The sequence below is a fragment of the Phaeoacremonium minimum genome, assembly GCF_000392275.1.
Source record: "Phaeoacremonium minimum UCRPA7 unplaced genomic scaffold PA7_03_scaffold_601, whole genome shotgun sequence".
NCBI classification, from domain to species: domain Eukaryota; kingdom Fungi; phylum Ascomycota; class Sordariomycetes; order Togniniales; family Togniniaceae; genus Phaeoacremonium; species Phaeoacremonium minimum.
In genome coordinates this window covers 23,438-153,497 of record NW_006921503.1, presented here as the reverse complement: position 1 = coordinate 153,497, position 130,060 = coordinate 23,438, and the positions used below count along the sequence as shown (strand labels likewise).

The following is a 130,060-nucleotide window of genomic DNA, read 5'->3' as shown; positions in this document are numbered from 1 at the left end:
TTGGCGAAGGTCAGCTTTGATCGAGTTGCAAGCGCCAAGATTTAGGTCGAGGATCGATTTTGATACGAATATTTATGTGTCTTTGTCTATTTGTATGGACTTTTGTTTTTGCTGGCCAGCTTCCAAGAGTTACAATGCTGGCTACTTATCAGCCAAGAAAAGCAATTGCTAGAAGCCTTACACGGGAAAATTCTGTCCACGAATCATGATGAACGACAGAGCCAATCCATCTACAAACAAAACGATGGCTTCTGTTGGTGGCCACCCTTGCAAAGCCTGCCGATTACCCATACCTGACGCCATTTTGCGTAAAGCCTCCATGGTCTGGAGCTGAACGGCACAAGCCGCCACGAAGCTTGTCGTCCTAAGGCCGTTCCTTGATCCCAAACCCCTGTTTCCTGGGGTACGGCAGTGTCTCCGAGCGACAGCATGCCTTTTCACTCCTACCGTCACGGTCCTTGGACCGGACCCTGCACATCGTACCTATGTTCTAAACGGAAACGCTTTTCAGCAAGATGTTATTACTTCATACCGTGGTTGGCAGTATGCTGCTTACTACAGTTCCCTTCCAGGCGGAGCAAAGGAACCTCTCTTCATTCATTTGTCCCGCAGGAAACTGCCTCATGAGCCATGGGAAACTTTGATATTTGATGACTACCCACAGACAACTGATGACGGGCACAATACGATACAGATCGGAATATGTCCAGGAGATGGTACAATCCACTTATCCTATGATCACCATTGTGACATGTGAGCCGCCATGACAATGTCTTGATGCAAGAGCCTAATTATTGTGCTGTAGACTGCGATATCGCTATTCCGTACGTCATCTAGCAACAACCCCAGAGCAGTTCAGCTGGCTGTCGAACCAATTCACTCCGCATCTTGATTATCTTCCCGGGCTTCCCAGTACACATAAACATTTTGGTTACGTGACCTACCCACGTTTTGTTTCTGTAGAAGACGATCTTCTTTTATCCTTTCGTGATGGTAAAGCTGGACTTGGCGACGACCACCTTTACATTTATCGGTCATCAACAGGATTCTTCTCGTTTGTTGGCACTCATTTGACCGGGGTGAATAGCAATCCTTACGTCCATGGAATGGACTATAGAGATGGTATGCTACACGTCACATGGGTATATCGGGGATTCGTATGGTATGAGGGCTGGGATGACCTCCAAGACACGAAACATAAGCGACAAGCTGGTCCGAATAGCAACGTTAATAACCACAACATTTGCTATGCATACAGTGATGATAAAGGGTATACTTGGAAGAACGGCAAAGGGATGATCATAGCGAACTTAAAAACCGGTGGCACAATCAGGCCGGACTCGGATGGCATCGTTGCTTTCAACATACCTAAAGGAAGCGGTTTATCAAATCAAGAGAGCCAGGCTGTAGACCAGAACGGCGGTGTCCACATCCTGAACCGTGATACGCTAGATGGAAGTCACATGTGGAAGCATTATTACCGATCCCCAGAAGGTGAACACACCCTTGCATGATTGCTATTATTACCTGAAGTAGCTGACAAGCACACAAGGAAGATGGTCCTCTCATCCGATAAAACCAGTTGACGGGAACAAGCGTGGACGACTTGCGGTGTCTAAGGATGGAAACTTGCTATTGATTCTCCCGGATTCAACATCATTGACCGTGCGAGTATTCCTGGCCACCAAGGCAAATAATTATGCAACCTACGAAGAGATCTGGATAGGACATGGTCTATCATATGAGCCTATGGTTGATACCGCTCGGCTCTCTCAGGATGGCATTTTGTCTCTGTTCATCCGTCAAGATGTTGATGGCTTAGAGGACAAGAAAGATATCGTAGTCATGGACTTCAAAGTGTAGGCCAATGGGTTTAAATCTTGTGCTGGCGTCAGTTTTGAGATTGAGCCTGCATGAAGCAGTCCTCGCAATGTCATCTAAAGCGGTCACGCCGCAATGCCATGCTTCTCTCCACTATCACCTCCCTCGCCTTCAACAACCCCCTCAGTGATCAGATCACGTCTTTGTTCCTCGGTCAACGCATGACCTGTTACTCCTTCAACTTCCTCGAGAGTGGCCTTTGGACCTGTGAACCATTTCCTGGCGTTCACAAAGTAGTAAAGGGTTGCTCCACCCCAAACGGCCATGTTCACGACCACCGTGTAGTTCATAGCCTCGGAGGTTGGATTTGGACCGCCGACTGGGAACATGGCCAACAGAATACCAAAGACCAAGAATGCTATCGCAAACCAAGCGATGGGAAGCGAGAAGCGCCCCGTGTGAAATGGCCCGGGGTTGAACTTTGATCGCCCCCAAACAGCTCTAGCAAAGATTGGAATACCCCAGGCGAGATTGTTGCCTGCAACGGCCAGAGAGAATAGGGCAGACGCGGCAGCTACAAGTCTGCTGTTAGCCTCTCACAGCCTATCAAGTAGGCATGGGGATTCTCACCAGGGGCAATCAAACAGAGCAAACCCAAGATCACTGCAACGAATACAGCTCCCCACACCGTGCGAACCGGGATATACCCGAAGGTTTTGGACTTCGTCAGGTCAGACTTGGCTCCAGGCTTATCATGGTGGCTTGAAGTGTCAACTTACAATTGGACGAAAGAAAGACGAGAAGGGGAGCGCTCCGTCACGCGAGAACGCCCACATTTGACGAGATGCAGCTACTGTGATGGACAGTCCCATCAAGTATTGGGTGATGAACAGGAATGCCATAAAGCCCATAGCACCTTCTTTGCCGAGAGCATCGTAATACATCTGAGCCATCTTTAAGTACCTGTTAGCATCTGCAGCTCGAACCTGGAATGGCCACTTGCCGGTTGTCCAAAGCTGCTACCAAGTACGGTCGATAGGTCAGGATTGATGCATGCAGCGAAAACGATAACAATGACAAATCCCAGCCCCCCTATACAGGTCTTGTCAGCGGGCTTTTATGAGGATGGGGACATGGATTACTTACAGCACATGCCTATTGATCCCAAAATTCCCATTGGCACAGCCATCGCAGCATTTGATGCCTCTTCGGACACTGTAGTTTGTCAGTATGCTTGACCCACATAAACAAGGTAGGCCATGAACTGAAGTACATACTATGAACCTGTTCAAGATCAGCACAACTCACCAATCAGTATGGATAGGATCTGGGACTTACACAAGAGTCGAATGCGCCAATGGTCCAGATAGGTGATAGCCAAGCCAACATGAAGCTCCAGCCGGTTGGCCAAGTAGTAAGATTCTGAACGTCGGCGAATATGAAGTGTCCATCGTTTCGCTTAGAGCCCATACCCACTGGCAGCGCAATGATGGTTGCAAGTATCAAAGCGAGGTTCTATAGAGTTAGATGCTTGTCCATGACAATTTGGAGCATAACGTGAACGTACCATGAAGACAGAAAAGGACTGCAAACGCCCCATGATTTTGGATAATGTAGATGCAAGTATGCCGTGTGTGATGACACAGACCATAAATACAACGTAGACTATGCCTGACGATGGCGACCAATCGCCGTCTCGCGAGATGACAATTCTAGATATGGCAGCAGGGTTAGCATGTAATTGCAAGCTTGATAATACAATGACTATCGGTTATGGTCTTGATGTCTCCGGGTGGCATCTTCGAACAGTTGCGGAAAGGAACTCAGCAATGGAAAACCCTTACACAGAACAGAACATCAGAGCAAAACCTATGATAATTAGCATACTCACGACGGCTTTGCAGTTCTCATTCGTACCATAGTCAATACTACATAGCCCTCCAATCAAACCCAAGCTGTTGCTATACCCTACGAGAAAGCACAAGTAGTTGCGTGTTTTGGCCGAGCTGAAGTAATGCGTCCACCAATATCTATCACGTCGTTAGTCCTGCTTGTAACACTGTCCCTGCCCTGCGAAGTCCACTCACAAACCACCAGTAGTTGGCATTGCACTTCCCAAGTCCGCCATAGCAAGCCCGACCACAAATATACAGCCGCTGGCTAGAAACCATGACCAAACCATGCCAGCAGGTCCGGCAGGAAGGGAGAATGCTAGTGTGCTGGCAATGGATGGCAAGAGGCTCATAATTGAAAATGCTATCGCGAAGACCTCAAAGGCAGAGAAGTTACGTTTAAGCTCTTGCTTATAGCCCATCTTCGCTTTAACAACGATGTTGTATTAGTAGCGATCATGGTATGAAGCCGAAGAAGACGTTAATGATGAGAGCGCCTACCTAAAAGCTCGGCATCTGCATCACTTGACAAGACCACGCCATCGGCGGTCGTAGTCAATTCAGGGTGATGATGAGGTGCCTCCGCAGCAGCGGGGTCCGATGTCGAAGTCCTAGCAGCGCCCACCGACATTGTGTTATGAGATCGTCTCACGACTAGTAACTTGGTAGCTTCTATTCAATGCTTGACTGGTAACAGTCTCACGCAAGTGTATGAGTAGGGAGCAGTTCGCGAGAAATCGGTCTCGAAATCATCTATGGTCACGTTCCGGGGGCCCGGTGCAGCCATATATCGTCATGCCGTGAGCCGCAGCTGCATACGACAGCTCACCCGAGGCACGAATAAGTTCGGAAATTCGTTTCGCATCTTTGGGACCAATGCCGGTCACACATAAGAGGCGTCATCTGTGCGTTTCTACTCGATAACGCTGGCCTAGACGAGCAAATGAGAAAGCCCAGTTCTCTCGCCATCCACAGATAAGCCTCACAGCAGGAGCGAAGATCGCCTAGTCGTGCACATTAGCTGCTGGATAAGAAACGCCACAACTGGTGAAGCAGACAGATGTGCTGGGGCATCGATAAGGTGACACCTTGGACGCGGGGCAGGGACATGAATGTGCCTGTGCTTGATCAGGAACTGTGGACAGTTATCCCCAGAAGGGCAAGTCTACGCAGGCCCTTGTAGTGAATCCGTAGTAAAATGGCGTTTGGTTCAGCATGACTACCCCCACAAAAGATTGGCTAAGGGTTCGAGACATGCCCTGCCAAGATAACAAGTAGCGCAGCTCAAAAGCTTGTTGTTTCGTCCACCCATTTCGGTGTGTCAACCATTCGGAGCTGGCCGAGATAAGATAGCTCTGCCAACTCCATGCAATTGCAATATCTTCATTGTATTATGAGATAAAACATGAAGAAACATGAATTCTAAGTTCCGGGTATGCGAGTTGAAAGAAATGTTCTGCTTACAGACGTAACGTATCATTTCAAAGAGCCTCTGAATCGCCGATGATTCGCAAAGCTGTATCAATGCTGTGTTGAAAATCAACAAACATACTCTCGAGAGAATGTAGTAAACATCTCATAATTGTAAACAATCCCAACTTGTTCAAAGATTCCGTCACATGCTCAATGCCCAATGCGCCAAGTCTTGTGTATACCCAGACATGAAATGACCCAGAAGACTGTTTTCTCGTAAGCTCTTCTCAGCGTTTAGTTGGCTAAATTCAGCCAAAACACAGGTCTGCTTAGATTCTCCCCGCACTCACCCCTCTTTCAAGCGATTGTCTGTTGCTACAACTGTAGCACGCCGCGGTTGGAACTCCTCGAAGCAGTTTTCCATTGAAACAAGATAAATGACATGCTTGCAGTGATGGGCTGGCAACAACGTTATGTCCCAAAGTCTCGTAACCTAATATACTAGTTTGCTACAACTTCAATCTCATAAACCGAGTGTATAATTGCTGATCTCGGTAACCTTGATCGATAGGAAATGTTTGAAATGCTGACCTCTGTACTGTGTAAAAACACCCTGCCAAATCACATCATGAAGCCATATAGAAAATTAGGTAAAATTACTGGGCCTTCCGAGCTTCCCAAAAGGATCACCAAGGCTCGAACAAGAGAATGTGTCAGACGGTACAGCTAACAGGTCAGATTACGTGTCTATTTGAGTACTTGAAGCACATAAGGTCTAGATTGAAGATGCTGGGTTATCTTACAACCATATATCTGCTTGCACTCACCGGCTTGATTAGTTACTCTCAGCTAGAAGTTGGCATCTAGTTTCAGTATATCATACGTGAAAGATGGCGTGTTGCCTTTGAACAGGGCATCATTTAGATGACCCTTTACCTGCGATGCTATGCTTTGCACAACTGCCGTTTGATTGCTCAAGACGAGAATTATCTGTGATATCAAACTATTTGTGATATCAAACAAGGCAAACTGGAGTCTTCTACGAAGGCAAGACGTCTTCTGATCCCATGCACCTACCTGGCGGCAAGTAGTGACACAGTTCAATGGTTCCAGGGACCATGCATAGATGGGTGACTGTGAAAGGATAGCCCTCCCAATAATGCTAATGCGGCTCAAGCGCCACAAAATCTTCAGCTATCTCCTCGCTGGAGCAGATGTTAGATGCACGCGAGGTTTAAGCCGTTGTGAGTATCCATTTATTTATTTTATCTTTCGACTCGGGTAGCAAAGTGACTGGGGGCTATTAATCTTGTGACTACAGTATCCAGTCTTTAATGATTGAGCAAGCTGCTCCTATAGATAGACAGTCGCGGTGATTAGTGATGTTGAAACTTCTGTCCTTTTGGTCAGGCGTTTGCTCAGCACCACAATCAAGTAGGTACGGATTACGTGGTGGCACTTGAGCCGAGTGAAATCCCGGGACAATGTGCCGACAGGCAAGCAGTTTGCCAGCCGTGGCGCGTTGCATCGCAAATTAAAGACGTGCTCAATCTCAAATTAATGCGATTAAGTGCCTCCAATAGTCTCCAGGATTCCTATCTCAAATAAGGTAAGCCGCATTCGATTCCGTCCACTCTTGGCTCCAACGTCGTCTTACTATAAGAATGGCTCTACGACTACAGTATATGAGTGAGGTTATCTTAACGATATCATTGTACTATATCACGACATGCATCCTTTGCTATGATCCTGGTCGCTCTCTATTGCTGCCGCACAAGAGCCGGCACTTGGTCACGACTGATTTGCTGAGAACGAACCCAGGTCTCAGTGATCTTCGTCGACTCGTGCCTTGTGATTCGGTTTGGGATCCTCGTTTCATTAATAGCAGAGGCTGCAATTGGAGATTCTGCCCCTCTATGGCAGCACATGAAACGTAGTCTGACCAACGGTAGCCAATACCAGCAGCGTTCGCCGCCGGCCATGTACTCCGCCCTTTAAAATGCTATCATCTCGGGCAGCACCTCCATTAAGACTTGCGTTGATGCACCTGACATATATGGACCTTCACGACATTGCGTTTCCAAATTGCCACCCATTCACCCTGTCACGCAAGTGAAGTAGATAACCAGTCTTTCACGAAGCCGGCCTTGGCAGCTTGGCCCTGTGGTACATAGATGGCATCATAACGGCAAGCGATGATCTACACAAACGAGGGCGGATAGCCCGCCTGTGTATGCATTTGTAGGCGAGATAACTTATATAAATATGATGCCTCCTCGTGATGTTTGTCTATAATGCCCCCTTTCAGTACCGTCTTTTCTTCTTTCTCTTCCACCAGTGCATTTCCTATTGACCCTGCTCATTCGCCACTATCAACAGGCTCTGCTGACCTACATCTTCGAACGTACTGTGGTATTACCTGCACATAGCCTAATATGCCGGCCATGTACACGGCTCTTCTAGCTGCCATTTTTGCATACGTTGGAGTGGCTTCAGTGATTCCTACTCGGATAGGAATACCTACAGATTCATCGTCAGTCGGCAGGACCTTCTCAGTTGAACAAGTCCGTAATACGGCCTTTAAAAGACGCTATGGACCGTTAGCTCTTGCAAAGGCGTATATCAAGTACGGAGCAGAGGTTCCTAGTGACGTACAAGGCGCAGTCGAGCGTATCATCAATGAGCTAGGCCTTGAAAAAAGAGTTACTGGCACAGTGGCCGCCGTACCCGTCGAATATGATACTGAATATCTTTGCCCTGTCGAAATCGGGACACCTCCGCAAACCTTGAACATCGATTTTGACACTGGATCTTCGGATTTCTGGGTCTTCTCGTCGAGCACACCCACCTCCCAGGTCAAAGGCCAGACTGTCTACAAGCCTGGTAGCAGCAATACCGCAGAGAAGTTGACTGGAGCAACATGGTCGATCAGATACGGCGATGGAAGCACTTCCAGAGGAGAAGTATATACCGACAAAGTCACGATTGGTAACTTGACGGTTACTCAGGCAGTTGAAGTGGCACAAACTGTCTCCAGTCAGTTCACAGCCGATGCGGAGCTAGATGGACTTCTCGGACTGGCGCACAGCACTCTCAACACAGTCAGGCCGACGCAGCAGAAGACATTCTTTGATAATGTCAAGAGCACCCTTGATGCTCCAGTTTTCACTGTAGATCTCAAAGCCAAAGCGAGTGAGTTTGACACATGGCTCCCAACAGCAGTTGGCCTTACTAATTGATCTCGTAGCCGGAAAATACGACTTCGGATTCATTGACCAGTCTGCCTACACTGGCACCATAGCCTACACCCCTGTTGACAACACGGACGGCTTCTGGATGTGGACGTCTCCTGGTTATGCAGTGGGCTCAGATGCTTTGGGCACCACGAAGATAACGGGAATCGCGGATACCGGTACCACTCTGGCACTTCTACCTTCTACAGTGGTAACGGCATACTACAGGAAGGTGACTGGTGCCCGCTATGACAGCTCCGTGGGCGGTTATATCTTCTCGTGTAGTACCACGCCACCTGACTTTACGTTTGGAGTCGGCACCGCTAAAATAACCATACCTGGGAAGTTCATCAACTTTGCACCAGTCGACAGAGCTGAGACCGTCTGCTTTGGGGGAATTCAAAGTGATAGCGGAATTGGGTTTTCCATCTGGGGGGATGTGGCGCTGAAAGCTGCTTTTGTTGTTTTTGATGCTGGCAACGAGAGGCTTGGCTGGGCAGCAAAGAAACTATGATGAACCAGGAAACGGTAGCACTTCAACAACATGCAAACTGCTGTTTGTTCTAATATCAGTTAATGAGCAAAGGGCCCCATGATCAATGACAACGTAAATCATCGATACTAATTCACAGAACAATATAAATGCATTTTGTACATTAACGAGCTTGAGACTCCTCTCCAGCTTGATATAATTAGTATAACTTTTCGAGATTGTAGCCTAGAGACTAGCCTCTGTATTTTATAAGGTGACTAGTTTACCAGAGGAATATCAACAGCATTCTCTTATCGCTCCCAACGGCGAAACCCTTCCCCACTATCATAACGGGCGATTCGAGACACGCTAACGGGCGATTGGCGCCACATTGGAGTCCCGTAGCCGTCCTTATGAGACTTCATATGCCAGAGAAGAAGTTGTCTTTGCTATATCCTGTGGAAATGGAGAATTGAGACACCTGAGGCTAGGTTACGCCTAGATCCAATCATGTAAGCATTTAGCAACGGACGTTGGTCTTCTCTACTTAGAATAGAAATGAATTAGCAACTGAAAGAGACGCTAGCCATCGAACTGGATGGAATTCTATATACTTACTTTCAGAAGAAACTGGATCCGACCGATAGGAATTGAGTACTGGCAAGGTGCTGCAGGGATGTGCCAATTATATGTTTATTCATGCATGTCGTCGCTGTTCAAAGACTTTATTATCACCGACCACTGTGAATGCATACCCAAGCAGATGTAAGTTGGCCGCTAGCACGGCCGATTGCCAATGCCGAGTTTCGTTATCTGAATGCCAGCGCCGGCCACACCTGGCATCCACTTCGAAGAAGCGAGCATCACTAAAATGAAATGCCGAGAAGATCAAGCTTGGAGTCGTGATAAACGATTCTTTGACTCGAGGAAAGGTCGGAGTAGTGACGGAGTGTTATTATTTACAGTCACTTTGTGATCTCGATCTTCCTCCGTCATCCTTACAAGATGATGCGACGTACCACTCTGCTGGCTGTCCTGAGAACAACCAGATGCCTGTCCACTACGACTCGTGCGGGCGGATTCGACCTGCTTGGCAACTTCCGCAATACCATTGATGGCAAATTGACAACTACCAAAGAGACACGTCAAGGGATCAATCCTGCAACCGGGAAACCGAACCCACAGGTGCCTATCTCAACCCTTCAGGATGTCAATCAGGCTGTAAAGGCTGCTCAGAAAGCGTTCCCAGGGTGGGCATCAAAAACTTTTGAAGAGCGACAACGGCGTTTACTTGCTTTTGCTGACGCTATTGCTGAGCATGAGCAAAGCTTTGCAAAGTTGCTGGTCATGGAACAGGGTAAACCTGTAATGCTTCCACTTCTACCCCTACGAAACTCACAAGAGCTAACATTAGTGATCAAGTATATACGAGCAGCTCTCGAAGTCCGTAGTGCCGTTGATTGGCTGAGAGCTTTCTGTAAATTTGACCTCAAAGATGAAGTAATGGAAGAAGACGACGAGACGAAGATTGTCTGCCGTCATACGCCGATAGGCGTATCCGTTGGTATCGTGCCCTGGAACTACCCTCTTTCCCTTGCTTGTGCCAAGCTTGGTCCAGCCACCCTCGCAGGAAACCCGATAATCATCAAGCCATCCCCATTCACTCCATATTGTGGCCTCAAGCTCGGAGAGATTGCCCAGGAGTACTTTCCTCCTGGTGTTGTGCAAGTTCTAAGCGGGGATGACAATCTCGGTCCTTGGTTGACGGCTCATCCTGGCCCTGAGAAGATTTCCTTCACCGGTTCTACCGTTGTGGGAAAGAAAATCATGGAGTCTGCAGCTAAAACGATGAAACGTCTCACCTTGGAACTTGGTGGTAATGATCCTGCAATCATCTGCAAAAGCGTTGACGTTCGCAAGACTGCTGAGAAGGTTTGTGGCCGTTCTGTTTGGGTTGTGTATGAATAAAACTCACATTTTCTCAGGTGGCCCATATCTGCTTTCTCAACTCAGGCCAAATATGCCTTGCTATCAAACGAGTCTATGTTCATGAAGACATCTATGATGAGTTCCGTGATGCAATGGCCAAGTATGCTCAAACACTTAAAGTTGGCGAAGGAAACGATCAAGACGTTGTCATTGGGCCCGTACAAAACAAGACTCAGTATGAGCGCGTGAAAGGATTCTTTTCTGATATAGAGAAGGAGAACTGGAAGGTTGCTCTTGGTGGCAACGTTGAGGACAAGCCTGGATTCTTCATTGCCCCTACAATTATCGATAACCCTACTGAAGAAAGTCGGATCGTGGCAGAGGAACCATTTGGTCCAATCATACCTCTAGTATCCTGGAAAGACGAGACAGATGTGCTGGCTCGAGCCAACGGCACCCGTATGGGATTAGGTGCATCAGTTTGGTCGAACGATCTTGATCAGGCAGAACGCATGGCACGTCAAATTGAGGCAGGTACCGTATGGGTGAATGATCACTTTTCCCTGCGGTCTCATATCCCTTATGGTGGTCACAAAGAGAGCGGTGTGGGCCTGGAACTTGGTTTGGGTGGTCTGCTTGCTTTCTGTAATACCCAAATCCTGTACCTTAAGAAATGAGCTGGGCATTCTAGATCATCCCATGGCTTAGATCAGTAATCGGCTGCAGTCTTTGGAGATGATTTGAGCAAGTGCAGGAACAGAATGTCTAGGAAGCTCCGCATTCATCATATCTCCGCAATTGCTGTCGTTAGATTACTTGAGGGAGTAAACATTCTGCATTGGTGGTTCTCTCTCTTTACAATTGGCAGGAGGTTGTTGTAATAGAATAGGATGTATCTTTGGCTATTCAGAGTGATAGCGATCTAATTCTAGTTTGGAAACTTCCCAATAATCGCCTGAAGATCTGACTTGTAGTGCTGGTCAGGGGTGTTTCTGGCTTAGCACGCTAACAGATACACGATCATCCCTGTCTACACTCTGGTACACAGCGATAGCTAAGTCGGTGCCTGAGCCTGGTGCATCAGGCAACAACAATCTCACTCCAATCTTAAGACGCACTCAAGACACGCCGCAGATGCTCTCCTGAAGAGTCCACAACGCAGCCCCAAAACTATCGAGGGATTCGACGAAATGCAATCTTCCTCATCTGCTGGGTTGCCGAGGCTTCTTAGCTCTGATGACCTGGTACATTGCTTGATTCAGCATGTATGTTAAAAGATCACCTTCATTTGGTCTCCACACTCTCCAGAATTCAATTCGCTTCATACTGCGACTAAACAGTACCTGGTTGATAGATACCCTCACATGCTCATATCAGGAGTCTCTGCCTTGTTTCCAGAGACTTCAATCTCGTCTTCTCGCCGTTCTTGTACTCTCATCTCGTTTTCCACGATGGTAATGCCCATCTACTTCGTGATCCTGAGCAGCTTCAGCGTCTAGTATCAAATTACAGGCTCGGATTCGCAAAAGCTCTCACATTCAATCTGATGGAAGGCTCATGGGCAATTGGTAATGCTCATGAGGTCGGGCGCCTTGTCGACTCACCAGGCTACGGACGCTTTGGTGATATCAGACGTTGGGCTTGGATGTATAATGAGAGTATACTATGTATCCTTCGATGTATGCCAAAGCTTGTCAGCTTCAAGTGAGTCATTCAACTTTGCTGTAGCTCTGCTGTCTCGGAAACATTGAACGCCACAGCTACACGTAGGCTAACGCAATCTTACAGATGGGAGGCTTGGCCAATCTCCCAAATGCTTCAGGATTATCTCTCAGAAGAATGTCCGTCTCTAAGAGATGTCTCTATAATATACCCCAATCTATCGCGGTTTGCAAGGACTGAAAGGTTTTATCGAGAACGAGGCTCTTTTGATATGGAACGCCCTCACATGCTACCAGCACCCTTACCTGCCTTCAAACATCTTCGAACGTTGCATTTATATGAGTTATGCGGCGATCTCGGCACTTTAAGTGAAACAATTGCTTCAACGCTTCACCAGTCACAACATTGCCAGGAATTCGCCCTGTCGTTGTCTGCCGAATGCGAGCGATCTTACATAGATAGTGGCGGGGGTGCCTCTGCGCGTAGCTATTACACCTTTTTGAACTTTCTAACATCGGTTGTTGAAGACTATAAAGCCTCAGGGGCCAAGCCTTTGAGACTGAAATCTCTCAAGCTCGGGTATGGCGTACTACTGAACGATCCCGATGATACGACCAACCTTGTATCGAAGACTCCGTTATCAGATTTAACAGACCTGTCAACGTTAGAGGAACTTTTCCTGGATAATGATCTTGACGTTGGTTGTGCGATTGGCAATCGCAATGACCTTGGCCGAGTTGCTTGGCGCACAGTCAATTCCACCTCGATGGCACGGCTTAGACGGTTCAGCTTCACCAGTCTCTCTGAAAGAAGTCGTGATTGGCTTTGCAACATTGCGGATCCAGAATTCCTGAGATCGCTCGAACTTGGAGTCGGAACCGAAAGATTAGCCTACAGCTTTATTAGACCGGAGGACGGAATCATTGAGCGTGTTGACTCACAAAGCATTCCTCGTCGTATGAGTGCCTTTGATGAGAAAACCTTCTTCTTGAAGCCTTATAGACATGGCCTCAACGCGAACTTCCCTGTCAAATGCCGGACACTATCACTTCTGAAGAATCACTGCATTCCAAGCGATTTTGCTGCTTTGGGCTCTTGCAGATGGATTCAGACGCTGGTTATTTGCCTCAAGAAACATGTTGATACTCAGGGTTTCAAAAAAATTATATCTCTTTTCCCTGTTGTCGAGAGCCTGTGTATTCGCATTGGCATAGATCACCCATTACCTAGCGGAGGGGATGAGACGCGACATAAAGGCAATGTGGTTCATGTAGGCGATGGGCGGATCATAGACGAGCAGTTATATTTGCATAACTTTTGGCGAGCTAGATGGAAAGAAATGGCTGGAATTGTTGCCTCAAGCCGCAAATGTCCGGCGAAGTATCTCAAGATTGGTCATCTGGCTTGGAAAGTCTTGCCAAGGGCAAAAGGGGTTTCTATCTCTACCCTCGAGGAACTGGACACGTGGGCGGAACAGGCCGAATGTCCACACATTTTCCAGTATAATGATCCGGTTAGACACGATCACATTTACTAATGACTAATATATTGAGTCGGTATGGATTGGATGTCAAGATTAAATAGGATCACTAAACTTCACGCCGCTGTTGTACTAGCTGGCCTCAGCTGCAAATGACACTCTGACCAAAAACGCTTGTTCAGCTCTTTTTTGACCAATCTCTTGAGCTATTCAAACATGTTAGGCGGCCTATCGCCGAGGGCCCTGGGATTACTCGGCAATCGGCTATCGTACATTGTCATTGGTCTTCGATACGTGCATCAGGGGCCGTCGAATCCTTGAGAAACTGCCGCGTTGATTGTTAGCGTGGCCATGCCCTAGAGTGTCATCACTACTACGTACGCTGCAGGAACATGCCCAAAACACATCCGAACATGGGTTCAAGAATGTCCTCCTACGCCAACTGGACCTCTTGTATCGTCTTTTGTCCCTTTCAAGGTCTAAGTTTCAGTTATGGGCCGCCAATGCTATCAATCTTTGTCTTAGTCAGAGAAGTATTGTAATGATGCAGAAAGCAATCGACAGCCGTAGTGTATCTCCAGTTTGGGGTAACACAGAGGGGCTAGACACTACAGATGGAGCACTAGTGACCCAGGGATCAAGGGTCAAATGCCACGCGACAACGACAAGAAAACCAGGAAATCATGAAGACAGACGGTAAAACCATCCCCAACAGTCTCTCCACTGAGCTTACAAGATTTCACACTGCAGTATTGTCGTCTCTTCTTTGGTAACGAATCTCTGGTCTTTGATTTGTGCAATGGCTTCACCTAAGGCTGGGACTGTCTTCCAAAAGTTCACTTTCACATTGTGGGTAGCCTGTGCGACTACATCGCTGCTCAACGTGCTCTTTGGCTATGACACTACGAGTTTTGGCGGTGTGCAAGCAATTCCAGGATTCACAAAACACTTTGGAGATTCAGTGTCAGCCACTGGAGCTCCAGCGTTGTCCGCATCCCGAGCTTCATTCATGAGCTCCACTGCCTTCATCGGGAAGTTTGTTGGTGTCCTCGCTATCCCGATATTCATCGAATTGGTTGGACATAGAGTCAGTATTTGGGCAACCTGTGTGGTGAGCTTTGTTGGAATCATCATTGAGTGCACATCTGGACCCGTGTCCCAATTCGTCGTCGGAAGGATCATCGTTTACTTCAGGTACGCATCAAATCAATGAATGGACAGTGTCAATGAGAGCTAACAAACCCCCTCATCGTAGTGTCGGTATGGCCGAAGTCTGTGTCACGTATGTTTTCAGTTGCTGCTACAATTGGATGAAGCTGAATTTGCAAGAACATATCAAGCGGAGGTTGTCCCAGCAGGCGCCCGTGGTGCTGTAGTCGGAACTATACAACTGTTCAATCAAATTGGTCAGATCATGGCGGCTGGTATCAACCGATCTTTTCATCTATCAGTTGAGCCGAAGGGGTGCGTATGTCTTCTGTATTGGCCCGATTGGTATGTACTGACCATTATAGCTGGATTGTGCCCGTTGCCTGCTCCGCAATCGCACCATTCCTTCTCATTTTCGGTGTCTTCTTCATTCGTACGTCAATATCTGCGCGTATCCAAAGGTTCAAACCTAAGACTTCACTAGCAAACGGTCCCCGCTGGCTGATTAGCAAGCACAAGAAAGACAAAGCCGTTGAAGTTCTCGAGAGACTGCGTGACAAGGAAGCTGTCCAGGCTGGGCGGCCTCAAGCTGAGGCCGATGCCATTGAAGAGGCTTTGGAAAACAAGGTTGAAAAGGGGCCGTGGTTGGATCTATTTGTAGGTTCACATTTTGCGGATCGAGATCTCCCCGACTAAGACAAGGCAGCGTGGCACCAATTTGAGACGGACTTCTATCGCTGGGATCATGTATGTCTAACATTCCCTTTACAAGACGAACTACACTTGCTGATGGATCTTTCCCAAGCTATGTCTTCCAACAGCTGACCGGGCAGGGCTTTGTCACACAGTGTAAGTTATATCACCGAGTCAAACAAGTTCTAGCCTTTGATGATTTCGGTAATGTCCCACTGACTCAGAAATCAAGACTCTCCTCGCTTCTACGCTACCGTAGGATTGTCAGCTCATGCATTCGAATACAACATCGGCTCGGCCACTTGTGGCTTCGCTGGTTGTGCAATAGCAACTGTATTGATCGATCGTGTAGGGCGGCGCCCCTTACTACTTACAGGGGCTATAGGTCAGACTATTTGTCTCTTCATTATTGCAGGAATGGGCTTGATCAAACACCCCAATGCAAACGAATCAAATCTCCTGGTGGCTTGCGTGATGCTGTTTTTGTTTTTCTATTTTGGGTACGTCTACGCCTGTCTCTTCAACTATTCTACCACTAATAGTCTCTTCTAGTTTTTGGGCTGGCCCCTCTTATGTGGTGAGCACAATTGAGGTGTACGAATGCGAAGAAACGACAAACACTAACGTTTCAAAGATTGGCACCGAGATTGGCACTGCTGCACTCCGAGAAAAAACCCAGGCTTTCACAATTGCCCTAAAGTGAGCTGAACGAGTCGATATAGCAATGCGAAGAAATATATCTAATGTTGTATTACCAGCGTCGTGGCGGCATGGCTGGTATCATTTACGGTACCGTATCTTTTGGACCGTATAGGCTCTAACATAGGTTGGGTATTTGGTGGCATTTCTGCAGCCTCAGTAATCTGGACATATTTGTATGTACCAGAACTCTACGTAAGTCCATATTCGTCAATAACAGAGACATTATTAATGCCATGTTTATTCTACAGAACCGATCTCTCGAGGTGAGCGAGCTCCTGAGGCACTGTCCTGACACAAAGCTGACGCCCTTTTGGAACAGGAAATGGACGAACTGTTTGCTGTAATATACCCTCTTATGAGGCTGAATAGCTCTTCCCTCACAATATGCTTACTGTTAGTTCTAGGCACGCATTCCCGCACGCAAATTTGCAACAACCGAGACGCATGGTGCCGGTCGTCGGTAAGCATCGAAGGGAGGATTGAAGCGGATCTAAGTTAACCATAGGCTGTGTAGTGTTCGAGAATTGGAGAATGCAACCGACGGCGGCGATTCTTCAAATCCAGAGCCTGTTAAACGCGGGAACTACGGAAAGAGTGCGAGCAATAATGTTCAATATCAAGTTGGCCAGGAGGATTGAGAAATGGGGGAGGACAGGAGAATTTGTCGATCTACCTTGAAGACCAACAACTAAGCTATGACCAATTGCCTAGGGGAGATCCGAAAAGAATTGAGGATCGTGTCATAATCATAACAAGTAAATGTCTACCATCAGTTCTTATATGACAAAGCTCCCTCCTTCCTTCGAGCTAGTCGGCTCAAGCACCAAGTCCAGCAAAGTGCGGACGCTCGTGTAGCAGCTTAACAATGGGCAAGAAGACTGGCTCAGTTTGTTGAGGATCATTGATCATGTCCTCGACTTCGGCCCAATCTTTCCATACCCAGCCTTCGCATTTATCAGGTTCCAGAAGCTGCCAATGATCATATCAGTCTAGGCTATCAGTGGTCGCTAGCAAGCTCACTGACCTGTGGGTGCTGCTCAGGTTCAAGCATCTCACAGATCATGAACAAGGTGATATAATGTCTATCAGGATCGTGCCAGACACTGTTCGTGACTGCCGCGAGTTTTACCCCTTTGACCTGCAAGCCGGTCTCTTCTAGAACCTCTCGTTCAGCGCAAGAGCTTATCTCTTCGCCAAATTCAAGATGACCTCCTGGGAACGCCCATTGTCCTACCGCAATATGATCAACCCTGCCTGCCAATGGGGTTGGTTGTAACATACCTGCACCATGACTTGATTTCCTTCGTCCGAATACCACTCTTCCATCCGGTCCATACACAATAGCAGCAACACCAACTCGTGGGTCTGGCTTGGCCGTTTCCATGGCTAACCCCTCTCTCGAAGACTGGATGCGTGCTGCTTTCGGATGTCAGTTCTTGTAAGATCAAGCTTAGTTAGATGTTGACTCACCGCTCTACTGAGTGGCCGCTCACGCTAAGCACTGTGCGTCACAGGTAAGATGTGCACGGTACAGATTGGCCAAGACATATCAATAATATGTAATAGGCATGATGACACTGCTCATCAGCCCACCTCACATAGGACGATCTCTTCATTAATGACTGCAGCCTCAGCATGTAAGACTAGTCTTGTTACTTGTGTTTATACTGTGGCTCAAGGAACAGAGTATATCTAGCTCTGATCTCTCATCACCCTAGATCTAAATCCGTTATATTTCTTCTGGTCCTTTTGCATATTTACTCCTTTTTCTCAGCTTCCGACCAAACCGCCAGAAGATGAGAGGCGCTGGGGCCAGCACAGCGGCAATGCAGCCCAACAACGTCATGGTCCAATGTACACCAATGCCCTCGTAGAGCGGTCGTGCCGCTATCACCATGCTCCCGGCAATCATGTACCGAACCATTGTGATGCTTGCGAGGGCGATCGCTGAGTGGTCCCCGTAGCTGTCGATGATGTATTCGTAGCTGCTGACGTATATCGCGATGAGCACCATGCCGAAGACAAAGCAAGCGCCGAGACCCGCCCATATAGAGACAGTACTGTAATTAGTCCATCCCAGCCAAAACAGACATACAGGGAGAAGAGGTGCCATTACTATCGCGGGCCAGAGTCGGAATTCCGGCTCCAATTGCCTACCGCGCACATGTTCTGTCTTGTGTCGTGCCCAGCTATACAATGCCGGAGCGGAGAACGTGAAGAAGGTTGCCCCTGCGGCGATAGCGGCAAAACATGTGCCAGTCATCTCGACGGACAGCTTGTATGTCTGTTTGAAGATGTAATCGAACCCCGAAAGAAACGTGAAGAGGAGAACGTAAAGAAGCACCAGATAGCTGCCGAGCACGGCAACAACGGGCTCTCCTGCGAAGAACTTTGCTGGCAGGGGTAGAACCTCTCTCATCTTCTTGAAGAATGATGCAGACTCGGCATGTTCTGAGACGTAATTCTGGTTGCCAGTGACACTTCGAAGCTGTTTTGCTCTCCAGTCGAGGAGGACGGGGAGAAATGTCTCAGGTAAGAAGAGGAGAGCGAGAAGGAAGGCGGCAGCAGAGATGATGAGTGTCATCCATTCGGTCCAGCGCCACCCGAGACGCGGATGCGATACAATCCAGCCCCCGACTATAGGTGCAGTGACGGGAGCTGTGTATTTCAGTCAGCTTGAGTATGATATGGGGCAGCATGCGTCACAAACCAGTCACATTAGCCCAGGCGATGATCGGGAAAACGAACGATCTCTTGACAGAGCGGAATTGATCCCGTACGCTTGAGCCATTGATGCTTAGTGTTGCGCTGGCGAAGAGACCAATGAAGTATCGACAGACAAGCTGCCCGCCAAACGTTGGCGTCAAGGCGGCGCCTAAGACGAACAATAGATAACAGAAGCTCGAGATCAAGTACACAGGGTTCCGGCCGACAGTTTCAGACAACGGTCCAGCGAAGAGGGAACCAGAACCAATGCCGAAGAGATACATGGCGGTGGAGAGGCTCTCGGCGACCTTGCTGACGTGAAACTCCTGGCTGGCAGCCGTGTTGGCCATGGACTCCGCCGCACCGGCCCATGCCTGGACAAAGATCAGAAGTGTCAATATGAAGATGTTCTTGGCGCGAGCGGTCAATGGCCAGTTCTTGGGATCAAAGGGGTCATCGTCCCCATCTGTAGTCACCCATATGCGGTCGTCTTTGCTGTCATTGCTTGCAAGACCGTCAGATTTCGGGGCAGTGTTATTTTTCTCAGGATCTTGTAGCGTCTTTTCTGCACCTTGCTCGTGTGTATCTTGCTCAGGGGCTCTTTTGGCGGCAGCACGGACATCTCTTCCCATCCGACGATACTGGACGTACGACCACATCGCCAAGTGCGGTAGAGAGATCTTTCAATTGTACGATGCGGACAAGAGGGAACCAGTTGAGAACATGATCAAGGCAAAGAGAGCGAGATCTGTAGGGAACTGGCTCTTTCCAATATGTTATACTCACCGGAGCCTCTTCCCCCTGGCGATATGCTTCTCATATTGTATTCCCTGTTTTGGTCTCTCAACAGTGTCGCGTGCTCGATTACCAGACTAGTCACTGATGCACAGAGTAGCTTGGGCTGGTGAAATGATAGGGTCTAGACTCGGGTGTGACGTAGCCCGGCCAGTGGAAGATAAGTGCGCTGAAGTGTGGGCTAATAAGACTACAGCAACCCCGGCCCATTTGTGAGAGTTGCAGGGGGAGACAAAAGTCTTCATGTCGGATACCTAGTCAGGGCGTTGCTTGGCTTACGCGTGCATGTAGGTAGTCGAACATCGCAGGAAATGAGTTGTTCAAAGAAGCAGATGAGATGAGTGAGTGAGAATGCCCTGATGGCTGACTACCTAGACTAGGTATCATTACAAGTTTTGATAGATACTGTAGATGTTATCTGGCCTATTCCCCTCTACGTAGGGGTACAATGAAAGGTCGGATTGCATCTGGGTACTGTACCATCAAGTTGACGAAAGTGACGGCAACCATTCTGAAAACCAGTCCAAATCCCAGTTCCCCAAATTACTTGGCGAATGGCTTGCAACGCCCGACCCGACGGAATAGAGACTTGCAGGTGAGGTGCTATAACCAGGGTTGAAGCGGTCGAAGCGTGGAGAATCAATCTAGAATTCATCAATCTGAGAGCAACAATCTCTCTACCGGTGTTGAAAACCCCCATCGTCATCCCCTTTGCGATTCTTCCTTTGGCCAGGAAAATACTAATACTAATAGGCAATGGGTAGATAAGTCCGAAAGGGAGGCTTCATAGTTTGAGTATCTAAAGTAAGGAAGGAAGGACAGGTATTTGGAATGTGTTGTGGCTCAGCAGCAAACTGGAGAGCTCTTTGGGGGCAGTGGCGGGGCAGACAGCAGACATGACCTGCATGACTGTGGAATCATCTCTTTGGAGGGGCTTTTTAGAGGGGATTTGTCAGTCAAGTGTCCGTGCTATACGCTCGAATGCGCCATCGACGCTAAGCTAAACGTCACGACTCCAGGCTTCGCCCTTCCAGACACTCAAATATCTCGATATTTCGTCCTCGAATGTCAACTCGCGCTGGCCGCTTCGATTGAGTATATAATCATCCTTGAAACACCCAGAAATTGTCGCATCTAAAACAACCGCAACCGCAATCGAAACCCTCACAATTGTGGCTACACCATCTCACCCACCTCAACCCCGCCATCGCAGCTCCATCCTTACCACAACCACAGCTCTTCTCCCTCTAGCTTTCCTGCTTCTCGTCGTCACAATGTCCTTCTCGACCCCGTCATTCCTCTCACGACTAGCCCGGCCATTCACCGGGTCTACCAAGCTTGGGATCTCCGAGGTCGGAGGCGGCGCCGCCACCGCAGCAGAGTCCATCCCCGCCGGTGCGCAGAAGGCCACCGTCGCCGCCGGCTGCTTCTGGGGCGTCGAGCACATCTACCGCAAGCACTTTGATGGCAAGGGGCTGTATGACGCCAAGGTCGGCTACATTGGAGGTGACACCAGCAACCCCAGCTACCGCGCAGTCTGCTCGGGCAACACCGGCCGTGAGTGCTCGCCTCAATCTATCCATCCCCTTCAATGTGAGAGAACGAGGACTAATGGTTAACGTCTTGCCAGACGCCGAGGCCACCCAGATCGTCTTCGACCCGGAGAAGATCACCTACCGCCAGCTGATCGAGTTCTTCTACCGCATGCACGACCCCACGACCCCCAACCAGCAGGGCAACGACCGCGGCTCGCAGTACCGCTCCGGCATCTTCTTCCACGACGCCGAGCAGGAGAAGATTGCGCGCGAGGTCACAAAGGCCGCCAACGAGCAGTGGTACAGCGGCAAGATCGTCACCGAGATCCTGCCCGCCAAGCAGTGGTGGGACGCCGAGGAGTACCACCAGCTATACCTGGACAAGAACCCCTTCGGCTATCAGTGCGCGAGCCACTACTTTAGGGACTTCCCGCCGTTGAAGTGACTAGATGAAGGTACAAGTCGGCCGGGAAGAGATAGGCAACGGCTTTGATTTGAATGATTGAGGCATGTGAATACCATGATGGAGTTGGAGGTTGCATGTTGTTTAGACTTTGGTTTATTTTTATTATTTTTTTTGTTACACTTTGATATCAATACCAATACAGTTGTGATTTAGCACATTGTCTGTGCTTTTGATATCTGCTCCTAATCAATCAAGAGAGGAGAATATTGCAGTCCTGTCCGTGAACTCCAAGCAGCCCAGTCTAAAACTACTGTCGTCTGCTATGCTGCTGGATCATTCCTCCAATATATAATCACCCTTGTGCCACTGATGCCACCATCTTGCACAAGTTTTCCACTATCCGCATCATCATATCAAACCACTCTTTACTTCCTCCTATTCTGCTGCATCATCAAGATCTGTACCATACGGATGAAGATATTGAGGAAGTCGAGCTCGAGAGAGATGCTCTCGTTGACGGGATCCCGCTTGATGACGCCGCGCTCAGCCAACCGAGCATGATACAGCACCTTCTGAACATCATACAGGGTGAAGCCACCGAACAGAGCCAGACCACCGTACAGCCATACGCTCTCGGTCAACGCCAGAGCGCGGACTGCGGTCGCTGGAATGACAAGAGGCGCAAGACCAGAGACAGCAACGATGGCAGCACCAGCCAGGAGAGGACCGCCAATGTAGAGGTACTTCTCCTGCTTGGCAGTAGCACCAACAAAGGAAATCGAGCCCATCATGGCGACAGTGTAGAGGCCGGCACGAGCAAGCAATGCGCCGGGAACGAAAGCGATCAGGGGAGCGACGAAAGCAGCCTGGGTGGCGTTGAAGGCAGTCCAAAGGGCGTACTTAGGGACGTAGCTGTCATGATGTTAGTAATCCATGTAATGATGCGCAACTTAGAGAGAAAGGAGGGGAACCTACTTATCAGGGTCGATGGCTCTGGTTCCGATCATTGTACCAAAGCTCAGTGCCAATCCTCCAATTGCCATGACCCAGGGGTTGGTGACCATGATCCTGTACACAAAGCCGCTCTGGACCATCTGTCGGGCGGTCAATCCGATGATGCCGATACCCAAACCGGTGTGAAGGAAGGTATTGTTGAGGTAGGCACGCTCGAAGGGGGGCATGCCTCCGTCCTCTCGGGTCTCGCGGTTGAAGACGACATTGATGGCGACAAGCGTACCACCAAAGATGGCACCGCCCACCAACAACTTGCGAATCACAGAACCTCCATCTGCAGCTGCCGGGGGAGCTGATGTTTGGTATCCTCTGCCGCTGGCGCCGACGAGGCGGGCGACGATAGAGTTGCTCGATGACTTCGGGGTCGCGCGGACGAGAGAGGACGAGAGGAGAGAGGTCTTGCTGGTGAAGAAGCTGTTCTTGGGCGTCGACTGATGGAATGCCCTTGCGAAGCTAGCAGGGCCGCTTGAGCTTCGCGCAGCAGCTTTTGAGATTTGAGGGAGTCGAGATGCCAGGCGGGCTGGGCCCTGGCGGACTGTGATTGTGAACGACATGATTTGGCGACGAGCGCAGGTCTGCTTTTGATGCCGAACACAGAAGAGAAGCGTAGAATGGGAGGTAGGAGAGGATTAAGAATGAATGGACGATGCGCCGCCTCGTGCCTTCTTGAAGACTTTTGGAGGAGGTGACGGCGTTAACGGTGGTGGTAGGTTGTAGAAAGAGGAGGCAAAGCTGTCGAATGACGTTTGCCCAAAACGCTGCTGAGTAAAAGCTCCGCCGATTCCGTTATTCTTCGAAAAATTGGCGGGGACGGTCACGTGGAGCGAGCTGGAAGATGCTGGAAGTCGGGCCACGGAGCAGCAAAACGCCGATAAGCCCGACTACGATGCATTCTCATATTCTCAGGGCACCATCAACAGCAAAAACGAAACCTGCAAAAGCCAAGCTACTTGACGAGATCTAGAACTCTTCGAAGACTTCATTCCCCGAGTTCTTCAGGTTCTCTCCTTCTAGATTGAGCTCTCTTGTCCAGCTGTCTCGGAACTTAACTTGCAGCACCTTGTCAAGGAAGTCGCTGCAGCTTCCGACTTGCGGGGTGCATGTAAGCCAGCCTTCAGTCGGGACTTGAGCCTCCACCAAGCCTAGCGTCAAGTCAAGGTGTAGGGTTCCTACTTCCATCTCAACTTCTCTCTTCATCTCTTGTTTCTGGCACTGCTTTCCTTATCTATACAATTTAGTCTCATCGTACACGTCGCCATGCATGACGACTACCTTGATGCCAGCTAAAGACAACTGAGGGGCAGCTTCTAAGGCTGTCCATGGGCCCACTGGCTGGCTAGGTAGACTTGACAAGACGCCAGATTGCTTTTGATATATGATCTCGAGCGTTTCAACACCTTGGAGATGGCCTCTTTCCTGGCCATGTCGAACATAATCGAACAGTGTTCAGTCGATCAACTGTCAGCTGAAGAGAGATGCTCGGGGCTGCTGTTCTCTGGCTCTCGGCTCCATCTGGGCTCGCGGGGTGTAATAAACCGGTAAAATTATGGAACCAGTCGCGTCGCATCGTCGATACAACCTCCATTCTACCGGCACTTCGCAGCCGATCGCCAGGTACCCGCATGAATAATAGCTGCTTTAACGCTGGCTATTCAATCCTATTGACTTTGTGCACGCTATTGGGCAAGGCGCCCCCAAAGCCCTCTACTGAGTAACCATGACCAGGCGCCAATCGTACACGATGCTACCGCATTGTCTCTTAAGTAAAGTCAAGTGGCCAGCTTAGTGGTGCTACTCTACCATCGCTCCGCGAGTATCTTTTCCAAGTCTCCGATGCTCCAATTGGGAAGGCATTTTCTTGGTCCTTACGGTGGTCGCAGTTCGATAAGATCTAGGGTAGGCCAAGGTACCTTAGGTAGCTAGTATGGTGAGTGACTTTCAGTGGCCCCGAACTCGCAAGAGCAGTCACGGAGGTGTGAGGAGGAGGTAAGCACCTCCAACTTACCCGGCAACGTTGATACCCGGTCCCGAATCTCTCAAGGACTTCCCATATGAATTCATATATTTCTATGTCGTGGAAGCGGCGACACGGCAAAGACTCATTTCCACCCTTCCCTTTGGTTTGATTCAGGGCACTGGGAGTACATATTCTAGTCGTATGCATCTCTCCGACGCGCACAGCTTCTGCAACTCACCCGATCTCATCATCGTCATTGGAGTTTCTGAAACTGTTCCTCGTTGAGAGTTTGCGAACCATTCACTTGTACGCAGACTGTTCATTGTACAACACGTCGCATACCACAGCTGATTGCTCAGGACAGGACAAACCTCACACAACTGCCATTGGAAGTCTCTGCTCAAGCAATCCATCAGCCACGTCAAGTAAGACTCTTTGCGCGAATCGAAGATGCTCTTCCCTCAGCTACTTCTGGCGTTCCTCGCCACGACGACCTTTGCCGCACCAGCAAGCCGCGATCAGACCCCGTTTCAAGCCAAGTCGCCCGACACGATTACTCGCGCGAGGCCCAAGCACGATGTCTTCAGGACCCCATTTGTGGTGAAAGGGCCACCGCCTCCAAGGGGGTCTGAGCCGTACAGCGCAAGCACCGGGAAGCAGGCTGGCGGCAAATCGTACTTCAAGACGAAGTGGACGCGGCCGGGCGACAAGAAGAAAGAAACCGGCCCCACGTCTTGCTTCTGCGCTGGTGGGTCGATCTGCTGCCATGCTGCTGATGGCTTGAGCTGTAACTACGGCGTGTGTGGGATTTGAATCGACACGAGGGCTATACGCAGGACGAGAAACTCCATCTATTATGAAGCCCGGCCAAGGGGACATATCTCAGCCTTGCGAACACCAAGCTACCATCACTCTGCGGGGATTGGGACATCAATATTGACGAGCCGAGCGGATGCCGACGCATTATGTCCATCGAATTAAACGAGAAGATTCAGACTTGGACTTCTCTCATGCTGCACTCAGGGACGGTGTCCAAGCTGCGAGAGGCGAGAAATGTGTCTATCAGATATTGCCAGCATCACGTTACCATGGAGGGACTGGGCGACAAAAGATGTGAGGGCGTTTACCAGGTGTTTTGTAGGGCGCAGTTATGCCATGAATATATCTGGCACCGGGGTAGGATTATGTCAACCCAATTCAACCTGGCATAGAACATCAACTTTTAGCCAGGCGACCCTGATTATGAAGTTGGCGAGCCTGGCATCACATGGAGGGCCGAGGCGGTGGCCGTGGCACAAGTTTGATGAGACGCGCAATGAAAGGAGCGATAACAGGCATCTTGTATGCCTACGACTAAATAACCATTTTTGTCGATGGATCTTGGGCAAGATGAGAACCAGGAGTATCACTCGAAGAGCTGTTCAGGTAATCACGGCATCGTGTAGAGCCGGGTGTTTCAAGCTGTAGCTTGGGCTTTAAGCTTAATGTGTAAATGGAATAGATCATCTTCTTCCTGTCTCATTTCAAGAAACTCGGCAAAAGATTGATTTGACTGTCAGTCAAAGTATGACCCTGTTCTAATGTGCTAGAGTTCCCGATTAGTGTCTGTGGCGTTTGTCATATCCGGCCACGTCCAATGTTCCCTGCATTAGCCTCGAACCAACACTGCCGCCATCGAAACGGAGGCGTCTTCAGGAGCGGAGTGGAGTTCACGGGGACTGGTCTTCCCCAGAATGACCTTCCTTTCTAGGGGTCGTGAAAGGTGTGAAGAGGGCGGTGGGAAGGTCGATGCAATAGCAGCGGCGCTATCACGACACGGCTGTGCTGTGGGATTGTTAATTTACGAGAGATGTGCCCCCCCCACGACCGTAGCGGAAGGTCGTCTCGACAACGAAGCCAGCAGGCCACGATAAGGGAAAACTAGGTGTACATCATGCTACATAGCAGAGCTGCATTGCTGTAGTCTGCATGCCAGGCGTGTGCCAAAGTACTTGGCGTCCTATGTAGACAAGTTGAGTGAGATAGGCACCGTTGAAGGGGGCTGAGAGATAAAAGACTCCGGACACGAGCAACTGAGACGAGCGGCTCGCGTCAGAATTCGAGTATGACATCTGATACAAAGTACATCATCGCCGTTGTTTACAGGCAGCAGTGCATTCGTAATCAACTCAGCTCAAACTCCCTCGGCGCAAGAGAAAAAGAGAAGCTAAAAGACAGTAGAAAAGGTTTCCATAATGACATATGCGCTCTTTGAAGCAACATATGAGGAACACTCATCCATAGAAAATCCCGCGGCCTAATGTCTCTTAAAGGAATGGACGGGCCACGCTGGCCTTCTAGAAGCCTTCCAAATGCGCCGCTGCAGAAGCCAATACTTGCTTTTCTCACCCGGTTATTGGTCCTGACTTGGAACTGGTGTGCTCTCAGGCTGCATGCTGCAGGTCTCTCGGCCTGGCTGCCCTGAGAGGCTTAAGAAGAGCAGGATTGTGGCGTCGCCAACGCTGCGAGCCGTCCATCCAGGGGTGTTCTGTCTAGTGTAAGGCATTGCTGGAGAAGCGCAGCTTGTCAGGCCCTGTAAGGAGGGGTAAGTAGAACCTGGACAGCGAGACGCTAGAAGACTTCTCGAAAACCGCTCGGAAGCAGGGCTCCAGGGCCCCTGGCGTTGGCGAGAGAGGAGTGACGCCCGTGGCGGAGTACCGTATTTTTTTGTTGTGTAGCGAGCGCATCGCCGCACAATTGCCGGCGGCTCCGACATGACCCTCGGCACTGACGGCGCAAATTGTCGTCAGAGAGAAGTTTGCAAAGCTGAAAAGGCTATTTTAAGAGCGGAAAAAGGAAATAAAACGTGTCGCATAAATTGTAAAGGGGAAAGAGTCTCATTTCTGGTTGGGCTTAGGACTTCTCCGCCGTGCAATTTGCCATGTGGCTACCTACCTTACTTACCTTACCGGTACTTACCTCAGCCTGCATGAGATGACTGACATGAACATGAACATGAATATGAACATGACAGGTGAAGAGCCTTCCCGGCTCTGCGCTTTCACAGGCTGCCCGCCCGCCATCCGCCTCGGGGCATCATTGTGCGTCATGTCACTCGCCTCTTCAGCTAATGCGATAACTCCAAGACAGTTGGATGAGTGTTTGTGAGTACCTAGGTATCTATCGGGTTTGTCATTCTTTGCCGTAGAAGTGTTTCGCCGCAGAGGAGCAGGCTGCATCTTCGTAACTTGGCCTGTGATGTCGCGCATGGGCATGGTTGATTGTTTGAGGCAGTGCCCCCAATTACGACCTTGAAGTTGCAGCGTAGATTCAGGATTCAGATACACCCAGGCATCTTGTCCCTCTGTTGAGAGGAGGGAAGAGATACGGTGGCCTCTTTCCTCCCATCTCTTCCTAGGTACCTACTGTACGTATGTGGGAAACCTGGTTCCTGACAACTGCATGTCCTCTCCACGAACCTGGATGCAGTGCAGTGTGTCATTCACTCGCAGCGTTGCTGTAGCTCGTGTCGGGAGGTACATAGTAGTTACTGGAAGGTATCATGCAGTACAGTCCTGCAGCAGCTTGGCTTGCATGTGGAAATCGCTTCTTTTTTCTTCTTCTCGGGGGGTTGTGTTCTAACAGACCTTCTAGAAACGACTCTTAGCCAGGGCCAACCCTGTCGACAAGGTAGCGGTAGTCTGCTCCTTGTCATTACCGCAACCGCAACCAACTCCAACACGGACTACTGAAGGGGGGTTGCCGCTCTCGGTTGGTAAGCCACCCTGCGCCCCGTGCTCCCTTCAATCCCTCCCCCCAAATCTGATTACTGAAGAGAATGTTAACAGGCGACCCAGCTTTGGGAAATAAGGGGATCGCAGAGACATCCATCTGTCCGTCTCTCTGTTTAGGTTTAGTCTGGAGAGAGCAATGACAAGAGAACAGATGATATGATTCTTGAGAGCACGGAGAATAACGTTAAGACATTCGTGAAAGTGAAGTGAGATGCATGCGGTCCAAACTAGTCGTGGAGACTCTTCAACTCAGCGTCTAACGTTACGAATTGAAACGCAACTCAATCACTTCAAGTGGGCCAAATCGACACGTCTATCTCTCCTTCTTTTGTCTCCCGAGTTGCATCATCACTGAGTGATCTCAGCTAAGGTACCTGTACCCTGTCTTACTCCTTTCACTTGCGCCCGCCGGCATGACAGCGGGCCCTCACCTTGCAGCCAGTAAGTACCTACAGTACATTCAAGTCAACCGGGATTCTACAACAGACAACAGCACGCCAAAGTAGGCACAGTATCTACTTGCGCCCATACAGTACCAGTAGCTCTTCATTCAGTCCGTGTTTGCTCTAGACTAGTTGCCATACCATACAGAAGTGAAGTGAAGGACCGAAAACACATGGTGGAAATACTCCATGTGTTTTGGACTCTGAGAAGGCGGTCTGGGTGACCCTCCAGCGCCTCTTTTAGTTTGCTGCTGACAAGTCATAACGTTACTGTATTGTACAGTACATGATATACACCCTCCTTCTACTTGGATAGATACATTGCCCGCCTAATCAAGCAAGTTGCCGGCCATACCTCACCGTTATTTTTAATATCTACACTGACACTGACCCTGACAGGCGGGCGCTGGTTCGCGTGGGGGGTGGCCGCCGCCGGCCGTCACCGTCACCGTCACCGGGGCTGTATGGCTTGGAGGAGGCATGACGGCAGTGCTTCTTTGGTGGAGAAAGCGATGACGGGTGGGAGGGCAGGAGGGGATGCAGGTGGGAGGTGGTGGAGCAAGCCCAAGTAGCGGTTTTAGCTTTGGATTAGCGCACTCGCTCACACTACTCACTGTACCTCCTAGGTACCCTCGTACCTGCTGTAGGTACGCTAGGGAAGGGACACTACCGCCAAGTGCAGCCAGCCTGAGTGAACTACCGGTACAGTGCAGTGCAGCGCAGTGCTGTGCCAGTGCTGTGCCAGTGCTGCTGCTGCTGCTGCTGCTTTCGCTACAGATCGAGCGAGCCCCACGTTTTCTCCCAATAACGTTAACGTTATCCCAGACATCATCCATCCACATCTTTGCCTACTTGCCTTCCTTACGGTAGAACTAGAACAGACAGATCGGTATCCCCACCAGCCAACCATCGCTCTCTTCACTTTATTTCACATCATTCCACGTCCGCTCTGCCTTCTCCCGGTCCATCTTCCTATTTCCGTTTACGGTATTAGTGAAGCTCCCAGCTAGCTTCAGCTTCAACTTCAACTCCAACGGCAGCTCCATCTTCAGTCGTCAGGTCCGATTCCCATCCCGATCCCATTCTGTCTGGATTCGGAAGCGTGGGCTGGATCGACCGGCTCGTCTCTCTCCCTACCAACCTCACCTCGAAGCTCTCTGTGCTCTCTGTGTGGCTCGGCCTACCTGGATCGTGCCTCACCTGAATTCCTCTCTCTTTACCTTCCATTAGCCTAAGGATAAGGATATTCTTTCGATCTCCCCGGAAGACGAGGGGCGATCCCGCCCGCCTGTTCAACCCTTGCGCGCGCGTGCTCTTGTTCCTCAAACAAGCCGGGCTCGTCACCCCGTCACACTCACTTGATCGCACACCCGCCGTTGGACAACCCAAGCTTCAGATTCCCTGAGTCGGGAGCCGCCTTATCGTTCGGTCAAGTTTCGTTGCTGTCAGCTCTGCTTCGCATCTCCAGATCCAGTCTTCCAGCCGTCTACGGCCTACTTTCCGGTCTTGTAGGTTTCAGCACATTCAATGATGCTCTTCCAACACAAAGAAGAGCACATGGCCCTTGCAAGGCATTGAATATTAATCAAGTTTCGCTCCCAGACGCTGGTCAGATTTGTAGCGGCGCAGAGACCTGCAATCGGACGACATACCGAACAGTGCGATACCATACAACACCAACCTGAGCCATGCGCCGACCCCAAACGTGAAGTGCTCCACGTTCCGATCAAAGACCTCCCTTTCCCAGTGGAGAGCTTATCCGAGCAGCAGTATCCAATCTACACACGACATATTCCCTCGTCCAAATCGAGCCGCTGTCATCTCGTGATCCATCCTCTGCCGCAGCGACCATCCTCCGTCATTGAACCTAGGTCAGCTACGACAAGCTCCAATCCTGTCCGAGCATTGCCAGAGCGGCTCCCCACACGATCAATCCGAGTGGTCCTCAGATAGCAAAGGGCATAAACCGAACTTCTCCAACATCTTGCTTTCACCCGCTCTGCCGTGCTCGCTGGCCCTGCGTGGGGATCCCGCTCTCGCTGTTCCGGGGTATAGCATGAACCGCCCCCGCCTAAACACCACTCCTACCACCTGCCTCCGCAATCTACAGCAAACGGGGCCACATACACGTCATTTAATAATAGTTCAATTTCGGAATCCCTGGAGAACGGCTGCGGAGGAAGCTTCCGAAGAGCTCTGCCAGGGGCAGTAGCTCTCCACGGTTTGGAGAACGCCCAGCTTGCGCTTCCAACCTGCTCCCAGCTAGCTGCCGAGCTTCTCACCGTCTCCAGGACACGCGAGCAAGCCAGTGGGGAGGAGCAGCTGGAGGCCCCCCATATCGACCATGAGGCGGAATCGGAGTTCATCCTCCCCCTCGTCGCCCTACAGGGCCTTGGCCCACCACCACGCCCAGCACCATGGGAGCAACGCGGCTGGTGGCCAGCTTGTGCCTGACTCCGTCTCCTCTCTCATCAGATCGTTCAATGTCGAGACCAACCCCACCCGCCCCATGCGGCCCTCTCCCCTGACGGCTAGCACTATTCCAGACATGCCGTTGGAGATCGTCGATCGCATACGCTCCTTTCCCCTCTTCATGTCCGCCCCCGAGGACTTTCTGGTGGCCATCGGCGCCCATTTAAGGCCTCAAGTCCACTCCGCCCACGACCATATCCTGACCGAGGGAGACGACGCCAAAGCAATGTATTGGTTAGTACGCGGCGTCGTCGGCGTCACCTCGCGTGATGGCGAGGCTGTCTATGCCGAACTCAAACCTGGCGCCTTCTTTGGCGAGATCGGTGTGCTCATGGACATTCCCCGCACAGCTACCATCATTGCGCGAACAAAATGTCTTCTCGTCGTTTTGAAGAAGGAGGACCTCCATGCCGAGCTGCCCAAGTATCCGGAGATGGAGCAGGCCATCCGACAGGAGGCGCAAGAACGACTCAACATTTTGAAGAAGAAACAGCAAGACCGGGGTCATGCTGCCAAAGTGCCTGACAGTAATACGGCAAAGTTGGCGCGCGAGGCAGCCCCCGGTGAAGTGTCTACTGGCGAGGTAGGCGTCATCAGAGAAGGTGTTGTGGTCAACACTAAGAAACGGAAATCACCAAGCCCAGGTGTAATCGAAGACCCTGCGGTCGGTGGTAGTGCACTTGGAAGCGGCTTCGTTAACATTCGAAAAACGCTGAAGGAACTACCCCTTTTCACCGATCTCCCCGTCGACATTCTTCACTTCCTCGGTCTCAGTGCCCAGCCTAAGACCTATTCGCCATTCACAGATATCGTGCGCCAGGGCAGTCCTGGAAATGAGATATTCTTCATCGTTCGAGGTGAAGCCGAGGTCATCCATGAAACGCCAAACGAGCCCACCATTACCCGAACAACGCGCTCCTCCATGCTGCGACCGCGACTGAAGCAAGGGCAGTATTTTGGTGAGGTAGCAAGCCTGGGTCTATCTCCTGGCAGGACAGCTACAGTGCGCTCGATCACTACCGTTGAATGCCTCATGATTGGTGGAGACGCCTTGGACGAGCTTTGGCGGCGCTGTCCACCGGCCATCCGATCCCAAGTCGAGGAAACGGCCAGAAAGCGATACCAGAAGTCAGAGGAGGATGTCGAGATGAAAGATTCCGAAGGACAGAACCAATTGGAGGTGACAGAGGCTCCATTGACACCTACAAGGCAAGTTCCGCCTGAAGTCATCTTCACAACTCCATCCAAGCCGGCATCGCCAATTAAAGACGAGCCCGAAACCAGAACACCTAGTGATCCGGATCCTTATCTCAGTGTTGACATGGAAAACCTGCGAAATCGTCGTCGCAATTCGCTCGCACCACCCAATCCGCAAACAGAAACATCTTCGCCAATAGTCCCTAATGGTGTCAAGCCTCATGCAGTCGAGAGCAGCCCCTTGAAGCTGTACTCCACCTCCGCCCCTACAACACCACCAGACATCGACATGCATCTTCCATTGAAGAAGGCGAGGACCCTACCGCGTCGTCCGGCTTCAGCGGTCAAGCCTGCTCTACCTGATGATATCTTGATAGCAGTCTTTCAGCAACTTGATATCATCGAGCTGATGCGCTTGCGTCAGGTGTCCTCGCATTGGCGCAAGCTGTTAACAACGTCTGAGAAGCTCTGCCAGCATGTTGATCTTTCCTCACACAATCGACATGTCACCGACTGGGCTATTATTAATGTTCTTGGTCCGTTCATCAGCACACGCCCTCATTCTATCGACATCTCCAATTGCTTCCACATCAGCGACGATGGCTTCCAGTCGCTTTGGCAACAGTGCGGGAAGAACGTAAAGTCTTGGCGGATGCGATCGGTCTGGGATGTTAGTGCTGGCCAGATATTGGATATGAGCGAGAACGCCAAGGGGCTTGAAGAGGTGGACTGGAGCAATTGCCGAAAGGTGGGAGACAACCTCCTTGCTCGAGTTGTAGGGTGGGTTGTTCCGGAGACGCCCCCGGAGCGTGCCCAGAAGAACGTTGTGATCAGTAGTTCCTCCGCCGCCCGGGCCCGAAGCATGAAAACGCAACAGCAGTCTGGTCAGAGCCAACAGGGGCAACAGAACACACCTCCTCCGCCTGGAACGATCATTGGCTGTCCAAAGCTGAAGCATCTCAACCTCTCGTACTGCAAGCATATCACTGATCGTTCCATGGCTCATTTGGCCGCACATGCGTCTTCCCGTGTGGAGAGCTTGTCTCTGACGCGGTGCACATCGATCACGGACGCAGGCTTCCAATCCTGGGCTCCATTCCGCTTTCCCAATCTGACCCATCTCTGTCTTGCGGACTGTACCTACCTTTCGGACAATGCCATCGTTGCGCTTGTCAACTCGGCCAAACAGCTCACGCATCTAGACTTGTCATTCTGCTGCGCTCTTTCCGACACTGCTACCGAGGTGGTCGCCCTGGGCCTCCCACAGCTCAGGGAATTGAGACTTGCCTTTTGTGGCTCGGCAGTCTCTGACGCCAGTCTGGGGTGCATTGCTTTGCATCTGAATGAATTGCGTGGCTTAAGCGTGCGTGGCTGCGTGCGAGTGACCGGCGTCGGGGTCGAGAATGTTCTGGAGGGATGTGGGCGGCTGGAGTGGCTTGACATCAGCCAGTGTAAGAACCTCGCAGGCTGGCTCGGAGGCGGCGGTGTATCGAGATGGGGTATTGACGAACGCGGGCCGGGCGAGTGGAAGCCCATGGTCACCAAGTCTCCTCCAGGGACCGGCATAGGTTTCGGGGTTCTCGGCGGACCGGGTCCAATTATGAGACCAGTCATCCCGCCCAGAGGCGTGCGCAATAGACGCGCGAGAAGACCGGTGAGGTTCATCGTGGAGAAGGGTGCTAGCGGGCTCAGATAATACGGCTTTGGGTATTTTGGATATGGAGGCGGGCTCATGACGACATGATTCCATGAGGTCAGGCTTGGGATGTGGGATAATCACTGTCATGGACACATTATGGTGTAATGGGAGACTTGGTTGGCATTCATAGGGTACTTATGGGCGGCTTTTCGTCACATCATTGGGTTGCGGGATACAGGGGGCATTGGCTACCTCAGCAGGGGCGGGCGGCTTGTAAGCATTGGGTTGGTGGACTGAGAGGGCTTATTTTGATACCCCGTGTTCCAAGAATTTACGAATCACAGTTTGCGTTTTGATTACGCATCCTTGAGTGGCCTACTGTCGATTCATGCTCAGTTGTTGAAGCTACTTAAACGAAGATGATGGATCTCAAGGCCCCGAGTAAGTGAAAGCTCAGGGGGTGAGCTCCTGGTAGCGGAGGTTGACTTAGGCTTCCATAATTGCCTAGATGTCACGTGGGGCGGCTTCCGGCGCTACTGCCATCCTTAAAGCTTAGCATACGTAGGCCTCAATTCAATGATTCAATCAAGTTGACTGAATTTCATACAACCAGCTTGACCAAACAATCCAGACAAGATTTTTCGGTTGAATAACAAACTCATGTCGTCAATCCAATATGCTTATCTCATGGGGAATGGTCAATAAGTTTCAGAGCTCATGGGCTTGAGACTTGGCTTGGAGCTTTACTGAGGCGCTGTCTCTGCCCAACGTTCACCAGCATGCCGACAGTTCGCTGGCCTCTATCGACATTGCTAACGTCTCACCATGGTTGGAACACCGAGGAGTCGCGGGTGTGATACATGTCGCAAGCGCAAAAAGAAGGCAAGTCACGCCTTTATCTGTCCAATTCACGATAGCTTCTAAACCTAATTTGATTTGTAGTGTGGAGAAGAACGTCCCGCCTGCCTCGTTTGCATCAAGTCGGGCTGGAAGTGTCCTGGCTACAGAAAAGATTGGAAATTTGTCGACGAGAACCAACAACTACGCAAAACCTACGCTTCAAAGAGATATGCATTCGAATATGAAGATATCGCCGGCAAGGGTGATGGCGATAACAGGGTCTTCCTCCATCAAGTTGACCGGGCTCACGAGATCATCCCTTCTGAGTATGGCACGTTACGAATTGACATATCTTGGCCAATGGCTACAACATCTGGAGAGAAGATAGGATCTCTGCTCTGCCACATACTCACAGATCCAGCAAGTCAACACGTTTTTCAGCTCCAGTCCTTGGGCAACTTCTTTCAGTTCATTCCGAGCCGTCTCGGGCACAACGCTGCGCTGGACGCCTCTATCTCATGTCTATGTGGCATTTTCACCAATATCCTCCAGAACAAAGGGACAATGTCACCAAGAACACTTAGCCGATATGGTACGAGCATACAGGCCCTTCAGAAGTGTCTCAGGATTGAAGCCTTGCGCGCTGATCCGAATACTATATGTGCATCGATCATACTACAGTTATGCGAGGTACAATATTGCGCTATATGTGCTGAAGTCTTGCTGATATGCTGACTTGGGTAGCTGATGACCTGCCAAGATACAGGGCGATGGAATACCCTGTCTCGTGGTTCCGAGGCACTGATCAAAGAATGCGGCCCTGAAAAGTTCAAGTCTGCATTTGAAAGGGCCTTGCTCGAATCCCAACGCGCGTTCTTCGTGAGTCTCGAAAGCTCTCATGCTCTGATTCTGGCCACCTGACATCTCGTAGATTGTTCAGAATATGGCGATAGGCCAGTCGTGCTTCCTTGCTGAGCCGGAATGGCGAGATGTATTGGAGTTACCGGATCCATCGCTTACACATCTTTCCCAAAATACTGCTCTGAGAAGCGAGCTCTGCAATTTTCTCGTCGATATCCCGACGCTGATTTCAGAAATTGCCGTGTTCCTGCCCGAGGGTCCCCCTACCTCCTCGTCATCCAAGCTTCATTTCGAGAAGCAGAGGTTGCGATTGAGAAATGTGACATTCGATCTAAGTCAGCAACTAAAATCTTGGCATCACCGCAACTTTGGGCTCGTTTCAAATCTCATTCTGGAGGCGCCTACTCTTGACACGTCAAGCCTTCGAAAAAAGACAGGTGATTCTCGGGATTCAGATAACCCAGAAGGGACTCTTTTCTGGGTCGTCAACTGCGTCACGAATTCGGTTCTTGTGAAACTTGAACAGCTTCTTTTCGCGCTTGACTCGATAAATGAAGACTTTCAAGACGTCAGGCACCTTATGCGCTTGGAAGAATATCTTAAACACCAAGAGCTTGCCAGGAACGCACTCGAAGCTGTTGGTGATCAGTCACGCATTGCAATTAAGCCGCTTATATTCGGACTTACCCAACTCTGGTCGGGTGACGACCTGATGGCGGCTTCTTGGAGCCGGAGATTTCAACCGTTCCTCGATGATAGTTGTTTTTATTGGCGGGACGTGGCCACCTTCGACATGAAGCCTTAAACTGAACTGCTATCAACCAAGTCTAGGTGATTAGTACATGTATCTGAAGGTATACGCCCGATCGCCCATCGCCGAAAGCTCCTCGCTCGTGAACACGCTTCTACCTTCGGCCATCTTCCTCTCACGCTTCCTGTTGATCGTGGTGTAACCTGTGATCAGGATCAGAGCAGCAACGATTCCTGCGCAGATGAAGCCGAGCTCCAAGCCGTGCCCGAGGACATACTTGGGCTTATCCTTCGCACGATAGAAGTTGGATGCCATGGCCTATGCAGCATGAGTGTCAGCGAGGTTATTTTGAGCGAGTAACGTGGAGAGTTCGAGACTTACACCACCGAGGTTACCGACACCGATCTGGATGGCCATGCCGGCGCTGCGCTTGTAACTTCCCGCAAGGTTGTTCGCGAGCCAAGAGATGACTCCAGGGAATGCAGGGTAGATGGCACAAGCCGCGACGAAGACACCACCATAGACAACTTTGGGGTGCTTGACGGGGTCGGCAGTGATACACATTGAGAATCCTACGATCATCATGCACAAGAATCCGATGATAAAGGGGCTTCGCTTTCCGACTCGATCCGAGAGATAGGCAAAGACTACAGCAAGGATAGCAGCAGTGATGTAGATTGGGACTGTCATCAGCTGCGCTGTACTGGACTTGTATCCGAGATTCGCGATGATGGTAGGTAGGAACAGGCTGATACCGTACAAGTGGCAGACGATCTGAATTACTGCGGTCAGCTATCGCACCACTCCAAGTTCACAGACCGAAGAGGAGAACACTTACACCCCAGTAAACAAAGATGTTGACCCAGATCTGCCAGTCGCTGAAGGCATCACGGACATATCTCCACTTGAACTCCTCGGCCTGGGCTACGCCGGCGCCGCCTTGTTCCTTGTTTTGTACCTGGCCCTGATATTTCAAGCGAAACACCACAAATGCTCGTTCCTCTTCTGTGAGAAATGTGGCAGTCTCGGGGAAGTCATGCAGGACGAAGAAGGCCAGAACCGCCACGATTACGGTAGCGATGCCTTCGAGGATGAAGATCCAGCGCCAGCCTTCATATCCGCCCACGCCGTCCATCTTCGAGATCCCAAAGGCGAGAAGACCGCTGAAGGCGCCTGCCACCGACGCTGCGGAGAAGAATAGTGCCTGTCGGAGCTGGATCTCGTGTCGACAATACCACATTGTCAAATAGTACTGCAAGTGTAATCAGACCACGAAGCATTGCAATGGTTTCGACATGGACACCTACAGCAACACCGGGAAAGAGGCCGGCTTCAGCAACACCCAGAAATAGGCGTGCTATCAAAAGCCCATGGTAGTTCTGGACGATGCCCATCAAAGTCATGACCGTGCCCCAGCCAACCATGATGAATGGCAGCCACCTGCTGGGGCGAAGCTTCTTCAGTAGAAGATTGCTCGGCACCTCAAAGGCGGCGTAGGTGAAGAAGAAGACAGTGAGGCACCAGTTGTACTGATTTGCCTCCATGTTCAGGTCTTCCTGGAGCCCTTCTATCTTGGCGTTGCCAATGTTTCCACCTAGTCACACCTTTAGTATCAACCAGTTCACCACGCACGCAGGGGTAACATACGATCGAGGAATGAGAGCAGATATAGGAGTGCCAGCATGGGAATCAGGCGCAAATCCATCTAGTAGGTTATGAGCTCAAGGTATTGAAACTGAGGAAGATCTGGTGTCAAGTCATACTTTTCGAAGGATCTTCTTTTCATCTAGATGGGCGAACGACTCCAAGGTAACCCCTTGAGCCGTTGCCATTGCATCTATGCGTTTGATCTCCTCTTCCTCTTTGAAATGCCCATTATGATTGTGTTGACGGTGCTGCTGCTCGCGACCGATCTCATCCTCTGCGACCTCAGGCTTGTCGAGATTTGGAGAGTGTGGACTCATGTTTGCAGATCCCCGCCTATTCCTGAAGAGAGTACTGTAGTAATATGATATGGGCGAAGGTGGTTGGCAGACAAGCTTTTATCTGCAATGCTTGGTTTTCAGACAGAAGAACGCACTCTGAGACAAGACAAGGATGGGCGAGAATCAGATATGAAGAGTGTATTGTCACGGCCATGGCTCTTTATCAGCAACCTGGAGTCGCCTTTCCCCAACCTTCCCCGCCATCGTCATCCCCTCCCCCGAGATGCCAAAAGCACAATGCTTACAGGCTCCTGTGGAATGGCCCCGTGGAGACGATCCGGGACCCATCCAAGAACTGTCACTGGCGAGGGCCGTCGGATGTTACCATGTCGTCAGCGGCTGGTGGCCCACGAGCAGCGTCTCTTGGCAGTCCTCACCTGCCAGTCAAGCAGCCATCGTCCCACTACAGACCGCCACCGTAGCGGGTTCCCCGCACCCCACGCTTAGTCCTATCAGTGAGTTTTGCTGGGGATCGCGTGTACGTCTACTGGATAGTAAGGACATCATACCGAGACTCACTGCCGGCCGACAAGGATGTCCGCAGTCTAGCGGAATGCAAACCGCAGTGGTTCGGCGTTTAGGGGGAGTATTGAAGTGTAGATAGGCCGAGGCAGTCAGGTTGTCGCGATGATAGCCTTACTTTCCCTTATTAGGCCGTGGTACGGTGCCCAAATGATTGAATGTTTGTCTTGCTGTCTGTATTCTGGTCCCAAACAGTTGGTTATGCATGCATGGAGAGTGTCTCAACGTCCACGTTTCCGCTCGTCCTATCGTGGCTCCATGCCGCTCAGCACAAGAGCATGACAATGACGCCTGTCACCCAATAAGTAGGGATGATTGCAAGTCGCACCATACCCTCTCCGCTGTGTTTGCCCATGACCTACTTGGTCGCCTTCTGTTTCGTTAAACTTTGTACGATGGGAAACACGGGAGTAAGTGTTTGGCGTTGATAACTTTGCGCAAGGACCAAAAAGAGACAGCACGCTCAGCATACCCCGTGACGGCTAGACCAACCTACAGTCTTCTCTGCTGTGCCAAGAAACACTTCTACACTTCTACACTCTACTTTACTTCAGAATGACAAAAAGCTGCGCCAGCCGCGAATCGAACGCGGGGCCCATCGATGGCAACGATGGATTTTACCACTAAACCACTGGCGCATTTCGGGTGCTGCGAAAATGATTCGCCTGGTGTGGAAATCCTCGTAAAAATGCCTCTTATACCTATCTCGTTAGCGGCTTTTTCTTGTACTTGAGTAGTTTACCCGCATCGGCCTCAGCAACTCGAGAGTCAACGAGATTGTCGTTCCTCAACTTTGTTATTCCATCAGGAACCGTGGACTTCGATCCAAGTCTCCCAGTGGAGTCATTACAAGAGGAGCAGATAGAGTCGGAAGCCCAGGAGTTCAGACGCCGATATAAGGCAGCACAATTGATGCAAACAGCCAATGAATCAGCATGGTCGTCAAAGAGATGTTATGTCTGACAAGGTAGGGCAGCCACGGTTACGCAACTCATTCATGCCCATATGATTGCATGCCTAGAATGTTGCTATTTTGAGAGAGAGAGAGAGAGAGAGAGAGAGAGAGGTCGGCGTAAGTGAAAAGAGACTCTCCGCGATGTCGATGCCGGGTTGAAGCTTCGCGGCCATCATGATTAAGACAGAAAGACAATGGACAGAAAGACCGGCGCCGATGATTGGCCAGCGCGCGGAATGAACCTCAGTCTGCGAGTCGGCAGGATCGGGGGGATGCGCTAAGGCGCCGGCTGGACCTCGGGACCGCTGGGGCGTCTCCCGTTGGCTGCGCTAAGCCCTGCAAATGACGCCGGGTCGGTGCTGTGTTGCGAGTCTCGACGCCCGTAACGGCACGGCGCAGAGCCCAAATCCCCGTATCGCGGTCCCTTTCGAGGCAGCGAGGTGGTTCTTGGACCTGCGTAAGACAGCATAGAGACTGGGTCGGGCGTTGAAAAGCGCCGGTCAAAGTCCGAGGGGATCGTATAAGAAGAGGTGAATCTCGCTGTGATGACAGGCAGTTGTGATGTTATCCATCCATCCACAAATCCAAGACACACCTCAGATCTCTCCTCAGACGCTTGAATCATTCTAAAAGAGGCACAACCAATTCGATTGGAACTCGGTCATTTCCATACTCCTTACAAGAACTTCTCTTCACATATTCGGGTCAAACTGATCGGCTACAATGGCGGCAAACGGCACATCTAAGGCTTTCAAAGTGGGCATCATCTCTGGCAGCCAGCGCAAACCCCGGGCCGGCCCTCAGATCACCGACTTTGTCTTCCAGACGATCTCGTCACATCTGGCAGCCAGCAAAACGACGTCGTTCACATTCGACCACATCGACGTGGGCGACCTGGATCTCCCGCTGTTTGATGAGCCGATCGTCCCGTCGCGGGTCTTCTCTGCGGATGGGTACACGAAAGAGCACAGCCGCGCCTGGAGCCGGCGCATCGCGGCATTGGACGCCTTCGTGTTCGTCACGCCGCAGTACAACTGGGGAATCCCGGCGGGGCTGAAGAACGCCATCGACTATCTGTTCAACGAGTGGAAGGGCAAGCCGGCCATGATTGTCAGCTACGGCGGCCACGGCGGCGATAAGTGCGCTGCCGCACTCAAGTTGGTGCTGGGCGGCGGTATTGACATGCGCGTGGTCGATAAGCTGGTCACTCTTCAGTTCCCGGACCGCAGCTTCCTCATCAGCGCGGCGACGGGCAAAGATCTCGGGCTGAGCGCCGAGGACAATGCTGTCTGGGTCGAGAAGAAGGCGGACCTCACGGCGGTATGGGAGGAGATGGTCGCGTTGCTGGTGACTGCTTGATATTATGTGATGGAGTCCTGTATCCAAGCAATTCGCAATTCTTTTATTCAGCTCGGGTATCTATAGATTAAGGAAGGTTTTGGCGTTTGGAGTATCCATCTGATTACTTTCTTTCGATTTAGACTAGTAGTTGAGAAAGACGATGCAGCGTTGATAAATCCTTTGACTACCGGTACAATGATAGCTGATATCTAAGAGACGTGCTGCAAGATCGAGTATTGAGATGTGTATGAAATTGAAGTCGACGCCCCCCGCAGCTTGCCGTTAACGTTAGACACGATCAACGTATTGTGTTTGACTTCGAGAGTCAAGCTTGCGTGAGCTTTCATGGCTTATACTTGGATGCTCAGCGAAGAGCAACACACAACTAGTACTATGCATATGCTTTGTTGATTGACCGCAGCTCGCTCACAGCAGCAGAGTCTACTGCATAGTACGTCGGCTTCAACACAACTCAAGCATATCATATCGAATGCCATCACGTAACTCAACCCAATTGAAGCAGTCCGTCCTCCAGACCCCTGCCAGCCCATCTAGAGGTCAACCTCGAAAGGCCCTGCTATACCCTGCCTGAGCCTACCACTTACAACTTACACCACTGAGAGGTTTTGAGCAAGTTTATCAACCCCCCTGGCGTCGACCACAGCGGCCTTGGCGCTGCTAATGCAGGGCATCCAGGCGAGCCAGGGCCTTTCGAGGGGCCTCTAGCGCCCTCCCCCGCGCGGTGTCCAGGCCACTCAGCGCCCGTGCCTCCAGCCAGGAGGCGCTGTAATTGGGCGAGGGGTCCCAGATGGGCTCCCGAGAATCGAGATGGCGGGTGCCAAGCTGCCGCCATGTTCCCAGGGGCGGCGCCGGTCAAATCAGATAAAACATTGGCTCAATGGAGAGTGCCCAGGTGTACTGTTAATGTACTGTACTGTACAGCAGGTACTCTACCATTTGGAGGAGGCTCGTTTGTTTCCTGTCGTCTGAAGCGGGATTGTTATTATTCCCTCATTTTTTTGCGCCATTCTCATCTCCAGACAGGCAGGCAGGCTTAAGCGAAGAACTGCTAGGAACTGAACAACCGAAGACCAACGCAAACGCCGCGTCTTGGCTTCTGGGAAACTTGCTCAGTGAGCTTTACCGAAAGTGTAGTGGTCCGCCGGGATGAAGTGTAAGTGGCTTGTTGTCATGCTTATCGATTGTTTCTATACAGTAATACAGTCGGTACATGACAATTCCACACCAAAGCGCATCCCCACAGACAGTCCACTGCGTGTTTAGTCTAAAGTAGGAGCAAGTTACTCTGTAAGAAGGCCGGCTCCCTGGGATGGCATGGTATGGCATGGTATGGTATGGCCTGTGGGCTGAAGAACTTGCTCGCTGTAGATGCAGATGCAGATGCAGATGTAGTCGGGCTTGGCAGACAAGGTGCAGAAGGATCCCGTCCGTACACACCACACCACTCACCTACCGGTACTGAACAGCTTGGACCTGAGCTCGTCGAGCAACGGGCCACAACAGTGTTCAGGTTCGGTCCGGTCACAGCTATAAAGACGGCCCAGGAATCTGCGAGCCCCACGAGCTCGTCGTTCTTGGTATTCTCGCACCTGGGTGACTACCTAAGCAACCTAGCTCTCGCTATCATCTTGTAAAGCTACAGTGCCTCAACATATAAGCTTGAGCTTAAGCTTAACAGCTGCTGTCCTGAGATCGCTTGATCCCCTTGACTCCCTAGGATACCCCGTCGGCATGGCCTTCAAATCTCTAGCTTTGCTCGCCGCTGCCCAGCTGGCATCTGCACATTTCGGCCTCGAGTATCCCGTCTGGAGAACAGACACGCTAGCCAATGAGGACGGTCCATATTCGCAGTGGACGTATCCATGTAAGCTTTCCCCACGGCCTGTTGCTTGTGCAGTCCATCCTGCTCTTTCTGCAGAGTGCTGACATGTGATGTGGTAGGTGCTGGAGTTCCTAGCAATCTGACCAATGCCAACCGGACCGACTGGCCACTCGCTGGCGGCTCCATCGTGCTCGACCTGCACCACCCGTGGGCATACATCTTCATCAACCTAGGCTTGGGTGACGGCACAGTCACCAACTTCAACTACTCGTTGACTCCCGAGTTCCTCAACTCAACCGGCAAGGGCACTCTGTGCATCCCCACAATCCCCTTGCCTTCCGAGCTCAATGTTACCGACGGCACGCCAGCATCGATCCAGGTCATCACCCTTGGCGAGACCGGAACATCCCTCTACAACTGCGCCGACATCACCTTCCGCGCCAATGCCACGGCTCTCAGCGGTGACGCCTGCAAGACGGACGAGGGCGTCAGCTTCGTTGCTGTGCAGCAGCAGTCGAATGATACCGCGACCAATGGCACCACTGGTTCCAACTCTACTAACTCCACAGACAGCGGTAGCGGGGAGAGTGCAGGCAGCGCAACGGGTGTGAGCATGGTGGCTTTATCGAGTGTGGTTGGACTGGCGGTCTTATTCTGTCTTGGAATCGGCGCTTGAGTAGGATCGCCTTCAATGCATAGTTGTTGTTGAGGTGTGTATGGTTGGAGACGATGTGATCATCAGAGCCTGAATTCTTGTATATCTTTAATACCCACTATGGCGAAACGAGCAATGATCATTACTGGACTCCAATGTGTGATAATGAGGTATGATGGCTCTGATGTCGGGTCATACGCGAGACATCAGCCCACAGCAGGCGCATGTAAGAGGAGGTAAGTCAAACCATACTTCACCTCTCTCGTCATCGCAAGCAGCGCGTGTAGGGATGACAGTCATCCAATTCAGTGTGCGCTACGTCGCTGTCGTCCGTTCAGCCGGCTTTGTCTGCATCACAAAAAAGCTCTGCCATGAGCCGTCTCATCGTAATTCTCTGGTTAGGGTTGGGAATCAGCATCTCCGCCACCAGTCTCTCCAGTTTATCGGCCGGGTTGAGTCGGTCTTTGGCTTCGTTAATCTCGCTCAACCATACTTGCATTTGCTGAACAGCACTCGGAGCCGAAGATCCCCCGGCAGCAGTTGAGCGGTGGTGCATGGGTCGGTTAAGGTCCGCGATCATCCAATATAGCGGTCGCGCATGTGTCTGTCTGCCACGTGCGTCCGGGAAGGAGATCTTTCGGAGCACGTATAGCATCGTAATACCTAGCGCCCACACGTCACTCGGTGCGCCCCGAAGCTTGCGCCCGATGAACTCTGGCGGCACATAGTACGGCGTGCCACCGGTTGTGGCGGGCTTGTTAGATTGCGTAGATAACCCAAAGTCGCATAGCACAGCACCTCGTTCACGGTTATACAGGATATTCGCCGGCTTAATATCATTGTGTACCAGGTTTCGGCCATGGATGTAGTTCAGGGCACCCGCTATGTCGCGCAGGATTCGCGTGGCGTCCGCTCGCGTGCCTGTGAAGTAATCACCATTGTTGGTACGCCACATGCCCTTCGCTGACAGGTCACGCGCATCAATGTGCTCCATGTACAAGCTGAGGTAGCGTGCGTCGCCACCATAGAGACGCACAATGGAATCGTGCTGTAAATGCTCCTGCATTTGATACTCCCGCAACCAGATATCAGCCTGCCGAATGACGTTTCGCTCGGTTTCCTGCGGCTTAATGAGTGCTACATTGTTCGCGGGCCGAGTCTTCAAGACTTTGACGGTGATAATATTATCCGGCACGTCAGAATGCTCGCCAGTGAAGACGGAACTGAGGGCCGTGGATGCTATAGGATCCTTCTTCTTCAGCTGATATGTGTCGATCTCGCAGCCGCCTGGTATGTTAACGATATCATCCTTCTGCATCTCCAAGATGGGATGACCATTGGCGCCTACGAGGTCCTTGCTCCTGGCAGCAGTGGGTAGAGGGAATACAAGCGGGTTGTTGGTAACACCTGGCCGCATGAACATGACAACGCCATCGTCTGTGCGGGCGGTGGTCTCTGTTGTTCGAGGCTTCTTGTCTGGCCCAGAATTGTCACCACCACCTTCATCATCCGCCACGAAAGACCTTTTCCCGGACGGATTGACCATGTCGCTTAGGGACGATGTTGATGAGGATCCGGAAGGGAGTCCCAGAGTGGCAGGGCGCTTTTCCAGTATCCTAAAATCTAGCACATCTGTCTCGTCGGCCTTGATTCGCCATGTCCCTGGGATGAGGGCCTTGGTCGTGCCTGGATTCACAGTGTATTCCATGCCAGGACTCGCCGCGGGATGCTGCGATACTCTTGTCAAGGCGATGGGAATATCTGACCGATTCAGGAAGATCTGGTTGTCACTGGCGGGGTCATAGTACAACTCGCACCACAACGGCCGCCGCATTCTCTGGTCGACCGTCTCCCCTGGGATGCGAACTGAGAAATTGATGTCCTTGCTCGTCTGCGTCACGGCGAGCACCTTGTGTTCCGGCTGCTCCGGCCTGGCCACCTCGGCCCGCAATGCTAGCCACTCGCAATTGTCATGATTTCCGGGACTGACGGACCGTGACCGAGTCAACGGTCGAACTAGGATGCGAATTCCCTTGTCCTGGGGCACTACTAGGTCGTCCAAATGTACGGTGCCGTTCTCGCTCAGGGCAGCGGCGCTGTTGGCCTCCTCAACTCTGAAACTCCTCAGCCGAGTATCAATCTCACTCTGTGAAAAAGGCTCCGTCTTCTCCTCGGAGGGCGACTCGGAGGGCGGCTCTACCCGGAGGGCGTGCATTGTAGAGGCGGGTATCCGCGCGGGATGATGTGATGTGGTGCAGGGCAATCAGGACTGACGGTGACGACGGCGCTGACGAAGGCCCTTGCACGCGGTGTGTGGATGGATGGATGGGAAAGAGTCACAGAAACAGACTCGCTAGACCTTGCAAGGGAACAAGAGAAAAGAACACGGATACAGTCGGGATAGAGTTAACGTCAACGACAGTATACAGAACGAAAATAGCCCTGAACAAAGCTGAAAATCGTGGGTTGACGTCTATGCCACCAAACGTCTAGCTTAGCGGGGGAAATGGACGATGGGGTGAGCAATTGCTAGAGATTCCTTATTAATGAGCAGCAGAATTGGCTGCCGCACAAAATGCAACAGGGGGAGCTGGGCCACAGGGGAGCCTGCAAGGCCTGACTTCAGCGCGAATGAGCCGGCGTAGCCATCGATGACCGCGCAGGCTGATGCAAAATGCAAATGAAAGCAACGCGAAACTGAACAGAAATCGGAAGAAAGAGTCAGATGCGAATGAGTTAGTTGAGCAGTTGAGCAACCTCAAGAGGCGAGTGATAACAGGCGAGCCCTGCTGACTGGGGGGGTCTCATAGCCTCAGCCTCAGCGGGCCGCCAGACGGACAGTCATCGAGGCGGCCAAAACGGGAGCAAGCGCGACGGGTGCCTAGCATGAGACCGCCACCGAGCTTTTGGTGGGCATCGGAGCGCTACGTCGTTGTTAGTCTGGCACGGGGTAAGTTGCCAACTACTAAAACGGACTGTCCCCTGACATCACTCGCCGGCTTCGATATGGAAACGGCCGTCGGTGAGAGTCAACGACTTGGGACACGAAAAGAAGAGAGTAAAAGATAGGCACCTAGAGACAAGGGAGACGAAGATGCGATCTTGGAGTAGTGGTCAACGGATGAGACTGAGAGGCCTTCTAGCATACACACTGGTGATGCTAGAGTCTTCCCTTGATCTTGACATCTTCGTGTCGTCGTCGTCGATGACTTACCGCGTAGGCTGAAGCATTTGGTGGGAAGCCGAAGCCTTAGGTCGCAATTAAAGATTCGACATGAACCAACAGGCGATGAGTGATGAATATTTGGCAAGGGAGTCGTTTGTGCGGATGACATCGCCACAGCTGACACCAGACCCGGAGAGGTCATCGCCAGTAATATGGTATGGTGTTCAGTGTGCGAGCAGCTGCCAGAAGACCGAGACGGTCCGGTGTCGTGACTGACCACCTGGCCAGACATCTGCCTCACAAATGACATGTATAAGATGACCTTGATCAGGCTGCTGGTCAGGCGTATTCCGTATGGGCACCGGGCTTTCTGGCCGGTGGTGGTGATTGGTTTCGAGGAGTGCTGCGCTGAGACAGGAAGCATCCATCACCGCATCGCGCTGAGGGCAGGGGTCAGGGCGAAGTCGGGCGATGATCTAATCCTGACATCTAGGGACACCCCCCGCTCCAGTCGTGGTCGTCGTCCCTCGAGGCAGACGGAGTCACGAGGCTGGTGAAGACCTCCCTCCCTCTATTTTTGGGTGTGCCGTGGCAACAGAGGCAATCTTGAAGAGAGAAAGACGGCGTGGAATGGCAATTGACTCATCGCAAGTGAAGATGGATTGCCACAACATTCAAGCACAGTCAGCTCAGAAGAGGCTGCCCCAGAAGTCTTCTTTTTTCTTTCTTTCTTTGGCAATATCGACTGGAGATGCTGGCTAGGTGAGCAGAGTGAACGCAGGACAATAAGGAATAAGGTAGGCATATTCCAAGTGAGAGGGGAGTTGGAATTTCTTGAGATGATGTGATAATATGCCGACAGTTTGGGTGAAGGAGGTGTGTATAGCAGATGAAGTGGGGTCGATGTAGGTCGGCTGAGGAGCAATTGTGGTGTGCCTGCGAGAGTCGAGGCAGGCGGTCTTTCAGTTGGGAAAATCATTGGGCGAGGGCGCTGACTTGCTCTTGCCTGATTGGTCCTGGGAGAGACACTGCCGGAAAGAGGGAGGCGCAGAATTTCGTGTTTTCCCACCGCTTCCGCTCTTTCCCAGATGGAAAAGACAGGGATCTTGCATAAGCCATACAGGGCTAAGGACGCGCTAATGCAGGCTAAGCCAGGCGGCGGCCAATACGATTGGCTGCGTCTCTAATGCCTCAGGCTCTGTAACTCCCAATGCCAGATGGGTGTTTACGGCATCGCCCACTTTTCGTGTGCCAGCGACCATCCCACGGCAGCGACGCCCCAGCGAAGGTGCCAAAGGGCAGAGAGGGCAGGAACGGTCCCCCCAAAGGGGCCCGTGTTTGATGTGTCTGATGTTCTTCCCTCTCGCCATCCCCTTCTCACTCCTACATCACCAGAACCCGCTCCATCCATCCGCCGTCAAAGCCAGCCAGCGCCCTCCCCCGTCGTCCCCGAACGTCTCAGCGCCCAAAAACACTCGATTCTGGCTCACTGAACATAACAACACCACCGGCACGATGTACAAGTCCATAGCGGGTATCTAGATGGCTTCTACCGTCCGATCCTCCCCAATGCAAGACCCCCTAGCATAGCCAACAGACAGCACTAAACGGTTTCTCGACTCTGGTTTCCTCTCGCCCGTCCCTGACCCAGGGACTCCATCGACTCGACTCCGTCCACCTCCATACACGCCCTATTCTCTTGCCCGATTCCTCGATTCCTCGCCGAATCCACTTCCTCGGACGGTCTCAACGAGCCTTGACTCGCCATCCTGGACGACATGGACGATCCAGGGTGGTCTTGGCCCTTCTGGAAATTCGGCTTGAAGAAGGACGACCTCTTCTCCTCGCTGCACGACCAGTACAACACTTTTCCCTCCTCCATCCAAGATCCCGAGGCCTTCCACCACGACGTCTACGAGATCTCGACCGAAGCCTCCTCCTCCGATGAGTTTCACCGTCTCATGGCAGAGCGCAAGTCCCAGCGCCTGCACGAACTGAACGACCTGCTGGAGTCGGCGAGTCTTGAGATCATAGCCAACCCTGCTCTCATTGGAACTACCCAGTGGCAGCACGCTCTGCAGCTATTTAGAACCAAGTCGCTCGACTCGCTCGTTCGTTACTTTGCATCCTATCTTCCAGAGAACCACCCGTGGCATCGCGGCTCTGGCTCTGACTCTAGCAGTAGCAGTGACGGTGAATCTCTCGCCGCTTCTCATGCCTCGAGTTTCTTTGACGACATTGAAGATGAGCACTGTCTAACACAGGAACCCTTATCCATCAACACCTCGATACCTAGCCATCTAATCCCTTCTCCTCGTTCCATGACCATGCAGTCCGACTCGTCGGAGGTTTCTCCCGTCGACTGCGGCCATCACGATTATATTATTAGCACTTTGACTCCGGCGAGGACACTCTCATTCTCTGATTCCGAACACGAAGAGCACTTTAGCCAGCTGAAATGCTCAGTGTCTCTTCGTCACGACGATGACGAAGAGACGTCTCAGTCTGACGACGCCGAGACACCCGGAACATCCATTTCAGACCTTTCCGAAATTCACACTTCTCAACAGAAGGAACTTCTCATCACAGAAGACTTCGACGATACCATTCAAGATGAATACATTTCCATTACTCACACCCACGATGATACCCATACCCAATTGTTTACCGATACGATGGACTCAGAGACGCCCACACCGAAGCCAGAAGTCCCTTCCGCACCTGCAACCTCCTTCTTCGAAACGAAGTTATCATCACTTCGGCGCCGCAGTCTTTCTCCTTCACGTACTCACCCTCACCACACACCATTATCTCACCATGACTGCCGGAAGCCGCAGCGATCACAAAGAAGGAGGGAGTGCAGTCCCGATGGCGGATGGAGACGGAGGAACGCTGTGGAGCAAGGAGGAGGTAGGATACAGAAGCCTGTGGCCGGTACCTTACGGTCACGGCTTAGAGAACGGAGGCAGGCTATACGATAGCACAGGTGGATTGTTGACGAGAGGAGTAGGTTCGTGGTGGTGTTGGTGGTGGTATGGAGACCCCCTGTATATATGTCTCGATACGGCTGTACATACCCCTGTAATTCCAAGCGTGATACCACATTCTTCGTCGTTATTCTCATCCTGCCTTACAAGTGTATGGCATTGACTCGTCTCTGCTGTCGAATGTCGCAAGATTAGTGAGGCTGTCGCCAAATCGCATTCCCACCGATCCAGCCTTGTCTCACAAGCTCTCACCGCTCAGATTCCCACCACACATTTGGGCACTGGATTTCTGCTTTTTATATCACAACATGGCAGTCTCATGGTTCTTATCGTTCCGTTCCCTCATTTTTAATCTCTCCGCCCATAATGTCTAATGTTTCAGCCCTCAAGTAAGCCGACCTTCAACCTATAATACATTAATTAGGCTTATACAACGACATCCAGAGAATCTCTCAGTTTAGCTATAACATGTTGACACGATGCATCGTTTCGGCTTTCAACACATGCGTTCAATAGCCTCGCTGGACTAACATCGAGTTATCAGGTCTTGCATACTAACCCGAGAGCAGAAGGTATATCTTATCAAGCAAGTTTGTACTGGTAAGGTAAGTGAGACCGATGGCGAAGCTACGCCAAGTTCTCATGATCACACGCTGTGATTCACGAGTTCGCACCACTCTGTTTTGCTACGTAATTCCTTCATTGTGGTTGGAGTCTGCAGTCTGCGTGAAGTTTCTGCCGGTTCTGGGACATAGGTTACACCTTCAGGTTATTCTCTCTTATCATTCTCTACACATTCTGCAGCAAACACTAGAACCCAAATATCAAGCCCTTGACAAAGCCTTACACCTCATCATCTGCATGCTCATGCTTGCCCATCGGGATCTCGGTTGCCACAGTGCCCCTGATCCGTCGACTCACGTAGTTGGTCATGAATTGGTCAATGTTGCTAGTAAATAGAGAGGCGATTACTGCGAGGGCACCGAACGCAATCGAGACTAGATAGACCGTGTTGAAGCTCGCTGAGTAGGCTGATTTGACCGCATTGGCAACGGCTACTTCGATTGAGGGGTTGATCCCAGGTACTGCGTCCATAGCGGCAGATGTCCCGTTGGTGATGGCCTCGAAGACCAGTGGCACCGAGCTCTCGGGTAGTCCGGCGTGCAGAGCGGCTGACGTGACCTTGCTAGGGATGTTGGCAGCGAGGCGCTGTTCCAGGATGGCTACGTAGATACTAACTACACGAGAATCTTAGTACTTGAGACTTTCAAAGGAGTGGTAGAGGCTCACTAGACACTGTACCGGCCGTGTTCTTGACGGAACCTAGGAATCCGTTCGCGAGACCTAAGTCTGCCGGCAGATTGACAAGACCATTCGCGACGAGACAGACAAGTTCGAGCCATCCAGTAAAGTAGCCAGCCAAAACCGTAAACTAAGCTACGTTAGAGAATTGCAAAGGTTTCTCAAAATTGAATGCTTACTGCGAGAGCCATTCCTTGTGTGCTTTGGCTTGTAGCGGCCATCGCCCCGAGAAAAGCTGTCAGGCAAACCGAGGAGAAGATGAGCTGCCACTTGGCATGTCCGACAGCTTTCAGGAGCGGTCCCATGATGATTTCACCAATAGCCAACGCCAATCCGGAAGTACACTACGGTCTTGTCAGCCTTCTCCTGATGCCCCATATAGAGATGGTATCCCCTGCTATGCTAGCACTCACCGACATCCATCCGATCTTTACATTATCAGTTGTGTATAACGCGGCAATCTGCTGTGGCCAGAGTATGGACAATGCAACGAAGACCATCTGACCAACGGATCCTGCGATGGTAATGGCAATGTAATTCCTGTTCTTGAGGATCCTAATCGGCAGGAGCGGCTGCTTGAGGGGCATGTAGACTTCATAAAATCCAAAGGCAATCAAGAGCACACAGCCGAGGGTCAAGGTCGTCAAGACATGTGCACTTGTCCAGGAGTACGCAGCGCCACCCCATGCTCGAAGGCTATTAGTCGGTTGTCTACAAAATATGAAAGCGGATGTACACATACCAAGAGCCAAGAGGATAAGAAGCTGTCCGGCGCCATACAGAATGACACCGCCATAGTCGATGTTCATCAACTCCTTTTGCCATGTGAGGTTAGAATGGAGTTGATGTAAGTTCGGGGGAAAGTAGCAGAACAGCATCAGTAAAAGTGATGCTCCACAGAAGATGGCGTTCATCCAGTATACCCAACTAGCCAAAGGTCAGCATTTCCCTTACCCAGATGAAACGACATATGATGCAAAACATACCGCCATCCCAGTGTTGTGTTCTCGATCAAAGTCCGCGCTATCACAGGTCCAAATCCAGCAAAAGGCAATACACCAACTATCATAGCAGCTTGAGCGTGACCTCTATGCTTATTTGGCACAAGCTCTTGGATCACATAAGGGAAAGTCAACTGAGCAGTAGCTGCGAAACCTTGCAGAACTGATCCAGCTATCAACATGTTGATAGAGCTTGCCTTCGCTGAAACGACCGACGAGATGACACCAAGTAGTTGACCCCCGATGAGAAAATATCTTCGGCCAATGATATCACCTAGGCGTCCCACAAGGAGCAGACATACTCCGGTGACTAAAGACCCTGCAGTCGTGATGAAGATGTAAATTGGTGAAGGGCCGAGATCTTGGTTGATGACTTGGAGACAACTAGCCTAATCAAGATACCCTTTGTTAGCCTTTTGGTCATAAGAAAGTGCGTGTAAACATGACTGATGTCGAAGGGCATACCGGAAGTGAGAAGCCGACATAAAGACAAACTGCCAACAAGATAATGCTGATAGCTGAGCCAAGGAATCTGAAGGACCACCAGTATTGCGGCGGAATATCCTCGAGATCAACTCCCCTAGCATCAGGGGCCTCCACATCAAGTTCCGAGTCTGTGGGAGGAGCAACATTGACGTGGTTCGCTGTTGGCTTTTCCTCCTCTCGATTGTTTTCGTGAACCGAAGTCATCTTGAGACGATTTAAAGCAGCAATTCAAGACGTGTCAAGAAACAAATTCAGCAACTCGTGATGTACAATGCACCAATGGCCCTAGACTAATGATATATAATGCCAAGGAGAAAGGTTACCGGGCGCTAGATCAAGTGTACGCGGCACGACACATGGTTCCTATCAATAGTTAGGGGCTGTTACAGGGGCGTCGCCTTCCTTGTGTCCGGGTTCTTCGGATTACTCCACCACATTGGAAAGCCAATGCAAATGAGATGTATGTGACCAAGGAGTCGGTGATACCAACAATGTCTGAATGAGACAAGACTAACAAGAAAGCTTGATACCCTAGTCAAACCCCACCCCCACATCTGGCGGTTGACTAGTCTCCTTCCCCGGATTCCTAGCCCCATCCTACGCAATTTGCGTGAGTCGGAAAAGCTTAAGCGTTTGTGGTGTGGTGCCTACTGATTCATCAGTGTCAAGTCTGCATGGATAGTTCTAAGACACGGCGTCACTCGCAGCAGAGCTAAGAAGCTATTCGAGATCCATGTCAATATTACTCCAATCAACCGGATCAAGCACCATGTATGGAATTGGAATACACTTTGCTTAAAAATGGACATATTCGTAGGAGCCCATATATGTGAGTCACTTGAATAGCACACACTTTTCAGCAGACGTCCAGGTATTGCAGAGCGTTCTGTGGTGTTGACAGACAAGATGCCTCCTCCCAGGCGCTCCGCAATCAAGTTGTATCTCCTCTACCTCTGGGCAGTCTCCCAGGTAGTTCTGGGTACGGACCAGCCCATCTTTGAAGAACAGCCTATCTATCAAGCCGTTCTAGGAACCGGAGACGGCATCGGGGAATGTTCGGACGACCTTCTCATAACAACATCTCTATTCACTGTGCAGGGCGCTGTATCACCGGAAACAGACGATGTACGTCAGTTTCTTGGTATACCATTTGCAGAAGCTCCTCTCGGCGACTTACGTTTCAGGCCGCCTGTTACCAAGAAGGCCACCGATGATATTATAGATGCGACAAAGTACGGTCCATGTTGTTATCAGCATAACCCGGTGACCTCAGTCTACTTCTCGGATAACCTGTCCGGTTTTCAGATTTTGAAAGATCAGATCCAGTCTGAAGATTGTTTGACGTTGGACATATGGGCACCTCGCCAAAAGTGTGCAAATGAGAGTTCTGGGACCATTCATGTCGGCAGAGCTGCCGTTATGATCTGGATACACGGAGGTGCATTGATGAATGGTGATAGTTCAGCTCCGTACACGCGTGGAACAAGGCTTGTGCAAAATCACGAAGACATCATCGTCGTATCTATAAAGTACGTTATTTTGTCTTTGCAATCGTTCAACAAGGCTGACATTACAACACTCGCCATAGCTACCGTGTAAACATATTCGGCTTCCCTCGTGCCGAGGCTCTTAATGGCCATAATCTTAATCCAGGCTTTCTCGATGTCCGAAAAGGTGTCGAATGGGTATATCAGAACATACATGCCTTCGGAGGTAACCCTAATCAAATGATTCTATTTGGTGATTCTGCAGGCAGCAGCTGCGTGGATAAATATATCTACGCATGGCCTCATGATCCCTTGGTGAAGGGTTTCATCATGCAGTCTGGCCAAGGCGAAATATCAGGGGACCCGAACGACCACTCCAATTTTACCTATATTGCGGACAAGCTTGGATGTAGCGGTGACAAGGACGAAATGTTCCGTTGCATGCAGCAGGCAAATGCAGACGACATCATCCAGATACTAAATACTTACAACGCCACGGCCAACGGAGGAAAGGTTCTCAATTTCCAGCCTCAAGCAGACAACGAGACGAGCTTTTCCAACTACACCGATTTACAGGCTCGCGGACTTTACTCTTATCTTCCTCAGATCATCGGAAATTGTGACAATGAATTTGCATCGTTATATCAGCCTTTCACAGGGGAGGCTCCCGATCAAGAGGTACTGGACAGGCTATCTGATGGCATGTTCATTTGCCCTGCGGCGAAAGCTGCTAAGTAAGCAAACTCCCAAGACTGAAACAGCGGATCATATACATTCACTGTGATATCCGTATTTGACTTGACAGGCTTACCATGCTGAATTACATTTAGGGCTCGACGAGATACACAGACACCAATCTGGAGATATCGCTATTTTGGGGAGTTTCCAAACCAAAATTTCCTTCCATGGCTTCACGCCTACCACGGAAGTATGTTCCCGGTCTTCATCGCTTTTTTTTCCCATTCTTGCTACTATTCTCTATATCAAGTCTTAACTATGCCTTTAGGTGACGTTCCAATGGTATTTGGTACCACGGACGGCAATGGCCCCGATACACCTGAGCAGATAGCTCTCAGCACGTACTTGCAATCAGTCTGGGTAGCATTTACAAAAGATCCCCAACATGCCTTGACCGAAAAGTTTGATTGGCCACTGTATCGTGAAGAAGAAGAAACTTTGATCCGCTTAGGACGGGGTGAGCGATCTGAGCCTGACTTTGTAAAGGGAAATACGTATGATGGGGCTTGCAGCCGGATCACTGCTCCTTTGCAGTATTCCTAACTCATATATCAGTAAAGGTGCGGTTGGTAGATGCTGGTGACGAACAGATTTAATGTTTGGCAAGATTAAAGCTTCAAGTATAGCATGATCAGCCGAGCCCCAGGACTGGCGATGAGTTTAAGAGGCCTTTGAAAGAGCAGGGCTCCTGGGCTCGTAGCTGAATCCCATGCATACAGGCCAAATGGGACCCACTCGGGAGCTCGCTACCACTGCATCCATGCATCAGTAAGGCATCAGACTTATATCACGATCGGGAAAGAAATCCAGCTTGGCGAGTCCAGGCGAAGTATGCAATGCCCCATGAAGAAGCCAGAGCTCAGGTCAGCAAGCCGCTCCACGCGCAATCAAGTTGTAAAGTAACTGGAACTATATTTAATAAGACATCTCTTGACCTGTAGTGCTAGCTTTGGTCTGCAGTCATTAGCATTTCAGAAAGAAAACGCATGTGGCCGCTCAGGGGTACACGTGTTGTATCATGTGACCCTGCTGCCTAGCGTGTGCTGTGCCTAACGCGCGACATGATACGGGCAATCGATGGGCGTGAGGTGAATGTGGGAGATCTCGTAATTCTTCATTTCACGCCCTATTCACCTTTTTCCTTTTCAAGCGAAGGAGCGGATAGTGGTGACGACAGAAGCAGCGCTGTCCGTCCGCCCGTTTGGTTGTACAGATCACATCTGCCGGCATACACTGGAGACGCCGTTCTCACGGACGCGGGGCGCGTCGCTGCATGCCGTAGACGCTCGGTACTCCATGCACCGTCAACTACCTGAGAAGTCTTTTACTAGACAAGCCCCGGAGACAACGGAGACTTTTGCGCCGGTGGCGAATCTCTTGAAGCATTATTATTACAACGTCTTTTAACCGCAAGCACGGCGTAGTCAGTGGGAACATAGCGCAGGCGTCTCCAGTGCCATCAGAACTCAGCAGGGTGCCACCAAGTTGCAATAGGAGCTTGAACGTGTAAGTGGGTTGAAGCTTATGCCTCCACATGGCCCTTGTTGGATCGTGCTACCGTGACGCTGGAGATCAGAAACGAGCGCACTGCAGCAGGTGACAAGCACGGCATTCGTGCAACAGGCTCGTCTCACTCTTAGTCTGGGGTACCTACAAGCGAGTAACAATCATCAATCTGGTGCTTCGGCTCTACGCGGCTTTCAACCCCAGCTAGACAGGAACTCTGCTCACGCAAGTGTCAAAATACTGCAACCAAACGCCCTTCCGGCCCCTTCGACTCTAGTTGCGATGGTGGGATCATCTCATCCAACATGGCACCCGCTGCCGGTGTCTCATAAGGGCATACCATCACTTCTTGTTTCGACGTCATTCACTCCTACACCTGCATCGTATACCGTGCATATCACTGACCTGGCTAATATATGGGTCGAAGACTTGGACCGTCGAGGCATCATTCGACGATCCCTAGATGAGAACACGACGATTGACCCAAGTGAGGATGCGGACAACATGCGTGCCTTTTTGGACAAGCTTCAAGCCGCATTTCAGCAGGATCATGACGATCATGACAGCACTTCACTCAGTTTATCCATTTCGGACAAGGAGGACGCTGGTCTCTTGATACGGATTACGTGCATTCTGCCCGGCAACTTGAAACCGTTGAAATGGCCTCTGCACCTGAAAAGGTGCCTTCCTTCAAGCGTCGCCACAGAGCTCGTGTTACCTCTTATCCAGGCGCAGCAGACCAGGGCACGGGAAGTGGATGCATTGAAGGATGCGCTGCGAGACAAGGACACAGTCATTACGAAGCTTGTTGATAAGCTCGAGGCTTCAGGCACTGGACTGGAGCATGTTTTCAATAGCCTGTCTGGACGGCGGAAGGTCACAAGATCTCTGGCTGAGGATCGCGTGAAAGGACTAGCCCCATTCAAAGAGACCGATTTCAGAGCTTCATTTGGAAGAGAAGACGCCGAAGCCCGGGATGGAACTCTTACAGACTTGATTCAAACTGTCTTTGGCGGTGCAGGTTTGCGCTACCGCACTGATGTTGACTTCTGCGACTCCCCTCAGCTCAACGATTGGTGGACGAAGCTTGGAACGGGCCCTAAAGACTCTGTTCCCCTTATTGGGAAGAAGAAAGACGTCGCAAAGAAGGCAATCACGCCGCCACCACCATCGAAGCCAGTAGATGATGACGACGAGTTCCAGGTCCAGTCAACGCCCCCACATCTCATGTCTGCCAAAAAGAAAAGTCCTACGCCACGTCCAAATGTGCCTGGGGATGATGACACAACGGATGATGATGATACATCTCAGATACCAGACAGCAACCCACCGCCTAGAACATCTCAAGCTGCGCAAGCCCCTTCAAGTAAACCGTCTCGTCTTGGAACCATAAGAGGGAAGCGAAAGCCCGAAACACCCCCTGAGCCTCCCGCTCCATCCAGCCCAGTGACACATGCTCACGGAGACAACGACGATGATGTCACGGCATCTGAGACTGATGATGAGCTCGACGTACCTCCACCTGCTCCGAAGCCTACTGGGCAGGTGAGGAAAGGGGGTTTAGGACGTATCGGCGGTAAACCCAAAGCCGAAACGGCGGCTCCTGTGATATCTGCATCACCACAAGTGGAGGATAGCACTCAGCCCTTGAAGCCAACGAAAGGGAAGCTCGGGCATATTGGAAAGAAAGCTGCCTTGGCTGAAAGACCACAGTCCCATGCCGACAGCGGTGATGATGACCGGGGGCGGCCATCGACTAAGGCAGAAATCGTGGAAGAGAAACCACGGGAAACATCAGAAGAGCGAGCAGATCGGAAGCGCACGGAGCTGCAGAAGGAACTTGAACGTAAAGCTGCTGCTGGGCCGGCAAAGAAGAAAAGGAAGTTTTAGAATTTTCACCTGCAACATGATGTTGGGCCAAGTTAACAGCCAATTTTGACATGTTATCCAACATTAATACATCTATATTACTTATAACGGCTATCTACGCGCCTAGCTCTTAGTTGAATCCCAGCCATGTGGATGTACATGTCACATCGAGCGTTGACTGGTCCATATTCAAGCAGTATGCTTCGTGCGTGCCATTGGGGCTCAGCACGTTGATAGTGCTGGCCGTGATATCGCCACATACGGTGTCGCTGGAGCAAGCAAATGCACCGATTTGCGGTTGGTACTTGGTGCTGGTCTTACCAGTGAAGTCTTTGAACACAATGTTGCTGATGGTCAGTGGTGACGGATACTCTTGGCAGAGTGTAAGGTTCTTCTGGCCGTAGCACTGGGTGATCTCAATGGCATAGTCCACGTTGTCGATGACCATGCCGTCATATGTGATGTTGTTGACACGCCCGGAGCCTCCTCCGCCCTGTAGGTCGCCAGACATGGCCGAAGGTGTGTTGGGCCACACCTTGATGCGTGCTCCGTCCGTGGCATTGTGCATGCTAATGTTGGCAACGTACACATCCTCAACAATGTCGAACTCCCCAACGTACTGGCCTAGCGAACCGACGGAGATGCCGTGCGAGCCGTTGCAAAACAGCGACTGGACCAGGATGTCGGTGCTGTTGGGCTTGAAGGAGACACAGTCTGAGCAAGTGTTAGTAGGCTGCTACCTTATATCTAAGCGAGCTATAGCTCGGCCATGTGGGTCGTCCATGCGACTTGACGGATTTGCTACGGCTAGGAGGGACGACTCACCATCGCCATTGTTGATAACGCTGTTCATAATGGTGACATCTTTACTGCGGTACGTGTCCCAGCCGTCGGTGTTCTTCGCGAGGTTCTTGCTCGTACTTCCACCGGCTATGTCTATGTTGTTGAACACAACATTGGTTGCATTGGCGACGAAGTGATAGTACTGTGGGCTATAACGCAGCACCAGATCTGATAGGATACTGTCACGTAGTCCATCGATGCCGACGAGCACAGGCCTAAGCGTGTAAATGTCTGCCGCATACGTGTCGTACCACAGCTGTCCATTACCGTCGAGTGTGCCACCTAATTGCGTTAGCTTCTCATGGTCATAAGGAGGTAGCTGTCAATGGTGGGCGACTCAAAAGTCTACGGCGTGACACGAAAGATGATGGTGCAAGGGAGTGTGCCGGCAAAGGAGAATAGGGATTTTACGGGTGCCGGGTTTCGCACAACTTGCACACGAGGGAAGAAATTACGGCTTGACTTCAGGGCAAAGTAGGACATATGCTACCACAACCACAAGGAAGAGGAGATATCGCCGACTACACAAAGCGGCACGCTCATCGCATGTAACAAGAGTCGCTCAAGGCAGGTGCCTACGGCCGAGACCGATTTCAGGGGTATCGGAGATGATCGTGATGCAAGAACTCACCTCCATAGATGAACACGTCCTCTCCACCGAGCTTGAAGAACGTAGTGACGTTCTGGAAGATGAACCTGAACGAGTTGGCCTGCCAGTAGTCTGTATCATTGGTGAACAGGATGCGGCCCTGAATGTCTGTGTACAGCAATGATTAGCGGTTGGTCTTGTCAATGGCCAGCCCTTTGCCGTGTCAGCCATGTGCCTGGCCGAAGCATGGATGCATGTGGTTGGCGTCATACCAATGTCAATATGCTTTAGGAACGTCCAGTCCATCGCTGTACCGATGATGTAGGTTTCATCTTTGCTGAACACTACATGGCCTCCATCATTGCACTCATGGAAGGCGAATAGAATGTAAGGAGAGTCGTCTGTAACCCCATCGCCATGTGTTTCCACGAAGCACCATTTCGTCCTCTTTGGAGGGTCAGGAATGGGCACTCTAGGGTTGTAAGGAGACGGCGTAATGTGTGGTCGTCGTGAGACACAGCCTGCGGCGACTGCGACTGTGGCCAAAGCCAGATTGACGAGGATTGCCAATGACTTCATTGTCGATGTTTCCAACTTGCCGAGTATGAAGGTCGGAAGATAGCAATTTGACTTCCTCTGTTGCTTGGTGTTGACGACGCGGACAGCTCAGTCAATGCAGCACCAATGACAGGAATCGCGAGCATCAAGCTGGAGCGCGCTGACGACCCCATGGCAGCAGCTACGTCTATTTATCCAAAGCTGTATGTTATCTCTCCCCAGCTCTTCATCGCGCGTGGGGATTGAATTTCTCCGCATTTCTCCACTCGCGAACTGAAGGAGTGCGTGTCGTGGAAACCATCTTGGGAGCGAGGAGCCGGGAAGCCGCTTTAGATCACAACTAAGTCCCAAACCATTGGAAGTCCTAGGGCCGATTGATCCGAGCATTTAAGCTTCGTGCCATTGCTTCAGCGCTCTAAGCCAATCTCTTGGCTCCATGCGGCTCTGATTCGTGGCAACAGTTCAATCTCTTGACCCAGGATGACAGTTCTAGAGCGACCAGCTACCTCATCATCCCCGGGAATTAGCTGGGGTTTTGCTCTCATAGCGAGGTCTAAAATGAGTCTAGCACCATCATCTGGGGGTTGACATGCGGGGAGACACTATTAATTGGTGGAATCGACCCCTGAATTTCTTCCGGGCCGTTGCCCATCCCCACCAAGAGCTTCGAGCTTCAATACTAGCTCCAATTGTGCCCGCATTTCTCCAACTTCGGTTGAGGATGATGACCAGTAGTGGCCTCGAGGGTACGCACTTGAGCTCGACCTCTTTGAAGTTACCGGTATGGAACCAGCTCTGAGTCGTGATAGCATTTCTGTGCTTCCTTACCTTACGCAGAATGGCTAAGGTCATTTCATCTTTGTTACCATTCAAATCATGAAATCCCCGGTGCGATCCATGTCAACCCGGTACATGTGCTTGAGTTGTGAGGATCCAGATTACGATGACACCAGTTGTGGCTCGTTTCTACGTCAACCTTATGCATTGAGTATCGTTTGAATGACTACCCCAATCCCCAGGCTTCTAGCGTAGCATTACTAGATTTTGGAATCGAGGAGATCTTCCAAGATCACGCGGACTACTTGGCGATGGCGTCTATCGCGTCTACTCGCCTCATCCAGTAGCATTTCAGCCATCACAACCCTCTCTCCCTCCGGAGAATCGTGCATATTGTCAAGCAGCTCTTTGTAGCAACTTCTGCCGAGCGAAGAACACCGGCTCTCGGTCGACCAGACTTACAAACAAGTTTTTGTTTGACAATTCTTCGAACTGCAGCACTGCTAAGGCTAGCTAGAAAAGGACCATACCATCTCCTCTCGGCGTAGACCCCAACAACGCAACATGCATACTATTGAAGCGTCTTGCTGGAAACGCTCTGCTAGTGATCAGTCATACGCATTAACTTGATAATGGGCTGTCAGAAACCAGATCGCCACTCAGGCTCGGGTTTTTCGAGCGGGACGCCACAGGAAATGGGCGATGGGCAATATCAGCTGAAGGCATGCGTGGTACTACTGTAGTGGGGAATTGACAACGTTTGGTATCTTCAATGGGCGATGTACAGGCTTAGCCTACACTCGCCGCTTCTGGAAGAAAACTTCGGCCTTTGCTGAGGGTATCAGACAGAGTGTTCCCAGCCCCCTCACAACAAATCTAGACTATTTGACATGTGCCGGCGCAAGACCTCCTCAAATGCAAAAGTGTGCCAATGCAGATCGGCTTCAACAGGGGTGGTATGCTATACACAACAAGCGTCTCGCCCGCAATATCACAGGTCACCGTCACCTGCAATCTCGCCATTTGGGCCTCTCAAACTGGCCCAGTCCTCATCATTGGCCAATCGGCTAGGGTTCAGCTTCCCGGGTCCGGGCCGGGCTTGTCACATTGTGAAAGCGGTTCTCGCCGGAACATTTGCCATTCGTGCTCACTCTGGGCACACTCACTGATTGCAGCAACTGCGATCGTAAACTCAATCATGCGCAATACTAGCCGTGGTACTGTAATGAAGGATATACGAGTGAACGTATGATTACTGTTGGAACAAGAGCGCAATTAATGGAAATGGGTCCCACGAACCGGGTTCTGATATCTTGCATGAAATAAAATGGAAGGATATATCTAGATAAGCTTCCTGCGTGAACTAGGCGCAACTCCACGTACCCGGTCAGAAGACAGTGAGTGAAGCCTGCTAGTTTGTGACTGGTTTGAGAATGCTTCAGATGGCTTGCATGAGGTAGCAGTATGGTAAATGGCTGGTTGGATTGGGCTTGAGCAGTGCTTCATCCGGTCACACAAGAGTCCTTTTGTTGGTTGTCTGAGATTGGCGAATCTTCCACACCCCGTGGGGGCTTCTCTTTCCAGTTCCGTGCTACTGCATGCAGATTAGTGAACCCCAGCCACGTCTAACGAATTGAGGATTTGCAAGCTGAAGATGGACACGATCGAGTCTAGACGTGCGCCTCTCGTCCCTTCCGTTCACGGTGATGCGATAGGAAGGGGCTGCCGTTGTACATTAGCGGTCTCTTTCCCGCTTGCCCCGGGTTCGTACGACATCATTAGTACACTTATTCATCTTTATATTACATGTTTCAAGCCTCCAGATCTGCAATGGCAAAGCCCCTTCGCTGTTGATAGGTGGCACTAAAGAAATCCGACAGCTGCCAAAACTGCAGCCATCACCAGGAGCCTGTCCACGTTTCAACAGGTTATCCGGACCGCTACATGGCTTCGAGGGATGCAGAATCGGCAAGCGTGTGTTCGAAGGGCGATCTACAGATCGGCGCAAAATGGCGTAAACCAATCATGACACGTGGCCGTGGTCTCACGGAGAGATGGCAGTATTGTGTACCATGGGGAGGCACATTGTTGCGAAGCACAATGCCCTTGTCAATGCTACTCGTCACTTCGATATTCTCACCCCTCCTTGCCTTCTAGTTGGTTTCAATGAACAACACAGGTGGCGTGAGCCGTTGCGCTACGATACTTTCAACGACGATGCTAATCTCTGACCGGTTGAACAAGGCTCTGTGTTGCTTCGGGCAAACGCAGCGCCGATTCTGAAATAGCCACGATCACTCAGTGTGTACCAATGTATTTGAAAACGACTGGATACTTGTCTACCAGTCATGAACCTTTCATTGAACCCTCCTATGCGCCGGGATATCATGTGCTCGACTTAGACGGCAGCTAAAAAGTGACAGGTCACACAACAGCCATGGCTTCCAACTTGGTTCCTACCATGTCGTCTTGTTCGCATGTCTCACTCGACGCCTTGGCAGTGAGATGGCCTTTGGTTGTGTGCGAAAACCCCTGTGAGGAGCTTGATATATCACCAACGAGCGATTACAGCTTAGCATAGAACCTGATCTCCACATCTGCTTTGAATTGGAGAATGCAGGAGGTCGCAAACGGGATCATGTTTTAGAACTTTGGGACCTGGATTCATGGCGATGGTCTGGCAAATATCGTCACAGTAGTTGAAGGCAATCATTCATACCAAATAATATATTTTTACACCTGCTTAATCAGGCATTAGTAGTAGTTGGAGTCTATCAAGGACGAAGTCTCAGCATGATCGCGCCTCACAACCCAGACCATTTCCCTCATCCTTATTAGCCTATTGTTCTATGTCCTATGCCGCAGCCCACACGGTGCTTCCAGACGTCCTTGCACGAGCAGCTGTCTACTCTTGGCTTGTAGACCATAAGAGGGATGAGAGGACTGGTAATGCTAGATGCTCAGGAACGAATCAGGGAGTCGTGATGATTGTGGCGCGAGGCATCAGCGCGCCACCAACATGAAAGGGGGGGCCGATGACCAACAAACCAATAGAAGAAAAGAAAGGCGTGTCTGGTAAGAAATAGCCGTCATGAAAATCAATAAAAATACCAGATGCTATGTTAACCCGCTCGCTAAAATTCGACAATGCTTGGATGATAACTTAGACTTGCCATTCTCCGAGTTTGGACAAGGTTATGCAGATGGTGGTAGAAACCGTGAAAGCAGACAAAAACCTGATAGGAGCAGGAGGTGGTAGCGTCCTGGTCTCTCCCGATAAAGGTAACTTTCCGCACTCCTGTCACTTGACAAGTGCGCATGTAATGTCGAAATAGAGAAGACCAAACTCCCACCAGCCCCAAATCCTTTAAAACCAAGACTGCTGGTAGACACGAGACATGTCGGTTCGGGATGCCCGATACTGTTCATTAGATACATTCATTCGTAAGTTTCAAGCCACGTTTGGCAAGCTGCGCCGGTCAAGATGCCTGTAGCGGCCTTAATGGTCGTTACCCTTGAGGTTGAGGATCTTCAAGCCATCTCTATCATACCCCGCCGAAGGCTGCATCAAGCATGGCCATGTCATTCGCTCAAGCTACGCCATAGCTAATCCGACTCTCTTAAGGCCATTGGCGTAGAAGATGCCTAGGAAAGCAGACGTGCGAGAGTAGAAAAAGAGACCGGTAGCCATCTCAAACAGACAGATTGGCTCAAACCCACATGCAGGCGGAGGCTCTAAGCAAGCAAGTCGAAGCCGGGAAGAGAGATCCGTGCGCAAGCTGAATGTAGGTGTGTGCTGGTGTGCATGCCCCTCGACACCCTCCCACGCACGATCTGCAAGACGAGGGGACCAACAACCGGGTTGTCGTAACCTTGGCACCCAACGTCAATAAAAACCTTTTCGATTGTCGAGGAAGATCGCTGACAATCGATCTCGACCATTGTAGTCTTGAAGGTAAGGAGCCATCTGCTTGCCGTTCGCCTGGAGACGAGGCTTACTATCGCCCTCTCAAGGGTGCTTGATAAAAGCCAGATGCCATATTGAGCATTCGAGGCAGCAGAAAACGCCACATCATGCCACAGCCTCCATGTATGCTTTCTTTTTTTGTTTTTTTCCCCTTCTCCATTTCCCTGTCGTTCTCGTGTCATTTTCCTTTCTCAGCGCTGCTGAGTCGCCTATCCTTGCTGCTCCTGGGTAGACCTCCGCATGGCGTTTTGCAACACACTTCTTTCCAGCCCTGGTCCATGCTGGCGCAGACAAACGGTGCGTCGTTGAGGCTGTTAGAAAACGATGGCAGCGGCACATGGATCCCGGACTGAGATTCAACTCCTCTCGTTAACTCGTACGAGCGTGGACAACTCCCCTAATTCATCAAGACGTACGTGCACATCTCTCAACCCCAGTGCAGAGCGAGGCAGAGCGGCGTAAAAGCTTTGAAACCAGACTTGTCACCATGTATTGGTGGGCAGTGGTGGCTTTCTGGACCAATCTCCTTGACCGTTTTCAGCGCCCGTGGCGTTCTGGGCGTAACGTTGGTTCGAAACACCTAATGGCTCTGCGCGGCTTCTGCAGGTGGACACCTAGAAGTTGATTTCACTACTTCCCATATCCGAGTTGGTCCAGGCGCAGGTGGAGTTGGGGTACTCGGACAGCAGATGAAGACTCTCTGGGACCTCATCCGGGTCTATGAAGAGAGGGGGGATCCTGCTGGTTGACGAGGGTGAACCAGGGTACATACCGGTCACATCGTCGTATGTGTAAGCTGAATGCACCAGACCATGCCGGGGTGGCTCGTATGCGTAGCTGGTTGCGCTGCCATGTAGAACCAACAGATCTTCAGCCTCCGGGGTAATGGGCTCGTCCTCACTCTTCACAGTCGGCGGATTGCGGATTGCGCGCCCATCCAGGCCACTGAAGGCAATGTGCTCAAGGCTTCTGTGCGCGGTGTCTCCGGCCGCGGCGCTGAGATTTGTGTACCTATTCTGGTCCAACGATACGGGGAATGTCCCAAATGCGCCACCGCCTTCGATTAGATTGACATCCAACCCGGCAGGGACAGATGTTGAGGACCGTTGGGCTTCTTGCATCATCTGTCTCCTACGATGTGACTCCTTTGTGCGGCTTGCGACCACGCCTCCCTGACGTCCTGCCGATCGCCGGGCACTATTGGCAAGAGAGGTCTGTCTTCCCGGCCCGACTCGTCGTGATGAATTCCCTTTGCGATATCGCGTCGTGCTCTGCACCCCACTGTCGACGGCCCAGTCTGTCAGGAACCATTCACTCGATTTCTTACTATCCCCTGATGCGGGAGCATGGACTGCTTGCTCGCCTTCCATGCTTCCGTCAAACTTCTTATCTTGCTTCTGAAAAGCCTGCTCAATGTCAGCTAGGTAAATTGGCGTTGTTAGTAGACCTGCCGCCGGGATATTTGACAGCAAGCCTCCTCTTCAGTCCGCACCAGCGCACAAAGGAAGCCACCTACCCGGTTCATGCTGAGATTATGCCTGATGCTATTTTGCCAACCTTTGCCTGGGCTCTTTGCTTTGTCCGTATTCTCGCGAAACCATTGGTATATTTCTTGCAAAGTCATGGCGTGGCGCGGATGGCTCATGAATGCCTTGTAGATCAACTGGGCGTACGGCTCCGGTTCCTTGCTTCCAGCTCTGGCAGGCTCAGATGCTGCGGCTGGGCATGCGTTATCAGGATTGATATCCTGGTCGTCCCCATATTCAGATAGTGGAGTTGAGTTGTCTCTGCTCAATGGATTATCGTCGGGTATCAGGCTTGTGCTTCCAGGCGAGAGCGACAGAGCAGACGGAAGGCCATCGCACAATGGAGGCATGTAGTTCGGATGGCTCGTAGAAGATCTATATCCACTGTCGTGAAGACCGAGTGCTTGAGAGTCCACCATGGCGCTGGCTGGAGGAAAGCGAAGATCCTCGAGCGCAACGCTCAAGGGCCGCCTGTAGTGTTTATATTCTTGCGCTAGTTCCGGTGATTGCATCCAGGGAGTCCCTTGAAAACTCTCTGCTGGAGACCAAATTTGTCGCGAGGCGTATTGGGTCGTGCCGCTGTTAAGAACAGGACTTGATGCGCATGGCCTTGAAGATGCTCGTGAGGAGCAGCTCTCGAAGTCGTCCGGAACGTCTGTAGAGACCGCCCAGATGGATGCTCGCTGATGCGGAGACGAAAATGATTGAAATGATTCAGAAGGATGATGAGTAGACATATGGTTTGCATTTTGCAACATCAACCCGCGTTGTGAGTGATGACGACTGTGTGTGCCATCGGCTGTTTCGCGTATCGACTGCTGCAGAAAAAAAGGCTGAAACAGGTCTTCATGGTTCTCATATCCAGTCACAAGAGGGGCTCCCTGAGTGCCATCCGGAAAACAACCAGGGTTTGATGACATGATAGCAGGTAATCCATCTGGATAGTCTGACTCCATTGCTAGGAGCTAGATACCCTATGACAAGGAGATAGCTTGTGTCTAATCAGCGCAACGATATTTGTCTGGGTTATGAATTACTTGATGCTAGGACTATGGGCACGAGTAGCAAAGTGTGGGTAAGGAGAAGGGGCAGATAGCGGGCTATGCAACGATGGGTGAATTTGAAGATGATATGATCAGGCTGTTCTAAGCAGGCGAAAGAGCAAAGATGATGTTAATGATGACTGAGGAATATTCGCGATGTAAGGTATCAAATTCTCATGTTGGTTCATTAAGAAGGGGGATTGCAATAGACTATTATGCATGAGTTGGGCCATTTAGAATACCGAAAGGGAGCATTGCCATTAGCCTGGGCCAGACCTCTGATATGTTTGCCGACTTCAAACCCTTGGAAGTATAGGAGCTTCAATTGGGAGTGGCGCGCCTAGCAAACCCCAGCTTCCGAAGGGAAGAGACAAGGGAGACGAGTGAGGTGTGTATCTAGACCGGACGGGGCAGGGTGGCCATAAGCAACTGTGAAGCCAAGTAGTACACAAGCAATGAGCTTGCTGGCAGGCCGGCTTGGCCAGCTCTGTCCAATATGTGCCGACTGAGCAGCGGGCGTACTTGAGTACCCGACCTCCTCCGTCATGAAGTAAGTCGCATACGTGTGTGTGAGTGTGGTATGTGCCTACCGTGCTTGTGTAAGGCCGGCGGTGATGTAACTAAAAGTGGGCATGCAAACGGGGCCTTGTGGCCCTCCTCGCAGTGCTTGCTGTGGTATGAGCTGCACTGCAAAAGGACTTGTCATTTTGGACGGTACGGGGCTGTTCATATGAGAGATCTGTGTCTGGAGACAGGGGTTCTAAGGCCGTCACATTCAACGTGGTCTATGGAGCTTCCCAGATACTACTCGCGTCTAAGGAGCAAATAGAAGATTCAAATCTGAGTCATGGGCTCCGGTACAGTGCCATAAGGGGAGCACGTGGAGATCAACACCAGTGTACACCTTCGGCGTACAGTGTCCCGGATTGACTTGGGCAAAGCCCTATCAAGGCCCTACGGCCCCCGGGTACAGCTTTGTCCTCTTGTTCCCGGAATGGACAAGGTTAACGTGCTAAATGCAAGTCATCGCTTGTCATAAGTAGTTGAGCTAAGAGCAAATGACGAAGACAAGGGCCCGCGCAAGGTGAAAACGGGCAGAAGAGGCTGGCAGAGAGGCTCCATTCGGAAAGATGCATTGAGAGCTTCGCCAATGTACCCAATCAGATTGCTCACTCTCAGATGCTGGAGAGCAATAGGTCAAGACATCCTGGACAACAATGGAGTCTGCAGAAAACCGCCTCGGAAGGTTACTTCGGGCTGCCATCTTCTGTGCAAGGTCTTGTGCGTCTAGAACAACGGTAGAAACGAAGCGTACCCTCACAACTGTCGAGTCTCCAATTCCCCAAAGGCAACCAGCAGTGGCCCTCCCGACTTTACCCCTCGCACTCCGGACGTGTGCTCATCATGGCTGCCTTCTCACCGCGTCTTTGCTGCATATTGACATGCACTAACGGTCAAGAAGAGCATATTCACTCAAATTCGTTGTCATGGCTTGGCGGTGAATGAGAACATGATATATTAGACCTGCAGGCGGCGGCGACTGACTGCTGTCTACCGGTCCGTTGCATTGTTCACCAGATAGCCGATCAGGAAGCTGCCCCAAGATCCTACCCAAGGAAAAACCACGGTAGCCAGTGACTGACCTCAGCGTGCACTCTGGAGAAGCGAAAAATGTATCCAGTACTCAAGATGTACCACGATTGCGTGGCAGTGCAACATGCAGTTGCCAGGGTCCGCTCAAATCTACACCGATGAAGACAAAGCTGCAGCTTGCTACCATCGTAGATTTTGGGGTTTGTCTGCCTTATACCCATGCCACTAGTCCTCCAGTCGGCTCATGCGCCCTACATCCCGCGGGCTTCAGCAACGACAGCCGCATAATTTGCGCTCCCGGTACTGCTCAACCCGGTTGGCGGTGCCCGTACACACCTGTAGGGACATCCATGTATTGCAGATGACCAATAATCGCCTCCCAGAAATGCATCCTTCACTTTCTGTAATATATCTAAACGTGACGAGTCAGTATTGTCGCTACTCGGAATCTTAGGCACAGGACGGCATACCTTTTTGAATTGGAAGTGCAGCTGCAAAATACCCTGCATCAAGTGACAGGTTAGTATCGACAGGGACAGCAATATGCAAACATAGTGGGAGGACTGCTTTGGACGACCTACCTTATCGAAGCTGCTTTTGAAACCTCGATCCTTCTTGGCGCTGTAATCCCATTCACGATCAACGACGCGGAAGGCAATGTCCTCATACGGCGGACCGGCAATGAATCGTATTAAGCAGGTATCTTCTTCCCCAGCCGGGGCAAATGACTCCCCTCTTCGTCGTCCGTGCTCACGGATAATCTTGAATGTCGGCGCTTTGGTCTTGTCAATGAGATCCGGGTAGAATATGTTGAACTTGTAGCCCTGAACCACTTTGGGTGGCGGGTTGTCGTGATCGTAATGTGTCTGATTGTACTTGTTCCACTCATAACCCATCTGAACGCGGTTGAAATATCGCGGCTTTCGCGGTCGGTATTTATCAGCCCACTGTGGCTTCGTCGCACTGGGTACTGCCTCCTCGGCGTTGAAGATCTCTTCGTTTTCACTGATTCCACGGGCTACCTCCCTCTCGTAAAGCGCCTTCGTCGCTTGCGAAAAGTCCTCATTGCCAGTCGCCGCAAAGCGAGCTGTTCCAGGTGGGGCACTTGGACGTTGAATGCCATTATCTGGCTTGGAAGCAGTAAACGAAGTGTCGGCCGACCTCTCCGTCCCGGCACCGGATGGCGTCATTTCAAAAGCCTTGGGTTTCTCCGGCCCTTGTGCCTGCAGCATTCTTCTACGGCTCTCCTTGATCGCATCGTAGACAATCATGAGCTTCGCCTTTGCTTTCCAAACTAACAAACTCTTCAAAAGCTGCTCCCAGTAGTCCGTGTCGATCGGTTCGTTCGACTGCAGTTTGGTCTTGATCTGCTTTTCCAAAGCCTCTAATTGCTCGTATGACTTTGGCGCCAGGATTTTGTCCACGTCGGAGGAAACAGAGCTGACAGCTCGCTCTTCCGGGCCCTGAGGCTTCAACTTCTGGCGGCGATCATTGCATAGCGCCAGCAGTGACTTCCAGTAATCGCGATTCCTCTCATTCGTCTCTAGTGTGTAATACGAGCTGATATCGGTGTCCAACTCCTTCAGTTCCTGCTCGTTCAGACTTTCAAGGACTTTGTCTGGTGGTGGCACATCAATGTCAACATCGGCATCGTCATCGTCGAATACGTCTCGGTCGGTGTCGATGAAGCGAAGGTTGAAGGCTAGGTAGTCAATAGCTTTGGCTCGGCCTTCTCGAACCCGGATATCGGCCTTCTTCTTTGACTGCTTGAGCACAAACTTGTCTTCATCTGCAACAAAACGCCGCGACTGCTCGTCTTGGCTCAAGTAGTTACTGGTGTTCTGAGGTGGCTTCGTTGGCGGGGCGCGTGCCGGCTTCGAGACTCGATTGTTGGGATCTCTTCTGGGAGATGTGATGTCTCGCTGCCTTGGAGACTTCCACCCCGCAATCATTGCCTGCCGACCAGGATCCATCTTGACTGAAGCAGTGTTCAGTGTCGTGCTGACGTTTTGAGGTTCGTGGTGGAAATCAGTCATGGTTGCCAATGATGTTTTTGACGCCAAAAATTGAGGTGAGTGGCCAATCACGTGCGCCCATCTACCAAGTTCACCGTCGATACTTTGGCGAGGTCAAAGGGGCTCGCCATCCCTCTTGGCAGAGTACAAGTGCCCCTAAAGCATCTGGTTCTTGACAATACTTCGGCAGTAGCCATTCAGTACAAAGTCAGGTCATCTTATTGGGTACAGTTACTTGGGTTACTAAATTAACGTTCAGAAGGTCTCTGACATATTTGCTCCTGCCATGCGAACATTTATCCACATAGACACAGATCCTTTCTTGGAAATGAGCACATAATCGAGGTATACACCGCCATTGTGTAGTACATGACATCCATCATGTAGCGACTGGGATGAACAACAAACGTTGACGGAAACCATGAAAGACATTGAGAATGAAGATGCCGGCTAATGTCCGTTTGACACTGTGTTTCCCTGGTATGGGTAGGCCTTTTTGTAGCAGTCAACGCCCACCACATCTTACATAAGATCTCGAAGACATCAAGGCAAAGCAGTAGTTATTCGACGGGCTAGGGTCTTCTACTGCGCCATGTGCTTTCATGACATACTCCATTGATTTCTAGAACGCATTTGCCAAAGCTTAAAGCTTGAAGGACCGACCGGACGAACAGCCACTGAGTACTGAAAGCTGGGCTGTACAGCTTTCACAGGAGTATCAGTACCCACGAGATCTTTGTTGAGCTTGATTGCACGATCGAGGAAACCCCATTCCTCAGTAGGCTCAATAAAGAAGTAAGCAGCATGTAATTTCAGGAAAACTTCCTGTTCCGCATCGGCGGATGGCCATGAGCGTGGGCTGAAGCGTCGAAATGTCAAATTGACAGCTCCATTGCCTCGGTCATAGTGTGCTGTAATTCTGTTCTTGCCTTGATGTGTTGTGACGGTACCTGAACCCTTCGTCTTCCTCGTCTGTTTGTGATTCTTTTGTCTTGCAATAGTCTGTTCGGTGGTCAGGGGCGAGAGGGGCTACATTCAATTATCAATATCAGGAATTCAAGGGCTGGTGAAATTTGGGGAATGGGCTCACTTTGCTAGATGCCTTGCTCTCATGCTTGATCTCGGGCGCTGCAAAAGACGCCAGAGGAGGGATTGAGGATAAGACCAACTCGGCATCACGCTCCGACTTGACTTTGACACGCTTGGTACCTTCTTCCAACATGACGAGGTCGGTGGCCGCCCGCTTGGTTCCCATATTGAGATTGGGCAAATAGGACTTCAACAGGCTGGATGGCAGAATGAGATAGAGGCTTGTGACCACCCCAAACCGACACTAGAAGCCTTAATGAACGTCGGTCACACGGCGCGACGGGCGTGACCGTCAGAAGCTGCAGAACTTGAAATAAAGAGTGACCTGTCGACAACGACAACTGCGGGAACAAGTGGTGACTGACAAATTGTTACTGTAGAATAGCGGCAATAAGGAAGTTGAAAGGATACGAGGTGATGGCTGATTTGCATTGAAATTGAGGGCTGCAGCCTGGAGAGAGATATTTGCCAAAAGGCAAAGAGGATGTAGTTCAAGGTGGATGCGCAAAAATGTGCTCCTCCTATTTCTCTGAGTAGGTATTCGAATGGACTCAGCTAAACACCGCACCTGCCTCGTTGGCTCCAATATAAGATACAGTGGGTATGAACATTTGAACAAGCGGACCTGAGATCAAAATAACAAAATCAAACTGAAGGGACTCATTAGCTTGTGAATACTGCTGCTCACATATCGCTCTCGATTCCCTTCTTGTAAGCCGTAAGAGCCCGCTCTCTGCTCCCCTTGTGCTCAACAATCGGCTCAGGATAGCCCTTCTTCTTCGCCTGTGCGCCCGCCCCTCGTCCATATGGATCGTGGATAGCCTTGCCCTCAATACCTTTCAGTTCCGGGACCCATTTGCGGATATACTCTCCGTCTGCGTCAAACTTCTCGCTTTGCAGTAAAGGGTTGAAGATCCTGAAATACGGCTGCGGGTCGACACCCACAGAAGCCGCAAAACCCCAACCTCCGTTGTTGCTTGCAAAGTCGCCGTCCACTAAATGCTCCATGAAGAATCGTTCGCCCATTCGCCAGTCGATGAGGAGATCTTTTGACAGAAAGGAGGCGACAATCATCCGACAGCGATTGTGCATCCATCCTACATGTGTGAGTTGGCGCATCGCAGCGTCGACAATTGGGAAGCCAGTGCGCCCCTCAGTCCAAGCTTTGAAGTGTTCTTGATCATAAGACCACTCGATATTGGAGTATTCAGGCTTGAAGGGCTTGTTCATGCTACGCAACGTTAGTAAGCTGAGCAAAAGAATGGCCTGGCCAAACGCTAAGCATTCAGGGGCTGCCATAACGTACCACACATATGGCCAATGAACCAACACGTGCTTGTAGAAGTCGCGCCATGCTACTTCTCCGATCCAGGTCTGGATGCCTTCATTCCCGGCATTGAGCTTCTTCGTCTTGTTACGATCTCTCGCTGTTCTGATTGCCATTCGTGCGCTTAACGTGCCACTGGACAGATGGACCGAGATTGACGATGTCCCTACCTCAGCCGGGAAGTTTCGTTTAGCTGCGTACGTACCGACCTTCTCCTCACAGAACATGTCCAGTCTCTTCTGCGCCTCATGCTCGCCAGGTGGCCATAGGGCCTCGTAGCGCATGGCCTCTTCTGCGCTTAGGCTTTTGTTATTCGGGGCGTTCGGTATCTTGCAGCTGAACAGCTTGGCGAACTTCTTCCGCGCCGCGGGTGCGTTCTTAGCTGGGGGTGGCACTACTTCAAGCAACTCAGGATTGTCCTGCAGATGCACGACATAAGACCTGTACCAGGGGCTATAGACGGCGTATGGCTTGCCGGATCCGCTGGTAAGGCTACCTGGCGGCACAACGCAGGTGTCGTGAACAACTTCGAAAGACAAGCCCTTCTCGGCAAGTGTCCTCACCATGTCTGCTTCTCTACGGAGCTCGTCCACCTCATACTCCATATTTGCAAACAAATGGCTCGCACCCCACTCTTGCATCAGGTCGACTATGCGTTTTGGGATCGTTTTCCTCTTCTCAATGGTCTCAACATACAGCGGTATGTCGAGCTTCGCGAGATCGGCTCTCAAGATGTCTAATGTGCGCAGCATGAAGTTGACGCGGGGAGCCGACGTCAGATGCGCCTCGAAGTCCTGGGGGCTGACAATGTATAAAGCAATAAGAGGAACCCCGGCTTCCTTCGCCTTTTCACCTGCCAGAGACAACGCGCGGTTGTCCGCTGTGCGAAGGTCCATTTTGAACCAGTGAACAACCGCATCCTTGACTGCAACCTTCTTCCTCTGGGTTACTGTGTCGGCCATAGCCGAGTTCAGCAGCTCAATAGGTCGCGGTAACTCGTCGCTGTTGTACGCCCGTGCACGAGCGTTGCTCATCTCGTGTGGGTAGAACTTCCGCAGGACAATGCCATTCTCTTCGGACTCTTGGTAGAATGGGTGAGGTTCGCGCAATGGGTCTGAGGACTTGACCTTAGGCTTCTTGCTTGCTCCATTGGTCGCGCCATTTGTCGGCGCTGCGCGCTTCGCTCCCTTCTTGGGCGGCATTGTAGAAAGCTGTAATTGCGAACGTGAAATGGCGATGCTGTTGGTTATCTTGAGTGTATGAGATGCGCACCGGATCGCGGGAGTTCGCCAGCACAAGACATACATAAGTATAGTGAAAGAGAAAAGAGAACTTCCTACCGAAATTGCCTACCTGAAGATTATTTCAGCTGCATGGCGACCTACCTTACATCTATGATGGCATGTACCTGACATGCTTTTGGATTGCTCGATCTTAGCACGCGTCATGATGTTTCTGAATCGATCACTGTTCCGTCCCAGTGGCTTGGTTAGTGTGACCCTGCGGGAGCCTAAGCCATTGGCGCTAACCCAATCCCTGAACCAGCCTGCCAGGCTACCTATCCTGCACAGGGACCTTAGGTGCAGACTGCAAGTGCGATTTATCATTTCTGGCGATTCGGGTGATTGGCAGCAACATGTCAAGATTGCGAGCTGCTCTTCACTCCAGTTAGAGAGCTTAGAATGTGAGCAAACAGTTTGGGCAGTTCTTCGATAATATTGGTAGTCCATTTAGTGATTTGCCCCTCATGGCACAAAGCACTTGCTTTGCCAATGGGTCATGCTTTCATTTTGAAGGCTCGAGGACGCTCATTCAAGCAGATCGACCAGGAGAATGAACGAAGAGAGACAGCACATTATGTGAGACCCGTATCTGTACCATGACGGACGACTTGAGCATCACGGCTTTTTCAAGGCCTGTAATCAATCTACGGCGCGGAGACTATCGAAGTAGCCCCAGAATGCTCGAACATGGGCTGCACCCGGGAGTGCATCCGAGCAGACTTTTCCAGCCGGTAGCACGGGGGATCCAAGGGCAATCATTCGCATATGAATTTGGAGGGACAATCGGCCAAGATTCACGATCACGGATCTCGAGGTCTCGCGGGGTCTCGTCAACGTGGTTGTCGTATGCCTTATTGATGGCAAAGATGCAATTCCGTAGCGTCTAACTCCATGACAATTGGTCGATGTCCGCCTTTCCCAGATGCCCAGAAGACAACCACACACTCCTGACTTTTTCCGTCAACATGACGAGCTGCGGGCCAGAAGTTGGCGGGGCCGCAAGAGTTCACCATCTATCCATCCGTCCGTCCCCAAATCCTTCAGAGGCCGCCGGCTTATCTGACCGGGTTCCAGACGCTCTTGAGGAGGCCATCGCGTTGTGCCAGTCGGTTCAGCGCATCGTCGCTCTCGCCCATCGCTCGGACGAAACCGCAGAGGGCGTAGACGTGGTTCTCGCCCTGGACGGCACGACCGTTCTCGTCGACCTTGGCGATAGAAATCTGGACAGAGGCGTGGTCCTTGGCCTTGATGATGCGGTTGGTAGCGCTGCACTTGCGCGGGACATACCTAAGGAGGGGCAGTCAGTACTTATGATCTTGCACATGTCCTTCGCTGTCGAACTGAGAACGGATCGGGTTGTGAGGCGGGCTTACAAGTCGACGATCTCGCCACGGTCGTTTTCCATGTTTGCGGCTTGTGTAGGGGAGCCTTGATGTGGATGTGAGAGGTGATTGTGTGTGTTTGTCGGAGATGGACTGTCGCAATCGATGAGGCGCTGGGGGATGGGTGCAAAATTTCGAAAGAAATTCGTGTGCGGGAGCTAGACTCAAACGGTACCAAACTCAGGTCACATGAGAGATCATGTGACAGCGCGGAGCTTTCGTGGGGCCGGTAGACCAAGACTGACTCGGAGCCGGCGCTACGGCGGCCCCTCAGGTCCTGACCTTGTGTTGTGTTTGACGCGAGTCGGAGCGCCCACCAGCTCGATGTTAGCGCATTCATCCATGATCCATCCATTCATCGCCAACAATCAACCCCCGACTAACTAAGCCGGGTGGCAATGTCTCAGCATCCTTTCATGTGCCCCATTTCCGTCCAAATCCTCGATCCTGTCGCTCCCAATTGCATTGAAATGCGCGCTGCGCATTCGGCTTCGCGCCTCCGTCTTCTACTCAACGCTTCGCACGATGCCGCCATCCGCCGGTGTCATGCTGTCGTCCCCGGCGCGGCAAACCCTCCATGACCGCCTCATCATGCTCTCCTCCTCGCCTGTTTTCCCATCGCTTGACGATCTCATTGCAAGAAGTCCAAAGAAATCAGCGCTTCGAAGTGGCAGCCGTGCTGCACCAATACCCGAAAACGCAACCCGTTCATTCACCAGCGCCGCGGATCTGTTGCGCGCAGGGCAGACCGAGACGGAGGAGGAGGAGGTGCGGGATGTGGTTGATCGTGAGCCACCTCAGAAGAGTCGCAAGGCCCCCAAAACTGCAAAGGCACCCAAAGTTTCGAAGAAATCAACACGGGCACCAAAAACTGTCATTGATCTTTCTGTCGACACGCCGACAGCTGAACCTGTAGTGCCAACTACAAAGCGACGCCGGAAGCCACTTGCTGAGAAAAACTGCAAACCGGTTTCCAAACCGGAGAATGCTGCCGAGCAGTGCTCCAGTCCACTAAAGGAGAAGCCTTGGAAGAAATACAAAGCTGCGCAAGACGAAGATCATCAAATAGACGCACCCGAGGAAGAGTTGAATGTATCGAACTCATTGGAAAGGAAAGATACGAAGGACTTGGCCAAAACTAGCAAGCAGTCCTCGAAGAAGCCCACGGCTTCCAACAAAATCTCCAAGTCGACAACACCAGAACCCCTCAATCTTGAGCATTCACTGCCACGACGACTTGATTGGACCCCGCCAAAATCAGATGCCATCAATCTCATGTCAGACGCATCCGAAGCTCAAGAAGCTCATGCACCGGGGTCATTAGATACAGCCGATATGGCGAAAGACGTCTTTAAGAATCTCAGGGACAACTATGGATGCAACGAAGGCAAGGCCATCTCAGTCCGCGGGCAGTCCGAACAACCCAATACGCTCGGCAAACGAAAGTTAACAGACTTGGAAACCACCACTGAGTCGAAGGAGGGTGGTGGACCTGCAAAACCAGTCCCCAAAGTCAAAACGAAGGCACCCAGGAAGAAACCAAGGACAATTACTGAACTAGCGACAGCAGCGTACGTCGTCAAGCCTGCTGAGCCACAAGACTCAAGTGATCCCTCACAGATTGGCCATCAACAAGCATTAACTATCATAGAAGAGGGCCAGGATTCTGCAGGTCTCGCAGGGGCTGCCAAACAGAAAAGGAAGGCGAAGGCATCCAAAGCGACGAAAAAGAAAGCTGAACCAAAAAAGCAGATTCTATTATCTCCTCAGGCTGCGCTGAGGCAATCAGCCGCACAGGATTTTGTGTTTGGAACATCGAGTCAACTGGCTTTCGAGCAATCTCCTACGTTTCTTAGGGATCTACAAGCAGCGATTCAAGCGTCTAATGCTGCTCAAGACAACCCTTTCTCCAGCCCCATTCAAACTACAGCAGCTGCTAGACGTAAGACAAGCAGAAAGCTTTGGTCAGTTGGCGCCAGGGATGAAGATGGGGAATTGCTCGATCTAGAGGTCATCGATCTTGTGAACTCTCCCACTTTCCCTGAAGAAGACGCGGTACTCAACCCCATTCTCAATCCCTGGAAAGACCTGCCCCCAGAACCCGCATCACTTGCCGGTGATTCACTAGAAGTCGAGGTTCTAGATGTGGGTTCCGCTGGTGAAGTCCCAAAATCGCACTTCTTCCAGACTCTGCAGGCTGCAAAAGCTGTTTCCGAAGCAGTAGGCATAGACACTTCAGCCGGAGCTTGCGAGCCATCCGCCGCAAACAAATCGGTCGAGATAGATGATGAACCACCTCCAAGCAATCAACAACAAAGCCAAGAGGATCCTGCATGCGCTAAGTCGTCAAACATACGTAAAGAAGCACCGCGACCCAAGTACGAGCTTTTCACCGACATTCAATTGGCGAAACAGATTAAGTCATATGGCTTCAAGCCAGTGAAGAAAAGATCCGCAATGATTGCACTGCTTGATCAATGCTGGACAAGTAAGAACCAAAGGTCGCTGCAGCCGTCCGCCACTTTCTCGAGTACTGCGGCTGCTTCTGGGCCGCGAGGAAAGTCTTCTGATGGCCCACGAGCCGCATCCGAAACAGTCAGCCCTCCAAAACCACGAGGCCGCCCAAAGAAGACTGCCCTTGATACTACAAAGCCCACTTCCAATAAGGTAGCAGCGTCTCCTAAACGTCCTAGGGGCCGACCACGAAAGGATTCTTCAGCTGCCCTCCCAGAGGCTTCGGGCGTGTCTCAGCCACAAGCAACCATCGTTTCGACGCCGAAGCGAAAGGCGATATCGACACAATTGCTTGCAGAGATAGCAGATTCGGATTGTGAAGAGATGCCGTCTCCGTCTTTGGTGTCCCCGGAACAGGGCTTCTCACCAGCCGGCGTGAATCTAGCTGCTAGTGAAGAGGCTGAAACAGAAATGTCCTTGACGGTTGACCCAACGGATCAACAAGCAGCCCTGTTTAAACATATCACAAAGGCGGTAACTACAGCACCGAGGTCGAAGGATTCATCGAACCCTTCTTGGCACGAGAAGATGCTCATGTATGACCCGATCGTCCTAGAAGACCTTGCAGCCTGGCTCAACTCAGGGCAATTGACACAAGTTGGGTTTGATGGAGAAGCGTCACCGGCTGATGTCAAGAAGTGGTGCGAATCAAAGAGTATTTGCTGTCTTTGGAGAATTAACGTGAACGGCAAGGAGAGAAAGCGTTTCTAAGTAGCTGTATAGAAGTGCTGGCAAGCCGTTTCAGTCCAGGTCTAGATATTTTCCAAGCCACGGCGCAAATGAACATGATAAATGAATAAACTTATATAAATAATCAGACTACAATTACCCTGAATATCATTTTGCACTCTACTTCTGAATTCAACTAATTCAACTCGAAATGTCCAAATTTTGCGAGTTTTTGAGCCGTATCATTGTGTGTTGTGCAGATGATGCGCGGTGCGGGACCTCGGCACAGTCCAGTGCAGTAGGCCGACTAAGTCAGGGAAACGGTCTCCGGCCATGTGCTTGGACTCCTCAATCTCACCTACGGGAACCATGTAATTGCGACGTTTCTCAAGCCATTTATCGATGGTCTCACTCAAGACTCTCCTACCAAGAAGTAGGAGGCCGTTACTGAGCTTTGAACCCTGTCCTCTACGGACTGACGCGTGCACAACGCGACAGTTGTCAGTCGCTTCAATAGCGACCACCCCGCCTAGCGCCCGAGTGTCATCACGACAGTTCATCAAGGGAGCGCGGGTTTCCGTCGGCCGCAGCAACATGCCACAGCCGAAACTTCGCCGGAGGGCGGCGTCCACAGAGTCCAAAGAGCGGCCGCCGGTAGCTGAGCCCCGGCCAAGTGCGAGGTGCGTCGGGTGCGGGAGGATCTCAATCCTACCGGCTCCGGGCTGAATGTAGCCTCCCTTGATCTTGTAGAGCTCGCTGACATGTGCTTAGCATCATCTTGCTGTCCCCAACAAACCAGGTGCTTCTGCTTCACAGGGTGCAGACGTCCAGCGCATTTCCTTCAGCGCATGTCTTCCCAGGCGGCAATCTGTCGTCATTTCATGAGACCGGCGTGCCAGAGCCCGGCTCCCCGGAGCGGCACCAGGACGGATTGTCGTACCGTCTCGGTGCAATCCGGGAGACGTTTGAGGAAAGCGGCATTTTGCTCGCACGAGCGGGTAAAAGTAAAAAGGCGCCTCTATTAGACGTCCCTATCGATGCGCGTGAGCAGGCGCGGAAGGACATCTACGAAAACAAGATCAAATTCACCGACTGGCTGGCCAGTCTCGGCGGTGTCCCAGATGTGGGTAGGTGCTATTACGAAGTGTGATGATTGTAACCATTTGGCTTGAGAATTGACCCTTAGTCAGATGGCCTGGTCCCTTTCACACGCTGGGTAACGCCGCCCAATGTACCAAAGCGATTTACCACGCAGATGTATCTGTATATGTTGCCGTTGGCAGCTAAATCAACGGCCGCATCATCGGACGAGGTATCTACAGCGGCCGGGGTGCCGAAAGAAGAGGCTATTGTTCATACGCCGACATCCGATGGCGGCGTAGAGCATACTGCCGCGACATTCGACGAGGTGTCCACATGGCTAGCAAGGCAAACAAACGGAGAGATCATACTATTCCCTCCACAGTTGTTTCTCTTAACCTTGTTGTCAGGTTTCATAAAACCATCTACGGATTCAACTCAGAAAGGACACAAAGATTACGCGCGGGAAAGGAAACAGTTGCTATCATTCCTATCACAAACGCCTTCCACATCGCCAGGAAGTAAGGTGGCGAATCATCCCACGGCGAATATCTCCTGGGCAGACAAGGTCATCAGTCCACACACCTTGTTCATCCGGAGGAGAGATGGCCGAGTGGTACTCGGGTTGGACAAGCCTGGTCTGGAGCTCAAAGACAGCGGACGAGGTGGTGATTGGGAAAGAGTCGTGCTGGTGCGCTTCCAAAAGGAAGGACCGCGAGAAGTCGAAGTTAGAAATCGGGAGAATGTGTTGAGAGAGGAGAAGGTAGCTCAAGCTCTAGAGTCAAAGATGTAGCATAAGATGTTGTATGAGTATCGTCGGCCTGATAGACAAGAAGTCACATTCAATGGGTGCCTCTGACAGGTGCTTGAATGTATCTCATCATACGACCCACTGTTCTGTGTCTTGTAAAGTAGTAACGCGCGTTTCGCAGCAGCACTGGACTTGGTGTTAGTGGTCAGTCTTCAAGGCAATGAATGGAATTCTAATACAGAGAATCTTCGTCGAAGCTTGCCGTTGATAAGAATACCTAGGTAGCTTGGAGGAGTAGTCATCTGCCAGAAACGAGAACTGGATGGCTATAGGATACCGATGGAAGCACCCATATGAACTTTTCCAAGACATCTTCGAACAAGTGAAGGACAAGCAGTCAGTGTGAAACCCTCATGGTGATCAAGATGTTTGGTACGCATTGGCAGCTTAACGACGCGGCCTCATGGGAATCATGACCGCGAACAGGCCAACCACCAAGACACTGAGAGGCGCTGGAACACTCCTGGGGCCACAGTCAATCACAAATTTGAGTTTTCAACACACCACACACTTTCCACCTATGCATAAGCGAGTTCTAGTTGATGGGTCTGGAGTTCGCATGACGGCTCCAGGCGCTTATCCTGCCCTCCCTTGAGAGAAGCGAGATACTGTGGCAACAGGACAATCTTGTGGAGCAATGTACCAGTGTGTAGGCTGTCACATTGCCATCGTAGAACCAATGTCGCTCTTGGATTGCCCAAATGACTGACTCTACGGTTTCGCCGAGATAGGGGTAGCCTACTAGGTCACTGGTCTAGATGGAGTCGATCTTGCAAATCCCCACACGATGTTCTTTGTCCATTGGATGACGGAAGAATCATAATGATGTACTGCGTATGAATGTATATGAGCTACTGTTGCACGCCAGGGTTGGATTCAGTGTTCGTCGTCCTGTATCCACCTGGAGAGTTCTGGGCAGTTTCGGATCACGACACATACAAATCAACACGTCGCGTGAGATCATACAACAAGGTCAATACCATACTCTCGTTCATAGAATACGTGCCACTGCCTTCTCTTCTGTTTGCTGTCACGTACTGATGAGATTCTCGTCTGGTTGGGCAAAGAAGAGGCAGTTCAGATTGCGAGATCTTCAGATACAGTTACATCAAGATTCCCAGGGACAGCAGAGACAGAAGCGATGGAGTGTGATGGCGGCACTAAGGGCTGCCCTGCATGTGTCTCCCCTGCTGCAGTAATTCATGATTATGAAGAAATCCTACAGGGGGTAGAGCTCAGAGACATTGAACATCGAGAGACACGCCTTTCTAGAACCGGGACATAGCAATCGGCGGATCCTCCGAGACGGAGAAAATATCATCGATACACTGTAACGACATTGAAATCCGTCTAGTGCTGGATTTCAACACAAGCCATTGCTCATGACTTTTCTTGACTTCATTCAGACGTTCATCTGGTGGCTCGAAGGCATCTCGGTCAATGATCCCGGTCGGCGATTGCTTCAGTCACTTGGCCTCTACGTTGTCACCAATGTAGACTGCCAAGCATCTTCAGCTGATCACCTAAGAAGCCAACAACACATAATGAGAGCATGTTCGCTAGCAAGCAGCTGAATCAGCCCATGCTGGAGTTGGAACATTGTTTTGTCGGAAAGACGGGAAGGGCTGCGGAGACCCCAGTCAGGGGATGCTGTGCGCCACAGAAATACCGGAGTGCGGCGCCACGCTGCTGCGTTACCGGCGGGCTTCCTGGTTATTGCACAAGCGCCGCGGGCTTGCACGACATGAACTGCACGCAAGAAGCCACATTTGATTCAATACGGTACGCCAGGGGCTCCCGTGCCCCAACAAGACCTAAGCGAACGATTCTCCCGCCGACGAGGGAGGTCGTTGGCTTGGACCGGCGCCGACTTGACCGGCTGGTCGGTGCGTGAACGTCGTTAAGGTGGAAACAGATACGGGGATAGAATGCAACTCGATAGATTTGGCACCAAGACAAGTCAATGTAGATCCATTGATGTGGGACTTTCAATATCGACAGGTGATGAGGCTATTCGATTGTTCAGAACCGGCGACTTGGGACGTGTTCTCAATACCGAGACGGCCTAAGAGCAGGTTCCTGGGCTTGGCTCTTCAACATGGACACAGAGATTCAAGTCAGCATGTCAGCTCCCACTCTCACTGCGTCGCTAGTACGGACGGCAGTCCCCAGCTGCACAATACCGCCTTACCTACATGTGACCAACAGTGAGAGTAATCAGGCAGGATAGAGGATTCATTGCCATGATTGTTCACACTCAACCCGGACTTCGGCAGAGGGAGGAGGTGGCATCCTACATATACACCTCTCATGGGGAAGTCCTTCTGATAATGGACGTCCTTTAGATTAAGTTGCTTATCTCAGGGGCTGATCAGAGCCCTCCGTTACTTCGCTTGCTTTGGCATTGAGGACGAGAAGATACTAGCAATATATAAACAAATGCAGGTCCAATGCATCCAGCAACCTGGGGATTTATGGAGACGCGTCTACGAGTATTGTCCATAATGAATGATCCCGTTCCAGATATGCAGCATAACACGCAGCATACTAGGCTTGAAGGGCACGGGATGCAGATATACAACTGTAGTATCAAATGCGGCCGACAAACATGGGGATTAGTGGGGTCAATGCCCCAAACTTAGACACTTCGGCTATGCTGACAGTTGACATTCGCTGACACCCAAAGCACACCTCAATCATGGGAGCCTGTAACGCCCAAAGAAGACATGGTATTAACAGGTTGTGCTCATTGTTGACCAATATGGAGGACAATGTCAGACTAGAAGAAATGACGCGATCGTAGGATCTCGGCCCGCTCGAAGGTCGATGAGTGATTAACAATGTCTTTTGAGGCTGGTGGCTTGAAGAGCTTTGTCTCTTGCCTGGGACGACGACTTGTGCCACTCGTTCGACAGAGGAGCGACACAGTCTAAAGAAGTCCATGATTCAAAAGCAGATGTTGCAGGATGAGCTCAGGTATCCTGATCTAGCTACGGCACTCGATCTCGTGCCACGCAAAAGGGCGGCGGGAGTGGCAGCCTCGGCCGTATTATTCCTAGACGTTTGTCCACCAGTAGAATGCCCAGCCCACCGGTCGTCACAAGTAATTGTTCATGTCACGCCGGCTGGGCAAATCTTCTTCTGATGGGGGATCCATCAGTGCATGCGTATCTAGGTGAAGCGAATAGCCTCCTGGGCATACTAGCCAGAGACCAAATCTGCATCCTCGGACCAGCATCACGCATCGAGCAACGGTTCCAGATGAGATACACTATTGCGTTGTATGAGACGATCGACAAAGACTTCGACTAGATCCTTGCTCTATGCAGTCGAAGCCTCGAAGCTCCTTGGAATTCATCAACTCGCCCACCCACGGACTGCATCCCGAGATGCCCAAGGCCCCCAATAATGGAACTCCTCCCACCCCTTTCCGCTTTGGGGTCAATTTTAGCGCGGAGGGAACCGGTCCGTTTTCCAACACGGCATAGTTCACCATCTCCAGGTCCGCAGCGCGAGTGGAGGCGCGTCCATGATTGGCTTCAAGGACCGTCCGTGTAGATGCTGCCCCTGCCGATGCTGCCCCGTACCGAGATGTCTTCCCCTTCGCTTCCTCCTCCTAATCCCACATCAGCACGCGCCAGATAAGACGAGAGAGCGCTGCAGTACTAGGCTAATACTGGACTGAGACTACATACCGTGGTCAATGACCCTGTCAGCTACACCCGTTTGGGCTAAGTGAAACAACATTCCTCGAATGAACAGTAGCATCTTGGGCTCAGTCAATACCTGATGATTTGCCTGAGGCCACCTGGAAACATGGGCCGTGTTCCGCCTACCTCTTCACACGCAACCCACGCACCCACAGCGCTGTCAGTGTCTTCCCCAGCAACAGAGTTTGCGGGGAGACGCACTGTGTTTCTCCATAGCGCCACGAACTCTGCTAGACTGGCTCGTTTCAATGCTGTTGAGTCTCGCGTGACGGCTCGCCGGCCGATGTTCTTTGATGGCATGATCGTAGACTCTGGAGTACTCCATACGAATAGCTCCGTTGGAAAGTCCAATGGCATCTGTTCAGGCCCCTCCAGCCTGTAAATTTCAGCCTTCTGGAAACGCGAGGCCGTGACAGAAGCCGCTAGACAGCCAACCCCAGTTGTGGTGGTGGAGCTATTCTACCCCCTACTATGCAGTAGTCTGCTAGAGAATCTCCAAAAACCTGGAGCGGCGGAGCCACACAACCCGATGATCCGGGGGAAGGAAATTCCCCATTAGCTCTCGTCAAATCAAAGCCATGCTCCGTCCTCGTTAACGCCAAACTCGGCGTCTTTCACTGGCGCCATGTCGATGTTTGAGTTGCAAGTCCGAAAAGCATTGGGGGGTTTTTCTCTTTGAGATCAAGAGTTCCAGGGAGGGATCGTCCAAGTACAGTCCTCGCACATTTGCAGTGGGAGCGCAGAGTTGCATTCTCTTACTACTGTCTACCTCTGGATGAGGTACCTTTGGTCACTCGTGGTACCTGTTTGCCACGGGTTGCCCATCTCTCGTCTTCGTGCTTGATCGCTTGAATCGAGACCTGTCCATCTGTTAAGCGGATGCCAATCCAACCCTTGCACGTTCGCACCCCATCTGGCACTGCCAGCAGTCGAGCCACGAGTGATCTCTCTCCAGACAGGGGTAGGCACGGTAGGGTAGCCCTGGGGGGCAAGGTGTGCATGTTGCCGTCTACACTACACACTAGGCTCAGATGGCCCGCACTCCTACCCATACCTCTTCCCACACTTCGCTTTTGCAAGGTAGGTACTTCGTACACCAGGAGACAACGACCCATGGGGCAATCCCCGGGTGGAGCTCATCCTATTGTCAGTCAACCCTTCAACCTTCGATCCATAAAATGGGCACTCGTCCCGCGTCCATGGGATGATGCTCGTCTCTCACTCATCGCGCTCCTTCTCTTCAAACACATAATCATCTCCCTTTACGCAGCTAGTCTGTGCCAATTGGGACTCTTGTCAGCCCTGTTGTTTGTAAATAAGGAAGTCTACTACAGCAGTCGTCCATCATGGCGGAGAAGCTAGACACCGTGGACGCTGTCCACGAGCATGATGTTAGCGATAAGGCAAGTCGAGAGCATACTCAGGGCGGCCATACACAGGAACAATCTGGCTAACGACTCATCCACAGAAGGAAGTTGAGACCAAGGTCGTCAAGGGTAATGAGGCTTTCAACGAGGCTATGATCAAGGAGCCTCCCAATCCTTGGACTAGAGCTCAGTTGTTGATTTATGCTTTCTCCATCGTCGGCTTTTTCTGCTCCACCATGAACGGATACGATGGATCCTTGATCAACAATCTGCTCCAAAACCCTGCCTTCAAGGACTATTACAACGTCGAAAACACTGGTATCTGGGCTGGTATCATCACCTCCATGTACCAGATCGGTGGTGTTGTCGCTCTCCCCTTCGTCGGACCTGCTATTGACACCTGGGGCCGAAGAATCGGTATGCTCATCGGTGCTCTTCTGATCATCATCGGTACCATCATCCAGGGTACATCTCACGGCGCTGGTCAGTTCATGGGCGGTCGTTTCCTGCTCGGTTTCGGTGTGTCCATTGCCGCCGCCGCTGGACCTATGTACGTTGTCGAGATCAACCACCCCGCCTTCCGTGGTGTCGTTGGTGCCATGTACAACACCCTTTGGTTCTCCGGTGCCATCATTGCCTCAGGCTCTGCTCGTGGTGCTCTCAACACCGGAGGAGATTACTCGTGGAGACTCATCACCTGGCTCCAAGCTCTGTTCTCTGGTCTCATCTGCATCTTTTGCCTACTTCTCCCGGAATCCCCTCGATGGCTTTACGTGAACAACAAGAAGGAGGCTGCCAAGAAGATGCTCAGCAAGTATCACGGCAACGGCAACCCTGATTCTCCTTGGGTCACCCTCCAACTCCACGAGTACGAGGAGCTCCTTGACATGGATGGTGCTGACAAGCGTTGGTGGGATTACCGTGCTCTGTTCCGCAACCGCGCTGCCGTCTACCGCCTTTGCTGCAATCTTGCAATTTCCATCTTCGGCCAGTGGGCAGGCAATGCTGTGTTGTCCTACTTCCTGGGCGCCGTACTGGATACCTGCGGTTACACCGACGCCATCTCGCAGGCCAACATTACTCTGATCAACTCCTGCCAGCAGTTCCTGTGCGCCATCTTTGGTGCCTTCCTCGTCGACCGTGTCGGCCGTCGTCCTCTACTGCTGTTCTCCTTCACAGGCTGCTGTGTTGTCTGGCTCGGCATGACCATTGCCTCTGCCGAGTTTGCCAACTCTGGTGGCGGCAAGAACCCCGATGGATCGACCAAGACTGGCCCAGGCATCGACACAAATGCGTCCAAGGCCGCCCTTGCCATGATCTTCATCTTCGGCTCCATTTACTCTGTCGGTATTACTCCCCTGCAGGCCCTCTACCCCGTCGAGGTTCTGTCTTTCGAGATGCGTGCCAAGGGCATGGCCTTCTCCTCGCTGGCCGTCAACGTTGCCGGTCTGCTTAACCAGTTTGCTTGGCCCGTTGCCATGGAGAACATTGGCTGGAAGACCTACATTGTCTTCACCGTCCAGGACTGCGTCCAGGCACTTATCATCTGGCTCTACATTCCCGAGACCAAGGGACGAACTGTAAGTTTGCCTTACTACTCGCATTGTTTCAGCTTGAAAAGGCAACTAACATAACTTTCTTCATAGCTCGAGGAACTCGACGAGATCTTTGCTGCCAAGAACCCTGTCAAGGCATCCACACAAAAGAAGGCTATCGCCGTCACTCAGCACGGCGACATTGTCAACGTGCAGGAAGTCTAGAAGCTCTTGCCAAAAAGCACTTGCGTGCATACTGCACAGAAGTCAGCAGGGATATAACGTGTTATGCTTGTGCTTGTCAAAATGCTCCCTATAATATTACGAGATACCACTACATAGGGGGTATACCATTGCGACGGGATTTGGGCATGTGTCACGAACAGGCGAAGTAGCATTGGGGGGCCTCTCATTGTACAATCTTCTCTTTAATAAACTAAGTTGAATTGGTAGTTCAAACGTGACAATATAATTCTTTTCAGTTCGATGTGTTGTTGATAATTTTTCGCAGCTCTGAGTTTAAAAACCGTTACTCAGTAGGCTTAGTCGTTGCTGTCCAGATTTTCACTGTGTCTGTTTTGTGTAGCCAATTGCTGTATCATTTGTACCATAAATGAGCCGTGCTGTTCGGTCGTACTTCGTAGATACCTGCGGTACCAGAAGGTACAACTTATAGCCAAGGAATACGCATAACAGGCTATAACCCTGTACGCCGTGCTGACTTGCATGCACACCTGTATTATCAGCCACATCTGAGACCTCCAAATCAGACACGATCCTTCCGCCTTTTGCTGCTCGGACTAAACCAGTATCTTCGGATCTAACCGCTGCTCACTGACGCATCGCATCACGTATAGTGCATAAACTCTCGGTGGTGTCTCACAGCTTGGTCAACAAATAAGAAGATATATGTAGCGAGATATGCGATATAGGAGGCTGTCTTCTTGCGCGGACTTGTGAAGACCTTTTCTGTAAATAGCCATAATCACATAACAAAACTGTCACTCGACTCGACATCAAATGCTCACACTTTCTGCAAACCTGTTAAGGCTATTCAGGACATATCAGAAATCTCAGAGGTTGCCACTTTTCTCATTAGCAATACAAATAGATGGTCTAAATGGCGTTGAAGTCTTTTCTTGTCCACAAACCCAAAATAATTAGGGTACGACTGCTGACACGATGTAACCACTAGTTTCACTCCCACATTCGTTTGTACACTTATACCGAATCAGATCACGTACAAACGGCGCCAAATGTATTCAAGACTCGATTATGAAAGAAACTAAACAGAATTTTCTGCTGTCGATCAAGTCAACCTATTTAAAATATAAGCATTACGTTAGGCTAAAGGAAATATCGCGTAGACTGAACTATCGGACAAATGTTGATGAAATTGCTTGCTAAACACTAATCAGCCGCTAAGAAAATTTCATGAAGATCAATATTGCTAGGTTATGAGTTGAGTTCCGTGCAGCTCACATGGAAAAGATGGTAATCCTGATTTCACCGATAACGACTTTCTGCGAGACCGTGGTGTGAAGAACAGTCATATACCCTATAAAACAGCCTAACGTCTAGCAAAGCTCCTCTTTTCCCTCAGACGTTGGAATGGTAGCGCCCTTATCCTGCAATGTATGCTGAAGGCCATCACTGGACCCAGCAGTTTCTCCGACACTATATCCATCCTGTGTGCTGGATATATATCTGCCGGAATAGCTATGCCAAGAACCTTGGCAACATTTGGAAAAATGCCCCTTAGTGCCAAGTCCCAGGTCTAATGATGAGTTGCACATGAGTGCTGAAACCATAACCAATCGTTTGAAGTATAAGCAATGAGCAATGCAACCTAGAAAACGCGGGGAAGACTCAAGTTATCCCACAAGGAGCAATCGCAAACTTAAACCATTCTCCGAACATAATGTTAAGACAGCAACGATAATCCTTATACACCTTACTGGGACTTGTGTGGCGACGATATATAGAAGCTCCCGTACTCGATTTTAAATTGCTCCTCTTGGCAAATCATGGACATTGTTGCGTGCTCGAGTACAGTCGGGCAGGTTAATCGAGGAATGCTTTCACGATGGCTATTAATACCCTACAGCAGCGGTCTCGCGGCCAGCGGGTGTTTTACCAACCTGCAGTTAAGAGTCTGCAACTCAAATACCTCCATCCGGACATCTTGGACCTCCAACGTATCGGCGCTCTAGAACCATTACTGATACCCAATGGGTCTACATTGCTACAACAGATGGTTCAAGTGGCTCTGCCATACCATCTCCTTGCTTTCTTTCCTCGCCTCATCGGTGACTTCAGCTCCAGCCGCAGTGGCAGCAGACGAGTACGATTATGTCGTCGTTGGTAGTGGACCCGGAGGTGGGCCACTGGCATCGAACCTCGCAAAGGCCGGATATTCCGTTTTTCTCATCGAAGCTGGCGACAATAATCCTGGTCAGGGTTTCGGGGTATACACTCCAACGGTCACATGGGACTTCTTCGTCAAGCATTACCCTGATGGTGACCCCAGAAATGATCAATATAGCCACTTGACTTGGCTCACCCCCGAAGGGAAATATTGGGTCGGGCAAAGCGGTGCACCAACAAACTCAAAGCTTCTTGGCGTGTACTATCCTCGTGGTGCAACACTTGGAGGATCGTCCATGATCAATGCCATGGTCGCTTGGTTACCAAGTGACAGCGACTGGAATTACCATTATGAAGTGACAGGAGATGAGACATGGAAGTAAGCGCTGTGTGATCTTCTAGAATTTATCTCTTAGTGATACTTGCGCGCTAAAACAATTCCCCTCCAGAGCAGAAAACATGAGAAAGATCTTCGAGAAGATCGAACATAACAACTATATGCCAAAAGGGACGGCTGGCCATGGTTTTGATGGATATTTCCAAACCAACATGGGTTCAATGGCCCAAGCCAAACGAGGATCGCTCAACGGAAATCAAGTCATGACAGCTTATGCTAAAGACCTGAATTTGACGGATACAATGACAAACCTCTTGACCAGAGACCCAAACGTTCTGTCCTCTACACGAGACCAGACACAAAGCATTTACGGGCAAGTTTCCCACCAATATTCAAACGGCAACCGTTACAGTTCGCGAGACTATATCCAGGCCACAGTACAAGGCGGCGCGAAGATCACAGTCTCATTGACATCGCTTGCTACGAAGGTGCTCTTTGACACGACTTCTAAGTGTGGTGACAAACCAAGAGCAACAGGCGTCGAGTATTTGCAAGGCATGTCTTTATATGCTGGTGATTCCAGACGCAAATCCGGCGACAAAGGGACGAAAAAGTCGGTGACTGCGAAGAGGGAGGTCATCGTTTCCGGTGGTTCGTTCAACTCCCCGCAGCTACTCATGCTCAGTGGAATAGGTGCAGCGGCAGATCTCCAAAAGTTCAACATCACTGTTATCAAAGACTTGCCTGGTGTTGGCCAGAATCTTATGGACAATCAAGAGATGCCAATTGTCGGATCTGGATCTGCAGGACAGGGGGATGCAGGTCTTGCAATGATTAAGACGAAGCATCCCGCTCATGGGGAGCGCGATATGTTCTTGATGGGCGGCCAAGGCTTCCTTTTCCGAGGCTTCTGGCCGCAGAACCCTATTAGAGTACCTGCGGAGCCTCAACAGCCATACGGTGTAAGCATGGTGAAAGGATCCTCTGTCAACAACAAAGGCTGGGTAAAGCTCAAGTCCGCGGATCCGCAAGACACCCCGGAAATCAACTTCAACCACTACGCAACTGGATCAGAGTATGACTTGAATGCGATGAAAGACACTGTGGCGTGGATCCGCAAGATCTACACTAGAATTGGCATTACCCCCTTGGAGCCACCTTGCAACGGAACTCCAGATGCTAACGGAAGCTGTGGGAAAGCGGATGAGGACTGGATTCACAAGCAGACCTTCGGACATCACCCGACTAGCACGAATAAGATCGGCGCAGATAACGACACCATGGCTGTGCTCGATTCTAAGTTCCGGGTTCGTGGAGTCGCTGGACTGCGAGTCGTTGACGCAAGCGCCTTTGCAAGAATCCCTGGCATCTTCCCAGCAGTATCGACTTTTATGATCAGCCAAAAAGCTTCGGACGACATGATTGCTGAGCTAAAGGCTGGTACTGCAATCTCAACCTGTTGAATTAAAGGCAAGGCTGTTTTCCTATTAATACCATACTGGAGAGTCTAAGAAAATCCAGTTAGAGCATATTGTTTAGGTAGATGGCCTGACTCAAATAGCGTGGAATGGCATCTAAAGTCTCACAGGACATGTAAATCTTCAAGAACATCGATCTTCTACGAAGTAGCATTCTTCTCAAGAGAAGCTATTGACGATGTTGTGGATGAACGCTTGAAGTACGAGGCTCCGGTGAATCTCCGTCTGTGCCCCCGCACATCTATGGAGCCCGACTTCCGAGCTCCGAGCACCTCGCGGTAATTGCGGCATAGTCTCGGTCCCAGTCTCCGAATAATGACAAATCTCTCCTTTTGTGTAAACCCTCACCACTGTATTTTACTGTATGGCAAGTGGCCCATATAGCGTAGTAGAGATGAATTGTGCAAACCAGATATCCTCAGTGCATGCAAATCGAGGCTAGGTAAGTAATGGAGTAATTAATGTCCGCGCTCCCATGCTCGTTCCCTGACACAAGGTCTCAGAGATTCTAAAGAGTAAATTTGGGGTGAAAATTGGTCAGGGTTCGAAATAGACTATCGGATAGCGAATACGACTTCCACCCAATATCGTAACTGCAGTGAACATTTGCCTGTTAACGCAGGGCCTTTACATTTCCTCCGAATTTTCGCTTGTAATTGATTGCTCGCCTGCCTTGGAAATGCGCCATTTCAGTAGCACAAGTAGCCCAAGTAGCTTCGTAAGGCTGTGTAATCTGGTCCACGTTTAAATTAGTCATCCCTTCTAATAGATCAGGCCCGGCTTAGACAAGAAAGCCGCCAGTGGGGCGATGGAGAAGCACGCGATGACTGCGGACATCCGATACTGTCAATTGAAACAGATTTATAGCACCGACAAGAACACCTTTGTCAATGAAGACGGACTGGCTTTGTCGTGTTATTCCTCCGACTATTCTCGTCATTCAATCCCGGCCAACCACACTTTGAGAAGCAAGGACTGCCCGCCATGTCACAACAACTAAAGCCTCTCGTTGCTTGGGGTGGTGTAGACGGGCCGAACCCACCTAAAGTGGCAATGGTTCTGGAGGAGCTTGGGCTACCTTGGACACCAAAGTACATTCCATTCCAAGACATCAAAGGACCAGAGTATACGGCTATTAATCCCAACGGTCGGCTCCCAGCGCTTCAAGACCCGAATACTGGCATCACGATTTGGGAATCAGGCGCGATCCTTGAGTATTTGATTTCGGAATATGATAAAGAGCATAAGCTTAGCTTTCCGACTGGAACCGCTGAATTCTACCACTGCAAGCAGTGGCTTATTTTCCAGGTGTCCGGCCAGGGACCTTATTTTGGACAGCTATACTGGTTCAAGAATCATCACGTCGAGAAAATAACGTCGGCGATCGATCGATACACAAATGAGGTCCGACGCGTTTCGGGAGTTCTCGATAAGCATTTGGCCACTCGTCAGTATCTTGTCGGTGAAAAATGCACATACGCAGACATTGCATGGATTTCTTGGCAACTTATTGCTGCGAATTTGGTTCGAGATATCTATGATCCCTCGAAGGAGTATCCTCATCTACAGGCATGGCTCGACAGATTGACGAGCCGCCCTGCCGTCAAGAAGATATTGGAGGAACGAGAGGTCAGGGGCGCCCACTAGAATTCTGCATGCATTAGATCTATACATATAAATCACCAGTCGAACCACCGGTGGTACCTCTGAGCCTGAGACCTGTGAAACGACTTCTTTTGAGAATTTAGGAACAAATGTGATGGCGAGGCGGCAACTGAGACTGGGCAATAGTGCAGGCTACATCCAAGAAATCACAATGATCTGCGTATGAAGTCAATTAAGACCATGCCTTTGCCTTATAAGGAACGTTACTCAAATATGATTGGCTGAGTGATGGCACATTTTAAACTTTCAGGGATCGTTAGTGCTGACGAAACGAAAGATTACGAAGCCAGTCAGCATTGGACAGAACAACCTGCACGGGACTCGGTATTGGAGTTCGATATTGAGTAAACAATGATTTTCTTAGCTATCTATGGCTGAGGGCAATAGACAGCCCATGCTATCTTGTCGGCCGTCTTCCAATTCTCCGATCTCGGTATTATCAAATGATGCGCAAAACCAAAGTACAATCTCGCACTCGTATCGCTTGATTGTTGACAGGGTGATCATCACCTATATGGCTACTCGTGGCTGAAACTTTTCTCGGCATACTTCCAATACCGCTGCGCTGACCATTTTCTCAACGCTTTCCCTTTCCATATCATAAAAAGGAAAGTACCAGTGCATCCTAGCGATAGGAAGCCAGCCATTATAAAGCAAGCCTGTAGGCCCATGTTGGTATACCATGGTGTGATAGCGTAAGAGATGCCAAAACCCAATGTATTCCGGATGATAATGATAGACGTCGTAGATTCTCCACTGATATCCTTGAAGCAGTCGACATTGTATGAAAGCGCAATAGAACCACCAGTTACTACGCTGAAGGTGAGAATTGCAAGGCCGATGGCCAGCCCGGCCCAATGAGCTTGGTGCTGGGCGCCGACACCCCAAATGATGAGCCCGGCACATGACAGAACAGACGATAAAGCCAATGGCCACAATCTCTGCTCGGGCTCTCTGATGCCTTTATTTCGCCGTGCTAGATAGATCGTTATACGATCTGCAGTCATACCGGCCCAAAGGGAGCCTAGAGCAGCTCCAATGATCGGTCCAACATAGATGCAGCCCACCAAGCCCGTCGACCAGTTGTAAGGGTCTGCACTTAATACAGGACTTGCAGTTCCGTTAAGGACATTGTACCAGGCTAGATTTATTCCATATATGAGGCCCGACCATGCGACATTGGGAAACTGGACGATAATGGCGAGTGGTAGAAGCATATCCTTGAACATCTGCTTGTTGCTGGGTCGCCCAGCCATGAAGGAAAACGGGTTAAGTTTTTGGAGGAACGATCGTTTCTGGTATTCAAAATTCAAGTCAGGTGCCTGGGAGGCTTCTGGCTCGACTGCCTTTTCTCCATTACCGACGCTGGTGTTGATTACCCCTGTCGCTCCGGTTGTGGCGTTGATGGGCTCCTCATCCTCGAGGCCCTCTAAGGTTTTGCGGAAATACATTGTCTCCTCCATGAAGAAAAACAGAATGAAGAAAGCAACAGCAGCAATCATTGCGCCAAAATGCATTGTCCAGCGCCAGCCATAGGCCAGAGCGAACCAGCCTGCAATGAGAGGTGCGATGAAGTTGGAGCCAAAAAGGACAAAAACATATAGTCCCATCCACGACCCTCGATCGTGAGCGAAAAATACATCCGGCACACTGACTTCGGGAAGTGACTCGATAGGCGATGCAAAAATTCCGAGGAGTATCCTGTGTGCATACCACTCTCCACTCGTTCGAGAGTAGGCGGTCCAGACCATCAATGGCACTGTGGCTAAGCATGAGATGAGATAAACACCGCGCCTCCCGTAGGTCAGAGCAATGGGTTGCCAGAACAGACAAGCCCATCCAAGGAAGAGAAACATGACTCCAGTTCCCTGGACGAGGTCTGCTGTAGAAATGCCGGTGTCTCGGGTGATATCAGCGAGGACAGAGTATTGTAGCGTGGTGGGGATTCCAACTCCTAATGTATAGACGACTATCATGAATGCCGAAAGCCGCTTTCGTCGGGCACTCCAGTTGAGAGGATCTTCCGGGTCATCGCTAGGTCGAGGAATCAACTCGATATCCCCGCTTGACTTTCCAAGTGCGCTTTGCCCAGCAATATCAACGAGATGGACCGTGCCTGGCACAGCTCCTGGATGCGACTTGGATGTCGACATGGCTTCAGTTTTCTTATCAACTTTTACTGGAAAAGAAGGTCGTACGAAGGCAAACCGACTCCTTCAGGTGTGATGACAGTAGTAAACAAATGGGTCAAGGCTTTAAGTTGAGGAGAGAGAACCTAGTCCTAGGTCCCACACGAATTGATATCTCATATATGTCCAGTGGCTACCCGTCCCTGCCATCAATAGTGGGGAGAATTGTTGCATATCTGATTGAAACAGCCAATCCTCGACCGATGTTGCATATCACCGATCCGTTCGGCTTGGTGAACGGCGGGGTTGTTCAGTCAATTTTATCTCACAACCGCTAACGGTCAGCACCTAACCCCGGGAGGTCAGCATTTGGACAATCTCATCCCCGGTTCCCGGTTATCTGCCGGTGATCGACATCACACTATCGGCGTAGACTTATCTCTAGGATCAGGTTGAGCAACACCCGTTTAGCCTTGGCCATGTCCATACGCCCTTGTCTTCTGCTAGATCCACTCGTGATGTGTCAAGAAAATAAAAACCGTTATCATTCAGATCTCTAAATCCTGTGGAGTCATTGCCTCACAATGGGCCGCCAACTTGTAGACGCCCTCATCAAAGCTTATCAAGTGGGATGCTTTAATCTCTTGGTCGGTGGTTGCCGATAACCGCAATGTCTAGCGTCCCCCATTTCCGTCGTGATACGGCGCATGCACTTCCTTATCTCGGTATCGCCCAGATGATCCTGGAACTAATCACAAGTCTTCGAACGAAATAGGTGACCCCTCCCAGCAAACCAATCGTGCGACTACAATGACATAGCACTAAGGCTCCAGAGTTCTGTTTATCACCATGCACGTCATTCATTGCATTGTATGAAACTCCTCACTGCCTGAAGCGACACCATTTACGCGGCATTGGAAATTGATCCTACATCAATTCTATCACCAACGCCATGTCTTCGGTAACATTTCCTTTGATTCAGACAGTTCCTGTTCCTAGTGGCCCTCCGGAGTACCAAGCGAAGGTGAAGTCTATTTTTCAGGACTTCGTCTCCAAGGTACCAAAGGAATATTATATACCTCAGCACTATGTTGACAGCCCACCGAAAAATGTGACGGAAATCCCGAGGGAATGCGGCATCTTATCCGCAGAAGAAATCAATATCACGGAAAACTATGATGCAGTAGGCCTAGCGGAGGCCATCGCTGCACAGAAACTCACTGCTGTTGATGTCGCAACGGCCTTCTCGAAAAGGGCCATAATTGCGGAGCAGGTCACATGCTGTTTGACCGAGTGGTTTATGGACGAGGCAATCCAACGTGCAAAGGAATTGGACGACTATCTAGCATCAACAGGCAAGACGGTTGGACCGCTTCACGGTGTTCCTATAAGCTTGAAAGAACACATGCCGCTCGCAGGACATTGGTCATCTGCTGGTGCTATCAGCACTAGAGTCAAAGACGAACATGACTGCCCACTGGTAGCCATTTTGCGAAAACTCGGTGCCGTGTTCTACTGTAAATCGAACCAGCCACAGTCCCTCATGCATCTCGAGAGTGTTTCGCCATATGGACGCGTTCTGAACCCGTACAACATCAATCTTTCTGCAGGCGGGTCGACCGGAGGCGAAGCAGCTTTGATTGCTCTTCGCGGGTCGGTTCTAGGCGTTGGGACAGATATAGGGGGAAGCGTTCGATGCCCGTCGGGGGTTTGCGGAGGCTTTGGGTTCAAGCCAACATCATACACGCTACCGATGTGGGATCTTTTACACGGAGGAGCAGTGGCCGAGCTCAATATCCTGATTTCCACTGGTCCAATGTGTAATTCCTTGCGGGACATGGACCTGTTTATGGCATCGGTACTTTCTCAAAAGCCTTATTTGGAGGATCCGCGCCTCATTCCAATCCCTTGGACTGGTCTTCAAGGAAAGCTAGGAGCCTCTCCTCTGAAGATTGGCATAATGATGAATGATGGTGCCATTCAGCCTCAGCCACCAGTCACACGAGCGCTTGAGTGGGCCCGTCGGAAACTCCAGCAGTCAAGTCGAGTGGATGTCAAGTCGTACACACCGTACAAAGCAGCGGACGCGATCAAACTCATTCGTAAAGCTTACTGGCCAGACGGTGGCAAGGCTTTGAAAGAACATCTTGATGATGGCCAAGAGCCAATGTATGCTCTTTCACAATGGATAATCAAAGATGCAGAAGGACCGCAGCTAAATGCCCAAGAGATCCATGACCAGAGAATGGCTCGTGACCAGTATCGATGCGAATTCGCCGTGGACTGGAATTCACAAGATGTTGATTTTGTTATTTGTCCTGTATTCGTAGGGCCCGCGTGCGCTCACGATACTTCCTTGTACTGGAACTACACGGCATTATGGAACTATGTGGATTATCCAGGAGCTGTCTTTCCCACACCTATCAAGGCTTTGGAAAAGGGCGAGGAAGAATACGATTCTGCAAATAGCACACCACTGAGCGAGGAGGACAAGCATGTCAGACAATTATGGGCCGAGGGAGACTTTGAAGGGGCACCCGTTGATCTACAAATCGTGGCTAGGAAATACCACGATAACGATCTTTTTGCGGCGCTTAACGTCCTGAAGGATATCTTTGAACTGTAACAGAATGCGGAAAGTTCATCAGTAGGATTCAATGAAGAAGGCTATGCAGAATCTCGGAGTTAGCACTTCGGGAAGCGCAACTCATGAGAGCTTGGGCCAGCCAAACAACGTCCATTCACTGTATACTTCTATTTTGTTCTGTCCTATTTTAGAAACCGACGTCCTGATCCATTGGTGGACGGTCATAGCCGCAGTTTGGCTTCTTCTCACAGTATGTCATTGTATGAATGTATCTCAACTTTCCCTTCTCTACACGGAATTCGTGGCTGTCCGGAGCATTCCCAATGCTTCCGAACTCCAGAAGAATGCTTACAACTCCAACACTTTCGTCAATCACATACCGCCGATTGGGGTTAGTGTAGTTAAAACCAGGAGGGATTCCCACATTGCAGGTATCGTTCGACAATCCGCGGCCTGTGTATGCACCCCCCTCTAACCGAACACACGGTGATCCCCACGGCACGGGTAAACTCGTGTTCTTGAAAACATCCAGATAGGCGTCACCTGCTGCTTGGATTGTCTCTCGACTATCGCGCTCCATCAATGGTATCTCGCCCCAATCTTCTAAGAGTGTGTAGTGCAGAGTATGCGAGGAGTTAAATAGCCAATCGTCGGTGGTTGTTAAGATTCGGTCGATCTTGGAAATTTTACTGCTATTGTGCCAAATTTGAGCTCCAATGACCCACGGGCTAATTGGATCTGTCGCGATTAACTCTGTGAATGTCGCACACTGCGTAAAATCATAGATACTATGACTGCGGTCGACTCTGATAGATTTCGAAAGGGTGCTGTTGCTGATGTCCACAATCTTGCCATTCTCGAGGTAGGTCACGTTAATATCTAGCACATTTCCAAGCCACTGGACCTGACCAGTGCTTTGAGCAGCAATATAACGATCTATTCCCTCTTGTAGTAGGGCGCGGCTGCATTTTGCAGCGCTAGCTAGCGAGAGCAAGGAGCTGACCATCAGCCATTTTATAGAAGAATCACGAAGCATAATACGCATTGTCTGCATCAAAAGAGAAAGCGATAGAAAGTGAGGAGGCTTTTTGAAAAATTCGGGTTGATGATACCTTGGGATTCTTATACCCTATGATCCTCCAATTGCTAGATCAAATGCCGGCTATGGTTTGAGGCGGCTGAATTGCCCTCCCATATAGAATAAGATCCCCACATACCTTAGATATTGAGGGATAGTAACCTTGGGCTCCTATTTGTCACCCTAACTATGCAGCTCGGAAGCGCTCTTTATATCTGAGATAACATTCTTCCTATTCAAGGCTGGTGAAATCTTAAAAGACCTGACAAAGATGGCCCGTTGTGAAGTTAAGTGCGATATATACATTTGTGTTGAAGAGCTCACGATTTCAATCCTTTGCAATGGCCTACGCCGAGGGCTCACTATACACATGCGCAAAATCTACGGGGCTACCGAAATTCGGGCTTCCATCGCTATGAGTTCCCAGAAGCTGGACCATCGTATATCGGCTGTTGTCACAAGCTCCGGCGCTATTAGAGGTCGCATGGTAAGTGATCCATGTTTGGCTGCGGTCGGGGCTTTGAAAGAAGCCATTGTGACCGGTGCCGTAGTTGCCATTTGCGCTTGAAAGAACGCAGCCGTTATGCTTACTCCACGCAGATGCGCTGGTCGGCGTGGTTGAACCGTCCCAGGTCAGCAGTCCTAGACAATAACTTGCGGTCCAACAGTATGAAGCCGAGTATGAGATGTATGTCTTGCCGCCAAAGTAGAGTGCTGCAGGCCCTTCGTTGACCGGCGTACCTACGGTCTCAAAGGCCAGAGTCGGCTGTGAAATAACGTAGATTGATCCCGTCAGAGTGACATAATCGGATCCAAGCTTTTGCAAGCATATTGACTGATAAGTAACGCCGTGAAAGCAGGAGAACATTAAGTAGTTGCCGTAGCTGCTGAAGCGCAAGACCGAGGCATCAATAGCCCATTCCGTAGTAAGTTGTGCAGCGTAGCTAAAGCTGTCCCATGGAGTAGCGCCGCCTGACCACATGTTAGCCATGCTAATAATGACCATGTACTTCTGATATTCCTATACCTTTCAGAACATGGAGTCTCTGACCACCTAAATCGTCAGAGTTCCCCGCGGTGTAGTAGATATACCAAGTGCTGCCGAGATAGTGAACTTCTGGCGCCCAAACGTTGCAGCACCGAGTGGAAGTGCTTGTGGAGTATACCACTTTCTTGGTAGCGGTCTTAAGACCCTCAATAGTCGTAGATCGAGCAATCTCAATATCCGTCCAAGTCGTTGTCATGAGATAGTAATAGCCTCCTGTGTAGACCAAAAAGGGGTCACTGCCGCCAGGGTTTCGAACAGGATTCGTGAATGCAGCTGCAGAGCTAATGAGGCTCGCAGCAGCCAGAACCGCTGTGCAGATATAACTCAACCACATGGCAATTCAATATTGTGTTTGGACTGTTTGAATACGTTCCATTTACTCTACGAAGCATTTGTTTTGAACATTTACAGACCGTTGGCACCTGTATTACTTAAACAAGATCACTAACTTATAACCGCCGGTACAGCATTGACCGAGCAAAGATAAACAGAAACACGACTAATTATCGAATTGATCATCTAGCGTGTCATTGCATATTTGAAGGAGTAGGGCAAGATTTCTTGTGGTGCTAAAGACGTGACCGGAAAATAAAGCACCGTGGAATTTCTAGATCCGATTAGTGGAATTTGGAGACACGCGGAGACAGTGGTCAGTTAGTGAGGCCTGTTGTTGGGGGCACTCAAGAGGGGCACTAACAACCTTGTTCATAGTCGTTCCCAGTCTCGGAAAAACAATCTGTTTCTGCACATAAGCCTCTTCAGGAGTCAAGTTTGGGAGTACTTTCCATTGTTAAGTCATATGTAGCTGGCTAGCTTGCTACCATGGCAATCATTTCTTAAGGTGTTATCAACCTGTAGATGTCAAGACCGTCTAATGTTCATGATATGTAATCCCTTTTTTATTCCTCAGCCACAACCACTACCATCTTTGCTCCGCCGCCACCCGCTTCCAAGATCTCGTGTACTTGTTGTATATCCTCAAGTTTGAACTCCCTGACCGGGATCTTGATTTTCCCTTCATCCGCATCTTTCACGAGCTCCTCGAAAGGTAATGCTAGAAAGTCTTCGGGACCCCCACTATAGCCAGTGAGCCTACTGCGATTGCGGAATGCAAAGACGTCGAAGTCATTCAACAACCATTCGCCGCCCTGCATTCCCGATATACATACTGTTCCCTGTGGACGGACGCATTTCAGACTGTCCCGGACCACGGAAGCTCCTACAAGCTCGAGCACCTTGTCGAACACACCGCCGGCACTGCTTGCTACCTCATCCGCGATGGAGCCGTTGTCAATGAACACCTCGTCAGCGCCTGCGCCGTGAAGCATGTCTATTCGAGATGGGTTTCGGGTTGTCGCGCCTATACGACTTGCACCAAGTTTCTTGAGAAGCTGGAGAGCACATAGACCAATCGAGCTAGTAGCTCCGCGCACGAGAACAGACTCGCCCTTTTGCACGTCGAGGCCGGATGTGAGGGAGCCCCATGTGGTCTGGAACATCTCCGGGAACGATGCCAACTCGGCAACCTTGAGATTCTGAGTGTCCGGGATGCGCCGGATGTTCTCCTGAGCTACACAGGTATATTCGGCATATGAACCACTCAGGGAACGGCCGAGACCACCCATGCAGGTGGCTACTCGTTGGCCGATCGGCACGGGCGGCGAGGTGGTTGACGAATGGTAGCCGGCGACGGTTCCGATGCACTCAATGCCAACGACGCGAGGGAAGGAAACATTGGGAGAGAGACCTTGACGAGTGTACATCTCTGGGACAAATTATCAACGCCTGTTGCATGGATGGAAGTTGGGGTGCAATGCTCACCAGCCCTGTTGATGCCGAAGCCCAGTATCCTGATTAGGACCTGCCCTGGCTGGGGGACAGGAAGGGGCACATCTTGCAACTTGAGGACAGAAACAGGCCCAGGAGTGGCGCAAACCACCGCGCGCATCGACTTTGGTAAGGTAGCCATGATTGAAGGAGAGGTCATGAAGAAAAAGGGAGAAGACGTTTATGCATCTGGTCGAATGGCGCCGTGGGTGAGTCTTTACGCCACTAAGAAGGAGGGGCAGTAATTCTACTTCAGCAGCTTAATACACGAAGGGGGGCTCTCCGCCATACTTCTCAGCTTCTATCATCATTGGCTGAAGCTTGGCGTCTTGTACAGGAAGAAAGAAAACAAACGTCGAGAGGAACCTGGATTGGCATTACTGCTTGTCATAACTAGGGGTTTCGTAGATTTGATTAACAGCCTTCCATATATGATATGACGTCTAAGCTAGCGATGGTACCTGAGCTACCTATAGGAACCACTTATTGGGCCTGCGGCATTAGTCTGGTCAAGAGGCGGCCGGGGTATCATTGTTTATCCTCGATGCCAGGACTACAAAGCAGAGCCGCGACCAATTGGGGTTCTACAGGGTCATGACATCGGACTTTGGCATTAAACATGTGGACCGAAGGCCGATGGAACGGAGGTAGACGGGGATGAATATCAGGCTCATTAGCACAATGCCGCGGATCATCCGTGGTGACCTGATCAGGCCACGCGCTAGGGGTTAAGAGGAGGCACGCGAGGTCACGGGACATGTTCCAATGGATATTTGAGTATCATGGCTTTTGCCACGTTTCTTGATGCCTCCGCGGACCTGGCTTGTTCAGCAGGTTGAGGACGTTTCATTTTCTGGGTTGGCAACCGGCGAGTACAATGTACCATGCGGTGAGTTACCTGCCAATTGAAGCAAGGATTCGTAGTGGAATGTCTATGATGGAATATGTACGGTAGACTGGCTCATCACGGCTTGCTCTATCGGTGATAAGCTTCTTGGTCGACCCAAGCACAGCATGACAGCATTTGGAGTTCGGAGTTCGGTGACCAGTGACTATCATACGCTGAAAGCAAAGCTGTGGGACGAAGGATCAAGTGCAGGTCCAGTTGTAGAGTGGTAGCATAGTAGATGGTAGGCGTGCATCAAACAGCATCGGATTTATCGGCCGAGCCAAAGAGAGATGGGCAGGATGAATTGCCGAGGGCTAGAACATAGCAAGCATAGGTAGGTAGCTAAAAGCCTTAAGGAAAGAGAAAAGAGCCACAGCAGTCCCATTGCCGTAGTTGAGTCAAAGAATGCAATCCTTTGGAGAGCGGGATGACGATTTCTTCTCCCTCGAGCTCCCCCCCACACCCACACACCGAGCTCCTGATAGTCCGCCGAATGCGGTGAATGAAAGATCAAAGATCAACGGCACTTCACCTTTTGCATTGCGATCTTTTGCTGTGGAGAACTGTTGCGTTTATCGTAACGGTATACTATAGCACCTCTCAGCTCGAAGTCTTTCTTCACATTGTTTCTGACTGCCCAAACACGAAGTGAAGACACCCGTTTCCCCAACGGACGGAAAACAAGCACACAATCTCCTTCAGCCAATCGGCCTCGGAAGCTGCTTCAGCGCCGTCACCGTCACCATCCGTCGCCGGCTCTGATGAGCCCCGCACCTCCGATGAGCGACTGACTCAGCAAAGAGAAGAGTCAGAGTCACAGTCCCAGTCCCAGTAACAGTAGGGGCATCAGCAATCAGGCCTAGGTCAGCTCCCGGCGATTCACAAATCCAGCGCTGCAAGCCAACGGTTTGCGGGTTGGACTAATAAGAGACTCTTAACCGGCGAGCCGAATCCAGCAAGGTAGCATCCGGAAAGGACGGTGCTGGACTGAATTGAGTCTTGTGCCTAGATTCTGGGTTCTGGACTCTGGATTCTGGATCCTGACGGGCTTCTTCGGGACCGAGCGTTGGTGCGCACTTGTATGCGGCTGGCTGCCAGTGCCTAACGTTAACTAACGTCAGTGAACTGGCTGACTTTGAATGCCCGGAAAGGCGCGGTGTACCGGTATTATTATTCTTGTTGCATGTGCCGTCATCCATTTTCGTCGCCGCAAAACAAAGCCAATAACCCGGAGGGTCAGATCAAGGCCCGACAAAAACCCTCAATCTCAATACCACGAACAAACTCGTTCTCACGACAACCACAACGCGAATAGGAACAGGAAAAGAAAAAGAAAAGGAAACGATCTCGACCGTCAAACTGAGCCTGGCGGAATTCAGCAGACGCGGCGCAGTGGTGCACGGATTGGCCACAATCTTGCGACGGAGGTTAAACGCTTGTGTCCGCTCCCTTGGCGCTGCTGACGACGATTCAAATCATCCGGACTCCCCCACCGATTCCGTAGCACAACTACGCAGACCGTAACCCACGCGCTCCGGCAGTTCGGTCGCGATGGAGTCCAGCCCGACTACTCCGGACGGCGACTTTGCCGACGATGCTTTTGCCAACGACAGCCAGCCCGCCCCGAGCGTCGCCTCGTCTCAGCCGCACACCTATCCCAACCTCGCCGGCGCCTCCGTCTATACGCCCACCGCCACCCCGAGCGCCCAGCTGAATCCTCGAAGCTGCGTGACCTGCCGCCGGCGAAAGGTGCGATGTGACAAGCACATGCCCTGCTCCAACTGCAGGAGAGCCCAGATATCATGCATCTTCCCTGCTCCCGGGCGTGCGCCGCGACGGCCCCGACCCAAGGACCCAAATGCTCCCCCGAAGCAGCCCTCGAGCGAGCGCGAGATCGAGTTGATGAAGCGCCTGCGCAAGCTGGAGGGCATCGTGGAAGATCTCAGTGGACAGATCGAACTCGAGACGGCGAGAAATCACTCAAGCAGTGGCAACTCGCCCGAGGCGGCAAACACTGGCTCAGACACCCTCGCGGGATCCGGTGGCTCCTCGAATGAGAGGGCAGCCAGTGTCGGCGGCGGAAGCAATGCCAGCCAGAACTCGCCGGCCGCCCTCGGTCGTGCGAGCAGCGAGACTCCCGCACATGGCAGGTTGATCTCAGGCCAGAACACAAGCATGGGTCCTTTGCACAGAACGGCTTCCGACGTACACAAGAAGTTTGGGAGGCTGGTGATCAATGATCATGGCAAGACCAGATACGTCAGTAGCGCGTTTTGGTCGAAGATTACAGATGAGGTACGTCTGCCATATAGTTACTGGAAACAAGACCTGCTTTGCTCGATATGCTAACTTGCGGACTAGCTCGACGAATTACGAGCCGAAACGCAGAAGCTTACAGACGAAGATTCCGATTTATCAGATGACGAGAGTACACCGGCAACAGCGGTCGAGCAGGGCCCTGGAGACCATCACGCCTTCATCTTCGGGTACAGGTCAGCCGACGTCGACCTCCGATCTCTCCATCCCCTCCCCTCGCAAATACCATACATATGGCAGGTCTTTCAAGAGAATGTAGATCCCTTGGTCAAGATTCTGCACATTCCCACCGTCAGCAAGTTGATCCGAGAGATTCGGAATAACCTAGATACAATGACACCGGCAACGGAGGCCCTCATGTTTTCCATATACTACTCGGCCATCACCTCCTTAGACGATGACGATGTAAGACTATCCTTCTAAACCACGATGATACAGGCACTGACGCCTAGCAGGTGAAACTAAATTTTGGCGTGGATAAGCCGGTTCTCATCTCACAATATCGATTTGCATTAGAGCAAGCTTTAGCCAAAGCTGGGTTTTTGACCACTAATGATATCGTTGTGCTCCAAGCATTTGTCCTGTTTCTTGTCCTTGTCCGACGACACGATGATACAAGATTTGCTTGGACTTTGACTGGCCTTGCGATTCGCATAGGCTCATCTCTCGGCCTCCATCGCGATGGGTCTGCATTCCCCGGTCTTACGCCGTTCGAAATCGAGATGCGAAGGCGCCTTTTCTGGGCTATAATCGTCCTTGACCTGCGCTCAGCTGAGGATCAGGGGACAGATTTGACGATTATGGATCGCACTTATGACACCAACTTCCCTCTGAATATCAATGATTCGGATATTGATCCTGACAGCACGGAGTTCCCACCGCAGCGCGAGGGCACAACGGACATGACGTTCTGTCTCATACGATATGAAATATGTTCGCTGGCGCGCAGGTTACACACAGTCTCCTCGGCCATGGCTCCCGTGTGCCCCAAAGACCATGCTAGCACGCTAGAGGAGCGAGAGCGTATGATTAGGGAGGTCTACAACCGCGTCGAAACTCGATATCTCAGCGATCCCAAGTCAGAGTCGAATCCCATGTTTTGGACGGCCGCACAAATAGCCCGTGTCATTGTCGCGAAGATGATACTACTCATCTATCAGCCGATTCTGTTCCCTGGTCCTAATGATGAGCATCTGTCTGGCGAGATCCGCAGTCGTCTATTTAGCGCATCCATCGAGATCTTTGAGTACAATCATCTTCTCAACACCGACCCTAGGTGCCGACAGTGGAGATGGCTCTTCCAAACATACACTCAGTGGCATGCCGTGGCCTATATCTTGATGGAAGTGACGAAGAGGCCATGGGGCCCAACCTCTGAGCGGGCATGGACGGCTCTCAATTCCTCCTTCACACAACCAAACCCCTTAGAGGCCGAGAAGCTCGATGGCCCCTCGGCTGTCTGGGTACCTTTCAAGAAGCTTTACTTGAAGGCCAAAAGGCATCGGGATGCAGAGGTTCAACGGCTCATTTCCGATCCAACGGCCGCACAGGCATTAGAGTTAGAAGATCGCGTCACGGAAGTACCAGCAAGTTTCGCTGCCATGCCAGGTCCTATAAAGAGTGCAATTGCCAATGAGCGTTGGCGCAGGCTGGTCAACGCACCACCACTACCGCCAGGTGCCGTAGAGCAAAGAGAGCACGAACTGCAGGCTCATGCGGCATCACGGGCGAAGGAGGAGCCTCCGAATATGCCGCCCACAAGCATGGGCCGAACCCCGAGTGCAGCGCCCAATTCGGCATTGGAGTTTCTCGATCATGCAATGGCGCAACCTTCATTCTCGCCGGAAACTTTCTGGCCGATTGCTCTATCGACTGCATTCATGGATGACGCACGCCAGGCTGCCTTTGGCTACATGGGCGGTAACATTCCGAGACAGGACGATACCTTGGCCAACTTTGCGCACGGAAACACTCAGAGCGACGCCAGAATGAATCCGCTGGCCCAAAGCCAGAATCCATCTTCATCCACGCCCCTGGTTGACGCTATCAAGACTACCAATCCCCCTCCGTGGCTGTGGGGCGAGACCACAGCTCCAGCAGCTGGAGCGGCCGGGTTGCCCAACATGCAGGTGGACGATGTCGATATAAACATGGACGAGGATTTTAACTGGCAAGATTGGGGCCAGAGTATTCCAGGCACTGGATTTTGGAGCGGACAGGCGCTATGAAGGCTCACCTGCGACGTGCGATATGACTGACGTGAACTTATGGGAGGTTGGGTAATGGGACAAGTGTAATGATACCCTTGGCGATTTGAAGCATATATTATCAAAAATCACACTCATCTCCATGTGACGACCTCTAGGTCAAATTTTGGTTGAATCTCAATCCTGATCGTCTCGACGTTGTCTTATGTGTACATGATTATAGACAGGCAGACTCGATACGCCTTGTACTAACTATTCTGCCAGTTGAAGACGATGTCCATTTTTGAAGATCGAGTTGACAGATACCAGTTTGATACACACGAGGGAGCATTCCATTTCGACAAGCACGGTGCCCGTTCCATACTCATGCGCTCCGATCCTTGATAAAGCCTTTTCTTGGCATCATTTGCTATCATTGCTATCACAGGCCATTTCTATGAGATTAAATGAGAGGATCTCCAAAATGAAATACAGAGCCCCATACGGCATCGACTGACTGGATCGGATCTGAACTGTGATCCTCCGTTCACAGTAGTTGCTTAGTGAAAACACCCTGAGGATCCCATATTTTCTTCAGATCCTTGAGCTTCTCCAGTCTTTCAGCCCCTTTATACCGTTGCTCGATTGGTATCTCTCGTGAGAAGTTCTGGTAGAACGAGTATTTCTCCTTTGGCTGATTTCGGCGCACGTGGTCCATAACCTCCTCCACAATAACTGCCGCTGAGTTCACCGATTCTTCGTCTGAGGCCCATGAAAGCATATGGCTGCAGCATGTCAGTCACACTGAAAATAATTCAGTTCCACAATGGTAGGAAATACGTACGCATAAGCCTTCACATCTCGATGCGCGAATGCCGTCTCCTTTTCCGCTGGCACCTCATCGAAAGCTCCGTCACTCGTAAATTCAATGACGAACCCGCTTCCCTTTGCAGTAGGAAACTGCTCATCGATTTTTCTCTTCTGTTCCAGGTAATATACCATGTCTTCTGGTTGAAATTGAGCCATGTCTGTAAGACCTGGAGCATACCACTTCTTGTATCCTCCTTTAGCTTCGAAAGCAGCAAAGGCGTCATTGATTTTCCCGTACGGCAATTCTTCATCAGCAGCGACCACATCGGGCCCTATATCAATGAAAGGCTGGAAGGCCTTCATTGCGTCTTCTTTAAGACCAAGATAGGAACCAATAACCATGACAACGGGCTCGAATGTCATAGGCGAGGGTAATATCCCTGCTAAACAGTACGACCTTTCGGCGCTTTTAACAGAGATTGCAGCTTTTGCAACCTCAAGCGCCTTGGATGGATCGAAAATCCAGGTCGAATGCCAAACTAGGCCTTCAGGATTACCAATTATGGATATTGGGTGTACCTTGACAGTAAGAGAGGTGATGACGCCGAAAAATTGGCCGGCGCCCTTGATGGCGTACAGAAGCTCTGTATTTTCGGACTCGGAGACTGTAATCAGCTCACCCTTTGCGGTAACGAGCCGAGCCGCGACCACATTGTCGGAGCCGTAGCCCAACAGTGGTGCCAGGATTGTCAACCCGCCGCCAACGGTCGAAGGTATGAAACCAACCGTGTTAACAGTTCCCGTAACTGGACACAATATCGATTAGAACCTCACACAACCTTCTTGCCTAGAAGACTGGCGATTTCCTACCAGCAACAAACCCTTTCGACCATGTAGCGTCCATCACATCGCGAATCTGGGCTCCCGCACTCGCAGTGGCGGTTCCTTTCTCGACATCGACGTCCACCTTTCGAAGAAGACTGAGATCTAATACAAAGCCATCTGAGCCAATCGTGGACCACGCACTGTGACCACCTGACTTGGGTACAAATGGCACCGACGAGCTGACAGCTGCTTTGACCTTGAAAAGTACGATCAATTTCTCGTGGACTTTGTGTTGCTTGACCTATAACACTCACTGTTTCTACAATATCATCTTCGCTGGCGGGCATGACAATCGCAAACGGGACTTTCTTGTCGATATCAGTCCATCGTGCGAGGAGTTCCTGAAACTCTGTGTCTGAGGGATCAGTAAGGACTTTTGCCGCATCCGAGAGGTCCAGCGCCTCCAACATCGATGCGACCGCCATGGTACCTGGCTCTCCTCTTGAAGTTGTCCTTGCTTGAGGTCGGGCTAAACGATCGGGCCACAGCTTGGCATATGCTAGAAAGTATATAACCTGATGTCATTTGAGAAAGTAAGACCGAGTTGGGCCATCTTATAGTCCGAGAGCCTATGCATCTCGCTAGTAGGCTTTGCGCTTGGGAAATAAGGTGCTGATTCGGAATTCCGCACTACTGTTGAGGCATCCTCTCGAATGGAATGAAACCGCCGTACACCAATCATATCCGCTAGTGTACGAAGAAACCGCTTCGTTTGGGCAAGCTGACACCAGGTCTGATAAGTGCTCCGAACCAAAAGAGTCAGCAGTAAGCAACGCCCTAGTTTGTTGCAAGAATAATTAACCGGGAAGCAGACACCTTCTTAATACAGCAAAAAGTTTTTGTAAACCGTTCGGCCCTTTATGATCTTTAGAATATAACGTAAGCGGTTCAAGATTGAAGAATGTTTTTAAGAGTTAACCCCGTGGATAGTAAGGTTGCACTTGTATAGCCACGGAAATAATTGGCGCATTGTCTCAAAAGTCCCTCGATGCTCATGTTTACGCATCTTACAAACTACAATACAGTTCTACCATGCTTGTTTCTTGTAGAAAGGAGAACTCAAGTTAGAAAGCCCCGGACACCGTCAATGAAACATCAGTCTGGATCCGGCCAAAGTGTTGCAGCAAATCAGGCCGCCGAGTCGCATTGTGCACGACAAAAACCGACCATCTTCTATTCAACCAATCATATCCTTGCATTATTCTTTCCGTATCTCATGCTTTGAGTTCGTGGCGATGAATGTAATAGTCTCGACTATCCTGCCTATGTGGTTGTTGTATGCTCTCGCCTCGTGGCTCCCTCTTCTTCCTCTTCCTCAACTGCACACAGAGAGTGATGGCAGCAATAAGTAGACTTGGGATCCCCACTCCAAGGCTTGCGGCGAGAGCTACAATGTCTGATCTGCTCAATCCATCATCCGGAGACTTCTGGCTGTCAGCCGATGTCGGCTGGCTGGATGTTGCAGTCTGTGATGCCGTAGTGCTGGCTCGTGATCCAGGCGTGGACGCCCCAGTACCAGTTGCATTCGTTTCGTCTGTGTTGGTTGTTGCTGCAGTCGCGTCAGACATCGTCGTCGCTGCTGTTGTAGAAGCGGCCACGTTCGCAGTTAAACAGTATGCGTCATAGAGTCCTATCATGCTGTTTAGATCGGTCGTCCACCCAGGGTCGTTCTCGGCACATCCGCCGCTGATGCAAGTCGAGAGGTAGGCAGAAGCCGAGTTGGCCAGTCCTGTATTACAGTAGCAGCCGTTGATCGATGCGCATCCGCATCCCAATTCGATGCCCAGATCGTAGTATCCTGCGTTGACGCCACATCTGAATACTCCATCATACGCAATGCAATCCGCAGCACATCTTTTCGCAGTTGACCAGGCAATGTCGCTCCAGATTGACACGGCCGCAAGGGGTCCATTAGTGGTCTCAGCGGCGGCAGCTACAGCAAGCAATATTGAAATGGCGATGGTGAAGTCAAAAGCTGTAGACCTCCTGACCCTGCGAGACATTATGTCTTCGCTCTTTCAAAATGAGTAGAGCCGCGACCTTAATCCGGTCAATTCTCAGCACAGTGGATTATCAAGAATATATCTAAATTAGATCACTATCAACAGAGACGGCAAGACGCGCTGGATCAATCCGGAGGCGTACGAAATCCGATGCTCTGCAGGGAGGCTGATTCTTGGCAGCTTGGCAGCACGCCCTAGTCGTACTCATACCAATAGGTGTATCAGATACTGGTGGTCATTGCAAGCCACCAGATGGCTTGACTGACTGTCTAGTCAAACCTGACCAACCAGTGGCTTGCTATCAATTCTCGACCTAATTCAGGTGGAAGGGATATCGTATTTTGCCACAGTTCCATTTTGTTGGCCTCCCTGCCCCTTAATGGCCTTGACTGAACTGATTCACCATGGGCCATGGACGTGCTTAATGACGTGCCACTAAAAAGTGAGTGGCATTGAAAGTGCTTCACAATTCTACATCTCTATAACATTATGATCCCAAATCCTCGCCTATCTGCAGAAGAGAAGCTTCAGCTTCGACCTCCTTTAGTCCTGAGGGTCGCGGAAAGTTCGGCCACTTCTCGAATATATTTGGAATTCCCACGCCCTTCTGCCATTCCAATAGAGGGCTGTGGGCGACACATTGACGCTTGATGTTAAAATCAGGGTAAGGATGTTGCTGAGTTTTCATCCAGACATGAGGAACTAGATCTAGACTAGGTGAACAAGTGAGAGCCTGGAGTAAGATATCAAGACAATGACTTAGATGTGCCTTGTGTCGTTCTGGCATCGTAGACCTACACAAAGTTATCCCAGGTGACTCCTGCAGTCGCACGTCTCTACTCACAAATTGGTATACTTGTGGGACCAGTAGTAGTCAAAGTAGGCATATTTCCTTATGGCATTGAGACAATGGAGATGATGTTGTCCATCTAACTCCACAAGGTACAAATCAGAGCCAACTTCCCATTCCTCCGGTATCTGAACCGCTGTGTCTGGGTTTTTGCCAATTCTTCTAATATCATCAGCCGTTACACCAAAATATTCAATCTGTGCGACGCTCTCCCAAGCTTGATCAACTTCTGGGCTGGGCTCCTGTCTGTAAATGACTGGTGGGCTGTAATCATTAAAGAGAGCACCTCGAACTTGATTTTGCTGAAGCTGAATGGGGATAGAGCGAGAGATCTTGCCTGCGGTGAATCGTTAGCAAACTGAAGTATTTCTGTCATCCTCGACAGGGTCACGTACTGTATGGTGATAGTCGGATACCCGAGTGATAGAATTCATTTCGCCACGCCCAGCTGACGAAGGCCAAAATACAAGACGCAACGAATATCAGACAATTCAAAGTGAAGAATAGCTTAACCTTAAGGGTATAGTTGCAAAAAACATTACGACAAGATTGAGGGCGATGATGTCCCAGTACATCTTCCGACGAGTCTTCACTCGCGAGACTATTGTAAAACTCTTTCATAGCATATCTATTTAGCATATTCAGTCGGAGAACACAGCATCAAAGTTTTTTCAAGGAAGAAAAGGGCTGCAATGTTGCGATTCGATATTGCAGGTTTCCATCATCTGACAACAATATGGCATCGTGCTGGAGGATTCGCCAAGGTCGGCACGAGCGTTTGCGATAGGGCAAACGTCCGGAGGATAATGAGGGGTTAGATAACCGACCATACCGTTGTCATTGAACAATGACTTCGCCTCCGTACAAGGGTCTCTTGTGCCAGCGCTAGATTGAGATTCGAATGCTTGGCAAGAAGTCTGGCCTCCGGCAGCATCGGTCTTGACCTGCCGTGTACAGTCAAGCCATTCTTGGCCCCCGGGTGTGAATGTCGTCAATCACCAGACCTGCTTACAGAGGCAAAGACTTGCACTTAGCATTTCTCTACCAGAGTTGATCGGGTAAAGTCTTAGAATCCTTCAGATTGCAGCACCTTCCAGTAACAGCGAAACACAAGCCAAGACGTCGTACGAAGCATGAGGGCAGGTGAAAGAAACTCCGGAGACCGTGGTAGAGCAGTGCCCAGATAGAAGGCTCCCGCCGATTTCAATAGCCAGTCGCGGCAAGCACAAAACGTATAACTTTCTCAGCACTGGGCACGAACCTTATAAAGTCCAAGCGGCCGGAGCTTGGTTCCGTTTGTTGAGCACAATTTACTCTGCCATCTTACTTTCAGGTTCAAGAGTCATCGGATTTGTCACAATGCATACAAAAGCTATCTTAGGAGCTATTCTAGCTTGTAGCACTATTGTTACTGCGCTTCCTGTTGAAGCATACGGCCCTCCTGCCAATATCATCGAGAGGAAAAGTGAGACAGCTGAGGCGTATGGCCCACCGTACAACATCATCGAAAAGAAGGCAGAAACGGCAGAGGCATATGGACCCCCTTACAACATCATCGAGAAGAAATCAGAGACAGCCGAAGCATACGGTCCACCGTATAACGTAATTGAGAAAAGGTCCGAAACTGCTGAAGCGTATGGCCCACCTTACAATATCATCGAGAAAAAGTCGGAGACGGCAGAAGCTTACGGTCCTCCGTACAACATCATTGAGAAGGAATAGACATTGAATCAAGCCTGTCATGAAATTCAAATTCCTTTCTACCAGCAGACGAGAATAATTAGAATATAGCCTATAGTAGATAGGCGCTTGGCAAAGCTTAGCCTTCCCTTAGAGGATTATAATTGATGACATTCCTGTTTTGAAAATTGATATTCGGAAGTCGTTTCGATGAGCGCGAAATTACAACATACGAGCTTTCTGAAAGAAATCCATGTGCCAGTCTCAATCATCAATCATTAACACTTTATTTCTATATATTGCATGGTCAAGGGGGTTCCCACGACAGTTGGGTTGACTATTGCCTGGTTAGGGACGACGAATTCCCCCTAGAAGAGTCTGAAGAGGACACTATTGTTCATTAAAGCAAAAAACAAAGACCCAAATTCTATAAATCAAATGTCAACACCAGCCATTTTCCATGGGTCGTTATGAACGACGTAGTCAGATAGATAACAGACTCATACTAGGGTCTCGATAATCAACGGTGCCTCGCCTCTGATGTTGCGCCACCACTCACTCTGTTGTACAAGTTCTCCTTCCTCACCACCGAGTAGACTCCAATACTTCTTTAGAAACCATGCCTTTGCCTCCCAGCTGCGGTTGTCCCATGGGGTGCCATTCGAGACGTATCCAGTAGATGCATCTCGGTCCTTTCGGCTAAGGCCCGCTCCTCCCCAGCACACTAATCCGGTCACCGCATCCCGGAGGAACTCATCCTCGTCCACCTCCTGCTGGCGAAGGATGAGATTCTTTCTTAACGTTCGGAAAGGCAGGACATCAATGTATGGCGGGTGATCGACGGTAATTTGTTCACTGCTTGGCCGTAAGTCTGGCTTGAGTGTCTTGAATATTCTCTGCACTGTGCAAATCATGTCTTGCTTGGTCGTGTCATCTGCGGACGCACGGATTGGCCGATAGAACGGCGAGGGCCCTTCGTCCTCACACATCATCCCCTCCGTCATGCCGACGTGCATTCTCAAAGAGTCCATCGCAGTCAATGTACAGATCGTCTCCAGGCGAAGATGGTTGGTATATGGATCTGGAGGAGGTGAGATCGGTCCGACTCTGAGTATTCTGACCTCAACAGAGTTAAATGAAACGCAATCCCGCGTCTGAACTTGAATATGTGGGTTGGGGCAATTACACTCGACAGTAGTGGTCAAGTAGAATTCATCAAGACTGTCATTAGATCGGTTATTTCCTCCAATTGACGGATGAAGATGCGATAAATGTCCCGATGCTCCCTGTGCCGATAGAGGAGTCTCCGAAGACGATAAATGTTTAATGGTGTCTGAGATGGCTAACGTTGATGGGGAGGCATCTGAGGGTGAGAATTCAGAAGTGTAGTCCCAGAGCGTAGGATCCCAATTGCTTATCGACGACATGGCTTTGTCTGAGGGTGTGAGATGAGTTGTCAAATCCCAGAAGCCCAGCGACGATGTCGTGCTGTCTGATTGTTGGAGAAAAGATTGAGAGCCCAGGGAAGCTACCATCGCTGAGCCTGTGATTGAGAAGTCCGCAGCATCATGCCCCAGGATAGTGTCGGATTGCACTGTGTCCGTTGTCGGGGAGTCCTGTGCTACCGATGATTCAAGCGCATCAAGCTTTCCTAGACGCTCACGAAGTCTCTCTCCTTTGAAGGCCATGATGATTAGTAAATTTCGCGATGAGTGTTTGCCCGATCTCTGTGTAAGATCCACTTTGCACTCACTGTATTTCCGCTGAGCTATGATGTTCTGTTGTCGGCGCTTTTCAGGATCGCGGCGGGTTGGATTTCGTTTTTTATTTCCTATGCTCTCCTTCCACGCATTCTCCTCCGTCGCATCTCGTGGCATCGTGTAGTTCTTGCTCTTTCTGCGCTCTTTTCGTTGGTAAAGATGACGGATGCACAAATTGGAAAGGTAAAGGTTGGACGGGACCGCTTCCACGGGGCATGCGGAGTAGTGGACATTTTCGGCGAGTCAGATGGTTGGTTGCCTGACACTTGTTAGAGACACAATCCTACCGTGCACAGCGATGTCAATTGAGCAGCAAGATGAGAACCCACAAAACCCTATAAATGTATTGCTGTTTGTTTGACAATGGATTAAAACAGCATAATACGTGGCAGAATTTGAAGAGGTCTAAACTCAGGTTGAATGACCAGTTGTATCGCGGCGACAGCATCTGGAGAGCTATGAGTTACAGAGCGCCCCTGTAATGAAAAACTGAGCCACAAGTGAATGGCTGACGTTAGCCACTGGCATGTGGCGGAGTTTGGCTGACGGGAGCCATTTATTGGCGGACTCTGACCTTCTACCTGCCCTTCTGGATCTGGAACCGAAGCAATTGCTCGGATCGCGTTATCCATCGCGAATGGGATGAAAGCGAGATGATTGCGCTGGATCGCGTTATCCATTTTGGTCTTGGATTCAGGAGTGGGAAACGAGAGCCAGAAGGCTGGTCTCTTTAGGCATTGTGCCGATTGCGCTTGCTTTCTCAGCCTCATCAAAGATGTTAGCTATAAGTATAATTTACATATTTGAGAATGTCCAGTGGAAATAACTAAATGACAACTATTGCAATCATGAACGCTGCAAATGACACTGGGAGCGTTTCAGCTTCTAGCTCTGGCGTTGAGAAAAGAGAAGAGGAGGTGCATCAACTCGCCCGACAGTTCACAGAGCAGAGCAAACAGAATGCCCAGACCACAGCGGGACAGAATCCCTTTCATGCAGAGAAAGGATCAGCTCTGGATCCCAATGGAGATAACTTCAATGCCTGGGCATGGTGCAAAGCCATGTTGCAGATACAAACCGAAGACAAGCAGTCATATCCGCCGCGAACTGTAGGAGTTGCCTTCGATAATCTAAACATTCACGGTTTCGGTTCCGACACCGATTTCCAGAAAAGCGTCGGTAATGTCTGGTTAGAGGCTCTTGGTCTTGTTAGGAAAGCATTGGGTCATAAGCAGCGCAGAGTTCAGATTTTACAGGACTTGGAAGGATTGGTGGAGGCTGGAGAGATGCTGGTAGTCCTGGGACCCCCTGGATCGGGATGTTCAACATTTTTGAAGACCATCGCCGGAGAGACTTATGGCTTTAATGTCGATAAGACGTCGAACATTAATTTCCAAGGTATGCTGAACTGACGCGCTCAGGAGTTTCGCTAATCCTTAACTTCTTCAGGTGTGAGTGCGAAACAAATGGCTCGCGAGTTCAGGGGAGAAGCCATATACACTGCTGAAATTGACGTACATTTCCCCAAACTCACCGTTGGCGATACTCTGTATTTTGCTGCCCGCGCTCGAGCGCCTCGACACATCCCTGGAGGCGTGGATGTCGTCCAATATGCCACCCATATGCGAGACGTGATTATGGCTATGTTTGGCATCAGTCATACCAAAAACACGATCGTAGGAAACGACTTCATCCGCGGCGTCTCTGGAGGGGAGCGAAAAAGAGTCAGCATTGCTGAAGCTTGTCTTAGCAATGCTCCCTTACAGTGTTGGGACAACTCTACTCGTGGCCTTGATAGTGCAAATGCCATCGAGTTTTGCAAGACCTTACGCATGCAGACGGATATCAACAGCGCTACCGCTTATGTCTCTCTATACCAAGCTCCTCAAGCTGCTTATGACTATTTCGATAAGGTTCTGGTTCTGTACGAAGGTCGTGAAATCTACTTTGGCCCTACAAAAACAGCAAAGCAGTATTTCCTCAATATGGGCTTTGTGTGCCCTGATCGGCAGACCGATGCCGACTTTCTCACCTCGATGACTAGCAGGCTTGAGCGTGTTGTGCAACCAGACTACGAAAGCCGCGTGCCTCGAACACCCGATGAGTTTGCAGAAAGATGGAACAGCTCGTCGCAACGAGCACAGCTAATGCAGGACATAAAGAAATACAACGCAAAATTTGCAATGGGTGGTGAATATCTCGAAAAATTCAAGCAGTCTCGGCGAGCTCAGCAAGCTAAAGCGCAACGCGTATCCTCGCCGTATACTCTTTCCTATCTACAGCAGGTGCAATTGTGCCTATGGCGCGGGTATCAACGATTGAAAGCCGATCCCAGCATTACCATCTCTTCCTTATTTGGGAACACAATTGTGTCTCTTGTCATTGCTAGCATCTTCTACAACCTTGACAACGATACAAGCACCTTTTTTCAACGTGGTGCTCTTATCTTCTTTGCCGTTCTCATGAACGCACTCGGGTGTGGTCTTGAGATGTTGACACTCTATGCGCAGAGAGCAATTATAGAGAAACACTCTCGATACGCTCTCTATCATCCGTCTGCTGAAGCAATTTCATCCATGATAATGGATCTTCCCTATAAGATTCTCAACGCAATCACATCTAACATCGTTCTTTACTTCATGACTAACTTGAGGAGAGAAGCCGGCGCTTTCTTCTTCTTCGTCTTCACCTCGTTTGTTTTGACTCTAACAATGTCCATGTTCTTCCGATCTATGGCTTCACTGTCGAGGTCGTTGGTTCAAGTCTTACCTTTCTCAGGCCTTCTTCTTCTTGGCCTCAGCATGTACACCGGATTTGCTATCCCGACGGGATATATGCTTGGCTGGGCTCGTTGGATTGCCTACATCAACCCTATCAACTACGGATTTGAGTCACTACTTGTCAATGAGTTCCATGGCCGCATCTTCCCATGTCCTAACTATGTCCCGTCCGGCCCCGGCTACACAGAGGTTGACTTCACAAATCATGTTTGTTCCACCGTCGGATCATTTCCAGCACAGCCTTTTGTCAATGGCGACAGGTACATATCGTCAGCATATGGTTATACCGCCTCGCACAAGTGGAGAAATATCGGGGTCATATTCGCTTATATGTTTCTCCTCGGTGCTGTTTATCTAGTCGCTACCGACTTTATCACTGAGAAGAAACCCAAAGGGGAGATCCTAGTTTTCCCTCGGGGACACAAAGCCCTAAAGAAGAGTAGGGCTATAGATGACTTGGAAGATGGAAAGGAGCGCAATGTCGCCATGGAACAAACCGAAACCGGGGACCTCGCAATGATCGAACGCCAGACGGCGATTTTCCAGTGGAAAGACGTCTGCTTTGATATCAAGATTGGGAAGGAGAATCGTAGGATTCTTGATCATGTTGACGGCTGGGTCAAACCAGGGACACTAACTGCCCTTATGGGTGTCTCCGGAGCGGGAAAGACTACGCTCTTAGACGTACTCGCCACACGCACAACTATTGGGGTTATAAGCGGCGAGGTCCTCGTCGACGGCAGACCGCGTGATGACTCGTTTCAACGCAAGACCGGCTATGCTCAGCAACAAGATCTACATTTGAGTACTGCTACTGTGCGCGAAGCACTTGAGTTCTCTGCACTTCTCCGTCAGCCTACTCACGTCTCACGTCAAGAGAAGCTCAACTATGTAACAGAGGTGATCAAACTCCTTGACATGACCGAGTATGCGGATGCTGTCATTGGTGTTCCCGGTGAAGGGCTGAACGTTGAGCAACGTAAGCGTCTTACCATCGGGGTAGAGCTAGCAGCTAGGCCCGCACTTCTTCTTTTCTTGGACGAACCAACTTCAGGCCTCGACTCACAAACATCGTGGGCGATTTTGGATCTTCTGGATAAGTTGAAGAAGAACGGGCAAGCAATATGTACGTGTTTAATCTTTCATTTGCGAGTGTCACTAACGCGATGCTAGTGTGTACCATTCATCAACCGTCGGCCATGTTGTTTCAGCGCTTCGATCGACTCCTTTTTCTTCAAGCTGGTGGTCGTACTGTCTACTTTGGAGAAGTCGGCCAAAATTCACAAATATTAATTGACTACTTTGTTCGTAACGGCGGTGCTCCATGCCCTCCAGCTGCGAATCCTGCCGAATGGATGCTGGATGTGATAGGCGCCGCACCTGGATCACATACAGATATCAACTGGTTCGAGACGTGGCGTAACTCAGTCGAGTATTCGCGAGTCCAAGAACACATTGCCGAATTGAAGCAAGAACGATCTCAACGGAAAGACGCATACCATGCAACATCCGAGGGCAAGCGTGAGGACAAAACCAGCTATCGCGAGTTCGCCGCTCCGTTCTGGGCTCAGCTATGTGAAGTCCAAGTGCGAGTCTTTCAACAAATTTGGAGGTCGCCTATTTACATCTACTCTAAAACGGCACTCTGCGTGTTTTCTGCCCTGTTTGTTGGCTTCTCTCTATTTCACACATCAAATACAATTCAGGGTCTTCAGAACCAAATGTTTGGAATTTTCATGTTGCTTACCCTTTTCGGCCAACTCATTCAACAAATCATGCCGCACTTCGTAGCCCAGCGTGCTCTGTTCGAAGTCCGCGAACGCCCTTCCAAGACTTACTCCTGGCAAGCGTTTATGATCTCCAATATAGTCGTCGAACTTCCGTGGAATTCTCTCATGTCGGTTCTTATGTTTCTATGTTGGTACTATCCGATCGGTCTATATCACAACGCCGAGCCCACGGATGCAGTGAGCTTGCGCGCTACACAAATGTGGCTGATGGTCTGGACGTTCCTCTTGTTCTCATCCACATTTGCGCATTTTGTTATTGCTGCGTTCGAGGTTGCAGAGAATGCCGGAAACCTCGGGAACCTACTTTTCCTGCTTTGCCTGCTTTTCTGCGGCGTTTTGGCGACTCCAGATCAGCTCCCTGGATTCTGGATCTTTATGTACCGTGTTTCGCCATTCACATACCTCGTCAGCGGAATGCTGTCTGCAGGCGTATCCAATACGGCTGTCACTTGCGCAGACAATGAGTTTCTACTATTTGATCCTGCCAACGGAACGACTTGTATCGAGTATATGAGGCCTTACATCTCGACTATGGGCGGATATCTCATGGACGACACGGCGACTCATGACTGCAACTACTGTCCAATCCAGGACACAAATGCGTTTCTTAGTCGTGTTTCGTCGGATTATTCTGACATCTGGAGAAATTTTGGAATCATGTGGGTGTTCATTGTGTTCAATATCTTCGCGGCTTGCTTGTTATACTGGTGGGTGCGCGTACCGAAGGCTAGGAAGCCAGCTGCGAAGATAGAGTGAAGGTTAGCATCGTCGAATTGTTGCCATTCTTTGATTCATTCAGAACATGCATCTCAGAATGAATGTTATCAATCGAATTATAATTATTAGTAAAGAGATGGAGTGTAGTTTAACATTCACCCTCAAAAATTCTTGATTGTTTGCGAACAAGTAAACGTCCCTAATTTTATTGTGTCGTATCTCATCTACAAAGATTCAAATGACTCGTTCCATCGAAGACACTCGGCTCAAAAGGAATCAAATGAATATTCTAGAAGAATGATGAGACTGCTTGCTTCGCAGTGTCTTGAAGACCTGTCCACCCATGACCAGTCATCCTTTTGAGCAAGTCTTCCGCTCGCTCGTTGGATACTTTGCTGAGATCACGGCCAAGATTAGGAATGTCATCAATGAAACGGCGCTCAGGATATAGCTTTCTCAGGACTGTGAGAATATCATTCCAATTAAAGGGATATGCGAATGCGAATAGCCTTTCGTTTCTCACATCATCGTAAATGAGGCTGGCAACATGAACAATGGCGTCGTCAACGATGTTGATGTAATACTGTGGGGGCTGATTCTTGTCGTCTTCGTGGCCTTCAAATCCATTCCAAGCTGCCTGAAACCAGCCGAGAGTACTATGGAGACCCTGATACTCTTTACTGAGCACAGGACCAAGGTTGCAGTTTGGAAGCACAGTGTTCAGGATGAACCCGGGGGAATGCTCCTCCATCCACTTCCAAGCAGCCTGCTCTCCTTGTGTCTTCCCGGCATAATACACATTCAGTGTTCGCTGTAACCCTTCATATGGCGGGGGTGCCCAAGCCAACCTGACTGCCTCTTCATTCCAGGTAGTGGAGTCAATGGAAAACTCTTCTCCTGGCTTTGGGCTCGTAGCTGCTCCAGAAGACGAGGTCAAGACTACCCGTCTCATCATAGGTTCGGTCGCAGCTGCTTCGAGGAAGTTGATGGTGCCATTGACCACCACTGGGACAGCCTCGTTGGGATTGGTACTTTGCATAACTGGCGTTGCGGTATGAATAAAGCCTGAAGCGCCTTTGACTGCTTCATCAAAGGCTCCTTCTGCGGACATATCTGGTACTTCCACAAGCTCAAGCTTGCCTGACTCAAATTTAGCATCGAAAAAGTCAATCAACCATTGCTGTTTCTTTTTATTCCGCACGGTGCCTCGTACGCGATAACCCGCGCTAATCAGTTGATCAATAACATGACTAGCAATATTTCCATTAGCTCCCGAGACGACGACAAGACATCCGGGATCTAGTGCAAGTTTGTATGACATGATGACAATGATAGAGGTTAGAAATGATTTTAATATACCAGGTCGAGAATTTGGTACTACAAGAGGGATATTGCCCGTCAATCAATGTGAGTTCTTCAATATATTCCAATACCAGCTTTATTTGTAGGTTTCTTCCTTTGAGATGCCGGGCGCTTACTGATACTACGGCTTGAGATAGAGTAACTTTTTTGTGGCCAAAAGTGAGACATATCTGGATTAATGGCTCCCAGCGAGTTCCCGCATATGTGGTACAGCATCAGAACGGACATGTTTAGACTACAGAAGCGTGAGGTGACTGCCTCAGAAGCACTAATTCACCAGCAATACCCGTACATCTCCTTTATTGGTTCTCATCACGACATCATCACTGCCAGTTCCGATGGCCCAACACTAAGAAATCAAGTATAATTGGATAGGGCAGCATAGGTTATATGCACAAAGTCTGCAGGATGTGGGTTGTTGAGCCAAGTACATGGTCAATAGCCTACTTGTAGCCAATGACAGGAACCAAGTCCAGCCACTTCAGGTCTGAGCAACGCTAAGTTATTTTCTATCATCTGAAAGGTTTATCCTACAGTGCCTAAGGATCTGCTTTCGACAAAGACCGTATCTTTTAGAGCACGAGTGGCATCAGTCACTCGGTCAAGCAGTTGGATTACGCTTGGTGCAACTCCGTAGGCGAACTCCCCATCATCCAGGACAGTTGATCTTCTCACATCCCGAGGACCCATCTTTTCGTCGTATGCACTCGCACGATGCATTGATTGCCGGTTATCCCACCACATCATATCGCCGGCGGAGTGCCACTCAGCAGCGAGTACGTACTGTTAGTGTGTTAGCTACCAGGCTATCATCAAAGCAATGGAGAAGTACAAGGATGGAAAGCTAATCCGCACCTCTGGTTTTGTGCAATGTGAAATCAGATCCCATATAATCTGTTGTGAGTGTTCGACACATTTGCCATCCGATGTGAATAACTTCTTGGCATGTGCAGCCAAGAAGAGTGTTTCCTCGCCATTCGGAGCCTTTTGAACAAGTCGGTGATATGCTGGCGGTTTCTTGTTCTTTTCCTCAGGTGTTAACTCTTTATACTCCTCGGGGGCAGCCAAACGTCGAGAGTGCCAAAGCCTACAATTGTTAGTCGTGCCTGAAAAGTCAGGGAACTGGATTCGTACTCATGTTCTACTGTTAAATCTCTGAGATACTCCTTCTGCTCTTCAGACAAGTCCCGGAAAGCGGACCTGGTATCAGCAAACTCTGTGGTCCCTTTTCCAGAGCCAGGTACCATATGTGCTAATAGCAAAGAGTATTTGGAACGATGTTGATTGAAGGAGGAATCAGTGTGCCATAATGCATTGCCCAACGCATGTGCCCATCGACGCTGAGCGCAAAGATTAGTCGAGGTGTGTAACAAGATGGCATATTATAGCTTACAGATCCTTTCTTCACAATGCTTCCATCCGCCTCCAGGTTACTAACATCAAATAGATGAGGCGTGCCCACACGTTCTGTACCTCCCCATGCCGGGTTGACTTCTAGCTCTCCAAGTTGTTGTGAGAATTTTACGTGGCGGGCATTGTCGAGTCCGGTACATCGGAATATGATGACCGCGTACTTATCTTGTAGAGATATGAGAGTTTTGATAGTTTCTTCTGGGAGAGGAGAGACGTTCCAGTCGACCCCTGAGACTTCGGCGCCAAATCCTGAGCTAGTGATTGGGCTCACAGTGATGCTGTTAATGGTATAAGACGCCATCTTGAAGTTGGTTTAGAAACTGATAAGAAGAAATGATACAATTATTTTGGCCATTATCTGACTCTGACTTTTCAATCCGTAATCAGCGGCACATTTATCTCTATTGTTCTATTAAACGACACGCGTTTGGTCGCTTGGCTACCGACAATGCCGATCATAAGCAGTGTCGGATCCGAAGCCGATGAAGCCGATGAGACACTTGGCGAGTAAACCGATTAGACCGATTATCCCGCCGCGTATCAGTGTGGATTAGGACCAAGGAAAATCCCAGTTCAAGTCAGAGTTATTCACCATAGAATCGAAGAGGTGCTTTAGATCCTCTTCGAAGCCGGCGCTTTTGTGAACCTGTTCGTTCGCAGCGATCGTCTCGTCGTCACCGACAATTACCGAGAAGACGCTAGTCAAGAGAGCTCGATACTCGGCAGCAGGGTGGGATTTGGAATTTGCTGTGCAAATCGCTTCGAATATTTGCGTTGCTAATGAGATCAATCGGCATAGGAGAGACTCAGCGCGCGGCCGAGCTGGATAGGTCACGCCAACATCACTACCAGCGAGTGCCAAGATTCGCAAATCGTCATCCACTACACCTCGTGCGAAGCAAAAGACCAAAAAGATTGCTGCGAAGCTGTGGTTAATCCATGATGAATCAACTGAGTAGCCGATGCTCTTGACGGCCTTGCTATCAACAGTGAGATGGCCCAGTGGAAGACAAGCAATTGAGACCGTCTGAGCCGGCCAAGTTCGCCAGCTGCTCTGCGCAGAGAGCGCGAATATCGTCTGAGTTGCAGATCCAAGAGCCACCTCCAGAGCTTGTAATACATGTAAAGATAGCTGCTGTGATTCTCTGGATGGTGAAAGCAAAGAGGATAGACATGCACTATTTATTGCCAAACGATAGGCCCTCAGCGTGGTGAAAGGCATTTGGTTGTGCTGGATATCTTCACCCAATACATGACTCCAAGTTGACTCCCAGGCATCAAACTCGGCATTTGTCTGTCGTAATGTAAATGAATCCATGGCCCTCACGTTCGGTTTCCCGCTACTCTTTGCTGCACGCTTCAAAATCGCCACGAGTTCGCATAGTGCTGCTGCTCGAGTATCGTCTGGCTGTGAAGAGCTGGAACTTGAAGAAAAGGAGCGGGCGACTGCTGCTACTGGCTCGGGATTGAGGGAGGCTGGAAGCCCACTAGAAAGCATGAGGTTTGCGTCGCATGTGAGAAGATTTATCCACACTCGAAGATGTTCTACATTGCCTTTTGCTGCAAAGGATTCGACTGCGTCCTGATGAAGCCCGAGAAACAAAGCATATCGGATGGCTAAACCAAGCATACTCCAAGCCGAGACATCATTGTATCGAGTTGCTGGTTCATTGTCTTTCGAAATGTCAACCGGCATCCATTGTATGTACAATAAGAAAGTCCTGATGTGGTCTAGGTGAACATCAGTCTGCGACGGGCGAAGCAGAAGTCGGCCCAGTGAAGCATCCAAGATCTCCACTAGGTGACGATATACCTCTTGATCCGTGCCATTTCTAAACCGCAATCCCACACAGCAGACGGCAATGAACAAAGTCGGGCATGATGATCGGACATGACCGGCCATTCGTTGGGTTAGTGGACACAACACTGGAGCCCATCGATGACAGTGAGTGAAGAATAGATCGAAGGCATCCTGTGCCTCCTCTACCGAAATCAACCCACTAAATACGGGGTCCTGGATAGACGTTTTGAAACCAGGCGGCTTGTCATGCTCCTTCAAATGTCGAAGCGTCGACATTGGTGTATCCAGATTGATCGCATCTAGGGCGCCGCGGGAGCGAACCACTGACGAGGTTGAGTATGTTGGTGATTCACTGTAAGATGAGCGTGCGATGCCATGGTTTCCTGAGGCCGCATTTGTCCTCCCTTCACTAGTCTCTAGCCCTGTTACATGGACAGTGTCATTGATCGGACTTGGAGAGTGTTTCTGAAAGTCATCAATCAGAACCTCTAGCCGGTGAAGCCTTTCCCCTTGGTCTTGGACCTGCCTCTCCAACCTGGCAATGTGGCGGGTCGTCTTCTCATGCTTGATAACCTCGGCATCGCTCTCAGTAGAAGTTGCCGTGAATGAGCAGCTTGCTCCGAGGTAAACACATCGCCGGCAGGCTCGTCGAGGATCAATCTTGGATTGTCCGTCGCATTTTTGTTTTCTGAGGCGGCATTGAACGCAGGCTTTGCTGGTTCGTCGCAATTTCCTAGGAGTGCCAGGCTCACTTGCGAACGGAGGAGGGCTTCCAACCTCAACCCCTTCCATGTTGACGACCGACAAACTCAGCCTCTGAGAACTTGGTTGACCTTGACCTGCACCAAGTGTTCTACTATCAGTAATTCGGCGATTGCTACTGGGTAATGCAATGTGCAATCTATCTACCTCCTTATCTTTATGGGGCGCGCGAGTCACGCTAGCGTGGATACGGCTTCAAGATACTGTGATAAGCGGATCGGGTCAGGGGCCGATGATGCCGTTGCGATAAAACGCAGAGCGATCTTCCCTAGATTTTATCAACACACATAGAGTATTAAAGAGGCCAATGAACAGAGCTGCGATGTAATGATTGTACCGGGGCATTCATTCTTTATTGTAGACTCTTACGACCAGCGAAATGGCAGCCATTAGGATCTCCACGTCTAAGGATCGGGAAACCGGCAATGACTCGTCGTCCGATCCAGAAAAACAACTCGGAACTACCTATGTTGTTGGGGACACACCAGCTGCCAGTGCTCCTGAGTATGTCGAGTTTATGCGACTCAAGGAGCATTTCGAATCAGACCCGAAGGCTCATCGAAGACTCATCCGGCTTCTTGACTTTCGCATTCTGCCGTTTCTGTTTCTCTATTATCTGTTGAACTCCTTGGACAAGTCAAATGCCGGAAATGTCAAAATCTACACTTTCCTCCAAGATGCGCACATGACAAGCCATCAGTTCAATTTGGCGTTGACATGGTACTTCTTTACTTATGCCGGTTTGGAAGCACCATCAAAGTGAGTATTATGACGCATGTTGCTGATGTACTACAAACTAACAACTCCCGTAGCATGTTGATGCGCAAATATGGTCCACGATATGTGAGTTGACTTCTAATCATGACGTTTAGGTGCACAGCTAACAAGCTCTTGTGATAGTGGCTTTCCGGATTGGTCATCTGTTGGGGAGCCGTGACTCTCGGAAGCGCATGGGTCAAAAGCTACGGCGACTACTGTGCCGCGCGTATTATGCTCGGTTTCTTCGAAGCCGGTCTTTTTCAAGGCTGCTTTTACACCTTGAGCTGTTGGTATCTTCCTTCGGAGCTGCAGACTCGTTGTGCCTGGTGGTACAGCGCCACTATGCTTTCAGGAGCTTTTGGAGGTCTCCTCGCATACGCAGTCGGACCCCTGCAGGGCCACCTTGGGCTCAAGCAATGGCAATACCTCTTCATTATCGAGGGTTCTCTCACAATGTTCTTCGGTATTCTTGGCTTGTGGCTTTGCCCTGACTTCCCTGAGAAATGGGGCTCCAGGTGGTTCAAGTCCGATGAAATGAAGTATTTGCAGCTGAGAGTCAAGTACAAGGACGGCCCGATCCCTCCTGATGACACATTTAGATGGAGCGCATTTTGGGAGGCTGTCAAAGACTGGAAGACGTACTTCATTGCTTCTCTTCTGGCCTTCGGTGGCTCGGTACCTACATACTCGGTCAACTACACCCTCGCGACTGTGAGAACAATACGGTTTCTGATCCTTTGCAGATAGCTGACATTCAATTCCTGTAGATGGTCAAGAATCTGGGATACAGCTCCATTAGGGCCCAGGCCCTTACTGCACCCCCATACGTATTTGCTTTTATCTGTGTCATCTTGATCGCAAGATATTCCGATAAATATCAATGCCGTGCTCGGTCCCTCATCATCAGTTACACTGTCGGAACCATTGGCATTGTTATCCTGTGGCCAACGCTGTACCACAAGAGCATGGCCGGCGTCTCCTACTTCGCTCTCTTCCTTGTAGTTGCAGGCTACAACATGCAAGCTCCGGCAGTAGGTTCGTGGCTGGGAACCAATGTACGTAACCCTGCCAAGCGAGCAGCGGCCATGGGCTGGCAATCGACATTCGGCCAGTTGGCTGGCGGCTGTATCGGAGCAAACATCTTCGTGGACAATGAGGCGCCGACGTACAAATCAGGATTCATCATTCTTCTGGTCCTGGTGATCGTTGGCGGTTATGGCGCCTGTATTGGTAACTGGTATTGCTTGCGAGCTGCGAACAAGAAGAAGGATGCCATCCCGCTCGAGGAGCTGGAGGGCAAGTACTCGGAAGAAGAGCTTGCGAAGATGGGCGAATACTCTCCGTATTTCAGATACATCCTGTAAGCCTATCGAAATCAAGATATCGGACAGCATGCTATGCGAATGTTCCTGGCGTGGGAATGGGCTTTATATAGACTAGATATGGTATTCATGAGACCTTATTCAAGACGTGGGCATAGTCAAGGCAAGAAGGAACCGGAACTGTGTCAATATTCTCGCATTTGGGTATCTCGAAACTCAATGAACTAAGATCAAGCCGGATCTCGGTCAATATTATTAGGGAGGGGCATGAGATGCCAGTGACCCCTATTTGACGACATTTTCCCGTAGACCCTTCGTTCGCAAAGTCAACTTCGTCTCGTTCTCATCAAATGGCAAGCCCGTGGGCGATAAGCGGCGCTCGAGACTGCCTGTGCGGCCGATAGCGCGCCGAAGCTCCTCTCGCTGACGACTGAGAAGCTCACTGTCCGCACTGCCTCGTCGACTACCACCGACGCTGCTCGTATCGTCCGCAACACTGACTCCTCTTCCCTTCATCCTTCCGGCCCAGAGACCTCTCACACCTCCCCTCTTCCGCTCGGGGACTTCGTCGGTGCCTGCACTGCATACATACAGCAGGTATTTCAGGTTTGGCAGCGTATCGCGGATGTCCACAACTTTGAGACCCTGCGCATTACATAGCGCCTCGATATCCTTGTTGAGCAGAAACCAGCCATAGTCAAACCTAAACTGTGCACTCGATCCTCCGCGAGGTATGTAAAGCGGGAACTCACGCTGCGGGTCAGCAAGGATGGATATGTCGTCCCTGATACTTGATCGGCTGCCGAAAGGAGTTATCGGGTACGGCAGCGGCACGCCGAGGTAATACTGGAGGTGGTCGGTCAGAAGTGCAACATGACCAAGAGCAGCAGATAGCGAGTCCTCTCCAGCGTTGGTCAATGTCGTGTCATACGTTGAATTAGGTAGTGGAATGTCGCAGATCTGGAAGCTCAGAGGTGGGCCCAGCGGAACCGGGCAAATGTTGAAAATTGCTGTCAGGTCCTCGCAGATGCGGCGGCGCTGACCATGTATATTCTCTGCTGTCTTTTCTTGTTCATCCTTAGACGCAGCTAGCTTCTCCAGCG

The 130,060-nt window shown here is 50.5% G+C and overlaps 25 protein-coding genes across 25 annotated transcripts in view; 12 read left to right on the top strand and 13 right to left on the bottom strand.

Moving 5' to 3' along the window:
- Positions 1-10,334: 10,334 nt before the first annotated feature.
- UCRPA7_8631 (putative betaine aldehyde dehydrogenase protein) lies at positions 10,335-11,437 on the top strand (the record flags this gene model as incomplete). Its single annotated transcript, XM_007921143.1, has 2 exons — positions 10,335-10,763; positions 10,817-11,437. The coding sequence occupies 2 exons, from the start codon at positions 10,335-10,337 to the stop codon at positions 11,435-11,437; spliced, it is 1,050 nt and encodes a 349-aa protein (XP_007919334.1).
- A 7,711-nt stretch (positions 11,438-19,148) lies between these two features.
- Positions 19,149-19,811, bottom strand: UCRPA7_8630 (putative mfs dha1 multidrug resistance protein; the record flags this gene model as incomplete). Its single annotated transcript, XM_007921142.1, has 1 exon — positions 19,149-19,811. One exon carries the CDS (start codon positions 19,809-19,811, stop codon positions 19,149-19,151), a length of 663 nt encoding a protein of 220 aa, XP_007919333.1.
- Positions 19,812-21,221: 1,410 nt separating this feature from the next.
- Positions 21,222-21,927, top strand: UCRPA7_8629 (putative peptide methionine sulfoxide protein; the record flags this gene model as incomplete). The annotated part of the gene is made up of 2 exons (XM_007921141.1): positions 21,222-21,504; positions 21,578-21,927. The coding sequence occupies 2 exons, from the start codon at positions 21,222-21,224 to the stop codon at positions 21,925-21,927; spliced, it is 633 nt and encodes a 210-aa protein (XP_007919332.1).
- A 386-nt stretch (positions 21,928-22,313) lies between these two features.
- UCRPA7_8628 (putative bax inhibitor family protein) lies at positions 22,314-23,456 on the bottom strand (the record flags this gene model as incomplete). Its single annotated transcript, XM_007921140.1, has 2 exons — positions 22,314-22,800; positions 22,864-23,456. The coding sequence occupies 2 exons, from the start codon at positions 23,454-23,456 to the stop codon at positions 22,314-22,316; spliced, it is 1,080 nt and encodes a 359-aa protein (XP_007919331.1).
- An 8,128-nt stretch (positions 23,457-31,584) lies between these two features.
- On the top strand, positions 31,585-32,771 carry UCRPA7_8627 (putative cyclic nucleotide-binding domain-containing protein; the record flags this gene model as incomplete). Its single annotated transcript, XM_007921139.1, has 2 exons — positions 31,585-32,675; positions 32,735-32,771. 2 exons carry the CDS (start codon positions 31,585-31,587, stop codon positions 32,769-32,771), a joined length of 1,128 nt encoding a protein of 375 aa, XP_007919330.1.
- Positions 32,772-36,535: 3,764 nt separating this feature from the next.
- Positions 36,536-38,667, bottom strand: UCRPA7_8626 (putative high-affinity nicotinic acid transporter protein; the record flags this gene model as incomplete). The annotated part of the gene is made up of 8 exons (XM_007921138.1): positions 36,536-36,719; positions 36,772-36,870; positions 36,945-37,153; positions 37,217-37,609; positions 37,674-38,087; positions 38,143-38,429; positions 38,483-38,540; positions 38,599-38,667. 8 exons carry the CDS (start codon positions 38,665-38,667, stop codon positions 36,536-36,538), a joined length of 1,713 nt encoding a protein of 570 aa, XP_007919329.1.
- A 2,353-nt stretch (positions 38,668-41,020) lies between these two features.
- UCRPA7_8625 (putative nadph-dependent fmn reductase protein) lies at positions 41,021-41,656 on the top strand (the record flags this gene model as incomplete). Its single annotated transcript, XM_007921137.1, has 1 exon — positions 41,021-41,656. The coding sequence occupies one exon, from the start codon at positions 41,021-41,023 to the stop codon at positions 41,654-41,656; it is 636 nt and encodes a 211-aa protein (XP_007919328.1).
- Positions 41,657-42,805: 1,149 nt separating this feature from the next.
- Positions 42,806-44,157, top strand: UCRPA7_8624 (hypothetical protein; the record flags this gene model as incomplete). The annotated part of the gene is made up of 3 exons (XM_007921136.1): positions 42,806-42,812; positions 43,338-43,523; positions 43,601-44,157. 3 exons carry the CDS (start codon positions 42,806-42,808, stop codon positions 44,155-44,157), a joined length of 750 nt encoding a protein of 249 aa, XP_007919327.1.
- A 313-nt stretch (positions 44,158-44,470) lies between these two features.
- On the bottom strand, positions 44,471-46,351 carry UCRPA7_8623 (putative camk protein kinase protein; the record flags this gene model as incomplete). The annotated part of the gene is made up of 1 exon (XM_007921135.1): positions 44,471-46,351. One exon carries the CDS (start codon positions 46,349-46,351, stop codon positions 44,471-44,473), a length of 1,881 nt encoding a protein of 626 aa, XP_007919326.1.
- Positions 46,352-49,080: 2,729 nt separating this feature from the next.
- On the top strand, positions 49,081-49,487 carry UCRPA7_8622 (hypothetical protein; the record flags this gene model as incomplete). The annotated part of the gene is made up of 2 exons (XM_007921134.1): positions 49,081-49,413; positions 49,482-49,487. 2 exons carry the CDS (start codon positions 49,081-49,083, stop codon positions 49,485-49,487), a joined length of 339 nt encoding a protein of 112 aa, XP_007919325.1.
- Positions 49,488-51,132: 1,645 nt separating this feature from the next.
- Positions 51,133-51,782, bottom strand: UCRPA7_8621 (putative trichothecene efflux pump protein; the record flags this gene model as incomplete). Its single annotated transcript, XM_007921133.1, has 3 exons — positions 51,133-51,527; positions 51,580-51,721; positions 51,771-51,782. 3 exons carry the CDS (start codon positions 51,780-51,782, stop codon positions 51,133-51,135), a joined length of 549 nt encoding a protein of 182 aa, XP_007919324.1.
- Positions 51,783-58,808: 7,026 nt separating this feature from the next.
- Positions 58,809-60,416, bottom strand: UCRPA7_8620 (putative extracellular exo- protein; the record flags this gene model as incomplete). Its single annotated transcript, XM_007921132.1, has 4 exons — positions 58,809-59,392; positions 59,504-59,803; positions 60,153-60,278; positions 60,383-60,416. The coding sequence occupies 4 exons, from the start codon at positions 60,414-60,416 to the stop codon at positions 58,809-58,811; spliced, it is 1,044 nt and encodes a 347-aa protein (XP_007919323.1).
- A 5,610-nt stretch (positions 60,417-66,026) lies between these two features.
- Positions 66,027-66,536, bottom strand: UCRPA7_8619 (hypothetical protein; the record flags this gene model as incomplete). Its single annotated transcript, XM_007921131.1, has 2 exons — positions 66,027-66,130; positions 66,185-66,536. The coding sequence occupies 2 exons, from the start codon at positions 66,534-66,536 to the stop codon at positions 66,027-66,029; spliced, it is 456 nt and encodes a 151-aa protein (XP_007919322.1).
- Positions 66,537-69,968: 3,432 nt separating this feature from the next.
- On the bottom strand, positions 69,969-71,610 carry UCRPA7_8618 (hypothetical protein; the record flags this gene model as incomplete). The annotated part of the gene is made up of 3 exons (XM_007921130.1): positions 69,969-69,986; positions 70,045-70,077; positions 70,156-71,610. The coding sequence occupies 3 exons, from the start codon at positions 71,608-71,610 to the stop codon at positions 69,969-69,971; spliced, it is 1,506 nt and encodes a 501-aa protein (XP_007919321.1).
- Positions 71,611-73,362: 1,752 nt separating this feature from the next.
- On the bottom strand, positions 73,363-75,207 carry UCRPA7_8617 (putative deoxyribodipyrimidine photo-lyase protein; the record flags this gene model as incomplete). Its single annotated transcript, XM_007921129.1, has 2 exons — positions 73,363-73,909; positions 73,985-75,207. The coding sequence occupies 2 exons, from the start codon at positions 75,205-75,207 to the stop codon at positions 73,363-73,365; spliced, it is 1,770 nt and encodes a 589-aa protein (XP_007919320.1).
- Positions 75,208-76,343: 1,136 nt separating this feature from the next.
- On the bottom strand, positions 76,344-76,693 carry UCRPA7_8616 (putative 40s ribosomal protein s21 protein; the record flags this gene model as incomplete). The annotated part of the gene is made up of 2 exons (XM_007921128.1): positions 76,344-76,575; positions 76,662-76,693. 2 exons carry the CDS (start codon positions 76,691-76,693, stop codon positions 76,344-76,346), a joined length of 264 nt encoding a protein of 87 aa, XP_007919319.1.
- A 10,107-nt stretch (positions 76,694-86,800) lies between these two features.
- UCRPA7_8615 (putative lactose permease protein) lies at positions 86,801-88,581 on the top strand (the record flags this gene model as incomplete). The annotated part of the gene is made up of 3 exons (XM_007921127.1): positions 86,801-86,845; positions 86,923-88,401; positions 88,468-88,581. The coding sequence occupies 3 exons, from the start codon at positions 86,801-86,803 to the stop codon at positions 88,579-88,581; spliced, it is 1,638 nt and encodes a 545-aa protein (XP_007919318.1).
- Positions 88,582-91,737: 3,156 nt separating this feature from the next.
- Positions 91,738-92,523, top strand: UCRPA7_8614 (putative choline dehydrogenase protein; the record flags this gene model as incomplete). The annotated part of the gene is made up of 1 exon (XM_007921126.1): positions 91,738-92,523. One exon carries the CDS (start codon positions 91,738-91,740, stop codon positions 92,521-92,523), a length of 786 nt encoding a protein of 261 aa, XP_007919317.1.
- Positions 92,524-101,944: 9,421 nt separating this feature from the next.
- UCRPA7_8613 (putative zinc-binding oxidoreductase protein) lies at positions 101,945-102,808 on the bottom strand (the record flags this gene model as incomplete). Its single annotated transcript, XM_007921125.1, has 1 exon — positions 101,945-102,808. One exon carries the CDS (start codon positions 102,806-102,808, stop codon positions 101,945-101,947), a length of 864 nt encoding a protein of 287 aa, XP_007919316.1.
- Positions 102,809-105,312: 2,504 nt separating this feature from the next.
- UCRPA7_8612 (putative fungal specific transcription factor domain-containing protein) lies at positions 105,313-106,500 on the top strand (the record flags this gene model as incomplete). The annotated part of the gene is made up of 2 exons (XM_007921124.1): positions 105,313-106,056; positions 106,123-106,500. 2 exons carry the CDS (start codon positions 105,313-105,315, stop codon positions 106,498-106,500), a joined length of 1,122 nt encoding a protein of 373 aa, XP_007919315.1.
- Positions 106,501-107,048: 548 nt separating this feature from the next.
- Positions 107,049-108,305, top strand: UCRPA7_8611 (putative fungal specific transcription factor domain-containing protein; the record flags this gene model as incomplete). The annotated part of the gene is made up of 1 exon (XM_007921123.1): positions 107,049-108,305. One exon carries the CDS (start codon positions 107,049-107,051, stop codon positions 108,303-108,305), a length of 1,257 nt encoding a protein of 418 aa, XP_007919314.1.
- A 505-nt stretch (positions 108,306-108,810) lies between these two features.
- UCRPA7_8610 (putative fad binding domain-containing protein) lies at positions 108,811-110,368 on the bottom strand (the record flags this gene model as incomplete). Its single annotated transcript, XM_007921122.1, has 4 exons — positions 108,811-109,048; positions 109,108-109,879; positions 109,944-110,154; positions 110,213-110,368. The coding sequence occupies 4 exons, from the start codon at positions 110,366-110,368 to the stop codon at positions 108,811-108,813; spliced, it is 1,377 nt and encodes a 458-aa protein (XP_007919313.1).
- An 8,717-nt stretch (positions 110,369-119,085) lies between these two features.
- On the top strand, positions 119,086-120,204 carry UCRPA7_8609 (putative abc drug exporter protein; the record flags this gene model as incomplete). Its single annotated transcript, XM_007921121.1, has 1 exon — positions 119,086-120,204. One exon carries the CDS (start codon positions 119,086-119,088, stop codon positions 120,202-120,204), a length of 1,119 nt encoding a protein of 372 aa, XP_007919312.1.
- Positions 120,205-127,255: 7,051 nt separating this feature from the next.
- UCRPA7_8608 (putative high-affinity nicotinic acid protein) lies at positions 127,256-128,999 on the top strand (the record flags this gene model as incomplete). The annotated part of the gene is made up of 4 exons (XM_007921120.1): positions 127,256-127,635; positions 127,689-127,719; positions 127,777-128,346; positions 128,403-128,999. 4 exons carry the CDS (start codon positions 127,256-127,258, stop codon positions 128,997-128,999), a joined length of 1,578 nt encoding a protein of 525 aa, XP_007919311.1.
- A 243-nt stretch (positions 129,000-129,242) lies between these two features.
- Positions 129,243-130,060, bottom strand: part of UCRPA7_8607 (putative uv radiation resistance protein) — a gene marked incomplete at both ends in the record, with an annotated part of 1,855 nt that continues 1,037 nt past the window's right edge. Inside the window, one exon of the mRNA XM_007921119.1 lies at positions 129,243-130,060. This exon is cut by the window's right edge and continues 583 nt beyond it. Within this exon, the coding sequence (XP_007919310.1) occupies positions 129,243-130,060 (818 nt within the window).